Source organism: Monodon monoceros, unplaced genomic scaffold, assembly GCF_005190385.1.
Source record: "Monodon monoceros isolate NGI ecotype Baffin Bay Population unplaced genomic scaffold, NGI_Narwhal_1 Super_Scaffold_12, whole genome shotgun sequence".
Lineage (NCBI taxonomy): Eukaryota > Metazoa > Chordata > Mammalia > Artiodactyla > Monodontidae > Monodon > Monodon monoceros.
This window is the reverse complement of record NW_021703768.1, coordinates 115,783,357-115,912,511: the sequence shown is the minus strand read 5'-3', so window position 1 is coordinate 115,912,511 and position 129,155 is coordinate 115,783,357. Positions and strand designations below refer to the sequence as shown.

At 43.9% G+C, this 129,155-nt stretch overlaps 2 protein-coding genes and 1 non-coding gene across 3 annotated transcripts; all 3 read left to right on the top strand.

The window, feature by feature from the left end:
* Positions 1–72,678: 72,678 nt before the first annotated feature.
* HSPA9 (heat shock protein family A (Hsp70) member 9) lies at positions 72,679–90,407 on the top strand. The gene is made up of 17 exons (XM_029216736.1): positions 72,679–72,854; positions 74,148–74,206; positions 74,441–74,528; positions 75,354–75,535; positions 76,505–76,629; positions 77,166–77,239; positions 77,601–77,707; positions 78,188–78,350; positions 79,505–79,597; positions 83,003–83,212; positions 84,326–84,553; positions 85,442–85,546; positions 86,326–86,443; positions 86,871–86,965; positions 87,224–87,316; positions 87,501–87,641; positions 87,958–90,407. The coding sequence occupies exons 1-17, from the start codon at positions 72,774–72,776 to the stop codon at positions 88,033–88,035; spliced, it is 2,040 nt and encodes a 679-aa protein (XP_029072569.1). The 5' UTR covers positions 72,679–72,773; the 3' UTR covers positions 88,036–90,407.
* LOC114893503 lies at positions 83,607–83,677 on the top strand. The gene has a single exon (XR_003792922.1). It is a non-coding gene; the product is annotated as a small nucleolar RNA SNORD63 (small nucleolar RNA).
* A 9,690-nt stretch (positions 90,408–100,097) lies between the features above and the next one.
* Positions 100,098–128,345, top strand: ETF1 (eukaryotic translation termination factor 1). Its single transcript, XM_029218042.1, has 11 exons — positions 100,098–100,243; positions 100,405–100,508; positions 118,570–118,745; positions 119,122–119,261; positions 122,013–122,151; positions 122,481–122,671; positions 123,503–123,632; positions 124,171–124,326; positions 124,736–124,800; positions 125,599–125,746; positions 126,030–128,345. The coding sequence occupies exons 2-11, from the start codon at positions 100,423–100,425 to the stop codon at positions 126,110–126,112; spliced, it is 1,314 nt and encodes a 437-aa protein (XP_029073875.1). The 5' UTR covers positions 100,098–100,243; positions 100,405–100,422; the 3' UTR covers positions 126,113–128,345.
* Positions 128,346–129,155: the final 810 nt, after the last annotated feature.

Genomic DNA, 129,155 nt, shown 5'->3' with positions numbered 1-129,155 from the left:
TGGAAATCTGGCTGCTGGTACTCTGGGCTGGGATAGGCAGCCCAGAAATAATTGCCTCTTTGAGTGTTTTATTGGAATGTGCACGTGCTTCCTGCTTCTTGTGGGGACCATTCCCTCCCAGGGACACTTCTGAATGTAAGGAATGAATTAGGCCTGTGGGCTGCTTCAAGGTGAGGGTGGAGGGTAGGTCGGCCTCAGGGCTGTACCTTGTCTATCCTGCCCCTTCCTCCAAGGCCACGTTATTCAAGCCGGAATTTGGAGAACACCTGCAATCCTCTCACATGCACCAAAGTCTCAACACCCTGTGGTCAGACAATTTCCCCCAAGGTCTGCCCCAACTCCCACAGTGCCTTGGAAGCCCCTCGCTGTGCTGCTGAGGCTGGTGGCCCTGAGACTTGGTCTGAGCTCTGAAGACTGCTTTGCTGTAAGAGCCTCCCCCTTGCTGCTGTCCTTAGCTCAAGATGCCTGCTTCTCGTTGCCCTCAGTAGGGAAACAGAATGTTAATGATGATGAGTCCAGATTTTCCTGGGTGCGGAACCAGCCAATGGATCCTAATGCCACATCCTGGCTCAGTCCACCAGATCTGTGATTGTACCAAGATGGCTGCCTCCTCTGCAGCTGTTGCTGGGTATGAGGGGAGTGAACAGGCAGAGAGAGAGTGGAGGGGAAATGACCATAACGAAGGAAGAAGTTTCATTTATCTGCCCCAAATCTGGTGGGGTCCTCTCAAGGTCACTGAGACTATCTCCCCGACTCCAACCTAGTCAGTGCCTCCCAGCCTCCCCGGGGATCCCACCCCACACCCCTGACTTGCCGGGCCCATGGCTATGTCAATGAATGATCGGGGGAGGGGCTCCACTTCCATGCAATTATTTCAGCTCTGTGCCTCTTGCTGAAATCCTCTGGAGTTATAGGCTTGTTGACTATTTTCTCTCTAAAATAATCACGCTTCATCTAGGTTACGATATGATCTTGAGTGATATAGGGAATAGCTGTCAGGGTGGGTGCAGGGAACCAGGGCCCTGTTGAGCATTTCCTGATGTGAAACACAAGGACCTCCAGGCCTGCGGAACTCCAGCTGATGCTGGTTGCAGCTCCAGTCCTCCAGGAGGCCCAGAGAAGTGAGTGCTATGCCATTTCATTCCTTCCCCATCTTGGCTCCTGGAAAATTCCTACTCATTCTTCAAAATCCTGATCAAAGATCACCTTTTCTCTGAAGCCTTCCCTCATCCCTTTTCAGGCAGAGCTCATCACTCTCTTTTGACTCAATAGTTCACTCTGCCAACAGACTGATCTTGAGCAAGTTACTAATTATTATGGAACCTCTATAAAATGGGGGTAATGTAGCCTTTGCAGGGTTAGGGAGGAATTAGAGATACTGTATTCTCAGAGCTTAGAATTGTGTCTGGCACATGGTCAGGGCTCAGAAAATGACAGTTCTTGGAGTGATGATGGCAGTGATCACACTTTTTCAGTGGTCTATTTACACATCTGTCACCCCTAATAGATTGTGGACTCCTTAAGGACAGAGCCACAGTTGAGTCATTGCTGTACCCATAGCACCCTGGCTGGGTCAGAGTGAGCACCCAATAAAGGGTAATAAATGTCAGCATTATCATTAGCATACTTAAACTAATACTAACCTTTAGTGAGTGTTTACCATGTGTCAGGCAGTGTTCCAAGCAATTTAGCAGAATTATCTCAATCTTCACAACAATCCTATAAGGTAAGTGTTGTCATCCCCATTTCACAGGTGAGTAAAGTGAAGTTTATCAAGGTTAGACAATTTGCCTGAGGCCACACTGTCAGGAGTGAGGGATGGAGGCAGGTTTTGAACCAGGTCAGTCTGACTCCAGGGTTTTTGAACAACTCCATACTTCACTGCTGAGCGTGCTCTACACTATATCACAATCCTCAGTTTACCTGACAACAGGGCCTGGGTCTGTTTTAGTTATGCAGCCCCCGATCCCTGCACAGATTTTGGCATAAAGTAGGTTCTCCAGTTAATGTTTCTTGGATAAGTAGATGAGAAAAGGAGAGGGAGAAAGGAGAAGGTCAAGGGCAGATGAGGCCAGAAGAGGGCCAGGGAGAGAGCTGTGTCTTGGCCTTAAGGTTTGCACACCTTTTCCGGGGCCTGTGCCATTCCCACCAACCCAACTTCCAGCTGTGTTTGAAAGGGTGTCCCCTTTGGGAACAAACTGAAGCTCAGAAGAAGGTGAGCGGAGGGCTCAGGTACTCACTCCTTCCTAGGCAGCCCCTCCCCGTGCCTAGGACCACTGGCCTGAGTTGTTGGGGACAGAGAGAGGTGTGTGGTACATGAGTGAGCTAGCATTTGTGAGAAGAGGAAATAAAAGCAGGCTGCAGCATCTCTGTGCCTCAGAAGACTAGAATGTGGGGACTAGGGAGTCACCCCCGCATACCACCCACTCTCTGCCGCCTCTGAACTCAATATTCAAGGCCTGATCTCACTCAGCAGGGTCGTGTTCAACCCTGATGGAGGTGGATCTCCCTTTGATGGGGAGAGGACTGCCTCTTCTCATTGCTCCCAAAACACTGAAGGGGAGAGCCAGTCAGGAGCCATGTGACCTAGGGCAGCTCCTATCAACTCCGTGACCTCCAACTTCCTTATATTTAAAAGAGAGGTTGCCCTAATTACACCTAGAGCCACCCTGAAGTGCATGTGCCCAGAAGTGAGTGGGTGGAAGGTCTCTGTTCCTGTTGTCCTGTCAGTACCCTGGGGTGGGGGCGGGGCCTGCCTGCCCATCTGACCTCAGGGCCAAGATTGTGGGGACTTTGACCAGCTGTGTCCTGGCCCAGACCTGCTTCTGCAAGTCCAGTTGGTGCTAGGGAGGGAGAGGGAAATTTTAATTTACATTTCTCCCCTTGATTCAGAGTCTGGGCAGCTCTTTTGACTGCTTCACTGGAATATTCTTTAATTCTGAGTTTCTTTTTCTCATTACGGCTGGAAAATTAAAATCTCTCTGCCTTGGGCAAGTGAAGGCTGAGTGAGTGATGGCTGTTGCCGCTGCACATTTCTTATTTAAGTCAATTTGGAAACACCGACTGTTTTCTCTCAGGGCAGGTGACTGAGAGAAGAGGACAGGGCAGACTTCAGCCTCTCTCCTTCCCACAGCATTGGCATTAATCCTCCCATTTTTCCTGTAGCCCTCGCTGACCTGGCCTAATCACAAACTTAATAACACCCTGGCTTGTAAAGCTCTTCCCCATGCATTATTTCCAGCTGATTCTCACAACAGCCCTGCAAGGAAAGCAGGTGTTCTTGTCCTTGTTTTTATTAATGAGGGAACTGAGGGTCCAGAGCATTTTACAGATGAAAGACAAGCCTCTGAAATCCTTGGGAAGGGGGCAACCCCTTACCTTCAGGTCCCCTTGTTTCTGAAAAGACAGATGGGGCAGTGCTGCCTCTTCTCATTGCCCCCAGAACACTGAAGGGGAGACCCACTCAGGAGCCATGTGACCTAGGGCAGTTCCTGGCTCCTCCCTGACCTTCAACTTCCTTATATTTAAAAAAGAGTTTGCCCTAAATTATGCCTAGAGCCACCTTGCAGCACATGTGCCCAGACTCCAGGGGAAAGGACAGTTGTTCTCTGCTGCTTCACTCCATCTCTGTCCCTAGGTGGTGACTGCTCCTTCCTATGTGAGAACACCCAGCTGTCTTTGCCTTGCTCTGTTCTCTCTGCAGATCTCTCAATGATTTGCCCACAGGCTCTCAGAGGGATATTTGATCCACATGTGTCTCCCATTAGAGCTCCAGAACATCCCCTCTGAGAGGGGCCTGGAGAAAGTCTGGTGGGAAGGTGGCTCCATGATTGCCTCAAAGCCCTAGCAGCACTCTGTTTTTACTGAGCATATCGGGAGGTGTCTGGGGTCTTCCAAGTTCTGGAAGAGGTTCCTTTCACTGGGGAACACAGAATCTAGGAATGCAGGCCGGGCTACATCTCAAGCAGCCTTAGAAGTTGTGACTGCCCTGTCAGCAAATGGCAGCACCAGCCTTCTAGGGGCACATGCTCTGGTGGGAAAAGAAGTTTCTTGTTCCTCCTTTGCCCCATTCACAGCTCCCTCAAGGACCTGGTAGTTTCCACAGGCTTCTATTCCCTTTTGTGGAACTCCGGAGAACCAGGAGCCCCAGGTACCATGTGACCCTAAACCTCTTCAACAACCTCATGTTTTTGCTCCTGGTGTGAAATGACAGTCACTCTCACCTGCCTCTCTTCCTCCCTGGGGAGTGGGAGCTTAGGGCAGACTGCTCTCTTCATCACCACCTCAACCCCAGGACCACAGAGGGAACTCCAAACCTAACCTGAGCCAGCAAGAGGGACAGTCTGGGCAACCAGTGGCTTCCTGGGGCTGGTGCAGGAGGGAGAGCTGAGGGAGGGAGGAGGGAATGAGAACTTTCTGAAGATGAAGTCTTTGAATAGCAACTCAAAACCTTTGGATTGGGCTTCCCTGGTGGCACAGTGGTTAAGAATCCACCTGCCAATGCAGGCAACACAGGTTTGAGCCCTGGTCTGGGAAGATCCCACATGCCGTGGAGCAACTAAGCCCGTGTGCCACAACTATTGAGCCTGCGCTCTAGAACCTGTGAGCCACAACTACTGAGCCCGTGTGCTACAACTACTGAAGCTCACACACCCTAAAGCCTGCACTCTGCAACAAGAGAAGCCACCACAATGAGAAGCTGGAGCACCATAACGGTGAGTAGCCCCCACTCACCACAACTAGAGAAAGCCTGCGCACAGCAACGAAGATCCAACTCAGCCAAAAATAAATAAATAAATTTAAAAAAACAAAAAAACCTTTGGATTGTTGAGGTAGAAAAAATCAGACAGATAATGGGATGAAATTTCAGTTCTACCTCAAGCTGTGAAATCTTAGACAACCGCTGGAAACCTGTTTCCTCCTTCACTTTCCACAGTGGTGATTATTCCATATTGTTGTTGCAGGATTGAATGAAATAATGTATATAAGACACTTACCGAGGCCTCCAGCATATATTAGGCACTCAGTAAATGGTTGCTATTATTAAGTATTAGTATCAGTATCAGTATTATGATGGAGATTTAGGAAGTGAGGATTGGAGACAGACTTTCTTGTTTGCAGGACACTCGGCCACAGTGAGTTAGTGGGGGGAGGAAATCTCCAGACAAAGGGTCTCCACAAGAAGTTCTGTGTGATCTTGTGAAAGCCCAGCCTCACCTCTCCAGTGCCGTCTTGTTGACCCAGACATAGACCCAAAGAGGCTATTATCTTTCCTTGCGGCAGCTAACTTTACACCAGGAACAAACAGCACCTTGGGAAAATAGAGTCACAGAGACTGGGCAGTCAAGTTCCTCTCAACGTCAGATAAAGGGGCTCCTGTTCTGATTCCCATCAGTGGTGAAGGATGATGCTCAGGCTGCCGCAGAGCACAAGGGTCTGGCCAGTTGGAACAATGGTTGGGCAGGTGCCAAGTCCTTGAAAAAAAACTGAGGTCCCAAGAGAGAAACCAGAGCTGCCCCAGTGGGCACTGCCTTCCCTTTATGCCTCTCACTCTTTGCTCCTCCTCACTGCCCTGTTTCTAGCCCCACCCAACCCCATTTCTGACAAGGAGAGTGGGACCAAGGTGAGACCTCGCAGGGTAAAAATTGGGGCTCCTCTCCCAGAGGGAGTTTAGAGCGTTGGGCTTCTCCCTACATCACTAGCTCCGGAGACCCTAATATGATTGAAGGTCCAGGAAAATGGGGTAGCAATCCTAAGATCCTGAGAAGGGAGGGTCCACAGAAGTCAGAATCACCTCACCCCATCTCTCTTCCCCAATCCAGGGTCTTTGTTTCTTCTTTCTCTTTCGACTCGCTCCTTTCCATTCTCTTCTCTCTGCCTCTTCCTCTTTCTCCTCTCCTTATCCACAAGCTGGCTTTGCAAGTTTTCAACTTCTGTTCCTAGACCCCCTAAACATGCAGCAGTGTCTCTCTTTTTGTTTCTCTTGTTCCCTCTCTTCTCTCTTCTCTCTGAAGCAGGAATTCCTGCGTTCTCTGATAGAGGCATGGGAGAGCTAAACCCCAGGATTGAGCCTCAGACTCCTCAGGGGCACGTGGGGGGGGGGGGGCTGGCGCTGGGCTGTGTGGAAGAGGAAAGCATGAATTGGCTCATGCGAGCGTAAGGAAGGCATAGACAAAAGGAATGCAGTATTGATTGGGCTCTGGGTGACTCACCACCCCAGAGGAGGGATCTAGGAGGGTGATGTCATTGCTGGAGCTGATGGTGACACTGCCAGCTGCACCTCATCCCTGCCCTGAGACATTTTCTTACCTTTCTAGCTTCCTTTTGCCTCCCCATTACAGGGCAAGGCTGGGGAAGCAGACTTCGCCTTTGGTGTCACTTAGAACCACAATGTGGTTTTCTTAGACTGAGACCTTCCTTCCCACATCCTCACCTCCAATTCATCTGCCTGTCTTAGTAGATGTACTAATGTGCACATGGGCATTCACTGTCTCACACATGTGTGCACACTTTTGACATGTGTGTACAGCTTACCTGCAAGAGCGCGTGCACGCACACACACACAACACACACCACACACACTGAAATACACTCCCACCTGCCATCTGTTTCCATCAGTGAGGGGAATAAACTGGGCATCAAACAATGCTAGGGGACTCTAGGGGGTGATTCTCCCTGGGAGTGATCTGAGGAAGAGCGCCTGTGTGCTCATCTACTGGCATCTTGATACCTTGTGCCTCTTAACTTCAGGGGCCGCACACTTGAGCCAAAGTAAGCCCAGCATTTGAATAGGTGAGTGTCCTTGAATATGTTCATTTCCAAATTCATAATCATGGGGAAATTGGGAAGGGATGTTGTTGGCAGGGGATGGGGTATGTGGAAGAGGACAATTTGAGTAGAGCCAGAGACTTTAGAAACTGACTCCAAGACAAATTTCATAATATCCCCCTCTCCTACCCACCCCCAAATTGACTATATCTTTCCCTCTACATCCTGGGAAGAGAGAGAGTTGGATCTCCCTTGTTAACTAAGTCCCAGGAATCCAGCTTAAGCTGGGGCAGAGGAAGGGTTCCAAATATGAATGGGAATATTAATGCTATGTAAATCACATGCAAATACATTGAAACCAAAAATAAATAGCTTGCGGGTCTTGGAAAAAAAAAACAATTAGCCTGGGGTGAAGGCAGTGGAGAACCCACAGCCCAAGTAATGGGGTAACTTCCAGAGTCTGGGTGGAGGATGAGCCCACTGCAGTCCTCTGGAGACCCTGGCCTGTGGTGGAAATGGTTTGTTTTGGCCATAAGCAACAAACTCACAACTATTCGTTCATTGCCCATTTGACATGGTGGCAGAGGTGGATTTTCCATAAAGCTAATGAAGCTTAAGCTTTGGGGCTACACATTTCCATAGGCCCCTTCCAAAGGCTGCCCTTAATTTCTTTTTTTTAAGATGTTGGGGGTAGGAGTTTATTAATTAATTTATTTATTTTTGCTGTGTTGGGTCTTCATTTCTGTGCGAGGGCTTTCTCTAGTTGTGGCGAGCGGGGTCTCCTCTTCATCGCAGTGTGCGGGCCTCTCACTATCGTGGCCTCTCTTGTTGCGGAGCACAGGCTCCACACGCGCAGGCTCAGTAGTTGTGGCTCACGGGCCTAGTTGCTCTGCGGCTTGTGGGATCCTCCCAGACCAGGGCTCGAACCCATGTCCCCTTGCATTAGCAGGCAGATTCTCAACCACCGCGCCACCAGGGAAGCCCTGCCCTTAATTTTAATGTCTATAATTTTGTATTCTTTTTCTTAAAGAGAACTTCCCCAGATTGTATGAACTTTGAGACCCACAAAACCTGGGTCCACCTCTGCAGTGAAGAGAATAAACTCTCTATTTCTAATTTAATTAGCAGCCTCCTTTGAGATCATCTGTCTATCAGAGATGCCCGTCTGTCTACGTGACCTTATAAGCCCCTTCCTCTGGGTCGAAGACCCAGATGAGCTCCAAGGCTGCTCCTGGCTCCAGGACTCCACAGTTTCCTGCCTTGAGGCTGGTGTTGGAGGAGGATGAAGGTAACTGCTTTGTTGTTAAAAGGAATGTGGCCCTCCTGCCCAAAATCTGAACTTCAGGGAGCAAGTACCTGATATTGAATAATAATTATATCTTACATTTGTTAAGCCTTTGAGAGTTTCTAAAGGGAACACGTCATTTGATCTTCACAACAACCTTGAGGGAGGGAGGAGATATATTATGGAGATTTGTTATAGACAAGGAAACTGAGGCTAAGAGAGGTGATATTAAAATAATAACAGCTCACACTCACAACCTTGTTGTAACAGCAGGGATGATTACATGTATTATTATTGTGTTCTTTTAATCTGCACGACAACTCTATGAAGTAGGTACCATTATTACCCTTATTTTTAGAAATGGAGAAACTGCACAGAGAGGTTAAGGAACTTGCCCTAGCTAGACTAAAGAGTAGCAGAGCAAAGATTCAAACTCAGGCAGTCTGGCTGCAGAGTTCTTGATCCTACCGAAACAACTTGTGCGTGTTCATGGGCCACAATCTAAATCCAGATCTTTCTGACCCCAGAGCCCTTTTTCATCTCTACTAAGCATGAAAACCTCTCTAATGAACTAGGAAGTGCCAGCCACTTGTGGCCAGGGGCCTGGAGGGAGGCACAAGGTGATTGGTCTAAGGTTCAGGGTCCTGCCAGGGAAGGAAGGATGAGTACCGGTGTTCCTCCTGTGCTGATTGCTCAGGGTAAGCCAACAATCACCAACCTGAGATAAGCCTGAGGAGGCTTCCTCCCTCCTGGGCCCTCAAGACCCCCAAATCTTTGGCCATTTCTCCCCACTCCTATAATTCCCTGATAAATGAGATCAAGATTATGGTCAGAGTTGTGTTTAGGAAGATTGCCACAGCAAAAAATAAAGGATGGTGGATTAGGGGTGAGGGTGTGTTAGGAAATGGTTACAAAAATCCAGGAGAGAAGTGATGAGGTCCTAAATGAAGCTAGTGACTGTGATGTGGAGAAGAAAGATGCTGCAGGAGTGAACAAATGAAGGGTGAACAGGGATGTCTTCAAATGATATAGCCTACATTCAGGCACTGGTGGAAGAAGAGGGATAGAGAATGGGGGATGTATAGGGGCAATAAACAATGAGGCCTGCAGGATGAGCAGCCCCTGGAAGCTGCCAGAGGTGATAACATTCTATCTTCCTGCTCTCTGGGTCCCCAGTCAGGTTGGTTCCCCCCCAGGTGCTGTGTGTGAGTGTGCGTGCGCACAGAAGTGTCAGCCCTGGGCTCTAGGGCCACATCACAGGTAGGTGAGCTATGGGGAGCATCAGGAAAGCGTGATTTAGAGTCTCATTCCCACTGCCCTTCACTGTGCTGCAAGGACAGTTCAATGCAATATATAATTACCGCCGCCCAACAAGGCTGCACTGTACACAAAGCTCCCCACCTTCCCCCCGCTCCTTTCTGCCTGTGTTCAGACTATAAATCAGTTTTCAACCCTGAGTGCTACCTGTAAATATTCAAGCTCAGTCTCCTCGCCTCATATTCCCGCATCCCTGGGGGGTGGTTCAGGCTCTGAGTGCCCCCCCTTCCCCTAGTCCTGATTCTGACAGCCTTCCTGTCCCCTGATTGATGGTAGGAGGAGCTGGAATTGGCTCTAGGGTCTCTGGGACCCTGGCTTGGGGAGTGGGGGTGGGTGGCTCTGTGTCTACCTGAGTTGGCCAGGCCTGAGCTGAACACTGCCCAGTGTGCATGCTCCAGATCACTTGGGCAAGAAGGCAATGAAACTAACCCCTCCTCGCAGAAAGGCACTCTCCTCCCAGTCCTGCAGGATGTGCCAGAAGGAAGCAGGTGGGGGCCTTCCCTGGAGAGTCTCCAGAAGATAGCACCCTCCTTATGTACTGATGTAGGGATGAGGAGGCACAAGCCATGGCTCTGCCCTGAGCTGGGATGGGAAACCCCATGGTGTACCTTGAGAGTGATAAAAGGACAAATCAAGAGAGGACTTCTTGGGCTTCCCTGGTGGCGCAGTGGTTAACAATCTGCCTGCCAAGGCAGGGGACATGGTTCGAGTCCTGGTCCAGGAAGATCCCACATGTCGCGGAGCAACTAAGCCCATGTGTCACAACTACTGAGCCTGCACTCTAGAACCCGCATGTCACAACTACTGAGCCCAGGTGCCACAGCTACTGAAGCCCACGCACCTAGAGCCCATGCTCCGCAACAAGAGAAGCCACTGTAATGAGAAGCCCGTGCACCACAATGAAGAGTAGCCCCCGCTCTCCGCACTGCGCCCAGCAACAAAGATCCAACTCAGCCAAAAATAAATAAATAAATAAATTTTTTAAAAAAGAGAGGACTTCTTGATTCCTTGAGGACTGTGATTCTCCTACTTTTAAAAAAAGGTAGATGCTTTCCTTTTCACCTTCCTGTTTCTCTTTGCAAGGATGACTGCAATGGCCTCCTCACCCCTCTACCTGCATCCACTAGTACCCTCCTAACACATCTTCCTGCTGAACGGAGGTGAGATCATGCCTCTTGCTTCCCTGATTAAACCTCTTTGTGAGCCTCCTTCTTCCTTTAGGATAACATCAAATTCCTTCCCATGGCTCACAAGACCTGACCTTGCCCATCTTAACCATACCAACCTCATCGGGTACCACTCCTCCTTATATTGCCTCACTCTAGCCACACTGCTTTCCGTTTCTCCAACACTCCTGCCACAGGGCCTTTGCACTGGCAGTTCCTGAAACCTGAAATGTTCTTCCTCTGGCTCCTACTCTTCTAGGTCTCTTCCTATGTCACCATCCTTCGCTGATTACTTCATCTGAACTAGGTCCCCCTTTCTATGTCAGCACCCTGTTTGTTCACTTTATAGTACTTATTATATATTATGTAATCTGTAATTCTGTACTCCTCAGCTGGTTTCCTCTTTTTTTTTTTTTTTTTTTTTTGTGGGTTTCCCCCATGATACTGGAATCTCTGTAAGGGCAGGGGCCATACTGTATTGTTTACCACTCTATTCCAGATGCTTAGCATAAAGCCTAGCACACAGTAGGTATTAATTAAATATTCTCTGAATGAACTGAATGCATGGGAGGTGGTTGTCAGAGGAAGTCCTGGAAATTGAAGCTGACTCTACCAATACCCATAGCATCCCCATTTTCAAACAGCAAACAGATTCCCCCTTCCCTAGGAGATCAGGCTTGTACCCAACCTGGGGGAACCAGCCGGGGCTCCCCCAGGGCCTCGACCCTCCTCCCTCTCTTTTGGGAAAACTCTCAGCTCTGGCCCTTTCTGGCTGTCCTTGGAGCTGCCCCCCTACCATGGGTCAGTGGCCAGTGTTCATCACCTCCTACTCCCCCTCAAGGTCCCTGGGTTTTTGCAAATCATGGCCCATCCCAAACTGATACCTGTGCCCACTGGTTGGGGCAGAGGACAGGAGCGTGGAAGGAAGAGGGGGTGTGTGGGCCAGGGACTCAAAATGGGAACAGGAAGGGAGACCGAGGAGGCAGCTCTTCCACACATTATAATATCCATGAAGTAAATGCAAATTAACTGAAAGCACCTTTTGAATAAGCAGCTTTTATTGAGGGAGCTGCTCTAATCCGTAAATGGCTTTATTGACCACACGGAGCTTCCTGGTGGGGGAGGGGGTGGGAAATATAAACCCGCTGTCAGGAATTGCTCCGCAGCGCCCTTGTCCCTGCGCTTTTAGATTCCAGACATGCTTCTTGAGGCTAATGGAACTGGCAGATCTCTAACCTCGGCTTCCACATTCCACTCTCCTCCCCCACCCCAAGTCTAGGGAGGCTGCCCGCTGGGTTTGCGGGAGGCTGAGGCTGCTGGATGCTGCATGGCGGATCTAGGTGTTGACTGAATCTCAGGGGCTGTAAGCAACCGAGTGTGGCTATGGTGATATGGTGCTGGGGGCTCTCTGGTACAGCTCTACACCTGGGCACGTGAAACATTCCTGTGCCTGTGTGTAAAGGTATGTGCAATGTGTCCACTGGAGGGTTTGTGTCCATTTACACACCCCCCTTGGAACAGGCACCACTGTGTGCCTGTATGGCTGTGTTTGTGTCTGCACCCTCCCCCTAAGTCTCCATCCATCTGTACTCCTTCTCAGGTTGTGGGGGCCTGGCCTCAGCTGAGGAGTCTTGCTTTTTCAAAGACTAATGACTTTTATCAGAATGACAATGAACTGATGACACATGGAAGCTCCCAGGCTCTGGAAAGAAGCCAGAGGACAACTGGGAACAGAATGGAGGCTGGTGGGACTTGGGGGCTCAAGGACCCTGTCTCTCAGAAAGCCCATTCTAGCTCTGTTCAGATTTTAGAGGGTAAGTGGATGGACAAAGGAAGCCCAGAGGATTTTAGAAATACGTTATCAATATTCCTGGCCTGGCCTGCCTGCATTTCTGGGAACCTCCAATCCCTGCTTTGCTGTCTCTCTTGCCCTCCCAAAGTGCTCACCTTGACCATGGTTGTGAGCTGTGAGGGGTAAGGCTGGCTATTCTATTCTCCCAGACTCTGCCCTCTGGCCCTCACCCAAAACCAAGTCCTGCCCAGAGACGGAATGAGGGGACTGCTCCTAGGTATGGGATAACATAGAATTCTGAGAGAGGCAGGGACACAAAATCAGGCCTTGGAGCAAAAACTGGAAAGCTGCTCCTTGGACATGCAGCATTATCAAGGCTAACTGGCGTCAATGATGGTAGGGCCAATCCATTTCATAATGGATTTAGGACCAGGTGACTTGTCATTGGGGAAAGGACAGGAGAGTCCAGAAGCTTGCAGAACATCCACACTAGAGGGACCTGGATTACAGAACAGGAACTTCTCTCATTGGTCAGAGGAGATAAGTGATACCCCCCTCCTAAAGGTTTCAGAGAGACTTCAAACAGACCTGGTTACAGCACACAGGGGCTTGCTTCACTGGAAAGCTCCCCACCCCACTGTACCAAGAGGCAGCCACTTTTCCCCAAGCTGAAGAGCTCCAGCCCCCTTAGCAAAGCCCGGAACATAGTAAGTGTTCAATAAATACTAGTTGGTGTGAATATTAGCATAATCTCCTGGAGGAAAGTCTCTGAGGGTGGTCTCTGCAGAGAGGGCTGAGCCTTTAGGACCCTGGGAGTCAGGAGGGGAAGGGAGCAGTGTGAAGCAGGCATGGTGCCAAGATGCTCAGCTGAAGCACCAGAGAGGCAGGGGCCCTGGCCTCCACTGTGGCCTCTCCTTGCCCAATCCTGGCTTCCCAGGAGTGTCCTCTCTCTGGGCCCTGCAGGGAGTCCTCCTTTTGTCCCAGGAAGGCCCAGTGACCTTTCCCTCAAGTCTGCAAATATATTCTTGGCAAGTCTTGGAAATAAAATTGTGCTCAACATTTGTACAGGGCTTTTCTGCTGCCCAGGCCTTTACAGACATTAGCTAATTAAATGGAGGAGGATGAGACGGAAGAGGGCCTGGCCTCTGCTGTCAGGGATTCTGGCCCACCTGACCTGGGCAGCTCCAGTCCTATTCTTCCTTTCTTCTTTTTCTGCAAGATTGGACTCACTCTAAAGAAGAATCGACTTCTGGGGAGTTGGCGACTGAGTCAGAAAGCAAAGGGAGGAGGGAGTTTAACAATATGTTGAGTAGGTAAGGGTCTTCCTGAGGTCATTGTGTACCACTGCCAGCCATATCTAGCAACTGGCTCAATCTAAAAGTACAATTATGTGTCTGCCATGAATGGGTCAATCACCTTCTCTCCCTTTGGAGGAGGACATGAGGACACACAGACAGTAACTAGAGCCAGAGCAGGTTGTCAAAGGTCCTTCCCAGAGAGCTAGGGGGTCCTGATCCTGGTCTAGGGGCAGGGCCAAACTCTCAGCCTACCTGGGAATCACAAACAGGGACAGTAGTTCCTAGCCTGAAGAGATGCACATAAACCTCTGCCCCACGTGGCCATGAGCGTTGGAGGGGAGCCATCCTAGCATTAGTAGAATTTCTTGTTCCACTGCCCCCCACCTACTCCCCACTATCCTCATACCCTGCCTGTGCCAGCAGTGAATCACAGAGTGCAACTGTCCTCCAATGGGCAACAAGTCAATTCCCACCTGGGGAGGAGAGAAAGAATGAGAGATTGGGGTGGGGGGGTGGAGAGAGAGAGAGAAAGAAATTATCATGGACTAGAACTAGGGGAAAGACCAAGAGAGAAACAGAGATGTGTTATAGAGACTGACCTAAGAAAGACATAGGTCATATTTCAGACTGAGACTGTGGGAGAGGTAAAGGAAGGAGACTGGAAAGAGAGAGGGAGGAAGAAACAGCTCCTCAGGTAGTAACTGTGTCGAGATTGAGGGTTTCTTGGCACAGCCAGAGACAGCCCCATGTAGAAATCCCCCTAGGAGGCCTGAGAGAGCTGCCAGGAATCCCTGGAAGAAGAGCCACACCTCCCACCCACCAACAACCGGGAAGGACAGCATCCACAGGTGCCCACCTCATATGTGTGGGCTCCTTCAAGAGGCAAGTGGTGTGCATTCTCCTCCCTGATCCCATCACAGGGACTGCAAGCCTGGAGACTCAGCACCTCCTTCTGCGGTGAGTATCCCCTGCTCCCCCCAGGTCTGCCCCTGCCCACCCTGCTCCCATCAACCTGCCTGGTGATGACTGGTGAGTCAGCAATTCTGGAGTCCTTGCCAAGCCTAGCAGAGGAGGGCCTGACCTCCCCTCACCATAATTATCTGTCTCATAAAAAATAGGCATTGAACTTCATAAAACCAATTAAGACTTCAGGGCCAGGGCACAGGAGCAAGCAGGAGTCCAGGCAGCACTGGCAACTGTGTGAGCCAAATCCAAGGGCAGAGCAGTACCTGACAGCTCCCTCCTCTCAGCCCCAGCCCCAGCCCTAAAGGCTGTTAAGCTCCTGCAGATGCAACAGAAGAGGCTGAGGTCAGACCCAAAGAAAAACTGGCTGACTGGCTGGCAGGGGCCACGAGCACTGGAATGGTTTCTTCCTTTCGTGACCAGCAGTCTAACGGAGCCTGGTTCCTCCCTCCATAGCCCTCTCTGGTTCCAGAAAACCTCAAGAGCTTCCCATCAAGTTACCAAGGCAACAACAGCCCAGCAAGATTCACAGTGATGATGAAGAGAGAGAGAGAGAGCAGCCCCACGACAGGTTGCTAGGGTGGGAACACACATCTCAGAGTGAGCAAAGAGGCAGAGGCTTCAGGCCAGAGAAGCATCCCCTGCCTCCCTGTCCAGTCTGTTCCAGGATTTGTTTTCCTGCAGTTTGTGGGTTTACACAGCCCAGTCCCAGGTGGGTGAGAAGACAGGATCAAAGCTTCCGTCACTGTTGGGGCGGGGGGGGCGGCGGCAGCTCTTCCATAGCTTCCCAAAATGGCAGACGTTGCAGCTCCTGGCCCCAATCTCTGCTTTTAAAATCCAGCGGGACTCTCTTTCATAACCACTTGCTCTCTGCATGAGGGAGGCAGTGTTGCTAAGGGATCATGAGCATGGGCTGCTTTGGAAACAGACAGAAGTGGGTTGACTCTTGGCTTGGTCACTTTCTAAGACTCTGTGACCTTGGGCAAGTCATTTCTCTCTCAGTCTCAGTTTCCTTGGCTGAATATGGGGATAATATGATAAATTCCCAGGACTTAATAATATCATACATATAATGTGCTTGTGCAAGGCCCGGGACTAGGTCAGTTTTTAAAAAAATTTTAGCTGTTAAAATTTTATCCTTATTATTTGCAAATGAAGCAACGGACAAAGGATTAATCTCCAAAATTTACAAGCAGCTCATGCAGCTCAATAACAAAAAAACAAACAACCCAATCCAAAAATGGGCAGAAGACCTAAATAGACATTTCTCCAAAGAAGATATACAGATTGCCAACAAACACATGAAAGAATGCTCAACATCGTTAATCATTAGAGAAATGCAAATCAAAACTACAATGAGATATCATCTCACACAGGTCAGAATGGCCATCATCAAAAAATCTACAAACAATAAATGCTGGAGAGGGTGTGGAGAAAAGGGAACATTCTTGCCCTGCTGGTGGGAATGTAAATTGACACAGCCACTATGGAGAACAGTATGGAGGTTCCTTAAAAAACTACAAATAGAACTACCATATGACCCAGCAATCCCACTACTGGGCATACCCTGAGAAAACCATAATTCAAAAAGAGTCATGTACCAAAATGTTCATCGCAGCTCTATTTACAATAGCCAGGAGTTGGAAGCAACCTAAGTGTCCATCATCGGATGAATGGATAAAGCAGATGTGGCACATATATACAATGGAATATTACTCAGCCATAAAAAGAAACGAAATTGAGTTATTTGTAGTGAGGTGGATGGACCTAGAGACTGTCATACAGAGTGAAGTAAGTCAGAAAGAGAAAAACAAATACCGTATGCTAACACATATATATGGAATCTAAGAAAAAAAAAGAAGGTCATGAAGAACCTAGGGGTAAGACGGGAATAAAGACACAGACCTACTAGAGAATGGACTTGAGGATATGGGGAGGGGGAAGGGTAAGTTGTGACAAAGCGAGAGAGTGTCATGGACATATATACACTACCAAACGTAAAACAGATAGCTAGTGGGAAGCAGCCGCATAGCACAGGGAGATCAGCTCAGTGCTTTGTGACCACCTAGAGGGGTGGGATAGGGAGGGTGGGAGGGAGGGAGATGCAAGAGGGAAGAGATATGGGAACATATGTATATGTATAACTGATTCACTTTGTTATACAGCAGAAACTAACACACCATTGTAAAGCAATTATACTCCAATAAAGATGTAAAAAAAAAAAAAATTTTAGCTGTTAAAATTTTATCCTTATTATTAGTATTTTAATTTTTATTATAAATGTGTGCCTTCATTTACTCATCTGTAAAATAGGAATCATGATTCAGTGGGTTGAAGATTAAACAAGATAAAGCATGTGAAATGCTTAGAACAATATCTTCCCCATAGAAAATGCCTAATGAATTGGAGCTGTTATTATTAGGATTTTTACATCTCCCTTCCCCTTCCCCCCGCCCCGGGCCTTCAGATTATGTACCTGGAAGCTATCCCTGAGCTGGCTGAAACTCCTAGTTCCCTAAGTAGTATTGGCTGTGAGAATGAGGCTTCTGGAATTGTGGTGAACTTCTAACTCACTTCTGGACCAAAAATAAGCCTTTGACTTCTGTACTCCCTCACTTCCGTCTCAGGAGCCTTAGGTTGATGTCCAGCTAGATCAGTATCCTGGAGGAAAGGGGTAAATGGTCATTTAGAATGGAAAAATGTTTTGTCCCTACACAGAGGGTCACGTGCCAAGCTGGAGGAGGGGACACAAGAGAATGGATGAGAGACCACATGGGTGGAGCTACAGTGCCTCTTGTTCCTGTCTTTTGTTGGTCCATCTGAGGCCTCATTTCCATAAGGAGATCTCAGATATGGCAAGCAACTGCAGACTGCTCCCAATCCCTCACCATCTTCCTCTCTGGAAACACCAACACTCCTCAAGGGCCTAGTCACACTTCTGACCTTTGAGACCCATGAAGGCTGAGACTCATACTCAGCCCTTTCCACACATCTGTACCTCACTGGTCCAATCGCACACAAACTACATGGGAGGGCGTCCCAGGGTCTCCAGGGTATGCCACAAGCTAAAACCTAGGCTACAACTGCAGCTGGAAGAACTTAGGTGAAACCTCAGGAAAACGTCTTGGTTAAAGGAGATGGGAGACACAGGGAAAAGGCTACAGGTAAGCTATGGAATTCACCTCTGCAGATTTTCAGCTGGAGAAGGCCCAGTCCCTAACCTCTACTGCCCCAGAAAGCTTGAGAGTTGATCCCTCAGTGGGGGACAGGTGGGGCTAGGGCTGTCAGGATGCTCAAGACATTGGAGCCAAGGCCTCTAACACTGGATATCTTTCCATTCCGCTAACCCTTCTCTCCTCCATAGCTTGGAGGACTGCTGCCTTAATGTTTACAGCAAACCTGAGGCCCTGTGGGATGAGGTGGTTTCTGCAGAGTCAGACTCTAGGGAGAACCAATAATTTTGGGCTCTGAAGTGAGAGATCAGTTCTGAGGATGACTCGAACATGTACTCCACCAGAATAAATTCACAGATTTGAACCTGTGCCCTCAGCTCAGCTAGCAACAATACCTTTGTCTCCAGCTCAGAGATCCCATCCTGCACACCAGTCACTATACACTGGTCTCCTCCCGATTCTTTGGACAGAGAGAACTCCTGATACAGGCATTTTACCATCCCTGTGCCCATAAGTCAATACTAACACAGGCCCTGTTACTGGAGAGGAGGCATTCCTGAGGGTTGGTGGCTTTGGGATGACTGGGTAGGGGATGAGGAAGTCTGAGGGAGACAACTGGAGAGAAAGCAGGAGTGGGGGGCCTTGGGAAGTCTTCTATTAGGGGCTTTCCCTCAGGGCAGCTGCTGCCCAGAAAGCCCCAGCTGGGTCAGCTACAGGTCAGGAATGAGCCACATCCCACCGACCTGCTCAGCACTCCCTGCTGCACCCCATCCCCATCAGACTCCCAGACAGGTCCAGGAATAGTCACAGAGGACTGTTTTAGGTCTGGGAAAAAGAGAAAAAGCCTCTCCCCACCCCGCTGCCATGATGAAGAACCTAGTGGGCAGGGCATGGGTATTAGCAAGACAGATTAATCCGGAAGTCATTCTGAAGAAAACTTAGCTCCCCAAAGATAGCTAAACCAGCGTTAGCTGTTAGGGAATAGCAAGGGGCCAGGAGCTACACCGTCTCCAAACTGGGCCCACCTGGTCTTGGCCGTGGCTCCCAGATAGAGACCTGCCCTACTAACTGGTCTCCCAGAGTCAGAAGTCAGGTTCCTTTCAGCCCAAGGAGTCTCAGAGACAGTTAAGGAAAGCAATTTTTCTCTCAAGTCTCTGTCTCTGCCTGCTAGAAAAAAGATTGCTTCCAACTCTCAAAGGGTCTCCCCTGCTCACCCTCAGAATGACAGGTGAACAGACAAAATTTCTAATGTTCTCAGAGTCCAGGCTGAAGGTGGCCCCACAGAATCCTCTCCTAGGATGACCCAGGAGTGCCCCCTGCTGTCTGGCTTGTCTGAAGCCAGTCAGGAGTGGAGGAAGGAAGGAGTGAAAGCCAATTCTAGTTGCTCCAACAGAAGGGGCCACATTTTATGCTGCCCCCTTTACTCACCGCCAGAGTGTGAATCAGAGCTGGATTTCCCCAGGGGTCACTGAGGAGGGGAACGTCCAGAGAGCAGTCGGCCTGGGAGAAGGACAACACACCGGGGCCCTGTAGCCTGGCCTCTGGGCACATGCCCAGAGCTCAGAGGAGGGCTGTCCAGTCTGTAGATGTCCCTGGCTTTAGGAGAAAAGTCACATATGACATAGCAAAATCAGCCGCCTCCTCTGAGCCTCAGAGAGAAGAGGTTGTGCCACATTCGGTGAATCACCTCAGTGAGTGAGTGGTGGAAGATCTGCCAACCTCAGGGAGCACAGGAGAGACCCCGTTTCTCCCCAGCAACTCCCTTAGGTGCTAGGGAGACATGACCAAATTTACCACTGATAATACAGATAATAATAGCTGTTTCCAAAAGCACCTTCAGCTCCACATCTGTAAGCTCAAGAGAGACTAGAAGGTTCTTCAGGTCTCTTTAGCTCCACCATTCTATGAGTCTATAGGGTTCCACAGCCCCCTACCTCCACCCCTCGTGGCTGCCTTCTGTCCTGACCACCCACTACTCCCCACTCCTAGTTCTTTCTTTAACCTGATTTAAATCCATCTTGCTGCATCCTAAATAGTGGCAGCTAGAAGGGAGGGTCTTCTTCCAACACTTCCCGTTTTCAAGATCAGAGACAGTGAGGGAGGGGGGAAAAGAGACAGGACACGGAGAAACCTAGAGAAGAGAAAGGAGTAAAATAAGGGGTAGAGAGATGACCAGCTAAGACCCAAGTAAATATCTGAGAAACCATCTGACTGGCTAGAGAGGTAGGGAATGAGCCTCAGCACTGTCTCTAGTCATTTTCCCTGTAAGCATTTCATAGCTGCATCTCTGTGCTCCCACTAAATGTAGGCGTGAGTGTGCATGCACACGTACACACATGTGTGCTTAGATTGTGTGGAAGGCCTGGCTGGCTGTGGGGCTGTAGCAGGGCAGCAGTCCTTTCCTGGCCAGAGACTTCTGCCCCTACCTGCATAATTATCTTCCCCTTTTCACAGCCCCCCTCCCAGCCTCCAAGCCTTCTAGCACTAGGTCTCTGTGCTTTCAAAACAGCTCCCTGTCTGAGTGCTACCTCCAGGAAGTGCTGAGTTGGTCGATTGGGGGGATGGAAGGGAGGAGAGCCAGTCCTCTTCCCTCCAGAGCACGACCCCATCAGACAACCTCCCTTTTCCTCCCCTCCCCTCCACCTCTTTCATCACTGCCACCTGACAGCTGCAAAAACAGCCCTCCTCACCCTGAGGAGTGGACTGCAGAGGATATGCCTACTTCCCAGCTGGGGGTGGGGGTGGGTCTGGGGCAGCAACATTCCCAGCAGTGCCAATACCCTCTGCCTCCCTTCTCCCATAATTAAAGAAACAAAAGGGAAAGACCTCCCAGCCAACCCCTACAGCCACTTTGCAGTCACCCCACCTTCCCCAAATCCCTGCCCAGCCTGCCCCCAACTCTGCCCTCCGAAGGTAGCCTGTATTTCTCAGACCTTGGAAAGTCACACGGGGATATCTCACCCTGAAAGACAGATCTGCTCTTGGAATGCAGGGAGACAGTGATGAATTCGCCCACACACTAGCAACCTACTTCTGTTAACTACTGTGTCCAAATAATTTCTTTAAATCACCAAAGGTGAGGCTGGGGGAGGGGAAGGCAAGTCTGTGACATCAATCTACAGTGGGGATTCCTCCTACAAACCTGGCCAGGGCCAGGCAGGAGAAAATCTCTGCACACACATACTCTGGGGACTTCCGGGGCAAAGTGAAGGAAATGAGACCCACCCCCACCCCAGCACCCCACAGCACCTCCTGTGACCTCAGTTATCTTCAAGCCAGCCCACTCCCTTGGGTCCTTGGAAAAACAACACAGATACGGGTTTAAGCACCCCTTCCTGGAGGTTTCAGGGCTCTGGCTGCTCCTGGACAGGGTGGGGCTGCTCCTCAGAGCATCCTGACTCCTCAGGCAGACAAGAGAGCATCCCCTGTGTGATCAGCATCCAGGGGCACCCAAAAGGGCAGGGCATGAGAATGATAACTAAGATCTGTACTGCAGTTCCCAGTTTACTCATTCCTTCTCAAATTACCCTACTTAATGCCCTCATTTTACAGTTGAGGAAGTAAAGACTCATAGGAGTTGACGTGCCCAAAGCTACCAGCTAGAAAAGGGACAGATCTGAATCAAGCACTGGTCTTCTACTTCTAAAGTCTGCTTCAGGGGACTTCCCTGGCGGTCCAGTGGTTAAGACTTTGTGCTTCCACTGCAGGGGGTGCGGGTTCGATCCCTGGTTGGGGAACTAAGATCTCACGTGCCGTGCAGTGCGGCCAAAAAATAAAAAATAAAATAAAATAAAGTCTGCTTCAGGAAGATCATGTCCTGGTAGGGTAGGAGGCCAAGAAACAGGTAACATTTCAGTTGCTAAGTATGTCCACCTACCCTTGGCTCTGGAACACAGTATCATCAGCTCAAAACTACAGTTCTAGCCCCTGCCCTGCTTACACTGCCTGCCTCCAAGTCAGTCTCCAGCTGGATGTTTGTACATCTTGGGGGTGGGCCAAGTGGGGCCCAGGAGGCAGAAGAACAAAGAAGGGAAATGCTGACATTTCTCCAGGGCCCAGGAGCAGTAGAGGGTATGAGAACTGGGCAGATGGACCTGAACAGGCCATGTGGGAAGGCTGGGCTACGGGAAAAGTGTGGACACAATGTGGCCTGGCTGAAACATGGCTTTGCCCAATTGGCGACCTGAGCGTTTCTCCCTTCCTCCATTCTCCCCAAGCCTCTCCAAAGATGTGATTCTTTCCAAATGGGCTCCCCTCCCCCACAAAGGGCTGGCATGTGGAGGGATGTTGTGGACTGATTACTGACACTGCAGCCTTCTTCCAGCAGCAGCAGGCTGGGGAGCTGGCAGCCCAGACCACAACAGGAGCAGCTTGTGATGGTCTGTTCCAGCAGATTGGAGAGGGTTCCCCATGGCTTAGACCTGAGGCTGAAAAAGCGGGAAAGAGAAGGCCCGCAAGCTCTTGGCTAACCAGCCTGCTTATTGGTGGCTTAAAATACAGGTGCCCATATGGGCTCTCCCTGCCTGGAGGGAGAAAAGTCAGCATTATCCAGCCCTGTGATTCTGATGGCTGTTGAGGCTCAGTGTTGGGGCCCCCCTTAGAGGTGCTTAACCTGTCCCAGGCCCTGGAGTTCCCAGAAATGAGGGGAGGGCAAGCGGAACCAGTCACTGGCACTTGCTGGCTCCCTCCATGCCTCTTAATAGTAGAAACTCATCTCTTCTCTCAAGTATTTCATTGAAGGGGGTAGTTGGGGCGGGGGAGAGAATATCTTTCCGTCTCAGGGCCTTATGGAACTGCCAGTAGTTTGAGTTATCTAGTCGGATCAAATGCATCATGAGATGTCAAGAGAGCAAGAGACAAATACTTTGACATGGGATTCAAGGCATGGCCTCCTCTCTGCGATTATCTGGTTACCCTTAAATGAGGGCACTACAAATATACGCTCTGTAGATCAAAGCCACAGAACACAAATTCTTTAAGAGCAGCTGCAGAGGGACTTCCCTGGTGGTCCAGTGGCTAAGACCCCACGCTCCCAATGCAGGGGGCCCAGGTTCGATCCCTGGTCAGGGAACTAGATCCCACATGCTGCAACTAAGAGATTGCATGCCGCAACTAAAGATCCCTCATGCCGCAACGAAGATGCCACATGCCACAACTCAGACCCGGCTCAGCCAAATAAATAAATAAATATTAAAAAAAAAAAAAGAACAGCTGCCAAAATAGTAGCCAACACAGAACTGCAGGGTCTTAGAGTTAAATGGTCCTCAGGGATTCCCCAGATTCCAGGCCAAAGGCCCTCATCACCTATCTGGTGACAGAACAAACAGGCTTTTGGATTTTGAAGGGGGAAGCAGGTGATGTAGGAGAGAGACTTTCATGCACAGAGGTGCTCAACAAATTTTGGATGAGGGTCACTGGTACAGGAATATGCTTCCAGAGAAGCTCACTGTCTTCTAATGCAGGAGAGAGAAGGCTGGAGTGTGTGGGGGGGTGTCTTCTTATTTCAGCCAAGGTGACCAAGGGGCCTAATCTGGCATCTCTACCAAAATAGAGGCGGGAAGACAGGTTACCATGAGTTAGATGGGCCTGTTACACTGGCATGAATCATTCTTAGGACACCTCTGAGCCTATCTAGGCCCTGATCTTTGTTTAGATGCTTCTCTCTAGCTGAGGCTGGGAAGCTGGTACAGACACTCACGACCTTACTCTTCACAGAGCAGCCATTAAGGAGCCTGATTAGCAGAGCCCCATGCTGGGCTGCTAATGGGCTGGGGACATTAAGCATAAATGGTTTCCCAGTCATGGGCATGAGCAAAGCCCAGGAAGAAACAAATATTTTAATCTCAAAGAAACAGAAATCTAGGAGGGGAGGGGGTTCCCTCTACTTACTCTGCATCTATTGTTCTCCAATCCTCCACCTGCAACAATTTCTGCAACTCTCAGATCGAGGGATTCCCTGCCTGAGGAGGGCCTCCCCCCCGACCTCCATGCATGGCAGGGGGTGGGGGTGGGGGGGACCAGATCTGCATGCACCCAGACATATGGGAGTAGAGGAGATTGTCAAGGATTCACAGGGAGGTTGATTCCTGGGACTGGGACTGCCTTGGCCAATAACCCTCATAATCAGGAAATCCTTGACATCTAATTTAATCTTGTGATAACTCAAGGCCCACTTCCTGGTAGCTGGGGAATTAGGGGAAAGGACCGGAGTGGAAGGTCAGGGATGGGATACCTTTAGACCCAAATTAGTTGCTCTAAGCCAGAGATTTTCCCAATGTGGTTGGGACCAGCAGCTGGGAACTTGCTATGAACGTAAATTCTCAGGCCCTACCCCAGACCTACTGAATTAGTAAATTCTGGCTGTGACAACCTGCAATCTTATTTTAACAAGCCCTCCAGGTAGTTCCAATGCTTGTTTAAGTTTAAGAGCCACTGCTCTTGGCTCTACCTCTCAGATGGAAGGGAAATGTCAAGAGAAGTGAAAATTAGGGGGGGATGCAACAAGCAGCCTCATCCAAAGGGGAAAAAAAAAAGGAATTTTCCCAATGTGGAAATCCAAAGCTAGGCCTCAGAGGAGTCCTCTGATCTTCTTGGACTATAAATGTCAGAACAGTGTCTAAGTGGCCCTACACAGAGGAGTCTGGGGAAAATAACCAACCCTGACCTTTTGCATTTTGCCCAGAGCAGGAAAGGATAATGGTAATTTATCTCCTGCTCAGGTAATTTATCTCCTGCTCAGCTTTTCTGAGCTACCTTTCCCGTCAGCTGGGCCCCCCTAAAACTCCCATCCCTCCACTCCATCTCCCTAGCCATTTGGCTACCTGCTGTGTCTTATGTCTTTTCCCCTCATCCATTGAATGAGAACTATTTCAAACTATTTCTTAAGCAGACCAGCAGTGAGTAAGGTCCTACTCCATAAAGAGTAATAGACAGAAGCCCATCATAACCTAAAACTATAATCTATACTAAGACAGCCTTTCTTCATACCCACCCCTCTCCCCCTACCTAGGCCACACCAGTTCACAGTGCTGCCATAAAGAAAGAGAGGAATCACTCTTTTCCTGATCTTTTATACTGCACCTGAATGGCCAGACTTGCAAAGAAAAAAAAAAGGACAAAATTTAGGCTCTTAACCAACCTGTAAGTTTCCTGAGGGCCAGTACTAATCTATAGTACTTATTCTCCTTTTATATCCACCGTACTAAATACCTAACGCACTAGCTGCCTAATGAATATTTGATAAACTGAACTGAAGGGAGTGCCCAGAAGCAAGAAACTAACAAGTCTGTGTTTCCAAAATGGAACCACAACAGAGATCAAGAAATGGGTCCTCCCTGAAAGGATTAGGAAAGAAGCCCCATCCTACCACCTTTGATCCCAGGCACTGCCGTCTTCATCCATTCATTCAATCATTCAACAAGAATTTGTAGCACACCTGCTATATGTGGACCATAGATCGTATGGCCTAGTGGGGAGAAACATATATTTCAGTTGGTGTTAATTGTCTTGGAAAAAAACCAAAGTAGGTAAGGGGGCTAGGGATGGTGGGAATAGGGGTTAAGAAAAGTTATTCTGAGGAGGTAGCATTTGAGCAGATACCTGACGGAAGTGAAGGAGCTAGACTTGCAGCTATCTGAGGGGACAGTGTCCCAGGCAGAGGGAATAGCAATGCAAAAGCCCTGCAGAGGGGGCATTTTGCAAGGAGTCCAGCATGCCTGGAGTGAAGTAAACAATGGGGAGATCCCTAGGAGATAAGATCAGAGAGAGAATGGTGCTCAAATTACATAGGGCCTTGTAGACTATGGTAAGGATTTTGGAATTCATTCCTAGTGAGAGAGAAGTGATTAGAAAGTTCTGCACAGAGGAGTGACATGTTCTGATTTTACAGGACTACTCTGGCTTCTGTGTTGAGAACAACCTGCAGGGAGTAGAGCATAAGCAGAAAAACCACTTAGGAGCTATGGCAGAGCCCACTTATTTTCCCCCCAAATTCAGTCTCTCCTTCCACATTTTAGCTTGGCACAATGCTGCTCAGAAAAGGACTACATTTCCCAAGCCCCCTTGCAGCTAAGTGTGGCCATGTGACAAAATGCTGACAGATGGGATGTGAGCAGAGGGATATCTGCAACTTTCAGGTCATGTTCTTATAGGAAGGGGCCTGCCACCCACTTCTTCCTTTTCCCCTTTCCATGGACTGGAATCTCATGCACATGAAAGTGGCAGCTGGAGCAGCTATCTTAGGCCACAAAATGGAAGTTATATGTTGAAGATGACAGAGCAGCAAGCCACGAGAAGCTAGGATCCCTGACATTATGGAGTGACTGTATCAAGCGCAGACCACTTATGCACAGGTTTATACTTGAGAAAGAAGTAATCTATCTTGTACAAAACACTATATTTTGGAGACTCTGATGTAGCAGCCTAATCTAAATTGTAACCAATTCAGAGGTGACTGCAATTGCCTAGGCAAGTAATGATGGTGGCTCTGATGAGGGTGGGAATGGTGTAACTGGAGATAAGTGACCAGATTCTGGAGATAATCTAAAGGGTAGAACTGACAACATTTTCTGAGGAATTAGATAAGGAGGCGTGAAAGAAAGAGAGGATCCAGGAATGACACCAAAGTTTGGTATCTGGTAGAGTTGCATTTATTGCCGTGGAAAAGACTGGGGGACAGTGAGTTTGAGTGGACTATGAGCAACATTCACAGGGAGATGTCAAGTAGCAGCTGGATATGAGTCTACCGTTCAGGGGAGATGTAGGGGCTGAAGATATCCATTTGGGAGCCATTAACATGTAGCTGACTTTAATGTCCTAAGATAGATGGGATTACCTAGGGAGAGTGGAGAAACAACAAAGGTGTAATGACAGTCCTAGGGCATCAAAGATGGGGGAAATGAGGAGCCAGCACAGGAAACTGAGGAGGTGGAGGAGAACTGAGAAAGGAGTGTCTGGGGAGCCAAAGGAAGAGGATGTTTTAAGAAGAAACGAGCGGGACTGCCCTGGTGGTGCAGTGGTTAAGAATCCACCTGCCAATGCAGGGAACACAGGTTCGATCCCTGGTCCGGGAAGATCTACATGCCACAGAGCAACTAAGCCCTTACACCACAACTACTGAGCCTGCAGTCTAGAGCCTGCGAGCCACAACTACTGAGCCTGTGTGCTGCAACTACTGAAGCCCGCATGCGTAGAGCCTGTGCTCTGCAACAAGAGAAGCCACTGCAATGAGAAGCCTGTACACAGTAGCCCCCGCTCGCCACAACTAGAGAAAGCCCATGTGCAGCAACAAAGACCCGACGCAGGGGCTTCCCTGGTGGCTCAGTGGTTAAGAATCCGCCTGCCAATGCAGGGGACATGGGTTCAAGCCCTGGTCTGGGAAGATCTCACATGCTGCGGAGCAACTAAGCCCACATGCCACAGCTACTGAGCCTGTGCTCTAGAGCCCGCGAGCCACAACTACTGAAGCCCATGTGCCGCAACTACTGAAGCCCACACGCCTAGAGCCTGTGCTCCGCAACAAGAGAAGCCACTGAGTTGAGTAGCCCACGCACTGCAACGAAGAGTAGCCCCCGCTCAACACAACTAGAGAAAGCCCGCGCAGCAACGAAGACCCAACACAGCCATAATTAAATAAACAAACAAACAAACAAACAAATAAAAAGACCCAACGCAGCCAAAATAAGTAAATAAATAAATCTTTAAAAAAAAAAAGAAGAAACAAGCAACCATCCGTGTCAGATGTTGCTGCTAGGATGAGTAAGAGGAAGAGATCCCGCTGAAATGAGAAGCCACCAGTGACACTGACAAGAGAATTTTCAGGGGAGCATTGAGGACAAGAGAGAATGAAAAGAGAGGGAGTCAAGACAACTCTCAATTCCCGTCAGGTAGAAATCATTCCGGCAATCTGACTTCCACCCTTCCTATCACAGTCCCAAGCATTCTGAAGGACAGGAGGGCACCCAGCCACTGAATCTTAACCAGCTCCCCTTCCCCACATGTCTGAATGACGCTGCAGTCTCTCCTCTCCCAGCTTCCCAGGCCTCCCTGCAGCTATACCTTTGCCCTGCTGGCTCCCAAGGCCACTTTCAAGGACTGCCTGGGCAGGCTAGGCAGCCAGGCCTGACACTCCTGGATCATAATTAGTGCTGCTGCTAACGATGTTTGGCCCCTGTGGAACAGCAACCTGGGAAATTCTGATACTTCCAATTTTCCCCCTCAGTGCTTTCCCGGATGCAATTTCCCAGCCAGCGCCTGTGCTCCAGCCCTGGGCCCTGGCTGCCTCCTCACCAGGGAAAATTAAAGAGGTGCCTCAGATGCCATTCCAGAAGGCCTAATCAGTTACCTGAAGTCATCTCCTGGTCATTATCACAGCATTATCATATTAACACACGTGCAACTTTGGGGGAGGTTACTGTGAGGAAGGGGTGGGGGCACCAGCCCAGCTCCACACAGCACATAATGAGCATCGCTAGTGGTGTGATCAGAAAACTGATGGCTACAGAGAAAGGAGCCCTCCCAGAAAGCTCTGGAATTTCCAACAGAGATGCAGATCAACCACCCACTCTTCCCTGATGAGCATTCTCTCTGATGCTCCTCTCCAGGGCAGAGAGCCTCAGCAGTCAGAGCACTGCCCTGTAGCCTAGCATCTTGAGGCTGGGCCTGGTCAAGTCTCAAACCCAGTTCTCCTCTGCCTCAGCAGCTTCAAGTCTTGGCCTCTTGCCCTAGAAAGTGCTCAGTTCATAGCTGTGTCCTGACTTCCCAGGTCTGGGGACTTTACTTCATTGCCATGATGGGCCTCCAGCTCTCTAGGGCAGGGGCTGTGGTGGGCCCCATGCCTCATGGTCTTGGAGGAGAGGCCAGAGGGTTGCCTTGGGTTAAGGGCACCAGGAGTTACTGGACCTTGGCTTCTGCCACAGGGGATTAAAACAGAAACCAGTGTCTACAAAGCACTTGCTAATGGGAGACCAATTTAAAGCCTTTTTTTTGTTTTAAATGTAAAGTATACATGACATAAAATTTACCATTTTAACCATTTTTAAATGTACAGTTCTGTGGCATTAAGTACATTCACATTGTTGTGCAGCCATCACCACCATCCCTCTCCAGAGCACTTTCATCTTCCCCAACTCAAACCCTGTACCCATCAAACACTAACTTCCCCAGTATAGGGTCTTGCATATTTATCTCATAATCCTTATTGCGAGGTAGGACTTTTCTCCATTCCTGCCAATGAGGATACAAGAAAAGACTGGGAAAATAGTGCTGCCCTTCCCAAGGACAGACAGGCAGGAAGAGGATTTGAATCCTGATCTGCCCAGTTCCAAAGCCTGTGCTCTTTGTAGTTCCTCACTCTGACCTGCCCAAAGTCTAGGGCCTTTATGGGAGTGTCATCACTGAGTGATGTCACTGATGACTAGTCACTTCACACATGACGTTGCACACTGAACTGTAACTGGCAGCGCAAGGGCTTCTAGCTAGCCTGGTGTGTACTTCTCAGGAGGGATTCCCAAAGCAAGGCCAGCCGCTATTAATCAATCTTTTGACCACCTCACAGCACCCAGCAGGAAACTGTTCCTCACACATACTTTTTTTTTGGCCGCGCTGCACGGCATGAGGAATCTTAGTTCCCCCACCAGGGATCGAACCTGCACCCCCTGCAGTGGAAGCGCAGGATCTTAACCACCGGACCGCCAGGGAAGTCCCTCACACTTCCTTCTTTAACTTGGCACCTCTCTCCAAAGTTGACTATGTTCACTCCCACGGTGTTGGGCCCTTGAACTGCTCAGTGACTCCCCCTCTGCAGTGTGGAAAAATGAGACGAGTACAGGCTACACAGTCAGATGAGCTTGGGTTCAGATTCTGACTCTGTCACTGTATAACCCTGTGAGTCCAACTCTTATGGGAAAAGAGGACCCCCCTCTCAAGTTAGCTCAAGCATATAAGGTTAGTGTCAGATCATGAGGAGCCACATAGGGCCTCCAGGGGCAGGCACTGGAGCTGGGGAGGAGTCTAGATTCAAGGCTCCACAGCAACTGGAGGTCATGGCTCTTCCTTGTCAGGCTCCACTCACTGCTAATGTGATTCAGCGGCACTGGGCAAGTTGGCTTCTCTTGCAGGCTCTGGTTGCTGCTAGGGAACTCTTTGCTTTAGGTTGAGGTTTCTAATAGAGGGAATCAGATTGGCTCAACTTATCTTTTTTCCACTGGACCATAAATTAGAGGTGACTGGCTAGCCCATGAACTGACTGACCTTGGGTCAGAACCTCCCTCTGGTTCAGTCACCTAAGGGTGGAGGGGGATGGAAGTGGGTAAGTGGTAGTTTAAGACATTGGGGTGAGGGGTGTCATGTGGTATACGACATTGCCTGCAGCCAAGTTTTGACCAGTACAGGGTCACAAGCGGAATGTGGAGTGGGTGGATAAACAGGCCTAATATACCATTCTGACTGTGTTGCTTACACTACCTCTCTGGGCCTCAGTTGTTTTCTCATCTAAACAAGCGGGAAAATAATTTCTACTTCATAGGGTTGTTGTAAAGACTAAATGAGAGAACAACAGTCAAAGTGCCTGGTCGTTGCTTAACAACAGAGTAGGTGCTTAATAAACATTGTTTCCCTTCCCTCCTATAGGAAGGACCACTTCCAGTTCTATATCGACCTCAGCTAAAAAAAACAAAAATAAAGAAAACAAAAAAACCCAAGATGGGGTTCTATTTTCTACAGCAGATTGAAGTCTCCCTGAGGACAAACATTATGACTCATCCTCTTTTTGTTTCCCCCTTGGCACCTCCACTTGATATACTTTATTCTCTTCTGCTGTAAAGAGCCTCCTAGCCAAGCACCTACTGGGAGAGAGAGATGTGTCCTCCTTTATATTCCTGAAGGGCCAGAATTGCTAGCTAACCCTCTCCAAGAGCCATTGGCAGCATGAGTGATAGGAAGCAAAGAGGGCTTCTATGTCAAAAGGAAGATTGATGTGTCCCCACGCTTAGAAGGATGCTTTGATGGAAAGCCTCGCACAAGGAAATATTTTTCTGTGAAATGCTATGAGACAATAAAAATAAAAAAAGGTCTTCCCCCAACCCAGGGACCTGGGCAGATGACTTATTTTTCAGTGGTTAACCTATGCTCAGAGGAATTGTCCTAGGCCTCATTTGATCACTAACTCAGTAAATATTTATAAAACATCTGTTTTCATGGAACTTACAGTCTCAGAAAGGAGGGAATTTACAGTCTAACCAAATAATCCCACTCATGAATATATAAGTACAAACTATGGTGAGCATTATGAAGGAAAGGAACATGTTTAAGGAAAGCATATACCAAAGAACCTGACCTCCCCTGACTGGGGAGTCAGACCATGTTAAAGATTTTGACCTTCATCCTGAGAGAAATGGGAGGTCATTAAAGGGTTTAAGCAGAGTTTTGGCAGGATCAAATATGTGTTTTGAAAAGATCACTCAGCTACCATGAGGAGAATGGATTGAAGGGAGACTGTTGTGGTAATTCCAGCAAGAGATAAGGGTGCCTCTAACTTCGGTAGTGGTGGTGGTGATAGAGAGAAGTTATGGACTAAAAAGAAATTTAGGAGGTAAAATTAACAGGACTTGGTGATTGACTGGATATGGAGGAGGGCAAATGTGGTGAGAACAAGGATTCCAGCTTGTATAACCTGATGGAAGAAAACCAGGGAGAAGACCACAGGCAAAGTCTTAGGTTGCTTCAGGAGCCTTTGAGACATCCAACCGCCAAGGTTGACAGCTAGATACATGAGTCTCCAGCTCCAGGCAGGGGTCAGAGCTAGGGATAATAAGTGTGTGGGTCATTTTTTCAAAAGCAGTTCAAAGGCAGTAGATGAGTTTGCCTAAGGAGAGAGCAGAGAGTGAGAAGAAAAGAGGACTTAGAGTCAAACCCTGAGGAACGTGGCCACAGGGTTTAGGGCAGTGATTTTCCAAGTATGATCCATGGCCCACTGGGAGGTCCCTAAGACCCTAAAGGTCCATAAGGTCAAAATTATTTTCATAACACAGTTAAGACATTATTCTCCTTTTTCACTGTGTTGACATTTGCACTGATGGTGCAAAAGCAATAGTGGGTAAAATAGCTTGCACCTTGCAATGGCACTAAACTGTACAAGTAGTTCTTGTATTCTTCACTGCAGTAAAAAAATTTTTCACTTTAACTTAGGACTGTCCTTGATAAAACTGTAAACCCTATTAATTTTTAATAAATCTCAACCCTCAAGCACATCTTTTTAATATTCTGTCTGAGGAAATAGGAAGCACACATAAAGCACTTCTGCTGTATCTCAAGTATAATGGTTGTCTCTAGGAAAAGCACTTTGGCAATTTTTTGAGTTTCAAGCTGAATTACCCTCCTTTTTCATGAAACATCATTTTTACTTGTTAGAATGACTGGAAGACAAACTAAGATTATTCAGATTTGAGTGTTTGGCAGACAGTTTCCCAAAAATGAACAAACTTAGCCTGTCACTTCAAGGAAAACAACTGACAGCATTTGTTGCCCATGATAAAATTCAAGCTTTCAAGCGAAAATTAGAATTTGGAACACTTGTATCTGCCACCAAGAACTTGATGGCTTCCCAATGCTTAAAGATATCTCTGATGAGATTGATGGTGATACAATGAATGTGATTTTTAAAATACTGTAAATGAAAATGTATCAACATTTGGAAGATCTGTATAACTCAGAGGATCTGTATTTTCCAAGTAACCAATGCATGATGTTACTAAATTTATTTAAAGTGCAAAGTAAACCAATGGATTTTAACGTAATAGAGTAGGAATTGATTGATATGGTTTCAGATTCCACATTGCAACTGATCTTTAAGAAATTACCATGTGTCAGGATGAACTGGGAGATTGGGATTGACATATATACAATAATATGTATAAAACAGATAACTAATAAGAACCTGCTGTATAAAAAATAAATAAAATAAAATTCAAAAAAAAAGAAATTACCATGTATCGAGTTTTGGTGTAGTATCAAAGAAAAATATCCACAATTATTTGAAAGCTAAAATACTTCTTCCTTTTCCAACTCTCTGAGGCCAGAATTTCATCATATACTTCAACCAAAACAACATATTGACACTGATTGGATGCAGAAGCAGAAGTGAGAATCCAGGTATCTTCTAATATTAAGCTGGATATTAAAGAGATTTGCAAAAATATAAAACATGCCAATCTTATCACTATTTTTTTTGTTTTGTAAAATATAGTTTTCCTGTCACCAAAATATTTATGTTAAACATGTAATGGTTTATTGTTGTTATTTTTAAATGGATTAATAAATATTCTTTTAATTTCTCAGTTTTAATTTTTAGTACAGTAAATACTGATAGTATAACCCACAAACAAAAGCTCTGGGAGGCCCTCAATAATTTTTTTTTCTAAAGGCGAATTTTATTTAAGTAAGTGTAAATTCAAAACAGTAAACATATCTTAGATGTCTTACCTGGAAATCACATTCCTTCTTTTTTTTTTTTTTTGGCCATGGCACTTGGCATGTGGGATCTTGCTTCCCTGACCAGGAATCAGACCCGTGCCCCCTACACTGGAAGTGCAGAATCTTAACCACCAGACCACCAGGGAAGTCCCCTCAATAATTTTTAAGATTGTAAAGGAATCCTGACAGCAAAAAATTTGAGAACTGCTGATTTATAAACGGAAATCCCCTCATTTAAAGAGGTCATTCTATCCATCTCCATCAATAAACAGCTTGGAATAAGGTATCTCTCCTAATTTGCAAATATCTCTAGGGAAGAGGAAACATTACAACTCACATATACCCATAATGCTTTGGAGCTGCAGAGATGGACCCCATAAATTTCCAAAAGGGTCTAGGGAAAGCCACCTATCAGAAAGTCCTCACCCTGTCCTTCTCTCTTCCCCTAAAAGGTAATGGCTCAAATAAGTTAGTTAAACCCAAAATCTTACTCCATCAATTCCACCACCTCTTCTCATCAGCACATCCTACCCTTGATTTTTCAATCTGCTGCTGGTCAAGGCAGTGCTAGAGGAAGGGGACATGAAGGGGCAGATAGGGTCAGACGTATTTCTGAAATGCCAGCACATTCAATTTGTCGGGTATTTTGCGTGAATTTCCTCTTGAGTTCAGAGGCTCCTAACTCAGCAGAATTAAAATGGAATGAAGTAATTAGAGCAGCAGGCTGCGAGGATGTTCTGGGCCTGGCATCACAGGAAATGTGGGGCAGGAGGAAAGGAAGAAGAGAAGAGAGCCTTAAAGAGAGGGCTAGGCAAGAGACCCATCCCAAGGGCCTGCTCCTTGGGAAAGCCTCCCCCCACCTCCCTAGTCCCTTGGTCAGCAGCTCTCGCCTCGGCTCTGCTTCCTAAGAATCTATCCTGGTCCGGTCCCTCACAATCAGACTCCACCCTCCGTTTCTAGTCCCCTTTTTAGAAACTCCCATCAAATATACCTTTCCTCTACTCATACTAAACTCATCATTCTCCTCCTATACCACGGTTCTTTGTGCCTTTGTACATGCAATTATTACACTGTACTGAAATAATTGCTTATATGTCTGACTCTCCTACAAGACCAATGGCTCCCCAACCTCTGGATTTCACGCATGCATTGCATCCTACTCATTAAGCAAACTGCAGACTCACAACAAGACTTTCTCTGTTTGGTCCCCAAACAGATTCCTAAATTAGTTCAAACCCATAAGCCCTAAGCTATAAACAGGATGATGCAGTCTTGTTATAGTGCAGTAGTTTGAGTTTAGGTGCTAATGCTTTGCTGATCACAGGAGCCAGACTGGCTAAGTGATATGATTAAAGGGATTGATGGGTGGGTTATCTGTGACTGGGCCATGAAAAACCTGAATGCCTGGTTAATTTTGATAAAAGCTGGTGACCACATTCCATTACCCCATAAAAGACAGAGCCAGAGGCTTCTCAAACTGGAGCAGACTGTTTCTGTTTCACCAGCTTTTCCTGTTACACTTGCTGGATCCCTCTGTAGAGTTGTTGTCCTTCCCCCCACTAGAGGAGATGAACCCAGACGTCCTGGGCCTATGAGCTCCTGGAACATCAGCTATCCCCTCAATGCTGTCAGGAGAAGCAGCTGCTCTCTAGAGAGGAGATTTATGAACCCTCTTAGGGTTTATTTATGACTCTCTTAGGGCCAGGGACTCTCCCCTTCCCTTATTTCTGAGTCTAGGGAGGGTGGGAAGTAGCATGAGAGCCTGCTTTTGTCTCAGTCATTACTGGTAAATCCTTGTTCCCTGCATAGGTCCACTCCTTTGGATGAAAAAGGTCTTTTCTTAGTCTCACTGCTGGAATGAGGAAGTTAACCTTCACCAGTAGATTTCCCTCACACACACAATTTTTGAGATATGGCTGACTTTTCATTTTGCCAAATATGTAAACTTAAACGAAAAAAACTACCATCATCTTTTCAGGAAAGTGTGAACATACGAATATAACCTCACGTTAAAGAGGAGAGGTTTTATACTGACTATATTTAGCTTTATTTAAAGACTAATTGCATTGTCCTTTTTTTTTTCTCATTTCACCATGGTAGTGAAATGGACCAGAGAATACTCTAGTATGGAGTTTGGGAATAACTAAACCAGACTATAACCTTCTCTGAGCAGAGAGTGGTTTTTACTCATTTGTATTTTCCCAGGACCTAACTCAGAGCTTTATGACAAGTGCTTACCACATTTTTGTGGAATAAAAGAGGAGAAAATGGAGGAAGGAAAGAATTTCCCAACTGAGAACGATGATAGGAAATAGATGTCAAGCCCTAATGTACGTGGGACCCTGGAACAAACTGCCTCTACCCCGACTCCACTTTGTGACCTCTTTATAAAGAAAAGAGCTGCTTAGCCTACTCCCTTGTTGAACAGCATTTAGTAGTGCCCCACTGCCTATGTGTTAAAGTCCAAACTTCTTAGCAGAGTGCACCAGTCCCTTCGCAATTGGTCTCCAACTTCCCTTTCTAGTCCTCTTTTCAGACACTCTTGCAGCATACTCCTTACCTCTACTCATACTAAATTCACCATTCTCTGTATCCACCACAGTCCTTTGTGTCTTTGTAATTCCTGTTCCCTGTCTGGAATCTGCTTTTTCCCTCTATTCAGATTGGCCCACTCTCAACTCATCCTTTAAGAAGAGCAGCTTAAATGCCTCTTTTCCTCCCTCTTTCATGCTAGCTGTTCCCTCCTCTGAGATCACATGTTACCTGTACAATAGCAATTACCAACCTGGACTGTGGTTATTTCTATGCCTGTCTCCCCCACAAGACTGTGCCTCTTGAAAGACAGGGACCGTAATTTTTTCCATTCTCACATTTCCAGTGTCTGGCACTGTTTGTGAGTAAATGAGTGAACGAGGGGAAAAAAACCCAATTAACCAACCAGCTAACCTCCCTTTCTTGCTGGGCAGTCCAGAGTTAGTGTGGCAACTGTGGATTGGGGAACAAATTCAGGTTCCTTCTCCCATAGGGTATGAAAAGCCATCTGAGACACCTGATTAAAACTCCAGTGCATACTTCTTTACCTTTAGTGTCTGAGGCACTGCTGAGGCTGAGCAAGGAAAATTCAGGTGTCATTTTCCACACAAAGTCACTTACACAAACCCATTCAACCCTGCCTTGAAGTTACTAATGCCAAGAACACCAACAAGGTCCTTGGTGCTCAGTAAAGGAAAAGAGAGTCTGGGTTGAGGGCTTCAAATTTAGGTTTTGTTGAAACTGAAGTCGTAGCTGAAGAGTAAGTAGAGTCAGGGTGTGCTGATCACTCGCACACACTCACCAAGTATAAAATGTGGGAAAACAGAATGTTTCACCCATGAAACTGTCCTTTTCTATGGTCTTTATCTGGTTGTTCCTAATTATTATTATAATTTTAATGAGTCATCCCCCCATCATTCCATATCAACTTGTTCCCTGTCTTTGGGCCATTAGACTTGAAAAGTGAGAGCAGGATGTGCTTCTTGACTCATGTCTTTAATATTACTTGGACATGGTTAAGACTCCTCTGACACAGGCTCCACCTGCCTTTGACAGATTAGGTTAGTTCATTCAAGCAGTTTCTAAACTCTGGGAAATCAGGGATACCTGTGCCTGTCCAAGTCTGGACAGACTTGCAGGACCACAGAATTTTAACCTCTGCTGGAGGCCTACAGCAATCTGGAGCTAACAGTGCAGTCAACTTAGCGTCATCCCAGGGCAGGAGGGAAGCTGGGAAGACCAAGAGACAAGGTTAGGAAAGATCAAGTGGGAGAGGGAAAGCAAAGATATTCAGAGAGGAAAATGACTGAAGGGAACAAGAAAGGGCCAGAAAACAGAGGAAATGAAAAGAGGAGGGGAAGTATAGAGGTAAAGGATCACACAGGTGAAAACAGTGAAGGAAATGGCTGAAGGAGAAGGCGCCAATCTCATCAGAAGACACGTTAATTTCCTTGAAAGGAGGGACAGTCTCATACTTTTGTTTTCTTTGAGACTGTGAGGTGTTTTTTTTGTTTTTTGTTTCTTTTTCTGGCTGTGTTGGGTCTTTGTTGCTGCACACGGGCTTTCTCTAGCTGCGGCAAGCGGGGGCTGGGCTGCTCTTTGTTGCGGTGCACGGGCTTCTCATTGCGGTGGCTTCTCTTATTGTGGAGCACGGCCTCTAGGCGCACAGGCTTCAGTAGTTGCAGCACGTAGGCTCAGTAGTTGTGACTCACAGGCTCTAGAGCGCAGGCTCAGTGGTTGTGGTGCACGGGCTTAGCTGCTCCGCAGCATGTGGGATCTTCCCGGACCAGGGCTCAAACCCGTGTCCCCTGCATTGGCAGGCAGATTCTTAACCACTGCGCCACCAGGGAAGTCCCTCTCATACTTTTTTTTTTTTTTTTTTTCTCTCATACTTTTTTAATGTATCCCTCATATAACCCCCAAAAGTGCTCAAGAAGTACTTATTGATTCCAGTACTGTTTATGGACAAGGCTTTCAATAGGAGAATCCAAGTGTCTAGTTCATCAGAATCCTGGGACTGGGATTCTGGAATTCATAGCACTCCTTAATCTCTCTTCCATCCCAGGTTCTCCATGGTGTCTGTCAGAGGCAGGATTTCAGACTAGGTAGACCTTGAGTCAGCAAAATCTACCCCAGGGGCAAAACTGCTCCCTGTGCCAGGCCTGTACACCCCAAAGGAGGCCACAGACCTTGGTTAACCCCTCAAGTTGTGATATTTGGCCACTTCTCCCAACTTTTAGTAAATAACTCCCTTTGGCTGGATGCAGAGAAGAGTCAAATGAAGAATTCTGGGGCTTTCCTGGTGGCGCAGTGGTTAAGAATCCGCCTGCCAATGGGGACACGTAGTGGTTGTGGTGGCTCAGTGGTTGTGGTGCACGGGCTTAGTTGCTCCGCAGCATGTGGGATCTTCCCGGACCAGGGCTCAAACCCGTGTCCCCTGCATCGGCAGGCGGACTCTCAACCACTGCACCACCAAGGAAGCCCCCCCAAAAATATTCTGGATGAAGATGCCCAGTCTCAAGTATACACTCTGCCTGTCTCCCCTTGCAGGGAATGCGTCCTCACAGAGAACTTCTCATGAATTTCAGCACAGTGGCTGCTTTCTCAGAGCCAGCCTCTCTATCTCCTTCTGAACTGCCTCTCTCCCCTGCCCTCTGGTCTAGCTTCTTGTGAGGGGAGGCCAGAAGGCAGGCTTGCTCCAGGCTATGCTCTGCTAGGCTTCTCAATGGCTTCATGCAGGTGTTTCCAACTCTTTGCCTTCTAGATATTCCAAAAATCTATCCCTAGAGTCATCTTGGTAGAGACCCCAGCAACTTATAACCTACTCTTTTATAAATTCTTATTTGACCTCCCTTCAGTTTCACAGTTAAATCCAATGCTAATAGTGAAACAGCTCATGTAAAAAAAGTCCTTCAGGGACTAGATGACTAGTACCCAACTTCCAGCCCTCTTTTCTCATAATCAGAATATTCTAGAGCCCCACTGGAACCTGTTTGAGCACCACCATTTATCTCTAGAAAAGCACGCAATACAGCAAGAGGCTAAGGACATGCTGACATCTGCTCATCAGCAGGCCAGAAATGATGTTTTCAATTTCCTTTCTCATTTCATTTATTCCCAGGCTGCTCCCTCCCCACCTTCATAAGCCAGTTCTTATTTCAAAAAGTGAAAGTAATAAAGCTGTTCTCCATTATTCATCAGGTTCCATGCTTCCTCCCACTCACACATACCCCTCACACCTTCCCCTCCAACTCTTCTCATCACCTTCCTTTTCCCCCTTGGCCTCTTCTCCCTCACCCTTTCCAGATGGAGTTCAGGGTCACTGCCCTTCCTCAGAGTCCTACACTTTTCCTATAACCTTCTGAGCTCATCCTCAGATGGGTTGGTGATCAAAGTGCTAAACACATACTTTATGATATGCTTTGCATTCACTGATTTCCTCATGCCAATGTCCCAGGCTGTACATCTATCACAGATAACCCTACAAAAACCTGCTGTCCCAGAGAGAATTGAAAAATCTCAGTGGGATACATGGACCATATTCCAGCTGGGTTTATCCTCTCCCATCCCAACAACAGAAATTATCATCCCCGAGCTGGGCTGACACCAAATACCAAGGCACTGGCCTTGCAGACTGTGTCTGGACCAAGAGCCAAGAATTCTGTGGGGAAAAGCCCTTCTGTAGGCACCTGCATAGTCATTCCTCTCGCTGGCATGGTTTGCCATCCTTGCGCAGTAAATATAAAGAGACGAAATAAAGCATATGGGGTAAGGGATGGGGCTTTGGAATAAAAACCCCAATTTAAGTTCTGCCCTGATACTTACTACATGCAGAACTTGGTTAAGCTACTTAACTTCTCTATGCCTTAGTTGTAAAGTAAGAGTACCTCTCTGGTTGGAACGACCAAATGAGAATATGGATGTAAAGCATTTAATGCAGTGCTTGGTACATGAAGAGCACCCAGTAAACGTTAGAAGTTATTATGATCATATATGAATGGACATCAATAAGTCAGATAAACTGTTCACTCATTATAGGCTTTTAAATAAAGAAATACAGCCTTTTTCTTTTTTAAGCATTGCTTCTAGGAGTTGCTTTTAATGAATTGCTAGAGCAGTGATTTATAAGTACTGTATTGTTGGAATGCAAATAGATATTTCAAAGAGGTGAGAAGTAACTTGTTTTCTTGAGTGGGATAACATTCCCCTTGGGATCTTGTTTACAAATTCAAATATTTTGTAAGCAAATAGTACTAAGCTGAACTCCAGTCCTTATTTAGGTGAAATGATCACAGTACTGTACTTCTGAGCTTCGAGTAAAAGAGGTTTTTAGCCTATAGAAAAGGGGCCCTTGCTCAAATGAAACGCTCTAATTACAAAAGCAGGAGGAAAAATGTTGATCTTGAGATTTTTCCTTTTATACATCTTTATTCTAATTTTGCAAAATATTGGGTAATGGCCAACCTATTGCACAAATACAGTCAATTTTCAATTATTCATGTGTGGGTTGTCCAAGGCAGATATCTAACCAACACTGTGTTTGCTTCTTTCTGTTCTATCTGCCCTTTATCTTTATTGTCCCCCCCAAACACACACACACACCACACACACACTCATACATTCACACACACTCACAAACTCTCTTACACACACACACACATTCCACTTTGCCCAAAGCAAGTCAGGCCCAGAACTGCCTATTCTGGTGGTTACAAAAGATGTTGGTCCCTCAGACAAGCATCTTTGTTCCTTTTCTCCCTTACTGCAGGTTTCCCTTTCCTAAATATCTCGTGGGGTGGAAAGGGAAAGAAGGAGGAAGGAAGGAAAGGAAATCATGGTATAAGTTCCCTAGCCCAACAGTGCAGGCTGTGAGAAATAGAAGGCTCCTGTTGCCTGTGTGCTGGCATCTCTCTTGCCATTTTACTGAAACTTTGGGGTGTTTTTCTCTCTGCAGCACCCACGCTCCCTCCTTTTCTGCCAAAGCTCCTTGTTGTGACAGAATGAGAGGCTGATGCATTGGGGGGAGGGGAGTGCAGCTAGGTAGCCTGAGGGCAGGGTTACAGCTTCCCCTCCAGGAGCAGGGTGGGGGGTAGAAGACAGACAAATCCTAGAGGCCCCCCTAGTGCTGAACCTCACACATACCATAGCATCTGTACACACACAGTGCTGTGCACCACCTCCCAAACTCACACAGACACACACACACACACACACACACACACACACACATGCAGGACTGGAACTTGGTGGGCACAACCATGCATTCAGTAACATTCAGGCAGGAAATTCTATGTCACATTGGCACAGATCTGCCCAAAGCAATCCATGCCCCAGGTCCCCCTACTTTGATCCCTCTCCCTTCTGATGGTCTAGAGAATGCTGCTGGATGCCGGGCATATTTGTGCATAGGCTCCGTTATCACTCAGCATTTCAAACACAGGGACCACCAGTGGCAGGGCCAGCAGACTGCTTAACCCTCTTCTTAGTAGTCTCCACTCAGAACACCCATGGGCTCCAGCAGCACACCCTGGAAAACACAGACCAAAGTCCTGATTAGGGGGCAGAGAAAGTGTGGGCTATAGGCCACAGGCTGTGCCCTCCTCATTCCCCTCAGCCTCAGCTGATGTACCTAGGCTTGTCTGAGGGAGAGGCCAGTGTAGAGACATGAAAGAGGGAGAAAGGGTTCAATGACCTCTCAAAGTTCCCTCAAAGCTCCAGAAGAACCAGCCAATGAAAGCCAGCTGATACATCTGAACACTAGGCTGAAATATAGAGGACCCCAAATTGCCAGGCTAGACCCTGAAAAGGAAAGTCAAAAGGACATCCTCTACTGTGTGAGATGAGGCTTTATGAGCTCAGCTGAAAGTGGCCAGTCTAAGATGACTCAGTTCTTCTCCTTCCAAGCCACTGCTAGGCAAGTACACTGCCTTTTCACCTCCCTAAATCCTTCTCTTTATTAGACATCTACATTATTCTTTGTACTTTATGCACCTTAATTTAAATAACTCCACAGAGTGTTATTGAAGAGAAAGTTGAGAAAGCTTGAGGTTCAGAGATTTTACACAATATGATCAAAATTACTTGGTTAGCAAGAGAAAGAGCCAGTCTTTACCCCATGCCTGGGTAACTCCGAAACCTTTGCCCTTTCCACTGCTTCTCAAGGGTTCCACTGGGAACCCTCCCATCTGCCTCTGAGTGAGTGTGAGACTGTCTGGTAGTAAAGATAGTGTTGGGGAGGTAGAAGAGGAAGAACCTACATGTTGACCTTCTTCCAAGGGAGAAAAAAAGTAGTGCAACCTGGGTCTCCTGACCTCTGCCTGAGCTCCAGCATTGTGGGATGAGCCCAGCTCCTTTGGAGCAGGGTCCTGCCCTGAGTAGGCTGTGCCCAGTAGCATGGGTGATTCATCTAGAGTTGTTTCTCCTTCAGGACCCCACACTTTCTTGGCCAGTGTGCTGCATGGCTGCAAAATGCCCAGCCCCGGACATGCAGAGAACGTGTTGATTCAGAAACATTTAAAAATTAATCAGCACATGGTGATGCAGGCTGTTTGTTCAGGGCAATGTGCCACTATGTTGTAATGTGCCAAACTCCCTCCTTCCCCTTCCCCCAGCTCCTCCCCCTCCCCAGGTCCTGCCTGTTACCCTTGTCATTCTGGCGTGAGAGTCTGTTCCCTCACTCCCTCAGGGTCGACTGTTTGCAAAGCTCAAACTGCCACCTGAGCAGCTTCCCCAGGTGTGTGTGTGTGTGTGTGTGTGTGTGTGTGTGTGTGTGTTATTTTTCTTTCTCCCTAAACTGAAAAGTAGTGAATCCATTGGTTTCTCTACCTTCTAGAACGTGTCCTAGGAGGAGAGGTACTCAGTTTTGCATCTGCGTTCAGGAAGCCTGCATGAGTAGCTACTCCTTGAGGCAAGAACTACAGGCTGGGCTTTCTTTTTTAAAAATTTATTTTATTTATTTATTTTTGGCTACACTGGGTCTTCATTGCTTCATGTGGGCTCTCTCTAGTTGCAGCGAGCAGGGACTACTCTTCGTTGCGGTGCGCGGGGTCCTCACTGCGGTGGCTTCTCCTGTTGCGGAGCACGGGCTCTAGGCGCGGGGGCTTCAGTAGTTGTGGCTCGCAGGCTCTAGAGTGCAGGCTCAGTAGTTGTGGTGCACGGGCTTAGTTGCTCCGTGGCATGTGGGGTCTTCCCGGACCAGGGCTTGAACCCACGTCCCCTGCATTGGCAGGTGGATGCTTAACCACTGCGCCACAAGGGAAGCCCTGGGGTTTCTTGAGGACAACCAAAGTATAGATTATTCCCCCTGGAGGGGCTGCCACCAAAAGTTTATCTCATTTTACCTCCTTCCAAATAGGGCTGCTCTTCCCTTCAGTCCAGAGAAACATAATTCATTCAAATATTCAGTCATTCAACAAGTGTTTATTGAGTACCGACTGTGAGCCAGAAACTGTTCCAGGTGGAGGAATATAGTGAAAATAAGACACTAAAGAACCCTGCTTTCCTGAAGCTTGCATTCTAGTGGGAGAAGGTGGATAAGAAACGAGTAAACCAATAGTCAATGCCAGGATGAATATCAAATAAGATGATATAGGGACTTCCCTGGTGGTGCAGTTAGTTGTTAAGACTCTGTGCTCCCAATGTTGGGGGCCCGGGGATCTGATCCCTGGTCAGGGAACTAGATCCCACATGCAAGCCGCAACCAAGAGTTCACATGCCACACTTAAGGAGCCCACAAGCCGCAACGAAATAAATAAATCTTTTTTTAAAAAGATGGTATAATAGCACAGGGATTGGATTGGCCAACTATGGCCCACTGCCAGTTTTGTAAATAAAATTTATAAAGTAAATAAAGAACACTCAGCAAGGAGCTACATTATTTTTTCCTTTTATTTGTAGTTTTAAATATTTTTTGAATAGATAATATATTCAATGTGCCTAAATTTAAAAGAAAAAATAAAAAGGATATGCAGAGAAGTCTCCCAGCTCTGTTTCCCAGCTATCCAGTTTTCCTCCATATAAGCAACAAATGTTAATTTTTTATGCATCCTTCCAGAGAAATTTATTCACATAAAAAGCAAATACAGGGCTTCGCTCGTGGCGCAGTGGTTAAGAATCCGCCTGCCAATGCAGGGGACATGGATTCAAGCCCTGGTCCAGGAAGATCCCACATGCCACGGAGCAACTAAGCCTGTGCGCCCCAACTACTGAGCCTGCACTCTAGAGCCCGCGAGCCACAACTACTGAAGCCCGCATGCCTAGAGCCCGTGCTCCGCAACAAGAGAAGCCACCGCAATGAGAAGCCAGTGCCCCACAACAAAAAGCAGCCCCTGCTCAACGCAACTAAGGGAAGCCCGTGTGCAGCAACAAAGACCCAATGCAGCCAAAAATAAATAAATAAATACATTTTAAAAAGCAAATACTTGTGTGTAGTCTATATTTTCCCCCCAAGGAAGTTATTTTAAACTGGGAGATCAGGAAAGACTTGTAATTTAGGCTAAGACTCTAATGGTACGAAGGTGCCAGCCAGGCAAAGGTCTCTGAGCAGCAGCTTCCAGGCTGTGGGAACAGATAGTACAAAACCCTAAAGCTGCACCAGACATGGTAGGTCCTAAGATGAAAGGAGGCTCATGTATTTGGGGCACACTGGGCAGTTATTTGAGGTAAGGAAGCCGGAAGATTCTCCTCTTAAAGGCTCTATAGTGTCCACAGATCCTGTGCTCCTTAGTCTCCATACCGGGATAAGAAGGAAGTCATTCCTGATATCCAACTCTAGTCTTCTTTGCTATCCTCTTGAGTCTTAAAGAGGGGCCACTCTGTCTTTTAATAATAGATTCCATCTGTATGTATATGTTGTATGTATTTGTATGAGCATGGAGGAAGGTATGGAGCAGGACAAGGGTATGGAAGGGGAGAGGTGGGTAATGATTAGCATTTCTAGAGGCAGATGTTACAATCGGAATTCTCAGTCTAGGAGCTTGGTAAAGCCTTTGTAAAGATGGTAATTACCAACCTGAATTGAGTAGATGGGTCGTTTCCTGGTAGCAAAGTCAGAGAGTAATAACTAACTCTCCACCCAGGGCTTTGCTTTGTAAAATGTAGGGAATTTTCAATTTACGCAATAGCTTTGTGGCCAGAAATTTTCAATCTCAAGTTTTCTAGGGTACCTGCTATGTGTTCTGTATCTTGGAGAAGGCAAGTGAATTAGAGCACCTAGTCCCTACCCTGAAGGAGTTTATAATCCAGCAGGGGAAAGACAACTTGAACTTGAGGAATAGTGGTGGGTTAACCTAGAGGGTATAAGCTAATTCAGAGAAGCTAGGAACCACCGTGAGCAAGAGCTGTCAAAGAAGCTCTCATGAGAAGGTGAATTATAAGCTGAGTCTTAAAGGACAGGGAGGATCTGAATAAAAATAATGATTTTTTGATTGAAGGGAGATAATGTGAATGAAGAGGACAGCAATTGGTACAGTAACCAACCAATGACTGGCAGCAGCAGCTGCTTCTTATTATTCCTATTATTGCTACTTACAGTTTACAAAACACTTTCTCATAAACTATTTCATTTGATATTACATTAACACTGTGATTGGATAGTGCCACTGTTACTGTTTCTGTTTTACATGTGAAGAAACTGAGGCTCAGGATGATTACCTACATTGTCTAAGTCACAGAGCAGAAACTGAAACCCAGGTGCTTTGAATCTACATAGCGTAGGCTTCCCTCTTTGTGGGAAGAACAGCAGGCAATTCAAGCAAGCAGAACAGCAGGAACCAGAGAAAGACGCAGGGAGCCTTAGTAAACCGAATTATGAATTACATGTCAGTTGCACCAGGAGCTCGCTGGCTTTCTCTCTCTCTCTTCAGAAGAGCCTACACATGCTGCCTTCTCCCCTAGATAGGCTCCATATTCCCAGATCCAAGTCCTAGCTCAGGAAAAAGGAGAAACTTATTGGTGGACAACCTCAACAGAGTAGGAAAACTGTGCGCAAGAGAAAATCACCATTTGTACAATCTCATTAGCATTGCAGACATACACACACATACATCAAACCTGCAGGTTGTCAGTGTTAAGTTACTAAGCCTGAGACCTGAAGTAAATCAGGCCATGTCTCAGAAAAACAGGTTATGTTACTCATATTAAGTATCTGTGTGGATTAAAAGGCAATCTACTGTTTTGCAAGTCCTTTCTTTTCTCAGGATCCTGCTGAGTGGCTGGAAAGGCTATCTTCCACACCCTTCACTCAGACCTGAGTATATTAGCCCTGTCCTGTAACCCCACAGAGGGGTCTGGCTGAGATGAGCCACCTACCTGTTGTCTATCAGAGCCAGGCTTACGAGGCCCTGGGGCAAGGGGCTTCAGTGACTGCCTTTGTAATGAGGCTGCCTTCCAGGGTTGCCCCTGGCAACCAAGCTGCTCCAGTGGAGTGCATGTCTTAGAAGAGACTTGGGAGCTGGGGGAGGTCTCTGAACCATAGGATGCAGGCAGCATGTAAGTTAGTGTCCTCCTTTCCTCCTCCCAGCCCCAGACCCCACACCTGTGATGAGTACAAGTGCTTTCCCCTCACCTGTCTTCCCCAGGTCAACAGGATCAGCCTAGATTCTCCATGAGGACAAGAAGGTTAGGGAGAACCTGTCTGGTTTGCCCTGCAGCTGAGATCTGGGTACCCAACACATCCTTGGCCAGTTTCCCCATACCACATGTCCTCAAATGACTAATATTTTTTCACCCTTTAAGCATCAACATCGCTTTCTCCAGGAAGCCCTGACTTGCTTCCTGTGCCTCAGGCAGGGATAGGTGCCCTTGCCCATGAAACCCTGAGCATCACTCCATCATATTACACACTACCTTGACTGTTTTTATCTGTTTTTATTACCTCCTTGAGGTTAAGGACTGTGTCTTCTCTAGCACAGGACCTGGCAAACAGAAGGCACAAAATAAACTCTTGTTAAATGGATAAGTGAATAAATGAGAACACAAGATTCTGACAGGAGAAAACAGGGAAGTGGGAGGCAGCTGTTTAAGCACTGGCTGGAGGAAGTAGCATGCATAGCACACAAAGGGCCACGGAATGATTCAGCTTTATCTAGAATGTAAGGTATGAGGAGGGAGCAGGGAAGGTAGGCCAGGGCCATCCAGGACAGTCTTGAAAGCTGAGTTAATACGTTTGGGACAGGAGAGTGGCAAGCTCGCAGCAGCATTTTAGGAAGACAGATCTGGCCAGGTGTGCAGAATGGACTGGAGGGGAGAGCCAGCTGGCAGGGAGACTAGTCAGGAGGCTGTTTTGACAGTCCAAGCTTGACATGTAAAGGGTCTAGACAAGGGCGGTGAGAATGGGAAATGAAAGCAAGAAATAAACCACCCAACTCTGTTGGATGGTTTCTTCATGCAGCCTAGGAAATGTCAGCCTCTGCCTGACCCTGGTTAATTAGCATCCTGTGGTTGTCATCTGAGCTGACTGGCCACCGGAGCACTCTGCTCTCTGGAGAAACTGTAGCTGCCATCCTCCGTGAAGCTGTTACTTCGAGGGGGCTAAGTGCTGGTGGGGGGTGGAAGGTAAGTCTAGGAGAGTATTTCCCAAACTAGTAGTCCTGGAACAGTGGTCCACTGTATATTAGCAGTCATCTTGCAAAGAAAAATAAACGAGTTATCTGCTCGGATAACTGTGGGAAACTCCAGACTCAACAAAGGGCAAAGCCACTTCTTTACCCTAATATCTCAAGGGGGCCATATTACACACACACATACCCCCAGTGTTTATCAAACTTAAATGGCATTGGAGCCTTTTTCACGTCAGACCCATTCGCAGCTCCTAAAGGAACAGTCACAAAACAGCTGAAAGACTCCGGAATCAAACTTGTTGGCCATGCCTCCTGCAGGATGCGTCAGGACTACACATGTAGAGCACACTGCCTGCATGTCCACCGCCCTTGCGTAGAGAGATGTAACTTCACCCACAGCCCGACCTCATAAGCAGTATAGAAGCTGCTTACAAGCTCTGGCCCTGAAGCCAGTCAGCCTGGATTCAGATCCTAGCTCTACCACTTAACAGTTATCTAGCCTCTCAATTTCCTTATCTACACAATGGGGAAAATATTAGAACTGACTTCAGTGGGGTTGTTTGGAGGATTATATTAGTGAGATAAGCCCTGAAAAGCACTTTACACTGTGCCGAGTACATAGTAATCCCTCAATAAATATGAGCTACTCTTTTTCTTATGCAGCCAAGTATTCTATGATGAGAGCCCAAGCCCTCCAACCATAGCTCTGAACTGAGGCAACCTGGCGAGGCCTGGTATGAAAAGGCAAGGAAGGGGTCAGATTCTCTTTGGGGAATTAGAACTGGGACACAGGGCTAAATGATTAATGCTAGAGTGAAAGCTGAAAAGATCAAGGACAGAGAGGCCAGGGGGAGGCATAAGAATCACAGCAAAAGCAATTTTGTACAGAGTCTGCCCCTCACTCTCCGTGCCAAAATTCCCATTTTCTGGTGTCCCCATTTGCTTTTCCTTTATCAGAGAGCTGTCAGGCCCCCAGGTATTTGAAGCCAGTGGTTTCCTGGCTGCAGTACCACTGCTAAAATCTGTTTCTACTTTCAGAACACCTCCAAAATGTGTGGGAGGCTTTCCTTACACCAACACCAATTCTCCAACTCTAAGGACACTGGCAGCATGTCCTACAATTCAATTCAATTCTGACACTAACTACTGGAAATTAGCATCGGGTCTCACAGGTTAAGGGCTCAGTCCCACAAGGCTGCTTCCCATTTCAGATGCCAGTTGCAAGCCTTTGGCTTCCTCTACTTCCGACCAGCTAGCTATAAATTTGGGGTTCCCATGACTCTTCTCAGGTGCAATAATTTGCTAGAACAGCTCATAGAACTAAGGAAAGGCCCTTACTTGCAGTTACTGGTTTATTATAAAGGACATTATAAAGGATACATATAAACAGCCAGATAAAGAGATATGTAGGATGAGGGCCGGAAGGGTCCCAACTGCAGGAGATTCTGTCCCCATGGACTTGGGGGCACCACCCTCCTGACACGTGAATGCATTCACAAAACTGAAAGCTCTTGGAACTTTGTCATTTAGGGGCTTTTATGGAGGTTTTATCACATAGGCATGATAGATTATTTACTCAATCTCCAGCCCCTCTTCTCTCCTCAGTGGGTAGGGGGAGTGGGATGAAAGTTCCAGGCTTCTAATCAAGATTAGTCTTTCTGGTGACCAGCCCCTATCCTGAAGCTATCCAGGGTCCCACCAAGAGTCACTTCATTAGAACAAAAAAGGATCCTATTACCCTGGAAATTCCAAGGGATTTAGGAGCTCTGTGTCAGAAACAAAAGATGCTGCTATCACCCTCATTACTCAGGAAATTACAAGGGTTTGGGGAGCTCTTTGTCAGAAACTGGAGACAATGATCAAATATGTATTTCTTATTATGCCACAGGGATCAACTCAATAAGTATTTATAGACTCTTACTGTATAAGAAGCTCATGTCAAATCCTCTATGACTACAGGGAACACCACTTCACCACACCTCTTACCCTCCCTTTATATCTCCTTGCCCTCACCACACACACACCTTTCCAGACGCTTACCTTGAACCCAATAGCTTTCACACATTCCAAGGAGAGGCCTTTGGATTTGGAAAACAGAATGATGGAATGGGGAAATAATTCCTTTCCACCAATACAGCATTTTACAAAGTGCTTTTTTTTAAATAAACAAATTTACTTATTTATTTTTGGCTGCGTTGGGTCCTCGTTGCTGCGCGTGGGATTTCTCTAGTTGTGGCGAGCGGGAGCTACTTTTCGTTGCGGTGCACGGGCTTCTCATTGCAGTGGCTTCTCTTGTTGAGGGGCACGGGCTCTAGGCACGCGGGCTTCAGTAGATGTGGCATGCAGGCTCAGTAGTTGTGGCTCTCGGGCTCTAGAGCGCAGGCTCAGTAGTTGGGGCACATGGGCTTAGTTGCTCCGCAGCATGTGGGATCTTCCCAGACCAGGGCTTGAACCCGTGTCCCCTGCATTAGCAGGCGGATTCTTAACCACTGAGCCACCAGGGAAGCCCACAAAGTGCTTTTTGTATATTATCTTATTTTGATAATAGCTCTCTGAGGAAGGTATTATTATCCCCATTTTACAGATGAAAAACTAAAGTCTGAAGAACTCAAGTAATAGCTCAAGGTCATACAGCTACATAGGGTAGAATCAGGACCAGAACCTGGCAATTTTGACCTCTAAGCCAGGGACCTATTCACTATACCCTCCAATCTGGCCTCCACCTCGACCCAGGACTTAGGGGTCAGGCCCATACACTCAAGAATCACAGTCTTGATCTGACTGAGAACTTGTCTCTGAGTTCTGTGGATTTGTGGGTAGGCAGCACCCCAAATACCTAGCTTGCCTCTGGAAGTGACTTTTGAGAGGAAGTAAGCTGGCAAGGGCATTCAGGGATGCCAGGAGCAAAGTCTTGGATCAGAGCTGCTCTTCCCACTCTTGTCATATACTCTCCTCTGGGGAGATCCCCAGCAGCTGTGATATAGTTGGCTTCAATACTCTGCCCTGATGTGGTCTGACAGCAGCTAAAAGGTTAGAGTGGGAAGATACTAAGACTGAAAATCCCTCAGTGGAAATGTGGTTTCTTGTTACTATCCTTCATGGTCCCATGGTATGCTGGGGACTCAGAAAGTCTCGGGCACCACGATTATCTCATAGGTTTTGAGTATCATTCATTAGCCATGGTATGAGGCATCTTATCCTTCTCTAGCCTCCAGAGACGGCCTGAACTTAAGCACGCTCAGGCAGATGATGGGTATCTGTTGCCTTGGTTTTCCTCTTTAGACCTGTCCCTCCTCTCCTCCTGCAGTGGGAACGAGTTTCTTCTCACTCATGAACCAGCTTCTGGATCCTGGGACTCACTTCACCTCTTCTTTCCCCTCTTCTCATCACAGAATCAGAGGGCACCCCCAAATCCCCCATGTTTTATCTTCCGAATTCTAGGACCCACAATTTCTTCATTACAAGGGGGAAAGGATGTATTCCTTCTCATTCCCCTTATCCTGTGGGGATGAGAAGGCAGGTTGTTTCAGCCCTCATTCTACCCTATCCAAATTGCCACCCTTCCCAGCTCCACCTCAGCTGTCAAAGCCTGAGACAGCACACAGACTAAGGGAACCACACAAAGTACCCCCCCGGGGACATGGAGGAAAGCTCCAAGTTTTTTTAGTTTCTCCCAACAAACACACACACACACACACACACACACACACTCACCTCTCTCTCTCTCATTTTCCCCCAACCTTTCCCTTCCTCCCTATCTCTCTCTCCCTCCCCGACTCTCCCTTTTTCTCTCTCACTCTCCTTCCTTCTATCCAAGAAGATGTTAATGGAGTTGTCCATTAAATGCAGCAGCTGCCAGAGTGCTAGGCTGACTGGGCAGAGGGCCTGAGCCCATTTATTCCAAACTACAACCCCCATCACATATCTCAGGTTTTTATCTTTTCATTTCCACATTGTGCCTCAGCCAGCTCGCTGAGTGCCAACTCCCTGTCTGAGAGCCCACATGCTTCCCTAGAGCACACACTGATGCCTGCCTGTCCACCAGCCACAGAAGTAGTGCATGGAGACGTGGGAGGGAGGATAGAAGAAAGGATAAATCAGCACACATCTCCCAAAGCCCAACCATGTCCAAGGAAATGTTGCTTAGAAAGTCTCAATTGTGGGGGACTTCCCTGGCTGTCCAGTGTTAAGACTTTGCCTTCCAATGCAGGGGGTGCGGGTTCGATCCCTGTTGGGGGAGCTAAGATAACACATGCCTCGTGGCAAAAAAAACAAAACATAAAACAGAAGTAATACTGTAACAAATTCAATAAAGACTTTAAAAATGGTCCACATAAGGGGACTTCCCTGGTGGCACAGTGGTTAAGAGTCCGCCTGCCAATGCAGGGGACACAGGTTCAATCCCTGGTCTGGGAAGATCCCACATGCCACTGATCAACTAAGCCCATGTGCCACAACTACTGAGCCTGCTCTCTAGAGCCCGCGTGCCACAACTACTGAGCCTGCATGACACAACTACTGAAGCCCACACGCCTAGAGCCCATGCTCCACAACAAGAGAAGCCACCACAATAAGAAGCCCGCACACCGCAACAAAGAGTAGCCCCTGCGCTCCGCAACTAGAGAAAGCCCACGAGCAGCAATGAAGACCCAACACAGCCAAAAATAAATAAATAAAATTATTTTTAAAAAAATAGTCCACATAAAAGAATCTTAAAAAAGAAAGCCTCAACTGTGGAATCTTTCTCTGGCATTTATCTATAATTGTGACAATTTATTACAATGTCACAAAGTCTAAAAACCACTCTCAAGAAGACCATAGCCTGTTTCTGAAGAAACAGGAGACCAGTATCCACCTGTCCTTGTTATCTGGTGCCTACCCTGACCTCCACCATGAGTTACTAGAAAGTCATATACTTTACCAGCTATTTAGAATAAAGACAACAAAACAATAACTTTTTTTTTTTTTTTTGGCAAAGCCATGCGACTTATGGGATTAGTTCCCTGACCAGGGATTGAACCCGTGCCTCCTGCAGTGGAAACATGGAGTCCTAACCACTGGACTGCCAGGGAATTCCCAAAACAATAACTTTATAGTATAGGAAAATCCTAGAGTATCAGCTGTGTACAGTCTGGCAACTTGTGGGAACACGGCTTGATCAAAGAATGGAACTCTGGCTTAGCGTGGGACTCTGCCTTCAGTTCTTGGTTTTTCCTGCTTCTCCTAGCTTTATCTTCTAGACAGACTCTTTTTTTGTTGTTTTAATTAATTAATGTATTTATTTATTTATGGCTGTGTTGGGTCTTTGTTGCTGTGCGTGGGCTTTCTCTAGTTGTGGTGAGCAGTGGCTACTCTTTGTTGCGGTGAGCAGGCTTCTCATTGCGGTGGCTTCTCTTGTTGCAGAGCATGGGCTCCAGGCATGTGGGCTTCAGTTGTTGCGGCATGTGGGCTCAGCAGTTGTGGCTCATGGGCTCTAGACTGCAGGCTCAGTAGTTGTGGCGCACGGGCTTAGTTGCTCCGTGGCATATGGGATCTTCCCGGACCAAGGCTCAAACCCATGTCCCCTGCATTGGCAGGTGGATTCTTAACCACTGTACCACCAGGGAAGTCCCCCAGCTTTACCTTTGACCTGTGATTCTCAGAGAAGCCATTCCACAAATATTAACTGAGTGCTACTATCTGCCAGCCTGCTCCTGCTGGTATAGCCCTTGAGTTCATGGCAAGACTGACTCCTCATGGTTCTCTGACACCCCTATCCAGCTGGTTCCCTGGACACTATGACCAGAAGCTCCTCAAACCAGCTGGACTGATTTGATCCTTTCTTGAGCTGAGTATGCTTTCTTCACACCTGAGTCTAGAAAGCACTATTCACAACTGACTACTTCACCCATAATTTGTCTTTCATAAGCAATTTCATTTGAACAAGCTAGATGTACTCCATAGTCAAAGAGAAGAATAGACAATGCGTGCTGTAAAGGACACATGTTCCTCCCCAAGCATCAGTTCCTTAAGGAAGTCTCTCCATCCCCTAGTTTTTCTAAGACTGGAGGGGTAAGATCCTCCCCCAACCTCACGGGTAAGAACAGGATCCAGGACTAGCCCATCAGATTATTCCACACCTCTGCACACAGCAACTAGTTCAGAGAAGGTCATATGACTTAAGACCACACCAATTACAGTCTTCTCTGCACTTCTGTAGGAGTTATGGGAAAGGTACATGCTCTTTCCCTCTGGAATGGTGAGTTCTAAGGGTAGCACTGGTTTGGAGCTGCTGGTGGCCATCTGGCTGCCATGTGTGGAGAGCCTATCTAAGAATGAAACAATATAGCAGCAAACAAAACCAAGTGATGGTAATAATCTACACCTTCATGCAGCATCTGAACTCATGGATTTAGTCTTCCTGAAGCAAGTCTACTCTTCGTTGGAGATGTTTGAGAAGAAAGCAGATACCTGCCTTTCAGTTGTCTGATATAAGGTCCTCATGCTACCTCTATTTTATTCCCTCCCACAAAATATGTTGGGAGAAAAGTTATGGAAATGAGTAGGAGTTGTCCAAAATTCCCCCTTTCATCTCTAAATCTAAACACAAGATCTCTTGAGAAGAAGAATCAGGAGCCACTCTCATTCTCCTGTGAGGCAACTAAGTACTTGTTAAAGAGGTTAGGGATATTTGAGGCATGTCCCTAAATCTTTGAGAGCATCTGGACAAGCATTTACTGTGCTCTCTCACACATATTTCCTAGGGCCACTATCAAAATAGATGGGCCGAGGTGGGTCAGTGGGATGCCATGACCCAGTGGCATGTCAGGAGAGAGTTCTCTGCCCCCTCACCTACTCCATCCCTTCCTATCCCCACTGTTAGAGATAAGGAAGTTAAGCTCTAAGAGGTAACCAGAAGCAGGAAGAAATTATCTGGTGGAGGCTTTCTTGGGATAATGTAAGAATCCACCCTCATTCTCCTAAGATGGAGCCAGTCCCAAATTTCAGAGGCTCTGATGATGAAGCCTGCACTCAGAGAGGAAAGCAGGAGGTAGAAAAGGAAGAGAGAGGGAAAACAAAGGGAACTATTACAAAAAAAGAATGAAAAAGAATCTCCCAAGAACAAAAAAGCATCATGAAAAAGCCAATAGACTGAGCAAAACATAGCAGAGAGGGGACAGTTCCTGAGTATCTAAATCACTCCATCAAAGCAGAGAGTTCCCTGGGCAGGTGCTGGGCTTCTCCTTTCAGAGAACTCTGGACCCTGCTGAGGGAAGTGTAGAGCCTGGCTGGCTCTCAATCAATGCACAGACCTGCCCAGTTGACTCTGCTGTCTAGTCATGGCTCAGGGATTCTTGAAGTCAAGATGCTTCCATAACTGGTTAAGCCCATGTGGAATCTCAGTCTGTGGCTCTGTACTAACAAGGCTATTTAAACCCTTGCTGGCAAGAAAAGCACAGCTGTCCACCAGATGCCTGCTGAAGAAGCCATCTATTGCTAGAAGAACACGTCCTCATCTTCTTTCTCTGTGGACCTTTATTCCTCCACACTTTTTGGACACAGAAATAAGGGCTGTTTTTCCCAATATTCATTATCATTGGGCATTAATCACCATCACTATACTCACAAAGCACTACAGAGTCATTTAGGTTGCTCAGTACTCTACCACTTGGGAGAAGTGCTGCCTTAAGTTGGGTTCCCCAGAAGCATAACCTGAGACAGGATTCAGGTCATGTGATTTGTTGAGGTCTGCCCTCAGGAGAAAGAGAATGAAGGAAGCAGGAAATGGTAAGAAAGGTGGATGTGGTCACAGCTTTGTATTTGGCCTCAGCCTGATCCTACGGGACAATTCAGGAGCATGAATGGCACCAAAAAATTGATCCTTCTTTGGGGTAAAGAAATGATCCTTCCTCAAGGCCTTTGTACCTCCTTGTCTGAAAGCTATAGGGGCTACAGAAGGTGTCTCCCATCCACCATGAGCAATTTTCTGGAGAAGGGGGCATCTGTGAGCCACTGGAACTCAATACAGCAGCTAGGAAAATGGATACACTGATGTGGTAAGGGAATTTTGGCAGGGTACCAACAGCATCTATTAGAGCTACTGTATTAGTCAGCTCTGGCTGCCTTAAGAAAATACCATAGAGTAAGTGGCTTAAATTTATTTCCCACAGTCTGGAGGCTGGAAGTCTGAGGCCAGGGCACCAGTGTGGTTGAGTTCTTACATGGGCTTTCTTCCTGTGGCCGTTTTCTTGCTGTGTGCCCACATGGGGTGGGGGAATGGGAGAGTGGGGTAGGGTAGGTAGCAAGTCCTCTGATGTCTCCTCTTATAAGAATACTAATTCCATTGTGAGAGTCCCACCCTTATAACTTCATCTAAACCTAAGTACCTCCTGAAGACCCTTCTCCAAATACCATCACATTGGGGGTTAGGGCTTTAACATATGCATTTTAGGGGGACAAAATTCAATCCATAGCAGCTATCAGTTCATAAACAGTTTCCCTGTTTACGAGACAACTGTTAGCCAGATTTGTTCAATGAAAGCCATTTCCCTTGCACCTAAATTCTTCTGGAATCCCATTTGTTGTCTGACGCAGAAAAGACCAGTTAGACTCCAACTAGCTGAGCTGGGCCTGGGATCTCCCAACAGTTTCTCTCTTCTCCATCTCAGCAGGCACTTCTTCTCGCTCTAGGAAAGTCAGGCTGTGATTATTTGCAAGCCTCAGCCCTTGGTAAGTATTCTGTAGGTGACAGCGGAGGCATCTGGGTGCAGTCGTATCCAGCTCAAGCTTTGAAGCTTCAAAGCAGAGCCATTAACATTCTCTTCAGCCTCAGACAGTTCTCTTCAGCCCTTGTTAGTCTCATTTTCTTCCCTCTCAACTTTTTCATCAAGAGCAGCAGCTTCCTTTTTCCTAGAACTATTTCTTCTCTTCAAAGAGCTCTGGGCTCCAGGGAGGCCTGTGGCCAAGAGACTTGCCAGACACCTCTCGATTTTCAATGAAGAGCACACTGTGCCACCTGCTCTGTAGCTAATAATGCAAGCACCTCAACTCCCCTCAGTTCAGGATTGAGCAAAGGACCAGTCAGGAGGACACCTTCCCTCTGGCTTCCTGGGCTGTCTGCAGTGGTTAGGCCGTGGGTTATGGAGGCTATCCTGAGTCCCCCAATCCACCCCTACTTCTGGATTTGGGTTATTTAGATAGGGGAAGTCAGGGAGGAGAGACACAGGCCCTGCCCTCAGAAAATAGAAATCTATCCACTGCCCGCCCATCTTCCATTCTGAAGCCTTTTTCCATTCACAGGGTAGGAGGTAGGAGGACTCTCCCTTTCACAGACAGGGTCCTGTAGGCCTGAAAGGGGCAGAAGAAAGTTCTCAATGAGAGTGCCATTAATGCCCCCATAATTTATTAAGAGCTGTCAAATATTTAGCTGTGTGGTAGATTCTTAGAAAATAGGAAGAAGCAATCTCAGGGAAGCTTTTAAATTCTACTACTGGCCCCAAAGTAAATTTCTTAGGCAATCTACAGATTTTAGTAAGAGGGACTCCAGTGCCTGCAATTCAGACAGAGAAGGAGTTAGGCAGATGGTAATTCAGCTTCATTGTCCGAACTTTCCTCTTAAGCCTGCCCTTTTCCATCAAGAGCCACTGGTTGTATTCCTGTGTCCTCACCAAGGTTTTTGAGGGGTGAGGGGATTGTGTCATATTCTCCCACTGCCCAGGACTTGATTCTGTCAACTCTGTAGCTTTCCTTCTCTTATGCCCTATAGCTATCTCAGGCATACAAGCACTCACTCCTTACAATTGCTTCTGCAGTGATTCCAGAGAGGCACATGAAAACAACTTTCCCAGGATCACATTTTACCAAACTCCTCTGCAGACTGAACAACAGCTATGACAATGGGGTACAATCATTTGTATTCATTTCCCTGCCCGCAGAGCTGGGCCTAGCATCACCCAGCACACCTGTCCAGGTGGGCCCAGAGGTACACAGAGAAGGACTGCTACTCCATCTGCTGGTTTGACAGCAGCCCTGGGTTGCAGCCTTTCAACTCCTTGTAAGGCAGGCTCTGGTGCTGAACCAGGAGACCAAAATATCTTTTTGTCATGATAGAGAAAAGATATTCAGACATTTTGTCAAAAGTGATGACATTTACCCCTCCCACCTTAAACCTACAGACAGACACAGATAGAGCTGGAAAACACAGAACCAAGGATTATTGATCTAACAGGACCTGTCTCTGCTCTGGGCAACCATTGTTTTGGGGCTATAATAGGGACCTGAATATAACAAGAAGACAGCTCCAAACCAAAGTGGAGGTAGGAGGGGTTAGGATGGGGTTTAGAAAAACACTGATGATATTGGGCCTTTTCTTTTCTTCTTTCCATCAAGCCCTTCATCTCTACTTGCCTTTTTTGTAAAAAATTCTTCATTTGCAGATTATTTCCCCAGGGCCTGTCCATCCAGAGTCATCTTTATACTCACAATTTCTTATTTACCTACCCTTAGCGAGGCAAGGAAAGGATGGGGGTCCATTTTATAGATGAGGATAATTAAGTTTCCTCAACAGAAGAGAGGAGAAAATGATATTATCTGCCCTTACACAGAAATGAATTACTTAGTTCCTGAAATCCCTGTTCAATGACAGTAAGTACACAGTGCTATTTGGAAGTTTCAACAGAGGCTCCACTATGTCATATCCATGTGATACAAAAGTGAGGTGTTGGGCTTCCCTGGTGGCGCAGTGGTTGAGAGTCCGCCTGTCGATGCAGGGGACACAGGTTCGTGCCCCGGTCCGGGAAGATCCCACATGCCGCGGAGCAGCTGGGCCCGTGAGCCATGGTCGCTGAGCCTGCGTGTCCGGAGCCTGTGCTCCGCAACGGGAGAGACCACAACAGTGAGAGGCCCACATACCACAAAAAAAGAAAAAAAAAAGTGAGGTGTCAGCAAAGATGCAAGTTTTCATAGAAAAGCATTGAAAAACAGTGATGAAACGCTAAAATCTTCACCCATATTAAGAAGCTGTTGGATATTAAGAGAAAATTTTTTGGAAAAAAATTTATTTGGTGAGAAGCATTGGTATGCTGTGGGTTCCCCCTCCAAAGAAAGAATGGTGCCTACATTTCACCACAAGCCTACTGAGAAGAGCTTCAAGGGGAACCCTCAGAGAGCTTGATATGTGTCTCGTGCAGTTAGAGGGGCAGAATGGACTAATTTCTGATTCCAGCCCAAGAAATGTAAGGGCCATTTTATGGGCTAGCAGCTGCTTAACAATGTTGGGATTGCCCATAGTCTCAGAGCTTGTGTGAGCAAAAAAATGGTTTCTCACAGAGAAACTGGAAATGGACTGTTGATTTATTAGGGCCTGTAGAGGAAGAAAGCAACTGACAGAGGAAAGTGTACTTGCCCAGGTCAAGTGTGTGTGTGCGTATATGGAGGGGAGTACAGATCTCTGAAGAACCCACAAAAGTGCCCCAGGAGAAAGCTAAATTTAAACATTGGCCATTCCTGGAGAACACAAAGCCAGCTTCAACAACGCGAGACAAGTACAATATTTCCTGCTCTCTCATACTTCCTTGCTCTAATCCTGGAAGGGTCAGAAACTTCAGAAAAGAAAGAAGGACCACACCCCGCTTTTCACTCGTAGCAAACCCAAGATGAAGGAGGACAAATAGCTTAAAGCTGAAAAACTTTGGCAACAGTGACAATACCTGGGCTCAACATATTAAGTACCTAACTGAGATCATGTTTTATTACATAAAGCGACTGGAGGGCTTCCTAATGCCTGCAAGAAAAGCATTTGTCCAGGAATGGAGTTAGGACCATCACTGCTGAGCAAGTTAAAGGAACAGTGGGAGCCAAAAACAAAGTTCTTTTTTTTATGATTACACCCCATGAGTCCTGCTTATCATTGTTCTAGTTACAACTGTAAAAGTTAATCCTCAACCTTTATTTTAAAAAGTAATAAAAATACCACCAAAGGGGTCATAACAAGAGGAGCTGTTGTCAGAGCTAATGGTTCTCCTTGGCTTAATAGCACTCTAATGTCCTTGTGGAAAATGAGGCCTATGGATTTAAGCTCTGCCACTTCTCCCTGTTTTTCTTAATTTCCCAAAGCATCCTCTATTCTTTCCTCCTGTTACTCTGCAGTATTACTAGTTTTGAGAGAAGCTACTTTTAACAGTGTCCTAAAACCTCCTGTGCTGTTACATTCCTGCCCCATATCCTGCCCCTTGCACCTTGGGCATTCCCAGGGGTAACACGGGGAGTCATAAGTCACCACGACTTATGTAGTCAAAGTCCCTTCCATGGTAACACTTACTGCCACATACACCCACGTACAAAGCACTATAGAAAGAAAATTATATACATGGATTCTCTGCCCTCCAGGAAAGTACAACTTAAGACAGCTAACATTAAACAGATAAGCATAAATAGCAGAAAAGCAGCAGTAAACCAATACATCAATGAACAGCAGGGGAAATGCATGATTGAAGTGGGAAGCAGAGTTGGCCAGTTGATGAAAGTTTACTGAATGGCTACTAGGTGTCAGGCATTGGGCTAGGTTCTGGCAATAAAACTGTGAACAGAACAGACACAGTCCCCATGCACATGGAGCTTTCAAAATACTGGAGAAGATAAACACCAAACAAATTTTTACTAAAAGGTGGTTTAATGAATATAAGTGCACAAAATGCTGTTGAAGATAGTATGCAGGACCTGTCTGGGCATTAGGAATCTAATCTAGTTTGGGGGTTAAAGAAGCTTGCCTACACAAGTGACATTAAAATATGGGGGGACCCAGGACTTCCCTGGTGGCACAGTGGTTAAGAATCCACCTGCCAATGCAGGGGACACGGGTTTGAGCCCTGGTCCAGGAAGATCCCACATGCCACGGAACAACTAAGCCCACGAGCCACAACTACTAAGCCCATGTGCCACAACTACTGAAGCCCGCGCGCCTAGAGCCTGTGCTCCGCAACAAGAGAAGCCACCACAATGAGAGGCCCACGCACCGCAATGAAGTGTAGCCCCTGCGTGCCACAACTGGAGAAAGCCTATGCGCAGCAACAAAGACCCAACTCAACCAAAAATAAATAAATTTTAAAAAAAGAAATGGGGGGACCTGAAGGCTAAGTAGGGTTAGACAAATGGCTGGTGGTGAGAAGAGGGACCTAGGAAGCAGAAAGGACATGTGGGAAGGCAGAAGCAACACAATGAAGGAACTGAGAGAAGGCCTGAGTGGCTAGAATGAATCAATCAAGTGGAAAAGGGGTCGAGGTGAGGAGGTTGAAGGGATCAGCAGAAAGCTGTAGATTTTAAGTGTTGATTAAAAGCAATGCAAGTGAAAATTATAGGATCAAAGATTTGAAGTACTGGAAGGAATTTTAAGGTTATCCAGTCAAACCACTGGGATGATGCTGGAATCCCCTCTGCCTGTTCCCTATCACTAGATCAACATGCATGAAGGCCAGAAAGGACTTGGCATGGGCGGGGGGGTTGTCCACAGGAAGCTGGTATAAGCAGCAAGTGAAGTACTCTTGAAGCCCCAAGGGCTGAGGCAGGAAACTCTCCATTTCCCCAGAGTTTGAGCTGGAGCTGCCTCTCTGGTCAACCTGCCTATTTGTGTGAAGACACCCTCACAGGATTGGCCAAGGAGAAGTGAATGGCAATCATTTCTGTTTATTAACCATAGCTTGGTGAGAGAAGAATTACTTTGAGCAGGTGTCAGGGAAGCTGGTTTGTTCAAGAGTGATTGGCTAGTTTGCATTCATGACAGAGAAACCTATTGTGAAGGGCAGCCTGTGGAAAAGCCAAAGGATGGCAAAGCCAGAGTGCCCACCACCCAGAGGAGCTCTGGACCACTTACTCTGATAGTGGAATTTGTTTGTCATTGTTAGGGCAAATGCTTCTTCTGGTGCTGGAGGCAAGCAAGGAGGCTATTCCTTGATGGTAGACACCAATGAAACACTCATTATTTTTATGGCGGTAATGAAACCTGGCCCCTTTTCCCCTTCATTTTCCTGCTTCTCACTATATGGCAGGGCTGGGTGTGCTTAGGTAGGATCCTGTGTCCATGTCATGATATTCATTAATCAGCATTTAGTGAGCACCCCATACTATGAAGAGCCGGGTGGTGGCTCAGGATACAAGAAAGTAGAGGTCGGTCTCGGTACTTGAGAGGCTCACAAATCTAGATGAGAAAGGCAGAAACAGGCACCAGATGATAAACCATAGCCTCAGGTACCAAATGGATGTACAGAAGAGAACTAGGTTTATGGAGGACTAGATCACTGTGAAATGCGCTAACCACCAAGCTTTCTGAAGGAGCTGGCACTTGTTCTGGGTGTCACATCAGTCGGGTGTGGTGAGGAGGTGGGACTGTGTGGGGTTAGAGGAACAGGGCTAAGCCAGGGGCCTCTGACAAAGGAGCAATGGGAAGTCGCATTTCAAAGGTGAAGAAAATCATGAAAAGCCCTAATGGTAGACTAAGGAGCTTGGAGCTTTGATTTTTATTCTAGAGACAATGAGAAGTCCCTGAGGGTTTCTGGGCAAGAGCTTTAGAACAACTATTCTGATTGGAATGTACAAAATAATTTGAATGGAGAAGAGAGGGGAAAAAATGGAAAGGAAGCCAGTTAGGAGATCAGCATATGACACGATTTAAAATTTTTCTTTTCTTTTTTTGCTGAAAGAACTGGATGACAGATATTTCCCTTAACCTCCCATGGAAATTTAAGATAAAGGAAATAAAAGTTTTGGTTGTAGTGATAGGGGTTTGGGATTTAAAAGACCATTAAGATTACTATAAAAGAGCAAGATAAACCAGCCTCAGAGCAGCATAATGCAGGGAAGTGCTCCAGGCAGACTAGAAAGAGATTCCCCTGGGTTGTAGATGAAGATGGGTTTGTACAACAGGGGGACCCAGACCTTGCTCCTTGGCAGCACCTGAGGAGGGAACACAACCCTAGAGAAGACTGGCCCCATGATACAACTAGGAGACAGGACTCTAGGCTGCAGGATTCATAGCCTCACAAAAGGTTTCTGTGAGTCAAGGAGGAAGATCAGACACTCAGGCCCTGGACCTGAAGGGATGGTGCAAATAATGGCACAGCAGGTGTCTCAGCAATAACCAGCATCTCAAAGCCCCTTCCAATCTCATGGCAAAATATAAGATACTGGAAGCACAATTCAGATCTGAAGATGAAATATAAATGAGGTTAAATTTCCCACCAGTCAGATGGGATAGGAGCATACAACTGGAGTTTACCTTTATTTAAGCTTATAAATAAATGTGATACTTCCCTTACACCTGAATTTATAAACTGAGAGTCGTACCTGATATAATTTCTACAGTTCAAGTGTGGAAAGATGTCACCTAGATTAGAATGACTGCAGCGAGAAGACAAAGGCATACAAGTCCTAGAGATATTATGCAGGAAGAAAGAACAGGACTTACTCTGCCCAGAATCTACAGAAAATCCCAGGACACAGTGAGAACGCAGGAAATTTCTCCTTGCCTCTGTCGCTCTCTACCCTTAGGCATCTTTATAGGGGACTCAAGTGAACGCTTTGTGAGTTAGTCTTAGCATTCACAAATTACGATGAAATGTAACTTAAAAAAGCTTTGTTCTCTCCCAAGGCTTTATGTTAGTGCTCAGGTGGAGAGGGTAATTTTTTAAAAAAAAGGATGAGATTTTTTTTTTTTTTTTTGAGATTTTTCATTGAGTTTCCACTTGGTGTCAGATATGGTGGGTACTAGCAATACCTACATTAATAAAACTCTGTTCTTGTCCTTAAGATGCTCACAGTCTAGTGGGAGGGACAAATATGCTGATTAACTCCCATGTGTGTGTCATAACAAGACTGTGAATAAATATTCTAGAAGCACAGAGGATCAAGTGACAAGCTCCATCTCAGGAAGCCAGAGAAGGCTTTAGAGAGAAGGTGAGATTTAAGAGGGTATTACTGGATAAGTAGGAGCTCGACATTTAGACAAGAAATAGAAGAGCATGTCAAATAGTGGGAAAGGTATATACAAGGCATGGAGGCATAAAGAAACAGTGAGTTTGCAGTGGGGGAGTGGGAGATTACACTCAGTGAAAAAGATGTTCTGCCTGGAATTGGCCCCTACAATCTTTAACCAAGGCTACCCATATGATCAACACATTCACCTCAAAAGAACTTCTGAGATACACCAAAGAGAAGTCACATGTCACCTGGTGTATGGCCCTGTGCTGGAGACTACACAAAGGGATACAGACACTTAACTACCCACTGAGCCTCAGGCAAAACTTCATTTTTCTCTCTGTTTTTCTCTTTGAAGTCTTCTCACTGAAAATACTAGCATGTTTTCCTTCCTCAATAATATCCAACCTCATAGTCTTCTTCATCTATCAAATGAGCAAATTTCAGATAAAACACTTCAGTTTAAAACCCATCTTCCAGGAACCTGGATAAAGCCTGATGACTTAGAAGGGCACATCACACTGCTCAGCTTCAAGCCTTCTGTCCCCAGGGGTCACTTCTCTTTAGGCCCTACTCCTTCCCCCTCTTTAGCCCTGAAGACTCAGGCAGGGTGGATGAGGGCTACGCCTGCCTACTATCCATTGTAACTTTGAAACAGGAGGGAAGGGGGCAGAGCACAACCTTTAAAAGAAAGACGTAGACATTGAGGATACGACAAACACTGGTTAGAACCGGTTAGGTCCAAGATGGTGAAGATTCGACTTCCAGTAGACCTTGAGCCTCATTATACACTAATTGTAATATATTAGCAAGCTAAATGACACACCCACAGGTGCCATGACAGTTCCGATGCCAACCATAAAAGGCCAAAAAGTGTGCAGTGGCCCAATTCCTGGAAATCTCTGCCCCTTCTCCAAAATAGTTGGAATAATCCTCCCACCCATTAGCCTATGAAATTATCCAGCCCATAAAAACTAACCAACCCATATTTTCACGCCTCTCATCTTCTCTCTGTCTGTGGACTGTGTTTCTCCCAGGGCTGCTCTTGCCTTTTGAGGTGGACCACATTCTGTCTATGAAATCTATAGCTCTCTAAATAAATCCATTTCTTACCTATCACTTTGCCTCTCGCTGAATTCCTTCTGTGCTGAGACATAACGAGCCTGAGCTTCATTAAGTGCTAAGACCAGCTGTGCAATCTTAATTAAAAGACAGTGAGTTCGAATCCCAGTCCGTGGGTTCAACTCCCAATCTGGGTTTTGGCTGGGTTCGAGTCCCATCTTAGTTGTGCGGTTTCAACTTCATGTAAAATAATGGCACAAGAAGAAAATACCCCCAAAAAATTTAATAGAGTTTTTCCCTAATAATGTGCCTCAAGATTTATTGAGACATCTGAATCTCATTTCAGCACATTAATGGTCTGGATTGCAAATGTACAAGTTATATATTTTGTGATGTATTTCTAATAGAATTCAGGGATCAGGGAAGAAAAGATATTATTATTGATAGATTCTTTGAGGGTGAAGGGAGGGTCTTAGAAAACTGACTTCAACTTAAAAAAGAAAGATAATTTGGTTTTACTCTTCAAATAAAAAGTGCATTTGATTTTGAAAAACAATCATCCCGACTCACATTTTTGTGTTTAACAACCACCTTGAAATTGGTCTGCCTCAGAGGACAGCATGATTCTGGGCTACCTTAGCATGAATGATTTATGACACTCATGAACTTGGCAACTACATCAGTTTTTCTAAAGCTGGCACCAAACACCACCTGCATGTTAAGTGAAAATTGATGATTTTTAAAGCTCACCTCATTATGCAGAGGTACATGAATTGTCTTATATGTGCAGTCTATAACTCCCAAGACAGATAAGGAGGCAGCTATGTCACAAAATTTATGGCTCTTTCCCGCTAAAGCTGAAGTTTTGGAGAAAAACTAAAGTAGTAACTGGCCCTTTGGAGAAAAATAGCTTTAGCTAACCATTACACCCCCAAATGATGAACCAGCTATAGCCTACCACTATATCTTACAGGAACAAAGAGGCTAATGGTGAAAGTCGCTTTAATCACAGCAATGAACTATGTCTACGTTTTGAACACTGCAGTAATAGACAGAACCTAAGTGACTCTTTGGAAATATCAAGTACTCTGTCAGTTTAATTTATTCCCCAGTTTGGTGTCTGAGACCTCTTGCTGATCAAGTGGCCCAGTCAGACCCACAGACATGGACTTCAGAGAAGAGAATTCAATACCCTGGTGTGCCCAGTGGCAGAGAATTCAATACCTGTGTGCTCCCTCAAAGTGAAGAAAAGCAAATGCTGGTTTAGGTTCTGAAATAAAGCTTGTTTTCTGAGATTCTTTAGAAATGCAGCAAATCTCTCCACATACCCTGCAAAATAGTAGAAGCAAAGAGGATTAAGTGGAATAAACTTATGAATCTCAAGAAAGAATAAGATTATATAGACCGCCATTAAAAATGACAAGCATATGAGACCAGGTTGACAAGTATATATTTTTAGAAAAGATAACTAAGCATAAAAAGCAGAACACAAAATGGCAAGCACACATGCCAACTGGAAGAACACAAAGTGACAGAAAAAATGGTGTTTCCAGCCTAGAGATTTTCAGTAATATAAAGCTAAGTGAAAAACAATGAAATTCTAAATAATTTATTTTCAAATATCCCTATCAATCAGGAAATAGACACGTATGCACGGCTGCTAACGGCCCTGAATCCAAGAAGCACCCATCCCTCTCTCCTCTGCAGAGCTCAAAACAGTGGCACACTCTCCATGGCCTTTGAGAGTATAGAACACCAGCACTCAAATACCTAAGGTAACATAAGAAAGCTGAAGACGCAAAAAGTCTCCAAGTAAGGGTAGGAAAATTATTTGGAAAAAAAGATTGTGGGGAACCCACTTCCAACTTAAATGACTTATTAATAAGTCACTTGATTTTTGAAACGTGCCTGGGATTTGTCCAGTTCTGACTTTGGGCTCTGACAATGCCTTCGGTCTGCTTGTCTCCATGTGGTTGCTCTAACTCACGGAAATGATGCTCCACTCACAAAATAGTGCCCTAGGGAAAGAGAGCAATATCAAAGAACTACAAATTATGCATCAGGAAAAGTGAAGCCTCTTTGGCTACTGGGAGTATGTATATCTAAAAACAGGGAAGATGCACAGAGAAGACCTGTATTTGGGTTCAGGGACTCAGTTACTACTTCTCATTAAGTTACCTGTAGACACTTGATCACGCAAACACAGGTGCTGTTCTCCAGGGCTTTGGTGCTGGTGTTCTATTGGCTGCCTTTAATCCTGAGAGCAGCCTCCCCAGCTTAGGCCAGGGAGCTGTGCTATAAATGGAATAATAGAGAAGTGGGCAAGCACCATACACACACACACACACATCCTGGCACAACAGCCCAGAGTAAACCAGACTTCCTTCTGGGAAGTCATGGAAAGCTGCAGAGGGCACACGCAGGGTAGCCTCATCCACAGCCTCTGTGGAGTCACGTTTGCACTTTGACAGGCTTAGAAACAGTTCATTAGTCTACGGTGGAAGACAGGTGTTCATGAGACCCACGGCAGCTATCATGCTCACAGATTCTCCCTTTCCCCTGAAGAAGGGGGTCACAGGTCTCCTTCTAGGTGAACCAGCTTTCTTCACATCATGCCACACACAGTCACCACTCCCACCCCCACCCCAACCTCTAGTTCAATAAAACAAAGAATTGGCACCTAAACCAAAGGCCTATGAGCTGACCCAGTGACCCTTGAAACAACGTGCTACTTTTCTGTGCCTTTACTCTGCCCAATAAAGTCACTCCATAACGATGGTGTACTTCAAGCCACACAGAAAGGTAGCAAGGGTAGTACAAGCAGCCCTGGGGATACATTAGAGTACAGGAAGAAAGTATTCAAATGTATTTATATTTTATTTTTCCATTTTTATATATTTTTAATAATAGTACTACATACATAGCTTCTAAATACATAAATATACACATAATGGAGGTGTGTGCTCAATTTTTTTTTTTTTAATTTTTTGGCCACACCACACAGCATGCGGGATCTTAGTACCTTTACCAGGGATTGAACTCGAGCCCCCTACAGTGGAAGTGTGCAGTCTTAACCACTGGACTGCCAGGGAAGTCTCTCAAATATTTTTCTAATAGGATGTGTAATGAAAAAATGTGGTGACCAGAAGACACCATGATACTTGGGGTGTTTCTAAACAAGGTGTGGTCCTTAATCCCCACCCCTATCAGAATCTCCTGTGGAACCTGTTAAACATGCAGATTACTTGACCCACCTCAGACCTACAGGACCTAAATCTCTCGGGTTGGTATGCTTAAAGAGCTTCCCAGTAACTCTGATGCCTTCTGAAATGTAGGAACTACTGCAATAGAAGAATTAGAGAAGCAGACATAAAGAAGCTGAGCCATGGAAAGGGCAGAGTCAGTGCAGAGGGGAACATCAGAAGCCTGATAACAAGTCACTACAGCCAGGTCCTGCTGGGGCCTGACCAAGGAGGAGGAGCCACCCAACTTGTTCTGCCAGAACTCTGGTTCTATGGGTATTGAGACAATGCCTGTACTTCTTCCAACTAGCCTTCAATTAAATCCTCATCACCTAAGGAAGCCTGGGTACCTCCTCTCCTGACAGCTGCGGAGCCGAGGTGGGGAACCTTAGAAACCAAAAGCCCCTCACATAGAGAGAGGATGCAATCCAGGAGATCTGAAAAGATAGCTGATATAATTTCACTAATTGTGTACCTTAAAGAGTAAGGTTGAGACAGGAGGAAGCGGGTGTATGAGCCAGAGTTGTCTGTAAGCATTTGAAAAACTGTACTGATTGACCATTTAGTCTGAAATCATGTGGGTGATTTCTAAAAAGCATACCAAGTAAAAATGGAGGCTGTAGAACAGAAGCTAACACTGTCTGTGTGACCTTGGGCAACTCACTGATTCTCTCAGTTCCTCATCTATTAAATAAAAGGTTAGATTTTAAGTGATATCTAAAGACCTTTCTGTGTTTCTGGAACCCAAGTTCAGGCTCAAGTCCTAGTTCAGGGTTGCTTCCGCTATAACATTCTGATCAAGAATAAATTAAAATTCTGGCCCTTTAAATGAAAGCATTCAGAAAACACTCCTGCATCCTTAAGAATTAATTATTAAATGGGTCTTCATAAAGAGCAAATCTCTGCTTTTGTCAGTCCTACGCCCTCCCCAAATAGGTACCTCACACACAGCTCTTTGGACCTATCCAATAGCCGACTGTTTTCCAAACCTGAATGAAAATCCGAGTGAGGTTAACTGACTGATTTTTACCCTGTGCAATGAGACTGCATTATCACTGGAATGTAAATATCCAACCTAAACAAACGGACATCTTATTTTGATTTATTGCTACCTTACTTTTCTTTCAGGGTCATCCTCTATTTCTCTTTTCTCCTATCAGAAGGAAGGCAGGTTGGTGGGTTACCAGGCATTCCATATAAAATGAAACCTGCTAATTGTCACCAACCCCGGGTACAGAGACATCACCTGACATAATACTTCCTACACTTCACTGGGGCAAGCTCTGTTGAATCAGACTTGAGTGAAGTGACACCGTGTAATGTACTCCAATATAGTATAGCTAATGCCCAAATGGAAAAGTGGGAACTGTCTCCTGAAATCTGCTGCAGGTACATAAAAAATTCCAAGGAGAATAAAAATGACAAATCCCTGCAGTATGCCACATTTTATTTCATGAAGATGGAAAGTACCACAGCATGATATTCATCTCTGGGAAAACTGAATAAAACGTCATCAGAGTCACCAGTTTAAAGAGATTGCTTTAAAAATATAAGCTTGATCTTATGTGTTCTATTACAGATTGAACTTTCTTTATAGATGTCTTGGAACCTAAACTACATAAAAATTCTTTTATAACTTTAATTCAATTGCCTAAAATAGCTGCTGTTAATAATGGATTAGGCCAGTGTTACAAAACTCATCTTCTGTATATGTGGAGATAAAAGATCAGACCCAGTTTTGTTATGAGGCAGCAGAGCCTAGTGGTTAGCAGTATAGGTTCTGGAGTCCGACAGTCTGGCTTCAAATCTGGCTTTACCATTCAATTGCCCTGTGACCTATATAACATACTTGACCACTTTAAGCATCAGTTTCCACATCTGCAAAATGGGAATACCAATAGTATTATTCCCTTGAAACCATTGTTTTGATCATTCCATTAAATAATGTTAGAAAGCATTTAGGACAGTGGGGCACTTAAGTAAACACTTAACAACTATTAGTGATTACTATCTAATGACATTTCCTATTAATGACTGGGAGTTAAATACTTAAAAATTGAAACTGGTTTCCTCTCTCAAAATATGCTAAAATAAAAATTACACGGCAGTGAGAGGCCTGGGTACCACACAAAAAAAAAAATCATGCCAGTTAGAATATAATTTAAAATATAGTATGCACAGGTATTGGACAGCCACCTGTTCTGTCTGGTAAACATTTACCCACATGCAAATTATGTACCAGCTCCTTTCACTTTCCAGTATGACACTGAAATGACAACAGAGAAATGAAATACAGTGCTGTGTTGTATGATGAATAATTGCATCACCCGGCCGTGGATCTAACCGTCCACTCTTATTCATTTGCAGCCAGCTCTTTTTAGACTCATGCTTATTTCTTCAAGCCATCGGGCTGTAGGCTATATTAATTTGCAGAACAACCCCAAAACCTGTCCTTCACACTGGCAAATACAATACATGCAGCCCCATTCTCAGACTCCTGCTTTGAATAGTATCTAAAGCTACAACATCCCCCTTGTGGTCATGTTGAGTATTTGCCAGGCTCTTGGGGAAAACACCAGGAACCTCAGTGATATGCATACCCCCAGAATCATCATCTCTGACAACCTTTAGCTAACACCATTTGATTCCAGGATTCTTTTGATTAACACTGTGCGGTTTTTAAGTATATGCAACAAGAAGGAAAAAAAGCAAATTCTTAAGAGAACCAGTAGAGAAAAGAGGGAAGTGAGGAGAATGCAGTTATTCCAATTACTCCACTTGCCCTCCTCCCTCTTTATCATATGCAAGGTAGGGATGTGAAGTTTTCAATTTCTATTTTGCTTCCATGTTTAATATTATTTATTTGTCACTCCTCTCTATGTTTCTATGTTATTTTTCTAAAAATAATTTTTATTGGAGTATAGTTGATTTACAATGTTGTGTTTAGTTTCTGGTGTACAGCAAAGTGAATCAGTTATACATATACGTATATCCACTCTTTTTTAGGTTCTTTTCCCATATAGGTCATTACAGAGTATTGAGTAGAGTTCCCTGTGCTATACAGTAAGTCCTTATTAGTTACCTATTTTATATATAGTAGTGTGTATATCTCAATCCCAATCTCTCAATTTATCCCTCCCCCCTCCATGTTCTTTAGCATCAGTATATTGTTTTAGCATACAAATCTCTTTAAAATAGGGGCCATTAGACTGTAACTTGGATGACCTCAGGAAAGTCTACCTCTGAGGGAATTAAGAAAACAAGAGAAATGAAAGTATGAAGTAGACAAGTAAAGATAATATAATGATAACTAACAAATAAAAGGGTGAGGGTATTTTTTTTTTAGGATCTGTATAATCTATAAGCAATATTATGTTTGACTTTTAATTTTCTTACTCCCACTTCCCTCCCCCTCACAATGTGAACTCAGCTATCTTCTTTCCCTCCTAAACTTCCCCCCAAATTTCCTTCATAATTCCTCACACAGTGGTGGTCACTAACCAGTGGAGCATCTTTCTCTTTTGAAATTGGACTTTGAGACTTTAAGGACAAATTACTTCATTTCTAAAATCAAGGCATTCCAGGACATATTTGTTGAATCAATGAATTAATTCTTTTTCTTACAAATCTGAAAGTGGTCACAGCAGAGACATCAGTGGCATCTTGTTACAGAACCCACGCCATCTGTCCCAAGCAACAAGGTTTTGAGATGGACCTGAGGAGCTGTTACTGAACACAAGTTCATGTGCCTGACTTACAGTGAGGCCAAACAAAGCAAAACATCAGAGTTTCGAGCAGAGAAAGGTTTATTGCAGGGCCAAACAGGGAGAATGGGTGGCTTATGCTCTAAAAAAAATCCCCTAACTCCCTGATGGTTTTGGGGGAAGATTTTATATGCAAAATTTGGGGGTGAGAGGTGCAGGGCGTGTGACTTTCTTCTGACTGGTTGGTGGTGAGGTAACAGGGCAGCACTCCAGGAATCTTGCCCTCAGCCTGAAGTTACCATCCTCCATTTGGGCAGGGGATAGTTTCCACAGAACTCACAGATAATATTATGTATAGTCCTTGACTGCAAACCAGGACCGTGAGCCAGGGCTGCACTATTGCTTCCTGACTGCGCCTCCCTTGTTTCCCTTCCCACATTAGCAACTACTTGAATCTGGCTTTTGGAACTAAGGGACAAAGAGGCTGAATGAAGCCTACTTCCTACAAACAATAAATGGGGGACACAGAAAGGCTTTTGTGCCCAAGTGGGCCCACAGGGTCCTGCTCTGATTCAGAGCAAACTTGGGCAGGTAAGATCCTGAGCTCAGGTATTTTTTCTCGGGATGGTCTGCAAGATAATTAGCCTAAGGCAACCCAATGCTCTGTCTGAATGAAGGGCTGCTTTAGTAGTTCAAAACCCAAGGTCTCTGTGGTAAAACTCTGAAAGGATTTGTCGAAAGTCTGCATTTGTAGGTTTATTTCAAGTTACTGCAATAGCAACAAGCGGTCAGAAGACAAAGAAATGACGAGGCTGAACTACCAAGATTTTGAACCCCAGGCGCACACTGAACAAAGGCGCAGTACAAAATGGCGCCCTCCGCGAGGAGGAAACGTCAACTCGCGTAGAGCGTGTACCCGCCCGGGGCTCTCCCAGGGCAACACTGGGACCAAACTCACGTGAGCTGGAGCGTCCTATGACAGCTCTAGTTAGACTCCTCCCCGGTCTCCGCCACTCCCTGCGCACATGCGCTCCAGGCCCTCAGTAGGATCCCAGTTGCGCAGGCGCAACAGGCCCCTCCTCTCAGGCAACTGACGCAAGGAGACTGTTCGCAATTTATCCCGTGTGACCTTGAGTCTTTTCTGCCTCCGAGGACCGGGGTTGTCCACGGTTCTGCCTTATGCCGCTTTTAGCCTCCTGCTCTGTCACGGAGCCCAGACCTGCCGCTGCTGGCACGGCAGGACACGCTTTAACCTGCCATCATGCCCCGAAGCGTATTAGCCATAGGCCCTGACTCCGGAAGCAGCGTTCAGGCATTTTCTTATCAGGCAGCGCGGGCGGCGCCTCAGCGGAAGAGCGGGCTTCCAGGCCGCAGCGATCAAACCCCGCCCCCCACCTCACGTAGTTGGAGGTTTCCAGAAGCGCTAGCATCACCGCGCCGCGCAATTCTCGGTGGTCGGAGCGCGTGTTTGCTGTCTCGTATTTCCACCATTTAGCAGCCATGATAAGCGCCAGCCGAACCGCAGCAGCTCGTCTTGTCGGCGCCGCAGCCTCCCGGGGCCCCCCAGCCGCCCGCCACCAGGTAAGGGACTGCTGGGCCTTCCCCGAGGGGCTCACGGCCTTGGGACTCAGTGCGGCAGGCCGCGGCCTTCGGGGTCAGAATCCTCGGGGAGAGACGGAAAATAACGGACGTTCAGTATTCAGTGCTGCCGGTTCAAGGCCTCATTCAGGGTTTTGCGTTCCTGTTTCAGGCCCTGCTGAGTCACACTCCTTGGGAGCCTAGAGTTTTATCTCATCGAGTAGCGGGCAGTGGTCTTGATTAGTCCTTTTGAGACGATTACAGTTTTGGTCTTGAGGTCTTGAGTAGAAGGACGATTGTTCGCTGTGAAATGCAGACTGTGCGAGGACCCCGTTGCTATGATACACCGAAGGAAGGAAGAGCATCTGAGCAGTAAATTAAAAATCAAGCTCTGATTTTCTTGCTTACGAACATTTGACTAGTTAGCTCCCCAGAATTTTGTTCTCCGTTATTTCAGAAAAAATGAGCAAATCAGGAAAAGGCCATGGAATAGTTGTTCATTATCGTGTAAGACTAAAAACATACCTTTTGGGGAAACAGGAATTGTATTTCTTTGCACTCAGGTTGGGTAAAAGAAGACTTGGAAGTAGCCTGAGATGAGATTGTAATAAAGGTCTTTAACACTGATGGGAAGCCACTCCTGACATTTTTTTTTTTTTTTCCCTCGTAAACTGACTTCACAAAATTACCAATTCTAGTTCCCTTAAATCAGCAACTTGTCAAGGTCAGGGGAAATGTCTCTGATTAAGTTAAATCTGTACCTGCAACACGTAACATATGTGGGTCTTAGGTAGACACTGCTCCTGATGATGAAATTGAGTAGTATTTTAATGTATTTTTGCTGCTCCACGGGATATTTGGCACAGTCTGGAAATAATTTTGGTTGTCACAACCTGGGTAGTCATGCTACTACTAGGTTCTAGTTGTAAAGGCCCAAGTTGATGCTAAACATTCTGCAGTGCATAGAACAGCCCAGCTCCCAACAAAGATTTTGTTCAAAATCGATAGTGCCAAGGTTGAGAGACCCTTTGGTAATGTAATTCAAGATAATTTTATATCAATTTATTTCTCTGATTTCATTGGGAAAATTTGTACTTTATTAGGCTTGTTTGTTTCAGTACCATAATGTCTCTTAGATATGAAATATTTTATTTCACTATATTTCATACATGGTAACCACTCAGTGAACAGAATGAAAGTCTCAACCTTTGATGTATTCTTCAGAAGAATAATTAAAACAAGCTCAAGTTTTCATGTGTAGTTCATGGCTGATCCTTTTTTTTGTTTGTTTTTAAGGATGGCTGGAATGGCTTTAGTCATGAAGCTTTTAGAATTGTTTCAAGGCGGGACTATGCGTAAGTATAATTTCGTTTCCTTTAGCATTAAGATAACAAATGTTAAGCCCCAGAGCAGTGGTCTCTAAATTTGTGATTAATTACTTCACTCAGAAAAAAAGACACAGCTAAGTTTATTTATAGAGTATGCATTTTGCCACAGTAACAAATATTGTTTTCTTATGTTTTTCTACAACCATTTTGGAGATAACTGTTAAGATAATTAATCATAGCATTGTTTTAAATGTCTTACAGATCAGAAGCAATCAAGGGAGCAGTTGTTGGTATTGATTTGGGTACTACCAACTCCTGTGTGGCAGTTATGGAAGGTAAACAAGCAAAGGTGAGCATGATTGGAAGCTCTGGATCATGTAGTGGTAACCAGTACACAATTCAGAATTCTGCGTCCTTTGGCTTAGATAAGGGACATTTTCAAAGCTGCTTTTAAATTCTTAAGACTCTTGTGAGGTGAATCTTTGTGCTTAATTGTATGCTGGTAATAAATGAATGGATTTGACTTCCCAGGATTTAAGTGTGTCCTAGTGTAGATGTAAGACTACTAAGTTACCATTAGGACCCATTGGGATGACTTGTGCTGTTGATTACTTCTGTAATTAACGTTCTGCTTTTTTGTAAGTCAGTTAAACAAAGGCTAAAGGTGCAGTAACAGTCTAGAAGCAAGTGGAGCTCCAAATAATGCATAGGCTGCATCCTAAGTAAGGCATGTTTTTTACTTCCTTCTAGAGGAAGTAGAGGCTGTTCCTCCTTTGTTTGTGAAATCTTTATTCCCACCTGGTTCTCCTCAAGAATATTTGGAGCACCTGGATTTTGAAATTCCTTGTTGGCAGTTTTTTTTAATGCCTGAAACTCGTAGGCATCACCAAAAAATCAGAAGTAGGTTTAACTCTCCGTATGGAAGGAAAGATTACGTTGTCCAAACATTGAGTATGAAAGATGTGATTTATATTTATTCCTGTTTCTTGGATGTTCTTAGTTGTAGGCTGTTTGAATCTGCAATAGTAGTTGCTTACTATATCAGCATTCACAGAGCAGAAAAGTATGCCCATTAGTACTGTTCTTTAGTATTTGTTTTGTGTCTTAAATGATTGGTACAAAGACAGTAGTGGTGACTGGAACCTCATTCTCTGTCCTATCTTGGGAGTTTTAGGTGCTAGAGAATGTTGAAGGTGCCAGAACCACCCCTTCAGTTGTAGCCTTTACAGCAGATGGTGAGCGACTTGTTGGCATGCCGGCCAAGCGACAGGCTGTCACCAACCCAAACAACACGTTCTATGCTACCAAGCGTCTCATTGGCCGGCGATATGACGACCCAGAAGTTCAAAAAGACATGTGAGTAATAGCAAAAATGTATTTATATGCAAAGGCTAAATAGATGAATCTTACCAGCAGGATCTCTTGGGACAGGCCCTGTTCCTACCAAAAGGGTATCTCCTTCAAAAAATTCAATTCTGCCTTCACAGATTAGGTCTTTGCTATGTGTGACATGATACATGAAGATCTGGCTAGTCATTCCTAGACCACATAAATTGGCGGTAAACACATAAGGTAGATAATGGCATAGGCGCCATCTTGATACTGATCAGATGTTTTCAAGGTTCATCCTCATTGTGGCGTGTATCGGTATTTCATTCCTTTTTATGGCCAAATAATATCCCATTGTATGCATACATACTGCATTTTGTTTATCTGTTTGTTAATGGGCATTTGGGTTCTTTCCACCTTTTGGCTATTATGAATAATGCTTTGTGTATAGGGGTGTTTTTTGTTTGTTTGTTTGCGGTACGCGGGCCTCTCACTATTGTGGCCTCTCCCGTTGCGGAGCACAGGCTCCAGACGTGCAGGCTCAGCGGCCATGGCTCACGGGCCCAGCCGCTCCGCAGCATGTGGGATCTTCCCAGACCGGGGCACGAACCCGTGTCCCCTGCATCGGCAAGCGGACTCTCAACCACTGCGCCACCAGGGAAGCCCTGTGTATAGGTTTTTGTGTGGACATGTATTTTCATTTCTCTTGGGTAGACATCTAGTAATGGAATTGCTAGGTCATATATACCTATATATTACCGCTTTCCAAAGCAGCTGCATAAATTTTTGGTGAGAAGAATGTTCATGTTTCAGTTCATCAGGATGTTTTTACATGTTAATGAGTGCTTTCTAAAGGTTTTCATTAAACAAATTCCTGAAGTTCTCATTTGTTGGCCATGGATCTCTTGGGGTGGAAGATGGGCTTTCATGGTGTATGGTAACCTCATGGTAGGTTGGGCTGGCATGTTTCTTAAGTATAATTTTTGTGTCTTTCAGTAAAAATGTTCCTTTTAAAATTGTCCGTGCCTCTAATGGCGATGCCTGGGTTGAAGCTCATGGAAAACTCTATTCCCCAAGTCAGATTGGAGCATTTGTGTTGATGAAGATGAAAGAGACTGCAGGTGAGATAGCTTAGTTCATATCTGGGAAAATTTAGAGAACAGCATGATTCCTCTGAGATCACTGGCTTCCATACCTCAGTGTCCTTTGGATGAGTCTGCAGTGGCTTTTATACAGAATACCTAGGAATGGCAAAACTTTATTACTCTTTCCCTACAAATTGAATTTCTCTTCCAAGTTTTCCTAATGGTGGCTTGCTTGTTTCTTTTTTCCAGAAGGGAAATCAAAAGACTACACATTAAGCTTTTGTATCTGTTAGGTAAAACTTCCCATTTAAGAAACTAGTGGCTCTTTTAAATCTAAAACTAGGTCATTGTAGCTGGTGAGCCTTCACTAACATGTTAAAGGTGAGATCTTGGGTTTTTAAAATTGGAGTGTTTTCCTACAAAGTCTCTTCATCTTAGGTCATATGCTAAAAACTATTGGGTGCTGTTTGTGACCTCAAGAGAGTGACACAGGTTGTTAGGCTACATTAGTAATTGTAGCCTGTTTCATCTGATAGGGTCTTATGAGTGATTTTCATTGATTGCTTTTCCAGAAAATTACTTGGGGCATACAGCAAAAAATGCTGTGATCACCGTCCCAGCGTATTTCAATGACTCTCAGAGACAGGTGAGTTTAATTATCATTTTTAATAATTTATTTTATTTACTTATTTATTTATTTATTTTTGGCTGCATTGGGTCTTGGTTGCTGCACATGGGCTTCCTCTAGTTGCAGCGACCGGGGGCTACGCTTCATTGCAGTGTGTGGGCTTCTCATTGCGGTGGCTTCTCTTGTTGTGGAGCACAGGCTTAGTTGCTCTGCGGCATGTGGGATCTCCCTGGACCAGGGCTCAAACCCCTGTCCCCTGCATTGGCAACAGGATTCTTAACCACTGCTGCCACCAGGGAAGACCCCCAATTAGCATTTTTATTCAGGAAATTAGTGGTACCTGGGACACGGTGGAAAATGCTTTTTTCTTTTTTTATAGGCCACTAAGGATGCTGGCCAGATATCTGGACTAAATGTACTTCGGGTAATTAATGAACCCACAGCGGCTGCTCTGGCCTATGGTCTAGACAAATCAGAAGACAAAATGTAAGTTTGTGCAGTGAATTCCACCTAGATTTGTGAGACTTAAGTGCATGGAACCTTGAAACTTACCCTAAATCATCATCTTGATTTCATGGTGATTGAGCCTTATACTTAGACTGGAAATGTACTGCCTTGACCTTTTCCCAAGGCTTTTATGGTCTGTGTTTTTCATTCATTTCAAGATTGTCCCTTGATTACTTTTTCTTTTTAAAGTACTGGCTGTGGTCATTTTTTCCCCTTGGTATGCCTGTTGGCAAGTATTCATCCAAAAGAGTGGTTTTTGCTTTTTAACATTTCAATTTTAACTGTATGTATGTTTTACATGTTGCTATTAGGGCCACCTGTTAAGACATACGTCACTTATGCAGTCATCAACTTTCATAATTATACCTGGAGGGGAAATAGCCAAATTTATGTTGGTTTGGTTACTGAAATCCATACGCTGTGATGAGTTTTGTTCCTGACAGCCTTTTTCCTTTCTAGCATTGCCGTATATGATTTAGGTGGTGGAACTTTTGATATTTCCATACTGGAAATCCAGAAAGGAGTATTTGAGGTGAAATCCACCAATGGAGACACTTTTTTAGGTGGTGAAGACTTTGACCAGGCCTTGCTGCGTCACATTGTGAAGGAGTTCAAAAGAGAGGTTAGTTACCGGTGTGGTTAATATGTACACATTGGAATACTGAGAATTTCTTTGTTTGGACTGCTATTTGCTTTGTTTCACGTTTTTTTTTTTCCCTTAAGAGAGTGTTGAATAGGCCACCGAAATTGCATTTTAGTTCCATGGGTGCTCTGAACTATTCTGGTTATTGTAGCTTTAAATTGGAAACAAACAACAATTAAAAGGCTATAATGGGCTTCCCTGGTGGCACAGTGGTTGAGAGTCCGCCTGCCGATGCGGGGGACATGGGTTCGTGCCCTGGTCCGGGAGGATCCCACATGCCGCGGAGCAGCTGGGCCCGTGAGCCGTGGCCACTGAGCCTGCGCGTCTGGAGCCTGTGCTCCGCAGCGGGAGAGGCCACAACAGTGAGAGGCCTGCATACCGCAAAAAAAAAAAAAGGCTATAGCACCTGGTGTACAATAGTACTATGGCATTTTATGTAAGGGACTTTGAATATCTTTGGATTTGGGGTATCCGCATTTGACAGGGGTTGCTGGAACCAGTTCCTCACAGATACCAAGGGATGACTGTGTAGGTTTCCCTCACTATCTGAAAATTGAGCCTGCGAAACTTTTGATAAGCTGAAATGTCGTGAAGCTACACATTTTGCTAACGGATGCACAACATAAATGGTTGTATGCTCACAGACAGTTCAAAGCTATGGTGGTGGTTTGGTGCTCAAATAAGTGTAGTTACTGGGGAAGTACAGTAACTACACTGCCTCTGGAATAGCTCGCTGCAAAGCAAACGCTGAACATTATTTGTCTTTTTTGCCTTTTTTGTAAAAGTGAAAATCCTTTTTAGATTTCATTTGGTTAGCAAAAACAGGTATTAAAGTAGATCTTATATAAAAGGGAAGTGTAAAGCAAACTTTGGAAAAGGAATTATGGGAACTCCTTTTTTGAGCTAGAATTCTACAGCTGGAAAGAACTGAGAACAGTTCATCCTCTAACTCCAGACACATATTTCTTTTTCAAAGTAGGTCTTCTTTTTTCCTATAGATTTTTAAAGGCAATAAGTAATTTCTGCTTGTTTATAAAGGTATGGCTCTATTTTGTTTTGTTACACCTTACCACTGCAATTTAAGTAGCATTTATTTTCTTAACATTAATATATTGTGTGTCTTCACTTTGTAGACAGGGGTTGATTTGACCAAAGACAACATGGCGCTTCAAAGGGTTCGGGAAGCCGCTGAGAAGGCCAAGTGTGAACTCTCTTCATCTGTGCAGGTGAGACGTGGACAAATTCCACCAGTCTTGATGGATCTTTTCAGCCTGAGTTTACTCGAATAGCATATTCTAATTGGCATAATGCCAGTCAGATTTCTTTTAACAGCTTTCTGGTTGGTGATAAAAAGCCTTTCCATTAGCAAAGGAGCATTATGTTTTTTATAGGTGAGCTGAAGCACCCAAATCAGAGGTTATGATTTGCTTTCCTGCTGCCACCTGAGAACCTGGAATTAGATCTCCTGCCATCTTGCTATATCCCTGACATGGACCTAACATACTGTTATTCTGTTCTTAGTGGTTAAGGCAAAGGGAGGCTTCATCTTTCAGAACTGGAGCAACTTTAGCACTCTGGGAAGGGAAGAGGTATTTATAGCATCTGTCATTGTGTTGGTAAAGTGGGTGACCTTCAGTCACATCTGGATTTTTTTTTTTCTTTTTTTTTTTTCTTTTTAATAGCAGCTATAAGGAGTGACAAAGCTGTACAGGGTCATCCATGAAGTTGATGGTATTCCCTTGTCCTGCTGTCAGAATTTGCAGCACGATGGTTGGGGTCGAAATATGTGGCACTACCAGAGGATAGCTTATAATTCTTCCCAGGGGTTGTCACTTTATGAAACGGGACGTTGGTTAGTTTTACTGTGGCTCTATCCTATTAATAGGTATTTGGATTGTTTTCCACCATTTTGCTATTATAGCAAGGTGTATTGACCACCCTTGTACATTAATGTTTGTGCATGTGTGATTGTAAGTCTGTAGGTTAAATTTACAGAAGCATTTATTACCCTTGAGTTTATAATGTGGTTTGGGGAGGTGGACACTAATGAGAACACTTTTTTTTTTTTGCTGTATGCGGGCCTCTCAATGTTGTGGCCTCTCCCGTTGCGGAGCACAGGCTCCGGAAGCGCAGGCCCAGTGGCCATGGCTCACGGGCCCAGCCGCTCCACGGCATGTGGGATCTTCCCGGACCGGGGCACAAACCCGTGTCCCGTGCTTCGGCAGGCGGTCTCTCAACCACTGCGCCACCCGGGAAGCCCGAGAACATTATATTAGTAAATGTCAGAAGTAATGTAGAGGATAAGAGTTACTCTGGGGCTTCCCTGGTGGCACAGTGGTTAAGAATCTGCCTGCCAATGCAGGGGACGCGAGTTTGAGCCCCGGTCCAGGAAGATCCCACATGCCGCAGAGCAACTAAGCTCGTGCACCACAACTACTGAGTCTGCGCTCTAGAGCCCGCGTGCTACAGCTACTGAAGGCCACGCACCTAGAGCCTGTGCTCCGCAACAAGAGAAGCCACCGCAATGAGAAGCCCGCGCACAGCAACGAAGACCCAACGCAGCCAAAAAAATAAATAAATTAAAAAAAAGTCACTCTGCAAGCAGACTGGTGGAGATGAAGTCCTTATTTCATTACTTATTAGCTGTGTGACCTTGAATGAATTACTTAACATTTCTGTTTTCTTGTCTATAAAATGAGGATAATTAGTGCTCCATTCCCCCTTAGAGTTGAGAGGATTAGTAAATTAATACATATAACATGCTTAGGACAATGTGTAGTAAATAGTAAGTGGTATTCTAAATGTATGTATGTATTTTGTTTTTTTAAAAAGGCAAAGTTAGATTTATAATAAAGGAACTTGACAGGTGTTTGACATAATTAGGAGAGCTTCTGTAAGGTGAGTTAATCAGGAAGAGATAAAGGGTCAGGCAAGTATGAGGTTCTCGGGTAAAGACCTGAGTAAGGGTCAGTGTGGCTGAAGTACGGACTAGACTGGCAGGAGGAGCATAGAAGATAAGGCTAGAGGCTTTATAGATTGGGGATTTGGTATCTTTCCTGAGATAATGACAACAGACTACTGAAAATTTTTAAGGTGGGCCAGTAACATGGTCAGATTTGGTGAAAGCACTCTGAGGTGGAGTGCTCTTTGTGGCAGCCTGAGTGGGTGTGGGAAAATGTTGGGAGGCTATTGCAGCACACCAGGTGGTGAGAGAGGAAGGACTTGGACCAGAGTGTGGTAGTGAGAGATACATGGTTGGAATTGAGAGAGAAGAGGGACAGAACTTCATGGTGGAACTGGCTTTTGAGGGTGGAGAACCCTGGAGTTTTTCACCTGGTCATTATAGCATATAGAACTGCACTAATACAGTAACTACATGTGGCTATTTAAAATTAAATACAATTTTTAAGAATTCCATTTCTCAGTTCCACTAGCTGTATTTCAAGTATTCAGCCACACGTGACTAGTGGCTGCTGGATCGAAAAGCAGAGATAGAGGACATTCCCATTGCCACAGAAAGTTCTGTTGGATTGCATTACTATAGATAATTTTATTTACTGATGCGGTTTGTTAACATTTTGCAAAGAAAGAGAAAATTGTTATTGGTGTTCTTGAAACTATATCCAATATCATTTACAAAAGATGTGTTGATTCTCCCTATAAAGCATTTATCTGTCCAGGGTACTCTACCTGAAGAAAGCTGGTTAAGGATTTGCTCCCTTCAGTCTTTATTCCCTGTTGGCCTTGCTTTGTGAAGTTGGAGGGGCAGCATACACAAACTCTTTTCCTGGGGGTTCACCCCGAGACATCTGTTTCTGCATGTTTAGTAATGAGTTTTGTTAGTCTAAATAGTCTTAATCCATGCCTTATCAGGATTTTAGGCTTATTAAATACTGTATGTTACATGGTGTGACCGTAGCAGTGTTAGCTACTTTCTGGGGATGTGATAGCAGTAGTCAGTCCTTGTACTTCTCTTTAGCATTTTTGTTGTAGCTTTCTTAACCATCTTCCTGAAACTTGAAAAGCCCTGGTTTGGTGGCAGATTATTTGGTTCAGAGCATACCTTTCACATTTTTCTTAATGTGCAAGGGAATTTTTTAAAACTTGGTAAAAGAACACAGTAGTGTGATTCTTTTTATATATATATTTTTTTTTATTTTGGTGGTGGTACGCGGGCCTCTCACTGCCGTGGCCTCTCCCGTTGCGGAGCACAGGCTCCAGACGCGCAGGCTCAGCGGCCATGGCTCACGGGCCCAGCCGCTCCGCAGCATGTGGGATCTTCCCAGACCAGGGCACGAACCCGTGTCCCCTGCATCGGCAGGCGGACTCTCAACCACTGCGCCACCAGGGAAGCCCCTTAATATATTTTTAATAGCAGGACAGACTGTTCTTCACCTGAATGGGGATTTTTCCTGCTTCTCTATTCCTTTCTTCATTGTTAATAACAGATTTATAGTGTTTACTTCTGGGAAGATAAGAGGTTGAATCTTAAAGAGTCACTGTCTTTGGTGGCCGTTCATTTAAAGTGTCTGACCCTCACTGTGGCTTTCAGAGTCTTCCTTTCCTAGGGTATAGTCTTTAATTGAAGTAATAAAGAGACTTCACTACTGGTCTCCCTGCTTCCTTTGCAGACTGACATCAATTTGCCATACCTTACAATGGATGCCTCTGGACCCAAGCATTTGAATATGAAGCTGACCCGGGCTCAGTTTGAGGGGATTGTTACTGATCTAATCAGAAGGACCATAGCTCCATGCCAAAAAGCCATGCAAGATGCAGAAGTCAGCAAAAGTGACATAGGAGAAGTGATTCTGGTTGGTGGCATGACTAGGATGCCCAAGGTAAGGACCCATGGAATTCTTGATATAGAGCGCAGAGAGGGCCAACACATGATTTATTAGGAGATAACATATGGCTTATGTTGTGTAGGGACATGAATATGTGGCCTTTCTACCACGCTGACCTGAAAGGTGGATGAATTTGTGCCCTTGCTAAAGAGTTCTTAAAGGGTATTTTAAAAAAAGGATTAGGAAACGGGGTGGGGGGGATGTCTTTGGGGTAGTAGCAAGGAGGATCCTGAACTTCAGTTTTATAGAATTTTTAGGAATGAAACAAAGTTTGTGGTCAGAGACAGCTTAACATCCTGGTACTAACTAGCCTCTATGGGCAATTTTGGACATGTGTTTTGCAGTATAGTGTTTGGGGTTTCTAAAGGCGTCTCTTCAACAGAGATTTGTGCAATGATGCATTTTATCAACACATCATTCTGAAAAGACAGGTGTGTGGAAAACTAATAACTGAGCACAGAACCTGTTGATGGTGTAATTCTTGCTTTATAGCTTGAACAGAACTATCTTGGGCCTTGATTTTCATAATTTTTCCTTTGGAGTACTTGTGCTTAGGAAAATGATGCATACAATAAATCTGAAGTGAAAAGGAGAGGCTTTGAACCAGGCAGATACTTTTATGTTAACAAATTATCCCAGATGTTACTCAAATAGAACTTTTTCCTAGCATTAGTAAAATAAGCAGGAGGGGAAAACATGCCTCATACTTGCACCAGTATTGAATTACTACTGCTTCTGTTAAGCTGATTTTTAGTTGATATGTAGAAGAGGACTTGGACTATACAAATTAAGTCCCCTTGCCTTGTACCTTGTATTTCTAATTTGATGTATTGCTTGGGAAACCAGATTAAAAAATTTAGGCAAATTGTTCCCAAATTTAAAAGGGCTATGAATGAGATACTCAAGAGTAAAGTATATGTGTAACCAAATAATATACTTAACTCATTAACAAGAACTCAACTACAAAATAATTTGAGTAAACGTTCTTGGATCTGAAGCACCCTGTCCTGAGACCTGGTGGGGTCTCAGGACACACGTGCTACTCTCCCTTTCTCAGGCAATTGCCCTGAGTAGTGAGTGACAAGGTTCTTTTTTCTTGGTGCTCAGGTTCAGCAGACTGTGCAGGATCTCTTTGGCCGAGCCCCAAGTAAAGCTGTCAATCCTGATGAGGCTGTGGCCATTGGAGCTGCCATTCAGGGAGGTGTGTTGGCTGGTGATGTCACAGATGTGCTACTCTTGGATGTCACTCCCCTGTCTCTGGGTATTGAGACTCTGGGAGGTGTCTTCACCAAGCTTATTAACAGGAACACCACTATTCCAACCAAGAAGAGCCAGGTAAAAGCCACCCCACCCTACTTTGTCACAGAGATACTAGGTTCTGTGAGGATGTGATTGTAGCCACTTCTGTGAGCTTTTCCTAGAAAACTTTCCTTTTTGTTTTGTAGTCCATACTAGTTGAATGTGGAGGGGTGGTAAGAATCTTGTCCTTCGTTCTCTTTTGTTCCTAGAAAAGTTCTCTTTCTGTCAGCCAGTGGTGATAATTTTAGGAAAGTCATCAATAGTCTCTCCTTCTCAGAATAATTGCCAGAAGGAGCCTCATCATTTGAGACTGAATTCCTATACTCTTCTGTTCTCAAAGGCAGTAAAAAGAATGGCGTGGCTGAGACTAAGGGAGTTTGCTTGTCTTCCTGGAGAACGATAGGGGTTCTGAGATATCAAGCCAGGATTATTTGGGCAATGGCTTGGTCTTAGATTAAGAATTATTTCCTTTCTCAGATTTGGTGTTTTTCTGAAAGAACTATGGCTGTTGCTATGTTTGAAGTGATGTATTGCCAACACATCATTCTGAAGTGTGTGGTGATTTCCTGTGACTATGAGCATAAAATAAATGTCCTCTCTCTGACCCATTTCTCTGGATGAGCATGTTTCAGCATCTAGCTTTTTATAGCTCCTTCTCTTGAGGCCTTCTGTGCTAATGCTGCATCTTTGTACAATGCATTTGCTTAGCTGAAAACAGTAGCTATTGTATGCCCTTTTGCTGTGCTAATCCTACTCCTGTTCTCTGTAAAGACATAAGCCTTTGTTCTGAACATAGTGTACATTAGGATTCTTCCAGTGTTGGGAGGTGAATTTCTTCCTGGTTTGTTGCACTTTGTAAGGGGGAACAGGCTGGAAAAAAAAAAATCAGGCTGCCAACCCAGCAAGTTTCCTTTTTCTCCCTAGGTGTTTTCTACAGCTGCTGATGGACAGACTCAAGTGGAGATTAAAGTGTGTCAGGGTGAGAGAGAGATGGCTGGAGACAACAAACTTCTTGGACAGTTTACTTTGGTAGGTATTGGGAATCATGAATGTTATGTTCATTTTTTTATGGTGAAGTTACACTATTCTAACCCCTAATGTTACCATAAACTGCTGACAGACGTAGTCTGTGTTACCTTAGCATAGTATTCAAATGAATTCTGCAACTGGAAAACCATCGCTTCAGTTTTTACCTGAAAGCCCTGCTTCTTGTGCCTTAGGAACTAAATAAAGAAGCTTGTAAGAGCCAGGGAAATGTTCATAAACAGTGCTTATTAGAAGAAATTCCTGATTACTATTTTACTACTTTTAAAGACATTTGATATTGTTATTGGCTGCTACTTTGTCATCGTTGTCTTTTTTTTTTGGCCATGCTCTGTGGCATGTGGGATCTTAGTTCCCTGACCAGGGATTGAACCTATGCCCTCTGCAATGGAAGTGCAGAGTCTTAACCACTGGACTGCCAGGGAAGTCCCTTGTTACTGGCTTCTAGTCAGCATTGCTTATTGCTTATTGGGATGAATGATTGAAAAGTTTACTCTTCACGCATTGTGTATCCTTAGGTACATAAAGCCATTGTGGTTACTTGCTATAGCCAGCCTTCACTAGTATGAGTCCTGTTTATTTCAAGCAGCAATGAAATTACCACCCTCACCGACAAACTCATGTTTTTGTACATTTAAGTGAAAGTTTCACTTGTTCCTCCCAGAAACCAAGTAATTTCTTCCCCAGAAGACCGTATAGGTTTTGGAAGTAGAGCACTGGACCCCTTTGTGAGAGGAGCTTACTCTGGTATTTATTTATTCTAGATTGGGATTCCCCCAGCCCCTCGTGGAGTCCCTCAGATTGAAGTTACATTTGACATTGATGCCAATGGGATTGTACATGTTTCTGCCAAAGATAAGGGTACAGGACGCGAGCAGCAGAGTGAGTACTCTTATTTATTAAGACTGTAAGAGTGAGGTGAGGGACTTTTCTCTGTTGGGAACTAGACCCTCTAGATTGGGCATTATCTTTTCCCTTAGCCTCAGGGGAGGATGATGAGTCCTCTTTGCCTTCTTTCTCCTCAGTTATCAGTGTCACATTAACAGGTATGGTGTTTATTCCCCCAAAAAAGGCAAGCACTGAGCCTCTGGATTGCTGAAGTTTTGGTAGGTAGGACGGTTAGTTGTTCTCTGTATATTTTAGACCCTTGGTTTCCCTCTGCTTATTGTAGAACAATAGGATATTCCCCTTCTTCATAATGCACATCAAGACAGCTACTTTGAAGAGGAGGATTCTTTTTCTTAATACAGTAGAGGAAGAAGCATATAGTTTTCTTGGGAAATAATGAGGTGCCTTCTTTTCACTATAGTTGTGATCCAGTCTTCCGGTGGGTTAAGCAAAGATGATATTGAAAATATGGTTAAAAATGCAGAGAAGTATGCTGAGGAAGACCGGCGAAAGAAGGTGATTACTTTGCTCATAACTTCTATGTGAAATGCCTTTCTTATTTATTCTCAGTCTTCCCATATCAGAATTTTCATGTTACAGAATCCAGCTAAAACCTCTTACAGACATCTCAGACCACAGTGATTTCTCCCTCTTAACTGTTCATACTCTGTTAACTGTATGTAGCAGTTTTCATGTTGTCTTCTTAATGAGGACATTCAGCCAACTAGTTGATTGGGAAGTCTTCATTCATACTACATTTTTAATTTCTCTTAGGAACGAGTTGAAGCAGTTAATATGGCTGAAGGAATCATTCATGACACAGAAACCAAGATGGAAGAATTCAAGGACCAATTGCCTGCTGATGAGGTAAACCCTCTTTTAAAATAGCTCAAGAAGTTGGGAGGCATTGTCACCAATGTCAGTGAAGGTCATTTTTCTGTGTGGGTCTTGATAGGAATTTAGTTTTTAAAAAATGTTTCTAAACATTCTGCTGTGTGTTATGGGATAAGAACCAGAAAAAGTGAGGGTCTGGTGTTGTTTTGTTTTTAAGTGCCACAAGCTAAAAGAAGAGATTTCCAAAATGAGGGAGCTCCTCGCTCGAAAAGACAGTGAAACAGGAGAAAACATAAGGCAGGCAGCATCTTCCCTTCAGCAAGCATCATTGAAGCTCTTCGAAATGGCATACAAAAAGGTACAAGGCTGTTTTACTCAATGAATATTTTGCTCCTAACTTGATGTAACTGCTCTTGATTACTGTCACTGATGGCTCCTACATAGCCATTTATGGAACTGGGAGTATTGGAATTGGAAATATCCTTCTTCCTGCCGCCTTGACTACGTTGGGTGGGTGGGTGGGAGGGAGGGAGGGAGGGTGAGGTCAAAGGGAAGAAATCACTAAAACTGGGAGAGTGGAACAGGCAGGATATGGCTTTTTCGTTTTTAGTTCATCAGAGAGCAAACTGTCACCCTTAACATTAAACAAGTGATTCTCAAATGTTTTCTTATAGATGGCATCTGAGCGGGAAGGCTCTGGAAGTTCTGGCACTGGGGAGCAAAAGGAAGATCAAAAGGAAGAGAAACAGTAACAGCAGCAAACTTTGGAGTTGAAAGGACAACATATTATGATGCTTGGGAGTGAAGGGATTTCCTGAGCTGAAATGGGCAAAACTTCAGTCTTCTACTGTGTTTTTGCAGTACTCTATATATAATTTCCTGAATATGTAAATTTAGTGACCATTAGCTAATGATCATTTAACAAGTGATAATTCCCAACAGTACAAAGTTCACAGTATTCTGTCCCTAGCCTGTCATTCTTTTTCAGCTGCATGTAAGATGGGGGGAAAAGATTTAACGTTGTTTTGTGCTGAAGTAGCTGTATTTTCAAAGGGGTGAAGCCATCTCACACACTGAAGACAGGTCTGGAATGAGACCATAGGGGGATGAGATCCTTCTAGTTACCTAAGTACTGCTGTACCAGCCTGTGTGTATATGGAGTTCTTCAACTGAGGCCTTGCAAGGCAAGACAGCTGTGCCATGTTTGGAGATAGGGCAGGGAAGCTAAATCAATGGAAAACTAAGCTAGCTATTCATGTGAGGTCCAGCTTCTAAAACAGAAGTCTCCCAAACTTTCTGAAGGCATACTTTCCTAGCTACCCTTTGGCCTGTGTCAGTGGCACCTGTATCTCTGATGACTGTTCTTTTTGATCCATTCTGGATTTTTAAAAAAATAAATAGGAAAAGCATTTTGATCTCTTGTCTGTGAGGGGTGAGGCCCTGAGATTAAGCTTCAGAAATATGACATGAATCACATTTCCCAACTCCGTGACCTTGATACAGGATTTTCTAACACTGGCATTTGAATTTCTAACATTGAAAACTTGGGAAGGCCGGTATAATAATAAGCATTATCACCAAAGACAAGTCTGGTTCAGAGGAGGCTTTTTTTTTTTTTTCTCTCCCCAGCCCCATCTGAGGTTTGGAATGTTGAAATAGTCTTTAGATCTCTAACATGAAAATCAGGCCTCCTATTTCCAGGCTGCTCTCTGCTCTAAATAAGTCCAACCAGAATTGGCTTACAGTAATGAAGCACGTCTAGTATTAAGTCCTAAGGTGATTTCAGTGGCTCAATAATAACAGGAACCCAGATTCTTTCTATAGTTGCTTTTTCATCCTCAGTGAGTTGCCTTTTCATCCTCAGTGAGTTGCCTTGTCCTAATTTCTCTAATGTAGTTCTAAATATCACATGCTAACAACTTCAGAACCAGGAAGGTGACTGCATCTTAGAACTCACTTTAGTTTTAATAATTATTTCTTAAGTTTATTTCTTAAAAATTGAGATTGTTTATGTGATAATTATGTTTCTGGAAAATTGTTTATTAACACCCTTTTAAAAGCTTCTTGAGGTTTCATATGAGAAATAATAGGCTCAAATTTTCAGCCACACGACCACTTGGTGGGAACCTTGTGGGATGTGCAGTAATTCTTTATGAAGGATTGTTTTGTGGCATGCTGGGGAAGATAATTAGCATCTCTGGTTGGCCCTTGCTCACTAAATGCGTCTAGTGTTTACCAATCATTGTGATAACTAAGCCTCTCAAGCATTTCCAAAGTACCCCAATTCAGAACTACTGGTTTATATTATTCAAGATTTCATCTTTGAGATCAGTGAGAGGAGCCAAGCATGCCCTGAACAAAATGGGTTCTATTAGAGAGGTAGGGAGAAGAGCTGCTTGGGCAGGTACCCACAGATACTGTCTCAAGCTGTGCCATGAGTGGTATATGTAGTAGTAGTTCGGTTACCTTCTAATAAAACTAATAATCAGCACAAGCAGCCTTGAACAAAAATTTATAAATTCAGATACAGTCTTCCTTTTGTGGTGCAAGTGCTTGATAGGTCCCAAAAGGAAAACTTCCTGGGATTATTCCAGTTGTCTTCCCCAACTTAAAACTCCACACTTGGTACACAATAGTACAACACATGTGATCTGACCCCTCAATACCTTTCTTTTCCCCTACCCTCCTACTATACTTTGACCTTGCTTGGACACTCCCCCACAGATTTCTACCTGACTCATCCCTCACTTTTTTCATAAGTCATAAGGGTTTTTTTTTTCTAATTTAGTCATAAGGTTTTGAAATGTCATAAAACATGCTGCCTTCTTCAAGTCCCTGTCATTTCCTATCCTTACCCTACTCTTTCTCCACAGCAGTTATTACCACCTAATTTATCTTTCCCCCCATTGCTATGGTCTGAATTTTTAGGTCCCCCAAATCCCTATGTTGAAATCCTAACTCCTACAGTGATGGTATTAGGAGGTGGGGGCCTTTGGGAGGTGGTAAAGGGGCTCTAGAAATCCCTGATCCCCTTCCACCATATGAGGACACATTTAAGTTTATGACCTGGAAGAGGGCCCTCACCTGACCATGCTGGCACCCCAATCTCAGACTTTCCAGCCTTCAAAACTGCAAGATAAATTTTGTTTATAAGCTACCCAGCCTGTGTTATTTTGTTATGGCAGCTTGAACGGACTAAGACCCACCATTTTAAGTTTCAAGAAGCCAGAAACTTTGGTTCACTGCTATTTTCCAACATTAGAACAATGTTTGGCACTTAAGCACTCAAATCTTCTGTCAAATCAGTCTCTCCCACTGTCCAAAACTCTTGGGTGGTTTGGTTTCTCCATTTGAGAGAGAAAGGCCTTAATTTTTAAGTTTATGTATAAATTATACTCTGTCAAGAGTTCTAGGGGCAACAAACCAAACCCAGAAATTAGAACTTAACTGGTAAAAGATAAGTCTTAATTAGGAAAAGAATTTAAGGAGAAATTAATAGTAATGTTCAGAGGACTAAAAATGTGGCCTGAGGTATTCCTGGGCCAGCAAAGGGGGAATACGAATGACCAGAATAAATGCGCAACCCTCTTTTATACTTAATAGGTGTAAAAGTCCAATTCTGTTGCTGACTCTTGAAAAAATTTACCCAAGTGGAGTTTTTTCTCAACTTTTTATTTCAAACCTGTTCTTAGAAAATTAAAAGAACGGTATAATGAACACACACAAAACACCATTCACCTAGATTGAATTTGCATTTTGCCACATTTGCACTCTTTCACACTTGTGTGTGTTCACTCTATATATATTTTCTGAACATCATGATACTTCAGCCTAAATATTTCAGCACTCTTAACATTCTCCCCGCAAATATTATAATCAGGAAATTTAGCACTGATATACTACTACCATATATATAGTCCATATAAAAATTTCCCTGATTGTCAACTTTTTCATCTAAGGTCAAATCAAAGATTGCACGTGGCATTTAGTTCTATCTCCTTTTCCTAAGAATAGTTCCTTTGCCTTTTTGTCTTTTCATGATGTTGATAGTTTTGAAGGGTACAGGCCATTTGTTTTACAGAAGAGGCCTTTGTTCAGATTCACCTGGTGATTTCCGTGTGCTCAGCGTCATGTACACATTATTGGTAGGGATACTATGTAAGTCTTGTGTCTTAATGCATCAATTACCAGGGAGAACAAGATATCAATTCTGCGCTTTGCTCCACACTTCATTCTTAAGATACCTTTAATAAGTAATCTCTGGGGGTGGCTTAATTTTAAGTATAACGTTTATACTAGGGATTCTATAGCAAGAAGGAGCAGTAAAGAGAAAAGCAAGTTCTTACAGATGGTACATGAGAAGATCGGGAGTAAAGAGACAACTCAAACTTTGAAAATAAACCGCTTCAAAGCAAAGACCCTTCACTATTTCAGATACCACTGTGACTCCATTCTCCAGTCCTAAGGCTGCTATGTTAGGGCTGTGTCTCCACCTTTCCTTCCTCTGGTATCAGAACAACAATTAAATGAGTGAAAGCCCTAGATAGAGGAGCTATAAGGCAACATACATTATTCAACCTGTGAAGGAGGTAATGTAGCAATTACAGAAAGAACCATTGCAACAGCCATTTTAGTAGGTCAAAAACGGTTGAGTATCACCAATTTCATATTGTTAAACCTAATTACAATGCACCATCCCATTTCTGCTGCGGTAAGTCAGGAAATGGAAATCTATCTTCACACTAAAGAGAATACTGCAGCTGAACCAACCTTTAATAATTAAAACTTTCAATGCTGAGTGAGGTCACAGGAAACAGGAAATGTTCCACCTAAACCGTAAGCTCTTAAACCGGTTCTTGGAGCCCCTAACCCAGAGCGTAGAGATTTGGGGCAATGGTTGGGAAGTGGGGAGTCCACGTGAGTGACTTCAGGGGGTCTATAAACCACTGATTGTAAAATGCAAGACTGCAAATACTAATTTTTCTGGGGAAACGGTCCATTGCTTTTACTGATTTCTTGAAGGAATCTGTGACCAAAAGGTTAGGAACCACAGATTTCCTAAATGGGAAACCAATCTACCTTACTAGTCTAACTACTTAAATTCAAGCCATACGCCTTGGTCCATGTCCCCCCTTGCCTTTAGCCATCTCCCCAGTCTTGCCTTTCCATATCTTAGGTATCCTTGGTCTACCCTCTTCTATGAAGCCTTCCCCATTCAGCCCACACTGGCTGTTTCAAATTCTTACACTCTATTTTTCAATTTTTTAATGTTCAATTCAGGAACTTATAGCTTTTAATATTTTCTCCCATCTTCCTTTGGATTATTTTGAAGCAAATTCCAGAAATCATAATTTTACTCTAACATTGTACCTCTAAAAAGGTTATTCTATAAAATATAACAATATCATGATCATATCGAAAAAAATTAACAACTCCTTAACGGCAAAAACTTGAATGTTCAAATTTTCCCAATATTTTCAAAAACTTTTTTTTTTTTTTTGACCATGCCACATGGCATGCAGGATCTTAGTTCCCTGACTAGGGGTTGAACCCGGGCCCCCTGCACTGGGAGCGCAGAGTCTTAACCACTGGACTGCCAGGGAAGTCTCATAACTTTTTCAACTGTTAAAGAGTCAGGAGCCAGTAACAGCCACACCCTATATTGGTTGATATGTCCCTTAAGTCTCTTTTAAACTATAGATTTCCTTGCCTCTTTTTCCTCTGCTTTGCAATTTATTTGTTGAAGAAACTGCCACTTGTCCTATAGTCCTGTAATCTACATTCTACATTTCACTGATTGCATTCTTATGATGTCATTTAACATGTTCTTCCATCCCCACTTGATCTGATTCAAGTTAAGCTTTTTGACAAGATTAGTTCATCAGAGGGTATATAATTCTGGTTGGCTCTTTTGTGATGTTAGCAGCCACTGATGATCATTACCCTACCCCTAGATCTCTAATTTTATTAAAGGTATACTATTCTACTTCTATCTTTTCTTCATTTTTTTATATGAAATACCTCTCTAGTGAGAAACTTCCCCTCATAACAAGTAACTAGTTACCCTGAGGTAGAGTTCATATGGGAAAGGCTTCTTTATTTACTGGTTTTTAGAATGAGTTAGATCTGTAGTATTAATCAAAGGTGAGACCAGTGAGATTTCTTGGGTGTCTTTGTGAACGCACGGATTTTAACTTATTTAATGTGCTTCAATTCACTGCAATTATTCTTACTAAGGCTCAAATTCTTCTAACTTTGGCCTTGGTAGGCTTTTCCTTCTGGCTTAGTTTTTGTTTTTTTTTTTTTGCGGTACGCGGGCCTCTCACTACTGTGGCCTCTCCCGTTGCGGAGCACAGGCTCCGGATGCGCAGGCTCAGCGGCCATGGCTCACGGGCCCAGCCGCTCCGCAGCACGTGGGATCCTCCCAGACCGGGGCACGAACCCGTGTCCCCTGCATCGGCAGGCAGACTCTCAACCACTGCGCCACCAGGGAAGCCCCCTGGCTTAGTTTTGACAAGACCCCATTAGTAAAGGACAGTATCTTCCATAAATGGTGTTGGGAAAACTGGACAACCACATGCAAATGAATGAAAATGGACCACTATCTTACACCATACACAAAAATTAACTCAAAATGGATTAAAGACACGAACGTAAGACCTGAAACCATAGAACTTATATAAGATAACATAGACAGTAAGCTCCTTGACATCAGTCTTGGATTTTTGGGATTTGACACCAAAATCAAAAACAACAACAGCAAAAATAAACAAGGGGGGGGGTACACCAAACTAAAAAGCTTCTGTACAGCAAAGGAAACCATTAACAAAATGAAAAGGCAACCTACTGAATGGGAGAAAATATTTGCAAATCATATATCTGGTAAGGAGTTAGTTCCCAAAATATATAAAGAACTCATACAACCCAATAGCAAAAAAATAATCAAAAAATGGGCAGAAGACATGAATAGACATTTTTCCAGAGACACAGATGGCCAAAAGGTACATGAAAAGGTGCTAAGCATCACTAATCATCAGGGAAATGTAAATCAAAACCACAGTGAGGTATCACCCCACACCTGTAGAATGGCTAGTATCAAAAAGACAAGAAATAACAAGTGTTGGCATAGATGTGGAGAAAAGGGAACACTTGTTTACTATGACTGGAAATGTAAACTGGTGCAGCTACTATGGAAAAGAGTATGAAGGTTCCTCAAAAAATTAAAAATAGAACTACCACAGGATCCAGAAATTCTCCTTCTGGGTATTTATCCAAAGAAAACAAAAACAGAAATTTGAAAAGATGTATGCACCTCCATGTTCACTGCAGCATTATTTACAGTAGCCAAGATATGGAAACAACCTAAGTATCCACTGATGAATGAATGGATAAAGAAAACGTGGTGTATATATACAATGGAATACTATTCAGCCATTAAAAAAATGAATTCGTGCTGCTTGTGATGACATGGATGGAATTTGAGGGCATTATGCTAAGTGAAATAAGTCAGACAGAGAAAGACAAATACCGCATGATCTCACTTATATATGGAGTCTTAAAAAAAACAAGCTCATGTATACAGAGAACAGATAGGTGGTTGCCAGAGGTGGGGTTGGGGGTGGGGTGGGAGTGATAGGGGGGTGAGTGAAATGGGTGAAGAGGGTCAAAAAGATAGACTTCCAGTTATAAAATAAATCAGTCTTGGGGATGTAATGTATAATATGGTGACTGTAGTTAATTATACTGTATTGCATATTTGCAAGTTGCTAAGAGAGTAAATCTTAAAAGTTCTCACCACAAGAAAATAAATTATTTAACTATATATGGTGATAGACGTTAACTAGACTTATTGTAATCACTTCACAATATATACAAATATCAAATCATGTTGTATAGCTGAAACTAATATGATGTTATACATCAATTATACCTCAGTAAAAAACCAAAAGTCTATCAGGGTATTAAAAGTACTTTAAAAAAAAAAAAAAAGACCCCCAGTAGTCTTCATTCCTTTCCTTTCTTACTGATATAGCAAAGTGTTTCAGGCTCAATTTGTTCATTTCTGCCTCAGTCCTATAAACAGCTACTTCTCCTTTTACACTGTTATCTATTTGTTTAACATTCCTATATCTTTTTTCCCCTAAAAAAAGACCATAAATTTAATGACTGCACTACATCTAAAAAGAATGTTCAGCACTTACCCCAGCACTCTGCTAGACAGAAAACTAGTACGCGATAAATATTTACAGAATTGAACTAAAAGATTAGCATCTGTCTAGCTATTCTACAAGGATGTCTACTGAGTCAAGACAGGCAGCACTGGAAACATTAAGCACTTACCTCCTCCCCAGGTGGTCCAGTGGCATGGCTCAATCTCACTCTGCTAATTATTCTTTCATGTTATGGGAAGACCTACTCCAGCTCTAGTGAGTACTCCCTAGAACAAGGATTCTAAAAAAAGAAAAATAAATTTTTCTAGAGTTGAAAGAATGAGAAAAAAAGTTCTCTATGTGCATTTTCTTAAAGTTGGAAATCATTATAAGGTAAAGCATTTAATGGTCCAAATCTGCTTAATTTAAAAAGACTACAAATTAGTGTAAAGATGTTTGGTTATCTAGAGAGGAAACTGCTGTCATTACTTAGTTGTAGTCCCCCTTCCCACTGAAAGGTTACATTTCACCACTAGGCGTCCACAGGGGAGGAAATGATACCTTACACTGGCCCATTTCAAGTCACTTTCACACACATCTGCACTCCACAATTAAGCAACTGTGCCTTATGTCAATTTACACAAATCTTCAATCCTTTGAGTTTTATATTGTACCATGTAGGTCTTCTTCATAGACTTTTACTTATGTAAGATTTTTTTATTTACTTAAAGATGGAATCTACAGAACTGCATTCCTTAAATTCACTATGCTTAAGTACAGCCAAGAATTGAGGGCAGACTACACATTCCTTTATTTATAGAGCTCTACTTCATGAACCTGTAAGCACTTTAGAGATAGTCTAATCCAGAGAGTTTTAAAACTATTTTTTATTTTTCTAGGCACAGAAACATTTTTTTTTTCTTTTTGAACAACATACTATATGTAACTCTTTGATGGATGGACGGGGCAGGGAAAACACACGCAGTTACTAAGATACCTAGGAAAACGTCATCCATTCTACTAATATAGTTAGGGTTATCAATACCCAATATTTTAAACTCTAACTCAGAAAAGTTCTGAATTTCTAACAATCATTAACACACCAGCCATGGAAGCAGCAGAAAATATCCCACAGACCTATTTTACTGGTCCCCTCTTTCCACCAGAAGGAAAAAATCCCTAAGAATTGTACTTTGGATCTGTTCTTCCTTTAGTTTTTTAAACTTATTTTCTGCTAGAGAATGATGAAGTGAGTAGTGTCACAGATCCTCAATGAAAGAGTATAGAAAACAGCAGAAGAGGACAGAACAAATTAGGAAAAACTAAAAACAGAACTAAAATTCACTGGTGACACATGGTTGCTGTAAATGGTACTAGGAACTTCACACAAATTATTCAATCCAGCAATAGTCCCAACAAAATAGATGGGATCCCCATTTTACAGACAAGAAAACTGAGATTCTGCAAGATTTAAGAAGTGACTTGTTCAAGGTAAGGAGGAGAGTGAAGGCTCAACCCTAAGACTTCCTAGCTCCAGACTTTTCTTTAACAACGCCATTGACTTCCAGAAGAGCCATGGGTTTGCCTTAGCAAACCTTTCCACAACCATCCCTTGCCGCCTTCTCCACCTTGATTACTCCTAAACTGGCCTCCACATTAGCAACCAATTATTTCATTCTGTACCTAACAGCACTTTGTTCTCAAGCTGCTACAGGTGTTTTCAACATCAAAACAATCCATCCCTTTCCTTTCCCCTGAATCCCCACCTATTTACTAGGAATGTCACCTATACCCCATATTTAAAATTATTACCTAATGTTAGAGCTGGGGGAAAAGTTCTGAGGTCATCAAGAACAAATCCTTTATTTTTCAGAGGACAACCTGTGCCTAGAAAGGTTATATATTCTACATTTTGAAAAAAATCTTTATCACCTTTATATTACAGGAGGTTCCTCCTGAACACTGAATGGTCATGGCCTCCTCCTTGCCAAAGGAAATAGCATCCCTGTTCTATTGCTCCCAAATCACTTCTGCTAGAGATCCATGCCAGCTTTTGTCTCTAACACACTGATTTCCAACTCTAAGTGCAGAGATGGTGAATTTGCAGCAACCAGGCAAGTAAGCTTTTAGGGCTACAGTTCAACTGCCTGGATTTAGAATATTCTAAGAAAGAAATTGCAGGAATATTACTCAGCCATAAAAAAAGAACAAAATAATGCGATTTGCAGACACATGGATGGACCTAGAGATTGCCATACTTAGTGAAGTAAGTCATAGAGAGAAAAACAAATATCATATGATATCACTTATATGTGGAATCTAAAAAAATGGTACAAATGAACCTATTTACAAAACAGAAATAGAGTCACAGGTATAGAAAACAAACTTATGGTTACCAAGGGGGAAAGGAGAGGAAAGGGATAAATTGGGAGACTGGGAATGACATATACACACTACTATATGTAACATAGATAACTAATAAGAACCTACTGTATAGCACAGGGAACTCTACTCAATACTCTATAATGACCTATAAGGGAATAGAATCTACAAAAGAGTAGATATATGTATATGTATAACTGATTCACTTTGCTGTCAGCAGAAACTAACACAACATTGTAAGTCAACTATACTCCAATAAAAATTAAAAAAAAAAAGAAACAAGTTGCATATCTTGGTAATCACCAAATTTCAAGGATTCAAAGGTTAACAAACAGCAATTCCATCTGGGATGTCACCATGCTTACTTCAGCATGAATCACAAAGAAAAGCCTGTGAGCTAGTCTAGAAAGCCTGTAAAGCCATCACACACGGACCTGAGGCAACACTATAAACATAAAAATGAGCAGGAAAAGAAAATCAAGGCAACTTAGCATAAAAAGTAGGAATTAGGGCAAAGGGAGTGAAGTAGGGAAAATCAAAGGACATGGTAGACAACCAGTCAGTAAGCAGTGCTTATGACTATTTAAGAAGGCCCATTACTAAGCACAGTGAATGGCACCCAGTAGAAGTACAATAAATATTATGAGTTAACATATGCTGAAAATTAAAAAATGGAACCTAAAGAAGAGATTCCACTCTGGGAATTCATTTGCTGGGGGAAAGAAGACTTGCCCCCCATGTCCCCAACCTGAGCAACTCCCTTTTACCTTTCTTTGCCTGAGTTTCCCAATGTATGAAATGGGGGTAAAAGCCCCATTTCCAAGGTGTGGACAAAATTGAAATAACATGCAAAAAGGATTCAAAGCTCACACAAATGCAACCGCCTGAGCACACCACTGGCATGTCTCATAAGCAATCTCAAATTTAATAAGCACAAGATGAAACTTTCAATAATCCCCCTCAACCTGCTCCTCATCTTGCCCATCTCAGTAAAGGAAACCATTTCAGTACTCTGGCCGTCATTCTTGCCCTTCCTCCTCATCCAACTCATCATCCAGTCCTATCCATTCTAACCTTCAAATATCATTCACTTCTATCTGCACTGTCATCACCCTATTCTAAGCTACAATTATCTCTCACATAAATTACTGACCTTGCTCCAGCACACCAGCTTTTGTAGTTCCTCAAATGTGTTTTGCTCCCTCCTGACAAACTCCTGTTCACCCTTTGGGTCTCACTCTAGAGTTTTCACTCACTCCTCATTCATTGCACTCTCACACCATTTTGAAGTACTTATGTATTTGTGCAATTATTTTCTTTCAAAAACGGCTATAAATCCAACTAAACTAAGAGTTCCACGAAGGTAGGCACTGTGATTCGTTTGGTTCTCCTCATGAAAACCGGGTCTGGCACACAGTTTAGGCCCAAATATTTGAATGACTCCAGCTGAGGTGGAGACATAAAGTAGCCAACTACAACTCCTAACTCAAAAAGACAGCTGCCCACGTTGCTTCAACACTCTCCCCACCTCCACTCTCAACAGCTCAGACCAAACCATTCACGGCATCAGATACCTCAAGGTTCCAACCTCAGGCAGCCCCTGCTTTCTCCACACACACACACACACACACACACCCACCCACCCATAAAGTTCCAGGTCCAAAGAGAACCCCTCAGCCCTGGGGCGGGAAGGGACGTGCCTCTTTTGCCCCTGCGGGTGTCGGGGTGCCGGACTACCCAGAAGTTTCCTAATCCGGTACACCCTGGCCGAGCGTCTGAACACTAGTCCGCGCAGCCGTGACGCACGCAGGCCCGAGCGCTTCGTTAGCTATGAAGCAGCAAAGTGCGAGGCGCTTCTTTGAGATATCTCAGACGCAGTTTAAACCGCGCGTCCCGGCTCGAGCGTAAAGGCGCGTCGCAGACCCTCAGCTGTCCATTCTATTCAGGAAGGTCGGACAGAAAACACGACGACCCACGCGCCTTGCCCTTTAAGAAACACCCCCGTTTGAGCCAGGCGGGGCTCCGAGTAAATCCTCGCGAGAGCCACCTGCTTCCGCCCGCTTCCTGCTATCGGCTCTCCGGACCGGAAGGAAGGAGGTACTTCCCCCGCCCCCGGCTTCTACCTCACAAGGCAGCGCGGCCCCAGCTGCGACCAATCGGCGGGCTCATTCTAGGCCACGGCCCAGAGAGCCAATGGAAAGTCGCGGCGCGCGCAGAGCTTCCTCTCTTCCTCACCGGCCCCCTCCCTTCCGCCTGCCGACTTCCACTCAGCCCCTGGCGGAGGAAGTGATGTCACAGGCCCCATGTGAGCGGATTGCAACACATGCAGCTGCCTGGAAAGAGGGAGCCGGTGTCCTACGTCAGAGCCGCCGCCGCGGAGCCGCCGCCGGGGAGGAGCAGCCGCTGCCGCCCAGGACTGGGCCCTTAGGTAAGCCAGGGGAAGGGAAATGCCAGCGACCACCGCGGCGGGCCGCGCGGGGCGGGAAGAGGAGGGACTGTCGGGGGTGGCGAGGAAGGGGGCCGCTCTGCCCCAGCGGCGGCGCTAACTCTGTGGTCTTGGTGTCTCCGGGCCCCGCCGGGCCGCTCTAGGGAGGAGGAGGCGAGAAGATGGCGGACGACCCCAGTGCTGCCGACAGGAACGTGGAGATATGGAAGATCAAAAAGCTCATTAAGAGCTTGGAGGCGGCCCGCGGGTGAGCGCCGCTTCTGGGCCCCCCCATGCCCTCTTGGTTTCCGGACCCCTCAGGATGGCCGCCCCCGCGCCGCATGGCCGGATGAGGAGAACCGGGCACTAGCCAACTCCCGCCTTCTGGACCTCTGGGTAGTAGCCCTAGTCTTAGGGGCGAGGGTCTGCGCGGTTGGTCCGAGAGGGGGCCCTTTACCCTGTTAGGGCTAAGGGGTCCCGCTCCCGGGGCTCGGGCCCCTCGACCCCTCGTGGTAGGCTACTGCTACTTTTGTACCCCTTTTAGGCGCTTGAATCCAGAACCTCCCGTTTTGAGCTCCAGGTGCTGCCACCCAACTCGGGTGCTGCTGGGGGAAAGGGCCAAGCCTTGCTTTCCGAACGCCTTCCCTGATTTCCTCTCTTCTCCTTCCTTCACTTTTCTCAGCCAAGCTTCATTAAAATGGCCTCCCCCTCCCGGGCTTCTGAGACCCGGGTGGGTGAAGTTTGGATGGGGCGGGAAGGAGGGGTTGTCAGGGACAACCTCTTTCTGACTTCCTCTGATTTCCCTGGGTCTTACAACTCTCCCAATATGACTTCCTCCAAGTCCTTTAATTACTCCTTAGTTTCCTGGTGTTAGCTGTTACAGGAACAACCTCTAACCTGAAATGTGTGCGGGGTCGGGGAGTGGGGGAGGTTTTGGTTGACAGGTGTGTATCTGTATATACAGGAGAAATCCCAGTTATGGGGCCGTTCATGTGAACTCTACCAACAGGGTCCCTTTTGGCCTCTCTCTGGAACTCTTGGGGTAGAGGTGCTGATGTATTAGTATTAATGCTTGTTGAAATTCAGAACTGGATTAAGCGGGCTTTGAGGGTTTTTTTGTAAATTTGGGTAAGAAACTATTAGGTGTGTCCGTTTTGGGAAGGGGAGACTAGGTTAAAACTGACTTTATATGTTCTTTTTTTAATTAAAAGTTGTTCTTTGGGGGAAGGTGTGTCAGAGGTATATCTGTTCTCTCACTATATTACTTTATTTTGTTCTTTTTCCCAGTCATAGAAACTCTCTACTTACAGGAAGTGGGGGGAAAAAAGTGTTCGGAACATGACATATTTGTACGTCTTCAGCATTCTTAGAAGAGCAGAGTGGCTTGTCCTGGGCCATGTTAAAAGTTGTTTTCAGTACAGGAATTGGACATTCTGGTTTTCAGCACAGGTTTTGTCCTTGCTTCGTAGATTTGCAAGGATAGGATTCATCAAATTCATAGTTGTTACTGCTTTATGAAATAAAGTGTGCTTAGTTCCATTGAAGGCCCAGGGCTAACAGTTTTGTCATTGTGTTGTTTTGTTTATAAATTTATTATTTATTTATTTATCTTTGGCTGCATTGGGTCTTTGTTGCTGCATGTGGGCTTTTCTTTAGTTGTGGCGAGTGGGGGCTACTCTTCATTGTGGTGCACAGGCTTCTCACTGCAGTGGCTTCTCTTGTTGCGGAGCACGGGCTCTAGGCGCGCGGACTTCAGTAGTTGCAGCACGCAGGCTCTGTAGTTGTGGCTCTAGGGCTCTAGAGCGCAGGCTCAGTAGCTGTGGTGCACAGGCTTAGTTGCTCTGTGGCATGTGGGATCTTCCCAGACCAGAGCTTGAACCCATGTCCCTGCAGTGGCAGGCGGATTCTTAACCACTGTGCCACCAGGGAAGTCTCTGCCATTGTGTTTTGTTCCTAGTAATTAGTGACAGTTCTCTTTGGGGTGAAACTTCTGAAAGTTTAGTCCTCTTCAGTTACTGGGGCTTTTGCTCACTTTCTAAGATATGAATTGAAGATAGCAGCTTATTTTTCATTCAGTAGGTTTGTTTTTCTTTGAATTTAATACGACATTCAGACCTAGATAATAATCTTAACCAGAATTTGAACACAGATGATTCTTTGCTACATGGTAGAATGAATAATTATTCCCCAAGTGTGAGAATACTGTACAGGAGGAGCAATATAGGTCATGACCCATTATGATGCACTACCAGGAATTAGCCGGGTTCTTTTGTTTCACTAGCACCTGCTGTTATGTTACTTGAATCCTTCACTTGAGTATGGCTTTTACAGTTTGCTGTTGTTACTGTTGTTTAAAACTGGATGTACCCCTTGGGTTTGTTCTCTTATTACTTTAACTTTTTTTTTCATTTATTTGGTTGCGCTCAGTCTTAGTTGCGGCACGTGGGCTCCTTAGTTGTGGCATGCATGTGGGATCTAGTTCCCTGATCAGGGATTGAACCCCAGCATTGGGAGCGTGGAGTCTTAACCACTGCACCACCAGGGAAGTGCCTCTTGTTACTTTAACTTGAAAGCAGGTTCACACATTAGAATTTGAATACATTACATACTCTGAGGAAGTCTAAAATATGAATTCAAACTATAATTTGCTTCTTGTCCAAGTGAAGTGACACTGAAGATAACAGTGCTTAATAACAGCATTCCCTTTACTGCTTGATGAAGGAAGCTCATTCTTAAATTTGTTCCTATCCATGTTACCTAACCACTTGAAACTTTTAAGCTCCTCTTTAAAGCTTTTAAAGACTTTAGTCCTTTGATTAGCAAAGTCCAGTAAAGTTTAAAGCATGCTAAAAATGAGGTTCTCTTTGCAGAACTTTTTTTCTAAGTAGTAGTTTTTATACAAGATTAAACTGTCCTCTAAACAGTGTGGTTCATAATCGTGTCCTGCTTTGCCTACTTTGCTTTTATTCAGGATTTGGTTACATCTTGATTCCATGAAAATGTAAAATCTTGGCCATCTGTAGGTATCAGGAAGGGAGTCACACGTTTCTTCTGTTTAACTCAAACAGAGTATCTTGGTATATACCAATTTCTTTTTGAGAATAGCAAGATTGTATTATCATGGTTGAGTTGTGTTAGTCAGACTCATTAGATTATAATAGTGTACAGTGAGAAATGTTTTTCCTTCTTTGCCTAATGGTAAAATACTAATAGGAGAAGTGTGATGGACTTTAAGCACAAACTGGATAGCACAATAAATCTATCTGTGCTGGTGTTTAAGGGGCAAGTTGTGGGTTTCAGGAGAAAACAGGTGTTCAAGCATGGTTATTAACACTAGATCGCACTTAGTGGCAGATGAGTAGAATGGCTTTGGAAATGAAGATTTCTTCTCCACCCCCCACCCCCCAACACACACACACACACACCCCAGCAATTCTGGGCATGAGAATCACAGATTGGTTTGTTTTTAACCCTGGCTCTTAAGGTATGCTGGGATAAGAGTAATTTTGAAATTGAGATAGTCAATATGTGATTATCTTGATATATGACCCCCAAGGTAATGTAGCTTTAAAGGGGAACCACCTGTAAAATGGACTCACTGATTAAGTACATCTGAACAGAGTGAAGTTTCTAAGCACAATAATTTATTGCGCACTTGGCATGTTACAGACATTGTGTTAAGCAATACATTATTTCATTTAACCCTCACAAAAAGTATTGCCACCATTTGGTGGGAAAGGCAGACTAAGGCTGTGAGGTTAAATATCTTACTTTCTGGAATGTAGCAGATGCCCAGGATTTGAACCAATGTGCTGTACTGCCCAATGGATATATTTTATGTTTTAAAAAAAATGCAAGACTACACTACAGCTATAACAGACTGTTTTATGCTATGGAAGACCACTTATAGGAGCCAAAATGACTAAAATGGGGAACTTACTAGGAGTCTTTCTGTAGTCTTTTTGTCATACTTAATTTTCTGAGTTAAAAAGTGTGTTACACGTATAACTTGAATTTAAGTTGGGTGGAACATACATATTTAGCTTCATATAAGCCTGGTAGAATGTTGGTTTCTGTGTATGCTAGTAAAATAACCAGCTAATTCTTTTCCTATATATAAGTCCCACTTAAAGTTAATGATAGCTCTTCCCGGTTGACGATTGCTCTTGGCGTATTCTCTGTAGTTGGCTTAATGAGGATAAATGTGTACATAAGTCAACTGGAACTAGGACAATGTGGATGGAAACCATGGTTGTGGGTATTTTGAATAAGGAACTAAACCAGGTGAAGATATGTAGGAGAAAGGCAGATGGGAAATTTAGGTTGTTTTTTCCTAATGTTTTCTGAGCCAGCAAGAGGTAGCTGCAGAAATTGTGTTGGAAGCTTTATAGTTTTCAGGTAATAAAATCATAACCAGAGCCTGTTATTACCAAGGACAGTGGTGAATGTAACCAAGGAACAGACAAGGTTCATTTGGGCTAAATTGTGTCTGTGGGTATTAGAATATTTTTTCACTTATCTTCGGCAGGGAATCTTATTTCACATATAATGAGGGCTCAGTCAGATAACCCATGTTTGAAGATCAGCACAGTTTCTAAGCTTCATTTGAGTCTTTTGTGGTCTTTGGGCATTTTTAAAGCTTTTGTTAAAAACAACTTGTAGATATCTTGACGTTGAAGGAAATAAATTACCTGGCTTTACATGACTGTCTTTCCTGCCCCCAAATATAACTGGTGGGGGGACTATCTTTTTCCTCCACTCTTGAGTAGTTCTGATACTAGATGTGTGGTTTTTTTCCCCACACCAGGCAGTTCTCCAATTCTCAGTCTACACCAACTGAGCGTTCCTACAGTTGAATTAGATTCTGACACTACCCAGAGTTAGTGTTGGATCCCACTAGGTAACGGGGTCAGTCCCACAAGACTGCCCGCACTTGTGATGCCAAAGCAAGTCCTACCTTACCCTGCTTCTCAGACAGGCTATAATTTGGGGGTTCCTATGACTCCCTCCTTGGGTTCAGTAATTTGTTAGAATGGCCCGAAGATCTCAGGGAAACTATTTACGTTAACCGGTTTATTACGAAGGATATTATAAAGGGTATAGACGAACCGCCAGATGAAGTGGTACATGGGGCAAGGTCTGGAAGGGTCCGAGTGCAGAAGCTTCTGTCCTTGTGAAACTGGGGTATGCCACCTGAGTTTACCAACCCAGAAGTTCATTAAATCTTGTTCAAGAGGTTTTTTTATAGAGCTTACTCTACAGCTTCCCCTTCCCATAGGTCTGTGGATAGAGCAGAAAGTTCAGCCCTCAAAAAACTTGGTCTTTCTGGTGACCAGCTCCATCCTAAGTCTGCCTAGGGGCCCCACCCTAAGTCACTTCATTGGCACTCCATATGAATAACATAAACTCCCATCTCAGGAAATTCTGAGGGATTTAAGAGCTTTGCTAAAGGCCGGGGACAAAGACCAAAATCTCCACAAAATTCCTTACATTATATTGAATTAGAAGTTAGTAATTTTATGAAATCGTTGAATAGGTTTTTTAAAGACAAATAATACAGATTGTTTATATGGTTTGAATAAATTAAAGTATCTAAAATGTGTTTGGGTACCTTTCCCAAGTGAAAATTGTTGATTAGTAGAACACTCACCTAAATGACACTTGGAAGTTCTCAAAGCGATGAATTTCGGGTACTTTTTTTTTTTTTGTGGTACGCGGGCCTCTCACTGTTGTGGCTTCTCCCGTTGCGGGGCACAGGGCTCCGGACGCGCAGGCTCAGTGGCCATGGCTCACGGGCCCAGCCGCTTCACGGCATGTGGGATCTTCCCAGATCGGGGCACGAACCCGTGTCCCCTGCATCGGCAGGCAGACTCTCAACCACTGCGCCACCAGGGAAGCCCCGGGTACTTTTATTTTTACTTTTGTTTTCCATATCCTTAAAGAGCTGGCTGTAACTAGAGTGATACTTTGTAGTTTTTCATACTAATACCAGAATATTCAGGCTCTTAAAAGGCTTTTTTCATCCTGTGTTCTGGCTTCCCCTGCCCCTCCTGTCTCTGATTGTTAACAGACAGGTAAAAGACCCCACTAGAGAAAAGTCAGGAATTAGAATATTTTTAATTTCCTGAGAAGAGATGAGTGTAGAACAAATAACTACAGAGGTCTTGGTGGCTTCTCACTAAGGGGTCAAAATACAGATGCCACCAACAGGTCTGAGCCATGAGAAGAGAGCAAGAAAGAGGTAGTAAAGGGAAGAGGAGGAGATAAGAGTAGGGTGTGGTGGTGTTCCTCAGTCCCTTCCAAGTGTCATAGGCTGCCTGCCTTAACTCGGATCTAGTCCTAACTGCCTCTGTATTCTGGCATGGTGTTCTGTGCACTGTGAACCTAATGAACAATTACTTTCTTTGAATTTCAACTCTTGACAGACTTCTCATTGTAACAGCAGATACACTTATCCTTCCAGGAAAGGAAGGCTTGCTCTGGACACGTTCCTAGGTAAGCAAGAGTACCTAATTAGAATACCGTTTAAGGCAGAATGTAATGTAGGTCTCCAGTGTCCCCCCCCTCCACACACACACCAGTTGGACCCCTTTAGCAGAGGGCCCTTTTTCTTTGAGCTTGGGGTTGAGGGTGTGCTCAGTGTGGCAAACCTTTCAGAACATGTTTGGTTGTGAGAAAACTTAAAATGTGGGTTTTGTAGCAGGGCTAAATGGTTTTAGATCCTATTTAAAGAAAAGGAGAAATCTGCCTCTTTTCCCTAGACCTACCGCTGGAACTGTCCCTCTGAGAACTTGGGCAGCAGAAATTTCTTCTGAGTCCAGCCTGTTCTCCAGGGATCTCAGAATAGAACCTTCTTCTAGAATACATTTGATAGGTGTCTCTTAATTCTTCAGCAGCCTGCTCTTTTAGTGGCGGGGGAGAAAGGATTTAGAGGGGGTTCAAGATTCTTCTTTCCAGCAAGTTGGAAATTATGAGATTTCTCTTTGGGGCAGCTGTCCTCAGAGAGCATGATGAAGTTCCCTCTGATAACAGCTTTCTCTTATGCCACTGGACATACTTTGAACCCTAGCTTACTGCCTATAAGGAATGAAAATTCCCTCTTTTTTTTTTTTTCTTTTTCTGAACAGGTATCTTTTTCTTTAAATCTAAGTGAATTGAGATAAACAATGATTGCTCTTTTTCTCACTTCTAAACATAACTGAGTTTGATTAAGAGCCATAATTTCATTATTATTCTTGTGGATACAAAGATAAAAACACTTGATTCTTGTACGTTGATAGATTGATCAAGCTTTCTGTGCTTTAATCCAGCCGTCTCTCTTTTATCTCCTTAATTTGTATGTAATAGGTGTCTTACAAGTATTTACATGTTCGCTTTGTCCTTTTTTTTAACCTCCAAGTTGTTTTATAAAACATCTTTTTTAACACCAATTTTTAGACATGTAGCTTTCATCCAGTGTATACTTTGTCTTTACTCATCACCATCTTTTCTACCCAGTTCAGAGGACTTGACATTTTCAGGTGCCTGACAACAACTTCTTGTCATGCAGATAACTTGGGGAGTACTGGTCCTATACTGTTCTGTTTTCACATTTTTGTTTTATCCTTTAAGGTCTCCTTTAGAAGAATGATCCTAGTCAACACAAAAGATTGTCTTTTTCTTGCCATGTCTGTGGCCTTGTAAATTAGATTTTCCCCCGAACTCACATCTAAGTATACGAAAAACAAAGCCCACAAATGTATTTTTTACTATTAACCAGTCAGCTTACAAGCTTCATCAAACATCTGCTGTAGGTTGGACATTTATACATTTAGGGGATCAGTGTGTAATACCATGAGAATGGTCTGACACACAACTTTGGAGTGATACTATGAACCATTTCTGGCCCCAGAATAACCTGGTACATGTTGAAGGAGATGTAGTGTAAGCAAATGATTTGGGTCTTGAATGAGGCATTGGGCATTGTCAAAAACGGACAGATTGTTTAACTACTTGAGCAGATTTCCTAGGCAAGGCAAGTGTTTCAAAGAATGTAACTGTGGGCATTGGTATTATTTGGCTGATACGGTATCTTTGATACACTGATGTAGTGGAGCTGTAACTGATCTGAGACTTTGAAATGGTCATTGAAATTCATTCTTGATTAAAAGCCAGTTAGCCTAAAATTAGATTCAAAAGCTTTGTGTTGGTCGATGGCTGGTGAGCTTTTGGGGTATTGAAATAGTGCAGAGTATTTGCATATATGTGCCTTGTTGGTAAAGTTGGCTTGACAGAGTTTGACAGTCCCAACACCAGTTTGCCTTTCAGCGTAAATAAACTTTAGTTTGCAAGTACTGAAAATGTACTGATCCCCAAACATTAATTCCTTAATACCTCTGAATATTTTTAGCTTTTTACTGAAGAAGAAAAAAAGTTTTCTTCCTATTTGGCTATCCCATTCTCTGGCATCTTCTGGCCTTTATGACTCTACTTAAGAAAGAAGGCTCCTCGGGAAAGACAGGGTTAATCAAATAATGAAACTAGTTTTCTGAAGATGGGTTGAATAGCATACATTTTGGCTCCTCACAACAGCTCTGTGAGAAAAGCTATTACTGCTATTTCATGGATGAAGAAATTTGAAGTAGAGAGATTAAGTAGCTTGCCTAATATCACAGTCTAGTACGGGGCAGTGCTAGATTCTGTTCCCACTTTCCTGATTCCAGAGCCTCTGATCCTAACTATTGTACCACACTGCCTTGCTCTTTGATTAGTATTTCTTTTGCTGAATAGAAACATCTATTCTCTTCTGAAAGGAGGATTCTTGTCCAAGGAGATCTGCAATTTACTAGAGGGAGCAGATCTGTGGAGACCGAGGAGCAAAGATAAAAGGGAAGAGGCATGCTGTTTGCAAATCTACCCTAGGAAGAATTTGGGTACTGAACATGTTTGTTTTTAATGAGCGTCATTGGTGAGGGAAAAAACTTAAGTTTTAAATCCTTCCCCAGAAGCTCATTTGTGTATTAGAAAGAAGATTAACAGGAAGGCTGTGGCTTTTCTTTTATTTGAAAAGTACTTGCGTAGTGGCCAGAAAAGATAAGAAGTGGACTTTCTCATTTATACAGTCCTGTGTAGAACACTGGTTGTTAGTAGGTCCCTAATGTTGGTTGTGATTGATATCTCCTGGCTTTGCACTGATGTGAGAATGGTAGAGAAATTTTCCAGCTTCTGCTGCTCCCTGGTGGAATATTCCACTAGGGTGATTTGTTTGGTTTTAGTTTTCTTTTTATGACAAAGTAAATTCCTGTAATTGTAGAAAAAATACTCCACCAGCTATATACATTTTTGTTTTGGAGGACAGCAATCCTAGTGCTTTGAGGATAAAATGAACCTTCTGTAAACTTTACTTTCTATAAAATATTGGGACATCTTGAGTTACTGTATCCTCTAGGATAGAGACTGCTTTAATGTCTTAGCACGTTCAGATATTGGTACTTGTCCCATCTGGTAATGGCATCTAACCCTGAGGTCAGTTGCACAAAACCAATTTCTAGTAACTTTGTCTAGCCTCTTTGAACAGTAACAGAATCCTCCCTTAGTTTGGTATTCTGCAAGCTCTTTATAAAAAGCAGCCCCATCAACCTCCTACCTGCATCATAGGTAATGTGGGGGGCAGGCATCAAGGTGAGGATGAACCAATTAAACGTGGCAAAAGAAGGCATTCTGAAAGTGTTAGTTTTGTTGTGTTAAAAGACTGATGGGACGGTGTGAGCATTTTAGTGAAGCTAAAGCAGGGACAACTAGTCATTTCTAGGCACATGTTAGTTCCTCTCCAAAGATTGTCAAACTTTTAATTGGTTTTTTATTTAGTAGTTTAAAATAAATCTCTGGCGTCCGCTTAGAAGAGACTATATAGAGAAGACCCAATTTTTTATGTTAGCAATTAACCATTTATTCATTCTCAAATGTTTGAGCATCCACTATGTCCTGAAATGAGTTCTGCTTTCAATAAGTAAGTGTTGTTTCACTGTTACTTGGTGGAAGAGAAAACAGGTCAGATCTTTGAAGTGACTGATAACCAGATAGAAGTGACTGTCTCTGAATTATATCAGAATATTTAACCCATGCCACAGCTGTAAGATGAAGCCACTTAAGCTATTTAAAGTTTTAGAGGGAAATGAATTTATTTCTCCCTTGTGATAAATTACAAAACAGCTTTAGTGTTCTGACCATATTGTTTTGAACTGTTTTGGTTTGGTTCTTTTATTCTGTTGGTAGATTTGGCAGGTCCTGTAACCCAATAAAGGTGATTACCACCTACCACAAAGTCAACTATTATCTCCCTCTTTGGACTTACTCAGATTCAAAGAAGACTACAGCACCACCTAACAGTGTTGCTCCCCACCTCACCCCACCCCGCCCCGCCCAGCTGTGCTGTGCCCTTAATTCTGGTTTTTACTATTAAGGGCAGGGGGGTAGGGCACAAGAAACTATCAAGTTCCATCTAGTTACCATTTAGCAATCTATCTGCTTCCATGCTAGGCAGTTGACATATATTCTCTTATAGAATCCTCATGACCTTGTGAAGTAAGGAGAAACTGAGTCCCAAATGGATTTATGTGTAATTTGCCCTAGGTTGTGCTGATAGGATAGGACATGAACCCAAATCTGTCTGATTTGGAAACCTGTGCTCATAAACACCCTCCTACTACGTTCCCATATTAAACCCATATAAAACCATGGTGAATAAAATGACAAAAGGAGTAGTAATTGGAGAGGAACTGATTGATTTTTCAGCTGGTGATCCATATAATGTAGCTAGCTTAGTGAATCCCAGAAATGGCGTGTCTGAGATTTAAGTTGAGGTTTGTGAGCTTGAAAAGGGGATAGGGGGAACCTTGGCCATCCATATCCTAGGCATATCCTAGACAAACATCGAGATGAAAGCTTCTTGGGGGGCATATACTCTTAAGTCCCAACTAGACCGTATAGTAGGCAGTCTCTAAAATGCTCCTGGCCCTAACCTGAAGGTAGTTCTATTATGTAGGGGTGATAAGATGGATGGCAGGGATTTGATGATAGGGTTCTGGCTGGAAAAAGTTTGGGCACGTCTGAGCCATCACAATTCACTGGAGTTGTGTTACTGCTAGGGTAAATGACAGCAGCTTACTTGCAGCACTTGGGCTCTGAGTTTCTCTTTAGGTAGGGGTGAGGTCATGGAATCTCCATGACTTGAGCTGGCTAAGAGGTCCTGCTTAAAGGCATAGAAAGCAACCCAGACACGGTGATTCTTAACCCTAGTTATGCATTAAAATCTACCTGATTCTGTTTAAATCAATCCATTTGAGAACTGAGACTCTCTTAACCCATAATCACTATCACCCTCACTCTCCCTGTTCATGAGCTATTGAGTCAGAATATAGAGGAAGGGGAGATCTTTTTGTACCGGAGCATTTTTGTTTTGCTTTTTTAGAAAGCTCTCCAAGGGTTCTGTGGCTCTCATGCAAATTGGGCAGTGGACAAGCTTGTGGGTACCACATTTTCTTCCTACCTGCCTTTCTGAAGTGTTCTTGAGCATTGTTAATGATGAGCACTGGTGAGATCTTTACAGGTCAAAGAGTACCTAGATTTTTCTTTTTGTTTGTCACTCTTATGACCATCTGCATCAGCAGGCTTCTTGAATCCTGAGGCTGGAACCCTGAGAGCCGTAAAGTTACATAAACTTATACCCCACAGCCCAGGCTTTGCTCTGCTTACCTTGTGTTTTCTTCTTTAGAGACCTTTCAGTCCTGACAATCTGAACCTTAGGTTTCCCTGTCCATAGTGTTTAGGGGTCATGAAACCTTGGATTAGGTAAGTAACTGGTGGTACTACTCTAGGGAGAGAAACATTCCTTTCAACGGTCACCTTTGAGAATGAGGGAACAGAAAGCTGTCAGCTATTTCTTTAAATTCCCTTCCTTCCTGAGTTTTGTCTAGTATTATTTACTGTCCGTATTTAGTCTACTTACAGCTACTTCCTTCTGTCTCCCAGCTGTTTTATTTCTCAGAAGTTAGTCTTCTGGGTGGAAGCACTGCTGAACTCTTCTTTGAAAAGGGAAAGTGCCCCTAAAATGATGAGAAACAAGAAGGGATCTGAGAACAGAGGCCCCTAGAGGCCTTACATGGCACATTGTATGTTGTGTCTTATTTTGCTCAGTTTTTACAACCTGCATGTGAATCATTGCTGTATACCTCATAATTCACTGGCTCTTGAATGAGAGCCTTTTGACTTTGGGAAAGGGGCATGGTGACAAAGCAGAGGAGTGGATGAAAACTATTAAAATCAAAGGCGTAGTTTGCATACACTGCCAGCAGCTCCTTAGTGAGAGCTTTATTTCTCATTCTCCCCTTAGGACTGTTTGCTCTACTTTAAAATGAAATAGTCAGCTTCCTTGGTTTTATTTTGGTGTTTACACAAACTGGTCTAGCAACTTAGATTGGCTTGGGGGGGTGGGGTGGGCGGGGAGGACTATTTATTTTGTTTGGAAGCTTTCCTGGAAAAACTTTCCTTTTTCTTAATTTATTTTTTAAAACCAGAAGCCTCCCTTTTTTTTAATTTTTAAATTATTTATTTATTTATTTATGGTCACGTGGTGCAGCGTGCAGGATCTTAGTTCCCTGACCAGGGATAGAACCCATGGTCCCTGCAGTGGAAATGCAGAGTCCTAGCCACTGGACTGCCAGGAAATTCCTGGAAAAACTTTAATTTTCTGTATCAAACCCAACATACAAAACATCAGAGATTATAATGTGGCCTTTAAATTTCTAAAGTAAAAGCCATCCATTTAAATAATCCTTGTTTCCTCATCCCCAGTCAGGTGTCAGATGAATTCAAAAACATAAGGTTTCCCCCAGACTGGGTAGGGAGAGGCACAAGGGGAAACTAGTGAAAGGTAATTTTTTTAAACATTAGTCAAAATTCAAAATGAGTAAGAAGCCAAGACTAACTTTCAAGTAGTGTTTCAGATTTAGCAACTTGGTAGAAATCTACCAAACAAAATTTTTTGGCAAGCTATACTTCCAAACCATTTTTTTAAGTGGAATCCTATAACAAGATTCTGTTCTTAGGTATCTCTACCACTTTGTCCTCTCTAGGATGTTAAATGGATGTGAGTGCAAGGTTGCCCAACTCTGGTGCTATACAGTGAAGTTGCTTAATGGATGCTTATCTTCTTAACCTATCTGCAGTGGAAAATAAATAGCTGCTTATCTTAAGGTCATTGCTTTGTCCTCCACCTGATTATCTTGCTTTAGGGATTTCCTTTAGGCATTTTGGGCTCACTCAGTTAATTTATCCCAACATCCTTTTTAGCCTCAAACTTTACATCCTTTGGGGTTTGGTGCACATTAGCTTCCTGAGCTCTGAGCCTTCACCCCTGCTATCCTTGGAGCCCCTTCTCATTACGTTTCCTACTTACTGCCTCTTTGCTCGTTCCATCTCCTAGGAAACTATTCTGTAAATCAGAGCACATGAGCTTTTTAAAACTGAGCTCTTCTTTTGAGAAGTAACTAACTCCCTTGGTCCCTAAAGATTCCAAAAGCCCCAGGGTAGAGAAATACGCTCTTTTGAGAATTGTTCATCTGAAAACAAATACAAGCCAGTGAAGCCCATATTGCAATTTAACCTGTCTTCTTTTTTCCCTATCTTGTGTATTTTCATATTATACAGGTGGCACCTACAATCTAGAACAAGTTTGAAGTTAAATTTACTTGCCCAATTTTTCCAGCCCCTCCTAGATAAAGCAAACTCCTTTTTTCCTCTTTGGCCTATAAGATTTGGCAGAACTCCAGACGGAATTATCAAAAAGTTTTTTGGAAATTCCTCTTCAGGAACCTAGCAAGATAAATATTGGAAGTAAAGCAGTTTGTTACATTTGATAGCTGAAAAATAGGACCCAGAGCATACTCACTGACTGTAAAGATCATTTTTCTTTTTTTGTAATAGAAGATACCAGTTTGTTTCATTTGAGAATTCTTTTTCTGTCTAATTCAGAAACTGGAACACGGCCACAGGTAGAATTGTATGAGAGCGATACATCTGACTTAGTGTAAATGTGTGTGTGCAAGAGCAAGGGATTGTTCCGAATCAGTCTGGTTTGTCAGTACTGTATTTGAAGTTTTAGGTGATTTAAATAATGGAACTAGATATACATTTATATAGGTGAAGAAATAACTATGGGTCAGGTGTGGTGTGTGGATATGCTTTATCTTACATGAAGTGTATCTTGGAAGCAGCTTTTTTTAATGATCATTTTCCTTGTGTTTGTGGTAACAACTAAAGCTGCTTATCATAAATTTGTTTGATTCTCTGGTTTGGCTAGAATATTTGATCCGCTATCCAAGGGGTGGCAGCAGAGCACACACCATACTTTACCATGTACTGTTAATCGACTTGTAGTTCATTGGGGGAAGTATCACAAAGGTTGTGAACCAGCCTTCTAGATTTGGAGTAGATACCCCAACAGAAACAGTGCCGGTTTTGGAGACGGAACATTAGCTGACAATCTGAGAGCAACCATTTTGATAGTGGAAGAGCTTGATAGCCAGCTTGTCTCCTTCTATAAAGAAAACTTGTCTGACTAAGGGACTTGTGGAGTTTACCACTAGGAGAAAACTTTCAAAGGGCAGGGTCTTGTGTAAGTGAGGTCCCTTTCCAATGCTGGTACCAAGGTGCACATTTGTGAAGTTAATTTTACTCTAGAAAGGTAGTTTCCAGACACTTCCAGATTTTAAACAACTATAGTTATAAAGCTAATATTAGGGGTTTTCTCTACTTTCTGATGTTGTTCCCCTCACTGTCTCTTCCCTTCTTTCTTATGCCACTTGGCACATAAGCCCATTTGACTTAACACTGTACCCATCTTTCTAATTTCTTTTTCTTGCCAACTTCCACCAGACACTGGATATGTGAGATTACACACTCGGTGGTTAGGGGAAAGTTTAGGTGTTTCTGTCAGTCTTCCCAGTTTATCTAAAGAAAGCCCCCACCCATTTCATTATGACACTAATACTTGTAATGATTAAACTTGTCATAGCCTTTAGGGGCATGATCTATAAGAATCTTAGGAAGTAACTTTCCTACAGACTCATTAAGTATCATGTAGAAACAGTCTGTAAAATGATAATCACATTACTTAACATGCTTTGGCTCGTATCAAATCAGCTTTTGCCTTCAAAATATAAATTGTCTCAATTTATTTATTTACTTATTTATTTTTATTGAAGTATAGTTGATTTACAGTGTTGTGTTAATCTCTGCTTTTCAGCAAAGTGATCAATTATACATATATACATTCTTTTTTTTATACTCTTCATTATGGTTTATCATAGGATTGTTTTAATTGATTTATTTTTTATTTTTGGCTGCATTGGGTCTTCGTTGCTGCGCGTGGGCCTTCTGTAGCTGTGGCGAGCGGGCGCTCCTCTTCTTTACGGTGTGCCGGCTTCTCATTGCGGTGGGTTCTCGTTGTGGAGCACGGGCTCTAGGCACGTGGGCTCAGTAGTTGTGGCTCACGGGCTTAGTTGCTCCGTGGCATGAGGGATCTTGCCAGACAAGGGCTCAACCCGTGTCCCCTGCATTGGCAGGCGGATTTTTAACCACTGTGCCACCAGGGAAGCCCGATAATGTAGTTTTATGTTTGCTTCAAGGAGAACTAGGAATACTGAAATGAGGTATTTCTTAACTGGTGGTGCTAGTAAGTATCTTGAGAATGCCCAGGTAAAAAAGATATGTTGCTGGCATCAGTATTAAGGTAAGAGTGAGGCTGGTGGCTGCTCATAAGGGACCTCCCATGTGACAAGGCCTTGGGGGGTGTCCTCCATAGGTCAGGGTTTAGTCCTGGTTTTTAGTTGTAGAAACTTGAATTTGCTTGAGTACCCAGAGTTGATCAGACTTTCAGTGCATTGCTCTTTTTAATCAAACTCAAAAGTGATTAATATGTAAAATATATTTAGAGATACATTTATTTAGAGAGAGAGAGGTGTGTGTATGTGGGTGTGACATTGTGTGAATACAAGGCTCTCGTTTCCCATTATAAGGATACTTAGGGTGCTAAATTAGTGATTATAAATTTTCGTGGTGAGCCTGGAATTTTATTTATTTTTAATATTTATTTTTTTGGCTGCGTAGGGTCTTAGTTGCGGCATGCGGGATCTTTGTGGTATGGGCTCTTCCTTGTGGTGCACGGGCCTCTCTCTTGTGGTGTGTGGATTTTTTTTTCTTTCTCTAGTGCCGCATGGGCTCTGTAGTTTTGCGGCACGCCAGCTCTTTCGTTGAGGCGCCCGAGCTCAGTAGTTGTGGTGCACAACTTAGTTGCCCTGCAGCATGTGGGTCTTAGTTCCCCGACCAGGGATCGAACCCACGTCCCCTGCACTGGAAGGCGGATTCTTTACCACTGGACCACCAGGAATTTTAAAGGGAGGGACCAGGATATTAAATTGGTATTTCATCTAGACTTTGGAAAGACTTGTTGCACCACCCTATGATGGCATCATCCTCTGAAGAACCACCAGATTCCAAGCCTCTGCCATAGACTCAAGGTCAAACTCCAGCCTGTTGTCACACCCTTATCAAAGCTTCTCTCTTCACTCCTTGGGGAATGAGGTGTTTCCCAAGAACCCCTTAAAGTGCCTTACTTCTTTACATATTACATAACTAATATTCATTCAAATATCTGAGCACCTACCATATTCTTTTTTTTAATTGGAGTATAGTTGATTGTAAATCAAACTGGTATACAGCAGAGTGATTCAGTTATAATACATATTTTTCATATTCTTTTCCATTATGGTTTATTACAGGATATTGAATATAGTTGCCTGTGCTATATACAATGGGACCTTGTTGTTTATTTTATATATATATTAGTTTGTATTTGCTAATCCCAAACTCCTAATTTATCCCTCCCCCACCCGCTTTCTGCTTTGGTAACCATAAGTTTGTTTTCTACGTCTGTGAGTCTGTTTCTGTTTTGTAAATAAGTTCATTTGTGTCATATTTTTAGATTCCACATGTAAGTGATATATGGTATTTGTCTCTGTCTGATTTCACTTAGTATGATAGTCTCTAGGTCCATCCATTTTGCTGCAGATAGCATTATTTTTCTTTTTTTTTCTTTTTTATGGCTGAGTAGTATTCATGTGTGTGTGTGTTTACCACATCTTCATCCATTCATCTCTCAATGGACATTTAGGTTGCTTCCATGTCTTGGTTATTGTAAACAGTGCTGCTATGAACATTGCGGTGCATGTATCGTTTCAAATTTTCAAGTTTTCTCTGGGTATGTGCCCAGGAGTGGGATTGCTGGATCATATGGTAGTTATATTTTTAGTTTTTTAAGGAACCTCCATACTGTTTTCCATAGTGGCTGCACCATTTTACATTCCCACCAACAGTGTAGGGAGGGTTCCCTTTTCTCTACACCCTTTCTACCATTTGTTATTTGTAAACTTTTTGAGGATAGCCATTCTTACTGTTGTGAGGTGATACCTCATTGTAGTTTTGATGTGCATTTCTCTGATAATTAGCAATGTTGAGCATCTTTTCATGAAATGTCTATTTAGGTCTTCTGCCCATTTTTTGATTGGGTTGTTTGCTTTTTGTTATTGAGTTGTATGAGCTGTTTGTATACTTTGGAAATTAAGCCCTTGTCAGTCTCATCGTTTGCAAATATTTTCTTGCATTCAGTAGGTTGTCTTTTTGTTTTCTTTATGGTTTCTTTGCTGTGCAAAAGTTTACAAGTTTGATTAGGTCCCATTTGTTTATTTTTGCTTTTATTTCTATTGCCTTGGGAGACTGACCTAAGAAAACACTGGTATGATTTATGTCTGAAAATGTTTTGTCTTATGTTCTCTTCTAGGAGCTCTATGGTGTCATGTCTTGTATTTAAGTCTTTAAGCATCTTGAGTTTATTTTTGTGTATGGTGTGAGGGGGTGTTCTAACTTCATTGATTTACAGGCAGCTGCCCAGCTTTCCCAGCACCACTTGCTGAAGAGACTGTCTTTTCTCCGTTGTATATTCTTGCCTCTTTGTCAAAGATTGACTGTAGGTGTGTGTGGGTTTATTTCTGGGCTCTCGATTCTGTTCCATTATTCTATATATGTTTGTTTTTGGAGCACCTACCGTATTCTGAACACAATTCCTAGCTCTGGGTATACTTTGATTACAATGGTGTAGCCCCTACCTTCATGGTCACCTTGAGAGGGATTTATTTCTACTATTTTAGGGGCGTCTCACTTTTAACTCCCTTTATTAATGGTAACTCTTTACTTATATGGTACTTAAACTTCTAATGCTATACTTTCTTCGACAGCAATGGCACAAGCATGATATCATTGATCATTCCTCCCAAAGACCAGATTTCACGAGTGGCAAAAATGTTAGCAGATGAGTTTGGAACTGCATCTAACATTAAGTCACGAGTAAACCGCCTTTCAGTCCTGGGAGCCATTACATCTGTACAACAAAGACTCAAACTTTATAACAAAGGTAATCTGGAGCTTGATCATTTACCTCCTCTACTTTGTCTTGGTTGTATTTTCCACTTTGATCCTGCCTTGATGCTTTCGGTCACTAGTGTTTTCTTCGCCCAGCCATAAGCATTGTCCCTTTGGTCTTTTTTTTTCCCCCTAAGTTATTTTTTGAAAGTTAAGTAGTATTCACTGTACTTAAAATAATAAATCCTCCTTTTTAAAACATCTCAAGTTTCAAAATTAGGGAGAGAAATCTGCCTGAGAGATTTACAGATATTTCCACTTTATTTAAATTATGAGAGGCAGGAACAACAGGCTGTGGGAACATTTTCTATTAATTGAGGAAAATTAGGTGTGGATATAAGTAGAGAAATTGTTTGTGTTCTTTGCAGTACCTCCAAATGGCCTGGTTGTTTACTGTGGTACAATTGTAACAGAAGAAGGAAAAGAAAAGAAAGTCAACATTGACTTTGAACCTTTCAAACCAATTAATACTTCATTGTATTTGTGTGACAACAAATTCCATACAGAGGTAAGAAGTTCATCGAATATTTTCATTACCCAGAAAGAAACCCCATACCCATTAGCAGTCATTCCCAGTCCTCCCTCCTTACCCCCACACCCCAAGATCTCTCAGCTCTAGGCTACCCCTAATCTATTTTCTCGCTGTGGATTTGCTTGTGCTGGGCATTTCAATATAAATGGAATGATAGAATGGGTGGCCTTTTGTGCCTAGCTTCTTTCACTTAGCATGTTTTCAAGGTTCATCCATGTTGTGGCATGTATTGTGCTTCATTCCTTTTTATTACCAAATAATATTTGCCACATTTTACTTATTTAACATCATTTGATGAATATGTTGTTTCCACTGTTTGTTATGAATAATACTGCTTTGAACATACAAGTTTTTGTATGTCCATATGTTTTCATTGGGGGCAGGTATATACCTAGGAGTGGAATTTCTGGGTCATATGGTAACTGTTTAACCATTTCAGGAATTGCCAGTCTGTTTTAATTGTGCCATTTTACAAGGCTGGCTTTTTTTTTTTTTTAATTATTATGGCACTGAATGATATGATCATTCAGCATGTTTGAGGAAAGTGCTAAGCTGGGTTTGAAGAACTAATTAGAAGCAAAGAAATAATTGGTTACCTGATCTCCATGTCTCCCTATGTATCCATGATACTTCTCTACATTTCTCGCTTAGTTTTCAGCTCACAGATTGTAAAATCTTTATTAGCAGGTCCATAAGAGCTTCCCCCACCCCCTATAAAACTTTTGAGTGACAGAGCTGCCATAATATGATGAACATTAAGGGTGGAAAGGAAACCTCATTAGAGTGACCTAAATCAGTCAACAGTAGAACAATCAGGAATTCACAGCTGGCTCCTAGTTCAGTCTCTTGCCTTTCATCGACCTAGGGGAAAACCTCTATAGTGGAATTAGAATTGACATTTGTTGACACAGTTTACAATGGATGATTTTGCTAACTTGACAGGAAATTCAGTTCCAGTCAGATCTTGAGCGGTTGCATAGATGGTGGAGACTGATTTTCTCTTGGCTATCACAGCCTTCTTCTGGCAAAAGCTTTATTGGAGAAGCTCTTTGCCACCCTCTCCAACTTAACTGTTGTCTGGTTTGATGAAAGCAGATTTTAAATCTTGTTGATTTAAATAGTACCTGGTACTCATGTTACCTAGTTTTAGCTTACTTACTAAGTTAGCTTCATTGGTTTTTCTAAACCTTAACTCCTCTTCCAAGACACCATTTCATCGTGCTAGCTTTATCTTGGCTTTAACGTGTATGTCAATAACTACATACGAATGTGGCATACTGAACAATACAACTTATGTCGTGTTTAATCGGGATATTTATACATTCTTATGAGGGATAAGTCTATTCCCTGATGAGCAGGCTTGTTAAAAACCTAAATTAATCAAGCTGCGTATCAGAGGTTATTGGGATAAGGCAAAATTTTTAACGTGGGCAATATTCATGTCTTTTTTTTTTTAATATCCGCCAACACTTTAATTTTTTTTTGTTTTGCTTTGTTTTATAAATTTATTTATTTTTGGCTGTGTTGGGTCTTCATTGCTGTGCACGGGCTTTCTCTAGTTGCAGCGAGCAGGGGCTACTCTTCGTCATGGTGTGTGAGCTTCTCATTGCAGTGGCTTCTCTTGTTGTGGAGCACGGGCTCTAGGTGCGCAGGCTTAAGTAGTTGTGGCACGTGGGCTCAGTAGTTGTGGCTCGCAAGCTCAGTAGTTGTGGCACACGGGCTTAGTTGCTCCGCAGCACGTGGGATCTTCCCAGACCAGGGCTCGAATCTGTGTTCCTCTGCATTGGCAGGCAGATTCTTAACCACTCTGCCACCAGGGAAGCCCAATATTCATGTCTTAATGCTAATTATCAGGCGTGCTTTGGTAAAAGGGTGATTCTTAGTGATTAATCTGCTTTCCAGTCAATTCCTGAAGGAGGTATTTTCTTCCTCAGTTAAATGGTTTGGGTAATAATTAGTGCTGAAGAGGCTGCCACCTAGTAATTAGTCATCCACCAAGTGTATAGAATTTAAACTCCATCATGGAAAGTCTTGCCCATCTATATGGGTCCCAGGACCATTTAAATATTTTCTCTTTCAGGAGGCAGAAATACAGTGATATAATGCTAACCCAGAAGGAGGATTTTCCCCCATAAAAATTCAGAATTATTACCTGTAGTACCTTCAGTATAAAATTGAGTTTTAGATCCTGATATCATTAATGATACTCAAGACATAGTTAAATGAAACATTTAAAAATTAGGTCTTTTTATAGACTGTTTCTGGGTTTTGTACTCAGTGAGTACTACTCTAGAGTTGATTTACAAGATACTCTTATTTGTAGTGAATACCACCTATTAATGCTGGGGTTATTAATGGTAACAGAAAGTCAACTTTTGGAGGTTAGACTTTGAATGTTATGTTCCCTAGACCATCATCAGTCTAAAATCAAGGACCTAGGAAGAATTTGAGCCCTGTAACTCTGTATTAGTTTTGCATTCCTGTGCCTAGGTCAGCTTTGTAAAAAGGCTTCACATTGATATTGTTGGTTTTCTCCTGAATCTGGTTCAAATTTGTCCATGTGAGTTACATATTTATAGCTGAAGTCTATAATTACTCCATGAAATGGTTTTTCTGTAGTACTCATACAAGTGAGTGGAGAGGGCTTTTATATGCCCTTTTGGATTTTTGTCTTGACTTTAGCAAAGCTTTGAGGTTTATTGTGTGGTACCTGTGTTTGCTTTTCAGGCTCTTACAGCACTACTTTCAGATGATAGCAAGTTTGGCTTCATTGTAATAGATGGTAGTGGTGCACTTTTTGGCACACTCCAAGGAAATACAAGAGAAGTTCTGCACAAATTCACCGTGGATCTCCCAAAGAAACATGGTAATCTAGGAAGAGAACATGAGCACCGTTGCTTTGTGTCTGACATTAAAGAAGCAAATTGTATAATAGGGGAAAGTAAATCCAGATGATGGGAGAAGCATCATGCAATGACTTGTTGGTGCTTGTGGCTCTTTTGACTAGAGAATTAGTGGTCACTCTGTGAAAGCCAGTAATAGCTTATACCAAACATTTAAGTTAAGGGAATAGTGATTTTTCTCTTTCTCCTTTCCTTGGGGAATAGCATGATTATATAGTTACTTTTTAATTAGCAAGGCATCTTGTACTTTTTAATAATTGACTTTTTCTCTCACTACTTTTCTTTGTCAAAGGTAGAGGAGGTCAGTCAGCCTTGCGTTTTGCCCGTTTAAGAATGGAAAAGCGACATAACTATGTTCGGAAAGTAGCTGAGACTGCTGTGCAGCTGTTTATTTCTGGGGACAAAGTGAATGTGGCTGGTCTTGTTTTAGCTGGATCAGCTGACTTTAAAACTGAACTAAGTCAATCTGATATGTTTGATCAGGTAAGTGAGAAGTAGATGCTCCTTTATGTAAGTTTCTAGGTGAGAGTAGTTGAGTTCTCTGACATGCACATCTTTTTTACTTTTACAGTGAAAAATTCTGTGTTAAAAACCTAGCTCTGAGTGGACAAAATTCCATGTGTATTATTAGGAATATTAGGAGATATTCCCCCATGTCTTTCTGGACTTTTTTTCTTTTGAAATCAGCCATTTTTTGGATAGTATCTTTCTGGACCCTATGTTGGCCCCTGGTTTTAGTGGGTTGCCATAATTGGCTTTAAAATGGAGTTTGATTTCAAAGAAACTAGGACTGGTTTTTCCTGTCTTTTTCGGACTTATTCCTGGAGGTAAGTAAAGCAGTGAACCTCTCAGCAATATGACGGAGCTGATTAAGCCTAAAGCGTTTAATCCAGAAAGCTCTATTGGTTTATGACTTGGGCTGGCCATAACACATTCCCAAGGTGTTCTTCTGGTGTGGAGTAGTAGCATTACAGTAGAAGGCTCACTAAAGAAGCTGTCTTATATACTCTACTACCTTATATAGCAGGAACCAATAGTTCCTCCTTTCCTCCACAAGACACTTTGTTTTGTTTGTGTTTAATGAGTTAGGCTTTTATAGGTCTGATAGAATGTGTGATATCATTGGCTAAGGAAGTTTATCCTGGCAGTGTTCTTCAGTGAGACCTATTCATGAGTAAATTGGGCTCTTTGCCCTCCTTGAGGCTTCACTGATCATGTTGCTAGTTTTGCATGTCATTAAAAGGTAATGGGTCTTGGTAAGGGTGTTATGAAGTACTAATGATGTGCTTTTTAAATTTTTTTTAATTGTGTCAGAGGTTGCAATCAAAAGTTTTAAAATTAGTTGATATATCTTATGGTGGTGAAAATGGATTCAACCAAGCTATTGAGTTATCTACTGAAGTCCTCTCCAACGTGAAGTTCATTCAAGAGAAGAAGTTAATAGGTATCAGTGAAATGCAACTTACTTATTGTGAAATGTTTTTGTATGTATATGTGTATGTATATGATTATATGTACAAAACAAAACACTGAAAAGGTAAAAGGAAGATTTAGCATTTTAAGTCCTCTTCAGTGGAATCATTAATCTTTCTTTAGTTGTTAAGTCTAATAAATGTGTTTGTTTTTCTACTGTTTTTACTGTTTTTGGCAATAGGAACCAAACTTCAGTTAGAGTTCCCATATTAATTATCCTTTGTAATAGAGTGATGAATAGAGAGCTCAAATTAAAAATTAATGGGGCCATTGTTTGGCTATGTTTCTAATTTGACACACACATTTCCAAATGATTGTGTATTTGGCCCAACTGTTACCTCTTCAGAGTCATTTTCTGGAGCCTCAACTAGCAGTGTGATTTTTCACTGACATTTGGCACTTACTCATTTTTAAGTTGACTCTTTTCTCTTCCTGATTTTGAGTAAGAAGGTCTATATCTACAAAAGAAACCTTAATATATGTTCTTAATGACCTGTCCCTAACCACAGGGCGATACTTTGATGAAATCAGCCAGGACACGGGCAAGTACTGTTTTGGAGTTGAAGATACACTAAAGGCTTTAGAAATGGGAGCTGTAGAGATTCTAATAGTCTATGAAAATCTGGATATAATGAGATACGTTCTTCATTGCCAAGGCACAGAAGGTATGAGAATTAGAAAATAAGATGACTATTACTGACCTGTGTATTCAAGAAGCCTGGGAGGGAGATTTGGGAAAGGTGGCTGATTTCAGGAGCAATGAAAAGGCAGATCTATACCATGTTTCCCAGTCTTTCAGTCTGTATCCAATTGAACTGATAAATGTCTACCTAAGATTGTTAAATTTTTTGAGGACAAGGGCTATATCTTAAATATCTTTGGTGTTTCCTTATGATAGGAGCAGTGTACCTGGTAGACATTCATTCATAGCATGCTGACTAATGTTCTTATGAAAAGAAGGTTGCTAGAATGCGTTCAGGAGCTCTTTCATCTAACCTGATTCATCTCATGGAACTTAAACCTGTTAGTATATGAGAAGCGGGTTAACACATTGTTTTTTCCCCAATGCTACAGAGGAGAAAATTCTCTATCTAACTCCAGAACAAGAGAAGGATAAATCTCATTTTACAGACAAAGAGGTATGTGATTGGTTTGGTGATACATACAAGGAAACATAAATCCATATGTTAGAGCCCTGGCAGCACAGAGTAGCATCAGCCTTGGAAAACCAAACCTCATACTTGATGGCAGTGGGGAGTACCGGGAGGTGGTCAGCTCCGGTATGCCAGATACTGATCTGATTCTAAAGAAGGTCATGGTTACCCTGGTTCCTTATTTTTAAAGAAAACATTCTCATACTTGAAAAATGTTTGAGAGGAAGATTAATTAAATAGTTCCTCTCCTGCACTGTGAAGTCTGTGCTGCTTTTTTCATTTACTTTACCAGCTCTTCTACTAAAGCAGCTTCTACAGGTTTGGCCTAACTGCATCACCACAGCTTCAAGTGTTACCTGCTCAGCACAGGTCCCTTTTAATTGGTAGCTTCTTCAAGTTCTGAGTTGAAGGACTTTGGTTTTTACAAGGCTGCTCCAAAAAGCAATTCTGGCGTGTCTCTTCTTGGCTGTTGAATGAGTGCTGCCTAGAGACACTTTATAACAGCCTGACTTCTAGAGACAACAGGAGGAACCATAAGCTGAAAAACTGCCAAGTGTGTTAACATTTCTTTATTGAGGCTAGAGCCTGGGGAAGAATGTTGTTTGAAGTAATCAGAATTTCTGTGCTGTTGCAATTGTATCACCAGAAACCATAATTCACTTACAGTTTCACATACATAGATATGACAGGGACAAGGAGAATGTTGGCAGGCAAGGGAGCAAGCGTTCCTGTCTTGATATATCCTAATCCCATTGTTTCTGTATCTCGTGGCTGCCCCTGCAGACAGGACAAGAACATGAGTTGATTGAGAGCATGCCCCTGCTGGAGTGGTTTGCTAACAACTATAAAAAATTTGGAGCTACATTGGAAATTGTCACAGATAAGTCACAAGAAGGATCCCAGTTTGTGAAAGGATTTGGTGGAATTGGAGGTGAGTAGCAAATCAGAAAACTAATAGCCAGGGTCTCAGGCCACAGCCTTTTCCTGGCTATCCCAAAATAACGTTAACTTCAGGTGAGGTTTGCTCATCATCCACTGAAGCAAGGGATTGAGGCAGCGCATGTGCAGGTTCTTTGGTTGGGACCACTTTTTATCATCTCTTTGCTTTCTATAATTCTGCAAGGGGATTGGGCTTCCCTTAATAGAGTGAACGTGCTCCCCACCCCCCAGTTCTGTGAACCACAGCTATTGACTCTGTTTGTTTGTTTCCCCAGGTATCTTGCGGTACCGAGTAGATTTCCAGGGAATGGAATACCAAGGAGGAGATGATGAATTTTTTGACCTTGATGACTACTAGGTAGTCGACATGGGTCCGGCAACACGTGCCTCACCCTCCAGCATCCAACCCAAGGAGCATACCCATGGTGGAATCCAAACAGATCCCTGCCTTACAATTGGAACATTTCCAGAACTTAGTCCATGAGCATTGGATATTGAAAAGAAAACCGAAACAAAAACCAGACCCAACCCTACACTTTGGTTTGTCATGGTGTCAGCGCAGCAGCCTACAACTAAGTTCCTAAATGCCACTTTGGACTAATTTAAAAAAGAATCCCAGTTTTTACTTTTACTTGATGGTGAAATTGGTTGCTCTTGTATTTTATGGGAAAAAAAAAGATTTTTTTAACCTTCATACATAGAAGCAAAATACTTTAACTGCTGTAAACCTTCAAAAGTTAATAGAAATGAGATCCTACTGGTTTGTTTCTTATTTTGATTGGAGAAAAATTAAATTGCTGCATTTCGCAGTGACCCATTTACATGGCATTCTCAGCTTAGACTGCATAAGAAGAAATATACGTGGTGAAATGTTGGAACCATTTCTCTCTTGGTCTCTGTTTAATGTTGAAAGGGTGAGCTAATAGGAGGCAGTTTCAACTTCACTCCCTCACACTACCCGTCCCCTCCAGACTGTCAGTTTCAAGAATGCAGATTGCATTGCAAAGATAAACTGACACATGAAGCATTTGGGCCAGTGCTCTGTTTCCTTCCATCTGTTTTGCAGGCGCATTTGTGCCCGGGGTTTGGGAGCCCTCTTAGCATCAGTTGCTTTGACAAGGGTTTGCATAATCTTGCATACTAGAAACCAGTTTGGGATGGATATGATGGGGCTTCTGTGCTATTGCTGGGATTGGGAGAAATAAAACATGCAATTTAAGTGGAAGCAAAGAAATTTAAAGAACATTTTTTTTTGCTTGGGTCTGTCCTTGGCAAAAGGGAGGTGGTCATGTTTTCCTTGTGTTGGATGGCATGAGATTATATGAATGTTTTGATTTTTTAAAAATGAACTGCAAGGTTTTCACAGGAACAACAGACAAGACATGTATGACTGTGCATGTAATTGTAAACCCCTGACCAGTCCTGGTGGGGTTGGAGCATCTGTTTCAAATATGGGACTTACAAGCACCTCTCATAGGAGAAATTATGGGAGGAGGGTGGGAAGGGCAGGGATGGGAAGGGATGGGACACAGCTTTTGGCACCAAGGACTTAACCACGTTGGATCCAAAAGTGGGCCTGAAAACCTGAAGCTTATGCTTCACAGCTGGGCTGTAAATCGGACTTGACCCCAGCTGACATGCAAGGTCATGGCGTGCCTGAGGTGGTGACAGTGAACAAAGTGTATAGGACGTGCCCAGTGGTAGCAATGGAAAAAAAGTATACCAAATGGACTTTGAAGGACCAAAGGTTTTAAAAGTCAATTGGTATCACCCCACACTGCTAGGGTAGTGGGGTGCATTTGGTTTTCAAATTGGGTACTTTTAACACTTTAGTGCCTGACTGCTGTTTTTCACTGACTTGACTCAGTCACTCGTAGCTTTATTGGTCTGAACCAGCTCCTTGTTCCCAGGTTACAGACCTGCCTATCGTTCCAATAATCCTGTTTCACTTGAATGAAGGGAGTATGTCTTAAATGTAAAGCTTCTGGTTCTCACACTGTACTCTGAGGTCCAAATGACTGTCTATGTATAACCTGATGTCTCAACCCCCAGTGAGAAGAGTCAATTCTTTGGTATTCACCAACGCGGGAGGCTTCACCGGAGCAGGCTTTTGCTTTGGGCTCTGCTGTTTGTTTGCAGAACACCCAAGAGCGAGCAAACATGCTCTCTTCACAGCAGTACCTTAGGGTTTTGCCATTGTAAATGGGTCTAATGTGATATGACAAGACCAGAGAAATTGGATGTAAATTTACATTTTTGAATATGCTTGTTGTTTCACATGATACATTTAGGGTATGCAGCTCCTTTTGTAGTTTTTATTTTTACTATTTAAGTTTGGAAATGATGCCAAATTTTTGTATTTCTTTAATCAATGTGTTCTCTTTGGTGATATATATTGCATTATATATTGATGTGTGTATCAATATATACTGATATGTATTACACTTACACATACAAACACATAAATAAGAGGGGGTGAAAACCGTAGCCTTTGCATTCTCTATAGCCTCTACGGAGAGATCCTAAGCAGCAAAATCTTGGTGTTGTGATGTACAGAAATGGAGAAGAGTATTAAACCATATTTAAGAATATACTTCGTGTGCTTGAGATTCTTTAGGACTGTTCCTAAGAAAGGTCTAAACCGAGGAGAACAGTGAGTGAGCTCTCTAAGGCACAGGTCAGTTTCATCATAGTTACTAACTTTTCAGCCTTAGATTTAGTTGTCTTTGGCTGCATTTGCCTATAGAAGGGTATATGCAAAGGGTATCCGAGGTCATGATCCCAGTGTTAACACCAGAGAAAAGAGGTTCCAGTTGCTAGGGCCAAACGAATTTGTATCTTACTCTATTCTACATGCATGCCCAAGGGAAACTTGCCCTTTTTTAAGACAAGGTGTTATGCCATGTTACCTCAACATTCCATGGAGGTAGATGGTGCTTCCCATTTTATAATAAGACAGGCCAGAAGAGGTTAAGTAGCAGCTTTTTAGTGGTGAAGCCAAATTTTATCCCAGGCCTAATTCCAAAGTTGATTCTCTTTCTACATCTGCTTGCGTTTGAGTCAATAGAATGGTCCAGATGGAAGAGCAGAAACTAAGCCTCCCCACCTTGATCTTGCATACCTGGCACGGGGTAGGAGAGCATTAACCTCATTCAAGAGCAAGTCAGAGGCTGGCTCAGTGGAGCAGGGCTTCTAGGCTGTATCAAAACAAGAGGATTTTTTTTTTTTGCAGTACGCGGGCCTCTCACCGCTGTGGCCTCTCCTGTTGCAGAGCACAGGCTCTGGACGTGCAGGCTCAGCGGCCATGGCTCACGGGCCCAGCTGCTCCGCGGCATGTGGGGTCTTCCCGGACCGGGGCACGAACCCGTGTCCCCCGCATCGGCAGGCGGACTCTAAACCAC

Coding starts and splice junctions, on each gene's coding strand:
- HSPA9 (XM_029216736.1), top strand. CDS start 72,774: ATGATAAGCGCCAGCCGAACCGCAGCAGCTCGTCTTGTCGGCGCCGCA. Junction 77,708..78,187: donor GACAAATCAGAAGACAAAAT/GTAAGTTTGTGC, acceptor TTTCCTTTCTAG/CATTGCCGTATATGATTTAG. Junction 84,554..85,441: donor TTCCAACCAAGAAGAGCCAG/GTAAAAGCCACC, acceptor TTTTCTCCCTAG/GTGTTTTCTACAGCTGCTGA.
- ETF1 (XM_029218042.1), top strand. CDS start 100,423: ATGGCGGACGACCCCAGTGCTGCCGACAGGAACGTGGAGATATGGAAG. Junction 118,746..119,121: donor ACTCAAACTTTATAACAAAG/GTAATCTGGAGC, acceptor TGTTCTTTGCAG/TACCTCCAAATGGCCTGGTT. Junction 124,801..125,598: donor CTCATTTTACAGACAAAGAG/GTATGTGATTGG, acceptor CTGCCCCTGCAG/ACAGGACAAGAACATGAGTT.